This window comes from Gavia stellata, chromosome 7 (genome assembly GCF_030936135.1).
Source record: "Gavia stellata isolate bGavSte3 chromosome 7, bGavSte3.hap2, whole genome shotgun sequence".
Taxonomy (NCBI): domain Eukaryota; kingdom Metazoa; phylum Chordata; class Aves; order Gaviiformes; family Gaviidae; genus Gavia; species Gavia stellata.
Window position 1 is genome coordinate 15,784,449 of NC_082600.1, and position 144,179 is coordinate 15,928,627.

The window sequence follows — 144,179 nt, forward strand, 5'->3', positions numbered from 1 at the left end:
CAGCTACACATATCCACGTTCTTTGCTGAAGAGACCAGGAGCATCTGAGAAGGACTCCGGCAGTTCAGAAACCGAGTGCATTTCACTGAAGGTTGCATAGCACCTGCTTGCTTTATCAGCTCGTACCTTCAGCACACACTAAATTCACTCACACATTAAAACGTGAAGTGTAATATTCTGCTGCCTCGTCTTCTTAGACTGTAACGTCTTTGTTCAATTTTCAGTCATTGCTGGAATGTGCCAAGCAATGAAATGCCAGTCTTTGAAATACAGTTCTTAGGAGTTTTTTTCCTCTTAAGCAAATTTAACTTTATCTCATAATAATATTTAATGATGTCCCATTTAGTATTGTTCCCATTTTGCTTCTATCACCCTTTGTTATGAATGCCATGTTGCATCTCAATCCTTCCGCCTCTGAAACTGATGTCAATGCCAATATGTGGGTATTACTAAATACAGAGAATGCATAAGAATCAGTTCAGCCAGCACTCCTCCACTTTCTCCGAATTCATTGTGTCACCCCCGCCTCCAGTGGCCTGTCTTGAAGAGCCCCTAGGTAATTCTTGAATGCATGGCACTGCTGCCCCCAGGATCTCCCTATGATGCAGTTGTGCAATGTGCCCGTTCTTTTGTGTGTGTGAGAGAGAATATTTGTAAGCCAAGCAAGAAGAAAATGTCCAACGTTTTCATTTCCCACCTCTGCTTTCTAAAGTGGAAATTTTCATGTCTGGGCTAAATAGTTATTTTGTTGTGAACCTGCTGCAGGCAGTAATTAGGAGTTGGGGGGTCCTTAAAGGCCAGGCTTGGGTGAGTATTGTAAAAGATTGGACATTAAGCTGAAATTTGAATTGTTTTCTGCATAGAATCTTAACAGAGAGCAGCACTATGACCCTTTGTGCTGCCCAAGCCCACAAATCCTGCAAGGTATTTTCATTTCCACCTACCTACTTCTCAGCCTGCCAGCGTCACAGTGGGTGATACAGATCTTCTATCACAGAGACAGAAAATGAATGCAGGAAATGTTAAAAAAGTTTTAATTCCTTGCCTGCTATACCCATCACAGAGTTATATTTTTGATGCAAGTAATGCCAACCATAATAAATAGGAACACTTAAAAGAAAATAGGATTAGGACAGGTGACATCAGTCCCAAAAAAGGAAGGTTTTGGGAGGGTTTCTTAACCTGCCTAAATATCCAGCAACCTTCTCCCCACTTCTGAGGTCTGTGGACAGTGATCAGTGTATGGCAGCCAGTGCAAGAAGTCTCTGATGAGTTCACAGATCCATTATTTCAAGAAAGAGTACAGGGCAGAATCGGGAAGGTACCACGCACTTCCCAATGCTTTTGCTATCTCTTATGAAAAATAAAAATATTCCTACAAAACTGTAGGGTTATTTTCTGTATTCCTTAGGCCCCAATCCTGAATCAGGACTTTTTGAATACCTTTGTGATTTGAGTCTTCATCACAGAAAACGATGTTACACTAATTATGAATTAGCTTACTCTGGTTTCCACCAGTGTTTCCCTCAGTCCATGAACAAGAAGTGGCTGAGCACAGGAATTCCATTCCCTTCCTCATATGAAAGGTCAGTTTTGCTTGTAGTTTGTTAATAAAGAGAATTTTTAATTTATTCGCGAGAAATGAAAGTCCCTGTTTTTTACAATCTTGATAAAAACAATGATTAACAACTTCATGGTTAATGGAAATTAAAAAGCTCATTTAGGGTCTAATGGGAGTTAACAGGGCTTCTTTTTACTAATGTTTCTAATTGATTCTTGATTTAAGTGGTAGCCTTTTTTTTTAAGCGGCCTCTTATTGAAATGGACTTCTGGTAATAAAAAAGTGGACATTAAATCTTTGGGAAACTTTCATGTATAAATCTACGCTTGAGCTGTACAATTATTCTAATTATTGATTTATCATATCAGAGGTGTAAAAATCTGCAAAAGATAAAGAACAAAGAAAATGCCCCAAGTTACATATCCTTTGCACCTTTTCCTAGATTCCACCCACCATCAGAATCAAAGGCCTCTCTCAAACACCTTGTTTACTAATGCGGATGCCATGACAAGTTGCAGTATATTTGTTCTAACATTTGAACGTATGTTGAACTTTTAAAGATAGCTCACAAGACATTTAGCCAAATTAACTGCTCTACAAAGTAGTTTTCAAGTTATGAAGTATAGTTGTACAGCTCAAACTTGTAAGTAGAGAATCTTTTACGGGCAAGCTGCTACACAGAACAATTCTAATAAAGAAGCTTCAAGGCAGATGCCCCCAACAGTATGAATTCATCTCTGTACACAAAAGAAATAATACCAATTAGAGATTCATATTCTTCAGAGTTTAAACATGAACCCAAACTTCTATGCAGCTTTCCTGAGACACGTGAATAGCGAATATTTTCTATCTGCCTACCCAATTATGATTCAACATTAAAAATTATGATGTGTTCCTATTCATACTGCTACGAATATAATTCATATTTATTGTGTTTGTTTATATAGTAGTTGGCTTTAAAGAACAAGATCATTACACTGGCACAAAACCCCAAATCTTCAGCTGTTGTAAATAATGCCACTGGCTTTCAGTGAGCTCCCCTGACTTATGCTGGCTGAGGTTCTGGACTGAAGTGTTTTGCAGGCATTCATTAACATTACTGACTCTTGTGGAAGTGTAGGACAATTCTGTAATGCTCATTGCAGTGATTTTAGAGTAAAAAAAGACACAGGACTATTAGAAGTAATTTAAAAGAGACTTTTTACAGGTAGCAATGAACACACAATTCTCATGTGCTTACATGCAAGCTATCAACACAAGGAATAGACATCCTACAGTTTCCCAAAATTGTGGCTTGAACGACACAGCGTGGAAAGTGGGTGACTGTGCTACAGTGTATTTTTACTTGATAGTCATGTTTTTTCCTCTTCTTTGTATCTTGCTCTGAAGAAAATTTGGTTTATCTAGAATTAGTCCAAAGGATATGGTAGTCATGTTACTAACAGTGATGTCCATGATACCAACCCCAACAACTTAGCAATCTTCAAGTGTAATCACACTAGATGAAAACATATTTTATAAACAGATGATTACATAGTTGTTTGTTAAGAAACTTTGCTATGTGTGTCAAGGAATAGCTGGAATTGTGATTTTGAACATAGAGGAGACTGCCTAAAAGGTAAGGGGGAATAAAAATAGTATCTCCTCTAATGTAGTGGCTGCTTCCAGTGTGTAACTGACACCCATCAGCATATGAAAATGAATCGGGAGGAGCTGCAAACAGCACAGAGAACACTGACATAATATGAGATAAAGTGGAAGGCCTTGGGGCAGAGTGATGGAGTCCCTGACCTCATGAGGTCACTTCAGCCATGTTTCCTTGGGATTCAGTAAACTCATAGACAGTTGGGGTGGAGGAAGGGAAGAAAACATCTTGAAGGATTTAGTTTGTAAATATACAAACTGATGCATGGGTGGAAAAAAAAAAGAAGTAATGTGTGTAATAAATAGAAAAGAAATAGAAGTGGCAGGACTGAGAAAGGCTTGAAAACCTCAGAGGTCAGAGCTGAGTTAAAAAAAGGAATATATCAGAAAAAGGAATATATCAGAAGCTTTAAAGTAAGGGAGTGAAGGAGAGGAGAATACAAGTCTGAGAACAGCTAAATTCCCCCTTCTCCCCTGCCCATGGCTTCCTCCTTCTTTGCTGATGTAATGAGAGCTCTCCCTCCACGCATTTCAGTCTCCTCTGCCACTGTCAGTATGGCCATGTTACAACTAGGAGCAATATGCCCCAACCATGCTACTAACCATGTGTCCTAACCATGCTAGGAAGTGAAAATACAATGCATTTCTTTTCTAAGTGTATCAAAGTTGGAAGACCCTCTGTCTGCATGGTACTTTCATACTTATATGAAAACATTTTGGGGAAGAAAGTGGGTTTTGAGCTACTTATAATAAAATAAACATAGTTGGTGATCATTTAAGACTTGCATATGCTGTACATTGCGCCCATGGATAAAAACATTCTAAACAAACTGTATCTCTCAAAGTGTCCAGGAAGCATTTAAATATTATTATTATTATTGAGGCTATTTTATATTGGATAAAGCTGAACAAAAAAAGGAATTAAATACCTTACCTAGAGCCAGCAGGACCATTGGCTGTTGGACATAATTTCCCTTTTCCTCCTCTGACCATGACTTCACATAACTGACTGATACGTTCTTCCTATGTGATATAATAAGGACTATTGGCGAAATCATGTTTCCTCTTAGAGCATAATGTATGATATCATGACAATGACAAGCATGAATGAGATGCCAACATTTGGCACTCTTTGGTGAGCAGTGAAAACATTATCAGTGAGAGATGTCCAGCAGTGTTAAAGAGTAACCCAATCAGGACAAGTTCATGTCTGAGTCAACATCAACTTGATAGAATTGCTGCTTTTGGCAGTTAATGTTGGCAATTACTACAGTGCCCTTATAGTATATGTGAGGGATTTGAGTTCCTTTAGTGGACACAGAGTACAAAAGCCAAGGCAACAGCTGCTGGGCACATAAATGTCTTGTTGGAAAGATATGAACATATTTAGAAGGATAGATTTGTGTTGCTGTCCTTAATCCCTTGCCTTAAGTATCTTCTTTCTGATGGTCAGAGATAACAGTGCAACTGAATAAAGGGAAGCATTTTTGACTGGCTACTGTACATCAGGTCCCATAGACATACTGGCTGAATTCACGGTACTTGTCACTTGATAGAGTTATGAGATCTGAATGATTTTCAGTCACTTCAGTGAAGGCTGTATTTGAAACCTGGTCCCAAAGCCGCAAGGCAAGTGTATTACATACCTGTCAACTAACAAGACTTGCCAAAATGAATCTACTCATATGAACACATGATCATTATTGCTGTTCACACTGTGAAACACTATACACTGTGACAAAAGTAAAAAGAAAGAGGATTATTATGCTAGACAGTCACTTACTAAATATATTTATTGTGGATAAATGGATATTCCTTTTATAACAAAAATGTGAGCTTTTGATAAATTTCTAATATTGAAAAATGTGATATGGGCAATTTAGTAAAACTTGACCTTTTCCTCTTGCAAAGAATAAGAAAATATTTACATTTCCTGGCTGAACAAAGATTTTTGTGCTGAAGACTACTAAATATTCCACATACCAAGCTCAAGCAGAAGCAATTGAATTCAGCTAGCAGCTGGACCACACAGGCCAAATTTCTTTACATTGTTACAGAATGTTTAATCATTCATCAGATCTAAATTATAACCTACTTACAAGTTAATAAAGCCCAATCATTGTCATATAGGGGAACGTATAACGTACTGCATGCATTTTCTACGTTTGCATGAGAAGGATGCATCAGTGAATTGGTGAAGTTGACAAGATGTTCACTGAAAAAGAATTGAAACAGCTCCTTGAAATAGAATTTGGAAATGTACTTTCTTATATGAAACTCCCACAGCAGAGCGGAGACTCTAAGGGTATAGGAGAAGATTTAGAAGTTAGTTCTACTGTCAGGTCTAGAAAACTGACTCTGTCTTACAGGTGTCTTCAGTGACCAAGGACTAAAGAACTGTCAAAGATTCCATCTAGCTGAGTAAAAGCTAATGAAATAGAGATGGATACCAGGCTCTTGCACAATGTTAGTTGATCACATTTCCAAAAATTTTACTATGAGCTGAAAAATCCAAAATGCTGTAGAATGCTTCAGACAGAATATTAACCCTGGTGTTTTAAGATCCATACTGCAAACTAACCTCGTAGGAGGCACAATGTTACTTTACCTGCAAAGTGCTAATCTACTTCATACCATTTCTTTGCATGTATTTTATTAATAGGAAGACATATGCTCTCCTTCAACCACAAAAACTATAGTAAAAAAGAATGTTACAACTCATTGAGTTCACTAGGCTTCCCACTTCTCTTTTAAAGCCTTATTGTTCCGTGTAACATCTAGCTATTAGAGGCATTTCTCTTTCTGTAAGAAGTAAAAAAAAATCTAGTCATTACTATTGAAAAAACCAGATTATAAATAGGTATGAATAGTCTTGTTTGAATGACATCTGGTTTGAGTGACAACTTTAAAAAATAACTGATACTGCTGAGTATCCTCAGGAGAAAGTAATGGTTTCTGCGTTAAGATGTCTAGTGATTACTTTAGAAGACAGAAATCATACAGCTTATAAACTTGTTAAGGCTTTATGCATGTGCAAAAGCTGGAGTGATCTTTGAGCAACCAGTAAGGATGTAATATGAGACACATAGTAAATGAATACTTTTGATCATACTAGTATTTCACATTCCCTTCCATTCTGTAAGAGAAAACTTCACCAATCCTGAGCTAAGTTTCCTGTTTTATAGGTAAGCTGTTCGTCTCATGATCATGGCTCAACCATGGCTATTCCAGCTTTCATACTTCAGTGACCAACACATTATGGTGAGTTCCTGGTATCAGAATTAGACTGAACTGGCAACAGTGACTGATTAGCTCCTCTTCGTTCTGCCTGTAGCTTTTGACATGATGTGACCCAAGTGGTTGCTAAAGATTTTCATAGAGTTTACGCCTTCTTATGATAAGGAAAGAGCTGGATTAATTTGTAAGTACTTAGTTCTCTTCTCTGAGAGCTTTCCAATCCAGTAAACTGTGTTGTCTAACTTTTATGTTAAGCTACTCATAGGTGCTGACAGACTTACAGACAGGGGGCTATCAAGTTTAAGCAACTAATAGTCCTTCATTTTATCTTGTGCAAGACATGGATTTTAGTCTCATACCTTTCAATATTCCCAAGTAATATGGGTATTTGGATAAAGAGATGTGGTTATAACTCCACTAGATAACATCGAATGTGAACCAGTTGGTAATTGGATGGAGGAGGTGATTTTCTGTAAAATGGTAATGACTGCACATCTACCGGTCTGTAGCCTCACTTCTTGGTTTATCAATTTTAGGTCCTCTATTGACAGTAATGACTTATAAGCTGAGGCCTTCTCACCTCAAATCATTCTACAACTAGAAAAAGCAAAACCAAAAAGATCCCAAAGTCAAACACACACACAAAAGAAACCCACAACTTTAGGACCTTCCACTCCAGCATTTAATTTGTGATGACTGTGTATAAACTAGTCACCTTCTGCCCCCACTACTGAAAGGTTTTCCATTCATAATACTGCATCACACTACCTGTGTGAGATAATGCTACTCTGGCCCCAAAACACTGCCAAAAGCTCTTTGGGATGGTATTTGGTTTTGAAGGCTTTTTATTAAAAACACACACACACACACACACACACATGATTCTAAACTATTTGGTGTTTGATATGATGTGTTCTTATCTCCTTAAAGGATTGGATAAGTATCATTTTACTTCTGTGCATTGTTTCAGAAAACAGGGCAGCCCCTATTCTTACTTAAAGTTGCTGAAAAATGTACCTGTATAGTACAAATGAAAGTAAGCTCCCCAGATTTTTAAGGTATTGATCTATTATATATAAATAAATGCCTAATCACTGTTGTCATAAGAAGATTCCCATTTTATCTTCCAGAGGTGAAATATCAGACTGGTTTTGGGCTTGAGGCTGGCAGAAGACGATGGGAATGGGGTTACAATTAGCTGCTGTTTACCATTGATTTTTTTTTTCTTCTCCTCTTTATAAATATTTCAGTGACTTCTTTTTGTCCCTTTTCATTTGCAGCTTCAAAGAACCATATTTAGGATTAGTGAATTTGTGTGGCAAAATCACATTTAAAACTTTTGTAAATAAACATCCTGAAAACTTCAGTCTCACCATCTATATATTGCGCTAGACATGTCTGTGAAGGAGGAGAGAAAAGCAGTACAACTAATAAATGATTTAAGAATGTGAAATGATTTTAAATTGGTCCAGTCAACAAGGAAAGCAGGCATTTTACCCAATGTATCTATCACATAAGTATTGTAGATTTCTCTTACATCTTCAGGCAGCTTCTCTTAGTCAGCCTGCTATCAATATATTCCTTTTGTTTGTGACACAAAAGGCTTTCCACTATAATTTAACAGGTTTTATTTCCAAAGAAAAATCCTATGTGTTCTTTCTCTCGCCATACATGCACAGTCTCTATGAGGAAGGCTTTCACTTAGTGTTGTTTTAATTTCACATTTACTAATAATATGCTTTTCAGAAAAAGCAGGTGCTTTTACAGCATCATACAAGTGGTATGTTTTGAAGGAGCAATATGTAGCTTGTTGCCCTTTGATGTAAATTTGCGAGGAAGATAGATTATAGCATCAAGATGTTTCTCTGTGCATAATAAACTACAGAGGACAAAGTTCATGGCTGAGAATTGTGTGGGATACAAGTGACTACCTTCACTACAATCAATTATTAGGATGATTATATTGTGTCTGGAGAATATGATGCTAATGACTAGCTAACGCTTAGAATGCACGCTCTTGACTTGAAAACCAATGACAGCTAAATGCAGCAAGGGGAAAAGCCTATATGTTGAGCTAGCAGCTCTCTAGTGTTGATCATGAATAATTAAAAATAACAGTTTTTATATGAGGCTTGACAGTATACATGTCCTTTAAGTATATTCTGCTTTGTAAAGAACTTGGCACAATGACAGCCTAAGAAAGGCATCCTACTGCATCCTGTACAGAAACAGCATATGAAAGCAGGGAGTTAAACACCCTTGCTGTAGGGAGGGCCTAAGCAGGATTAGCTATGTACTTACGGCTAACCTTCTACTCCCCCGTCTTCCAAACAAATAAATAATTGAAACCCATTACCACTTTTAGGGGGTTTGCTCACATGCTTTCTATATTCACATCAAAGCAGGGATCAGTGTCAAAGAGGCAGCCACATTTAGCTGAGTCTCTCGGAGACTACTGATTAATTAGTTTTGCATTTTGGAAGTGCATCCAAAGATGTTGTAAAATTGTGTTTGTTTTTGCTTTTGCCAAAACTTGTTTAGGAGTGCTCTGGAGGATGACGGTGATGTACTCAAGACAGTTGTGAAAGAAAAGGGCAATCAATTCAGGTGTGAATGTGCTAGCATTTTTTTTCCCCTTATGAAGTTTCTGCACCAGTTTTCAGAGGAGTGACTAAATGAAACACACACTGGCATTAATAGAAGTGGAAAGATGGGATGGGAATGGAAGTTCCAACATCCCCCTTAATCGAACCAGTGTAAAATGAAAGGTACACCAAGACTAACAATTCAGTTCTTAAAAAAAAAAAAGAAAACAAACCTGACTTAGGTAAGAAAGATGTAAAGGCTGCAAATCCTGCATAAAACATTGCCTTTCAAAAGTTTTTAGGCCCCGTTTCTTGCATGATTTTTTTTTCATGAAGTGTGGTAGTATGATGTATGGGGAGTACTCAGTTATGGCAAATATTGCCTACAAAAGTGTGTTCATACTGTTATTTGCCTTTCTGTCTCTGTCTATATCAACTCCACATGCTGCTCTGGTGGCCTGCTTTGTACTTAATATAACTTGTCAAAACACATCTATCAGATATATGAAAAGGCAAACCTGGGTGGCCAGACTAGTCCAAGCCTGGTGTGGATTGCATTTTACCAAGACCACAGAAATCTCTTCTCCTCCACGAGATTAAGATGAAAAGCAGAGTTCATTGTTGTGCAACCAGATTTTAAAATAATTACACACACGCTAGTGCATTAGTAGGCCATTTGTGTTTATTTGAATCCCACATACTGTACTTTTATGTGGATTTTAAGTGATTTTTAAAGCTGTCAGTACAAAAAAAAAATTAAAAGTGATGTTACCACTTGTTTTAGACCGCCTTTTTTTTTTTTAATCCCTTCCTTTATTTTCTTCTGCATACTGAGCTGCTACCATCCGAGTACCTTATCTGTTTCCGTGAAAGAGGGTATGTGGTTCCCTTTGGCTATTGACTGAGAGGCATCTGGCTCTTCTTTGAACCATGACCAATGCCACCAGAATACCTTACATCTATGATATGCTCAGTGTTCACCCTCTGATTGTCTGGGAGCTCATGTTATGTGCTGCAGAAAGGAACATACTTCTGGATACAGACTGGAACTCACTTGTTGATCCAGGGATATCTGCTTCTGCTCTTAACACCTTTTCATCTTGAATGTACATTGCTCTGCAACATGTAAATATGCTTAGTTGTCGGTTCAGCATATTCACTGGGTTTTTTTAGATTTTCCCCTCAAAATTCAAGATTAAAGTCCTTCTAGGGAAATCAAGAGTCACAAAAACATTTTAAAAACTCAACCAATGCAGCTCCATTTGCAACTTATTTATGCTTACCTACCAAGTGCACAAGTGGAACAAACTCTTTTAAACATGGCTTCTAAAGAAAATTTTGCTAGGATTTCTCAAAGGAGTCCCAAATCTTATTGAATTTATGGGCTGAAAATCACTTCTTCCACCAACATAGGATCCAATCATTCTGTAAAATTATTGCAGCCTGGGATCTCCCTGGAAGTGCAAAATATGCAAAAGAATGACCATGAAAATATATTAACATTTTTATCCTGTTTGAGCAGTTATTACACTTGTATTCAAAGAAATGCCTGAAGCAGGACTGTTCCAGCACAGCTAGAATTCTTACAGTCTTAGCTTTCCACAGTGTTTATAGGGTATTTCTTGGTCTGCAGAGTGAAAAGCATTGAAAAACACAAGTTTCTATAAGAAAGATAACCCTTACCTGCCAGGTGGATGTATACTGATGTGCTAGCCACTGGAGGGAGAGGGGACTCCAGGAGCACAGCAGTACCCATCAGTGCTTCATAATAGCTCCACATGCTCCTGGCTCACTGGGTGGCTTCAAGAGTTGGTTCTGAATTTAGGGACTATCATTGAGTGCTCTGTAGTTGTGTAAGGGGGGAGAAGAGAGGAGATTGGAGGCATCCTGCCAATATCTTTAATGTCTATAAGCTAACCCCACTGGAGGACAGCAATGTGAATAAGCTGCTTGGGAATGGGTTGCTGGATGTCATTATAGTGACACCACAAATAGGAAAACAGACACTCAGAGATAACTTTTTTAGGTTTAGTGGAGACATAATGAAGTGGAGTTTTGCTGGCTGTACTGGCACTGAGAGATTCAGCAGCAATCATCTTTCTTCTAATAACCAAATGTGCTGAACACGAGCTGGTTATTGCAAACACAATTATTCAGTAATTGGATAAGCCTAAAATATCTTGGATACATGCTTGATCCAAGAGCTGGCAACTTATTGATTATATCATTGTTTGGCAAAGAGGCATGCAGGCTGCAGGACTCATAAGATCCATACCCAGAGCAGACTGCTGGACCCACTATCATGGAATAGGCTCCAAGTTACTGATTCAACTACATTGTTGGAGAACTGGCACAAAGCCTGCTAGGCATAGACACAAAATGCTTTAAAGATCTAAATATTAAAGATCGAAACACTAAACAAGAGCTGTGCAATAGCATTCTTGCAGGGCTTGCCTGCCCAGGAACATGTAACATCACAGGATGGCGAGGGGAAAGCATTGCAGGATTTTGTGGTACACTAGGGCACTGCTGATACAATTCATTTTTTCAAATGTCAGCATCAGGACCAGTTTGATGTCTCAATCAAAACATATGCTGAGGAAAAAAGCCCCAAACTTAGCTTATTCTCTGATTTCCCATTCCAGGGCAAAGAAAACACATTATAAAAACATTAGTCCTAAAGCTCAGGCAAAAACTGAAGTGAGTGTAAGATCATCAGTAAGGTAAGGAAATTGATGAAATGTAGTCCTTTTCAGACCAATGTAATACAAAACACTTCACTTTTAAGGAAATGTGTAGCTAAAAATGAACAATGATTGCATAATTTGAAGAGGCTGAATTGGGAAGTTATTATTATAGCTGAATGTGAAATTAGGCAGATGTGAACAGGTGTGTATGAAGTAGCCCTTAAAAACTTCTGTGTTTTAGTTAAGCTAAATATACATCTAAGTATCTCTTCCAGATTTATTTTCCCTTTTGAGTGAGGGAAGATAGCTCAAATTCAACAAATATTGAGAATATCTAAACACAAGCACGTATTTCGTTACCTAAGGCAGTTGACAAGGTTTTAAGTCCCACCTGTGTAAGAACCTCAAAAGATTCAATGAATGGGCTCAATTTGGGTAAGAATTGAAATGCCTAAGCAAAGTTTATCCAACATAGACAGAACTAACTGAGTGTCTTTCATATGCCTTTATTTACTCTAGACTCAGGTCTCAATTATGATGTGTGAACACAGGAAATAGGTCTCCTTGCCAGGCAAGGTATAGTCCTCAATGTGAGTAAGGTTGGCAGAATCAGGATTTTAGCACAATGACTGAAAACTGATAATAGCACAACTTTATCTGACTGCCGTAGTGAACCAGGCCTATAATGCTGGGGCTTCAGTAAAGGCTTCTAAGCTTTAATCAGTCTTCCAGGCTGTAGTCTCTGACTTATTTGAAACAGCTGATCTTCCCCTGAGTGACTTGTCTGGTTACATTTGCGGTACCTGACCTACTTTGCAGCACTTCCCTTGGTACCACCTCGTCATCTGATGTCCCATGAAAGCACTCAGAATCGGAACTCACTCCCAATAAAGGCCAATAATTAAATAAAAATAAAAACACATTTGACAGCCCACAACAAAGGCAAATCTCAACGGCTTTTGCATGTGTTTGCCTCCTGAATCAGACAGTAGTTCCTGTCCCCACAGTGCTGCAGGATGATGGATCACCAAAATGACAAAAATCAGAATAGTGCTTTGCACTGTATTCTTTCTCTTCTCTGGAATCTCAGAGAGCATCAGATATGTTAATTAATCCTCCTTGTTTTCCTGAGGTTGACTGTTAGACCCGTTTAACAGGTGGGTAAACCAATGCACCAAAGTGTTGTGACTTGCCTTCTCTGAACTCTACACCCACTTTGGGTCAAGATGGTCTAGCACTCCAGGCTTTATTTAGAACAACCCCATCATTTCTTTAATGATAGGCGATTTCCCTTCCTTTAGGATGAATCTTACATCCTCTTTATTTGCAATTTAAATATGAGAGATGAATGAGCCAATGGTAAAACTCCCATTGAGTTTAAGGAGTGTAAGGACATCAAATTTATTTCTGAAGAAGAGCTTGTGTGCTTGAAAGCATTTCTGTTTTTCTTTTCCCCCCCATCCCACAATGTTGTTAACCATTTTAATAACACGTATTACTTCTCCCTGCAGACCTATCTCCTTCTTTGAGCTCAATGCATACAGGTTTTCAGCCACTTTGCACAAGACCACATCACAGCCATAAAAGAAAGGTTACTGCCACGTTTATGCAATACAGCAAAATAATTTCCAGTTCCAATTGTGAATTGGACTTGGACACTTAAACTTTCCTAACCAGTGATCTCATATTGCAGTATGAAAAAATAGTCCTGTGAAGGTGAGATTTCTAAACTTCCGCCTGTACCTGACATGATAACTACTATGACCCCAGATTATGTCTGCTGATTGCAACCTTGTGGCACATACCAGTAGAAATTATCCTAAACTCCTCCAGCTTTGCAGACTTTCCTATAGTGAGGCCATTCTACTAATCAGGAGATAATCCAGTAGTTTCTGCCCACAGACTGTGAGCTGCAATCAATGGCACACATGATTTCAAAAGCCATTTCCCAGCAGCTTTCTCACCAGTCACAAATGTATGGGAAAAAGTCACATCCGCTTAATCAAACAAATTAGTAAGGTAGATAAAGGAGATTTTATTTCCACTTGGTGCCAAAATACTGAGGACATTGGCACTTCCATTCTCCTTCTGTTGTCTTTTTGGCTCATTTTCATGTGCCCAGTGTTAGTTGACAGCAGACGCCAGTTTCAGCTAACAGCCTCCTGGACAGTGCCTAGGACAGCTTCCACAAAGAAGGGGGAAGGGGGAGAAGCTTGCACGCTGCTGCGTTACCCTTCTTCATCCCTCTGGGATTGGTTCTTGTTCTACTGCAGACCTGAGAGGCTGCCTTTTCACTCAGTTGTTTTAATTTAATTAGCCTCTGTGAAGCAGAGGCTTAAAGTTGCTAAACCAACGCTCACAAGAATCCAGTTGACAAAATGCAAGGCACAAAATCAAAAGCTAATTTTTTGCAAAGTTCACTTGTGGACCAGCGTGAAATACATGGTAAAGATCAAAAAGTCTTAGATGTCTGTCAAAAATATGAGGCTTCAAAGACACAATAATTTAACTTAATTCTGAAGAGCATTAGCAGACCTGCAATAAAGAATTAAGTCTTGTCTCTGGTGCTTCAGTAAGATTTTCAGATATGTGGGTCTGTAATTCAACAAAATACTTCACAGTATGTGCAAAATAATAATAAAAATATTCCTTGACCCATCTTCTTAAGCTTTACTCCCAATTATCTTCAGTTGTTTCTGAAAAAGACTTTTTTTTTTCCAAGTATGGAATAGCTACAGCTGTTGTACTTTAAAAGTTCCTCCTATTTTGAAAGAAATTATGCTATCCAGCAGTATTTCCCATTTAAATCTATCACTCTGACTGTATCCAGTGTGTTCTCCTCACTTTGATGTTAGCTGTTTGAATCTATTTCAGTTGACTTGTTTATATTCTTGCTATCTTCTGAAGTTTGCACCAGCACCGGCTGGTCAATTGGAAAACAGTAGGAGCTAAACTCTTCACCTTCTCAATTGACTTTCCTTCCTCTTTAGAAGATGCCAAATACTGGCATACATTAGAGCTTTTACCTCCTCCTTGACAAGGTTTTTGAAACAGTGTCTATAATCATGGATTCCATAGAGCCCCAACAATTCCTTATCTGTGTAACTTCACCAAGGATGAAAGATTATTTGGCTCCTTCTCTCATAAGTGTGCTTTGCAGGTCCAAATGAGCTTTCTTCAGCAGAAAAATCATGCTCTGGAAAATGTCTGTCTCTCATTATACAGTTCTTTTCATGTTACATTTTGCAATAAGAAGTAGTAAACGAAGTACCAGTGGCTGCTCAGTAAGTCAAAAGCATGATCAAGAAAACAACAATTTACCAAAAATTAACTCAAACCATTTTTCTGTGTTTTAAATACATTTCTCTGAAATTCTGGAAGCTGAATGCTCTGCTTTGTCTACATTGCTGTCATGCTAATTGACTACATTTTTCTATCACACTCTTCATTGTGGAACCTATCATGCTCCATCTAACTCTGGATGTGGAAGTGATTGTAAAAGTAACAGGTTAGACCAGTATAGCAAACCTGTCTCTCTCTCACAAGCTTCTGCACTCAGTCCCTCAGTGTCTTTCACTCAGTTGAATTGAATTATGCGGTGGTCAACTCTCCTCCATACAATGGGTTTTGCAAGACTGCTGAATGGCTGTTTTCAGCATAGTCTCATTTAGCAGATATTCCCATGTGGCTTCCATGCATCCCCATATTAATACTGTTCTCTGTGTAAACACATGGATTGCATTACTTGATGCCCTTTTGATCTAAACATTAAAAAAAAAAAAGCCCAAACTAATAAGAAGTCAGGTTTCTTTTCAAGCTACTGGGCAACAGCACAATTCCCCTCTTCTGGCTTCTTCACCTGCTGCTGCTGACTGCTGTGGATCATTTCTGCAACCCTAGTTGCATTCTGAATCTCTGTTTTCTCTTTCACTGGCACTGGCTTTTCCCTTGAATTTGTGTGTGCGTGTGTGTTTTTCCCCTTCCTCTAATTTTTTGGCCTCAGAACCTCCCCTCAGTCTTCAACTACTGCTAAAACACAGTTCATCAGCACTTGCCTGATTGCTTCTTCTGGGTGGGAAAACATTAAAACTTTGGGAAGGATGGTCAATCTCTCTTTGCCAGCCTGTTTTTTGAGGCAGATTCCCCACTGGTATAAATAGCTGAGCTTCTATGAATCTACATCACTTAAGCTGAGGATCTGGGCCTTTGATTTACCTTTCCCAGCTGTAGCCATACTGGCTTGTTCAATTACTTTTATAACTGTGCCATTGAATTCCATCTGAGCACTACTATGGCACTGTGATTTAGCTTAGACCCTACTTAACACAGAATTTATTGTCTCAGTAGATAAATGGTGACTGTATACTATTCCTCCTAATAACGTGAATGCTACTGATAACATAATGTGTACAGCACAATTGATGCGGAAGGGTCCCAGGTGCTTTATAACATAGTATATGAACTATATGAAAAGATAACTTTGCTCCCTGCTGAAATGCAGCCATCTCTGCTGTGAAGCAGGCATAACCACAGCGCAGAACAGTTTGGGATGCAAAGTGGTGTCCAATTGAAACTGCAAGGGGAATTTTATGTAAGTAGAATATAATTACCCAAGCTGGATGTCAGCCAGGACTCAGGGAACACCCTGGATCTTGGAGGAACTGCCAATGGGAGATGGAGATGTTACTACAGGCATATATGCTCTTGTTACTTGATCAATTCCAAGTGGATAACTTGTTGTCTTTTAATTTCCTCTTTAATGCTTATCTTTTTTTATCAACTGCTCTTTCTGTAGCCTTATTATGTGTCATGTTCTGATTTCTCTCTTCTTACATTTCCTCTCCTACATTTCACACATCCCAGTATTTCCTCCCCCCCTACCTTCTTTCATCCAAAGCACTCCTAGTCCTAGAAAAAAGGACAAAATTAGCTGTTTACATCTTGTTGTTGAATAAAAAGTTTGCTATATGAGGGTAATACATTTCACTATATACGTACATACAGGATTTGCACTATCAAAAATAGTTAAACCATGTTTGTTTGTTTTCTCCCCGATACCTAAACAAATTCCACCCTCCCCGCCCCCCCCAATCATGCTAGTTAGGGATGGTGAAATTCCCTAAATCAAGTGTTCATACAAAGACACCCTTCACACAACCCCCTCCAAAACTCCTTAAGGCTTACACTAATATCAATGGCAAAACTCTTCAACAAGAAGATGGTTTGCTCCTGGAAAGCCACGTGATGTGGAGGGACTTGAGCAGTGCTGAGGTGAATGTCGGCAGTCATAAAAATGAACACTATAATTTCTCAGCTCACTTTATAAACCAGCCCTCCACCGGCTTCTGAGCTGCCACACAAACGCCCATAGCAGAGAGACAGCTTGGCAGCACACCCAGGCACAGCTGCCCTTGGGCAAGGCTTTCACTCCAAAACATGTCGCTGGGTGTCAAGGGCTATATTTCAGTGTCTGCTCCACCTATGCTCAGCTGTCCAACACTTCATTAGGGGCCTTGACCAACTTGAGAGATTTGGAGCAGTCTTCACACTGCTCTGGGCTAGGAGTCAGAATGTCCCGAGTCTGGTCAGAATGGCTGGGATTGCTGGTTGTGCCCTTGAGAGGTTTCTTGCCTCTGCATGCATCAAAATTTTGGTCAAACTGAGAATCTGCTCCCATATCTTCAAATATTAACTATTAAACATGTGGAACGTTTAGAGAACAGTATGCTGCCTGATCCTTGTCTCTCCCTCTCAGTCTAGTGTGCTCCCCTTCTCTACTCTAATGTAATTCTTCATTCTGCTAAGTGAAATCAAATGTCAAAGTTCACAAAATTACGCTGGCTGAAATGTGATATTTTTTTCCTGACTTCGTTGCAACATTGTCTCACTTTCTGTGTGAAATGTTCCACTCAGCTCCACTCTGTAATCAAAGGCTGATGAAATATCAAGGCTCAATTAATTATTACAGTGCCTAGCAGCACTGCTGAAGTTAGTGGGTGGAGAACTCATTCCTTTTAATTTTGCATTGAGTTCTATCCTGCCACATGACTTCTCAGGTCAGGATCTCAACATATACTTTGTGGAGAGTTTCATTTGAACTTCACATGTCAGGAAACATGCTTTTCCATTTTGATACAGTGCTAAAGTAAATGTTTATTTGTTTTACTTTGAATACCATAATCGTTTTTCCCTGACCTGTGCACCTTGAATCGCTTTGAAATTTTAGTGTTATTGTCCCTTTTGCTGAATTCATTTTGTCAGATGGTTTTCTGTGCGCATGATGAATCCCTAGTAAATTGCCAACTAACTATGCAACTATGTGAATGAGGGGGACTGTGGTTACAAGAAGAGTTGGAGTATTTCAGAATGAAAAAGAGAAAAATCTTCCCTATTAGTCTGTCCCTCTCCTTCTTGAAGCAAGAAAGAATCAGAGCTTTCTTTTTGGCCGGAAATTTTGCAGATGTTCATTTTTGTGTATTTAATTGGCTGCATTGTCAGTGACATGAACTTTTGCTAAGGGAAACTAAAAATATGCAAATAATAAACAGAAATGGAGTGTAATAATTATATGTGTTATTTACTGGAAAGTGTTGAATTTATTATTGTGGACATCATTGTTATCAGGGTTATCGCTGTTGTTATAGCTTTGTTGAGATGCATCATTCAAAAACCCAGAGGAGCTGACTGTGCTGTGCACTGGGTGAACACAAAATAAAAATCTGGTCCCTGCTGCAAAGATCTTGTAGGCCAGGGGAAGAACTGGTAGTGCAGTTTTTTTCTGAAAGAAGAATTCATTTGTGATTAAATTTCTTTCATTTTCTCCCAGATGATTTATAGATGCTTTAAAAACTCTGGGACTGCTCTAAACTCCATTGAAATCAATGCAAAAGCACAGCTAGGACTGATTTATTCATTGTCATGTGGAAACTTATAGCTTATATGCACCAGAATCGCTTTCTGTAGCACTGAAATGCAACCACTTCTTGTGTGGAATATAGCAACTTTTACACAGTTTCTTTCAATAAAAAAATAATAAGCTTGACTCTTTAATGATAGAAAACAAAGACGACTATCTTTATCTCATCAAACTTATTGGCAGAGTGTGAGCAGATCCGGCCTAGTGCAATTATTGTCTTCATTTGAGTTTACTGAGGATACTGGCGTAATATCTCTGTTTTTTCCATCTGATCCCAAGTGACCGCAACTGTTCAGGGCTTTGGTTTTCTCTGATCTAAATGATTGCAGCTCAAGCACCAGAGTGTCCCCAAGCACCATGCTGGGAGGCTGGCTCCGCACTGACTCAGAGGGAGCATTCCCATCTAGCTGACTCACCAGCACTCAAGTGCACTGCCAGCAATCCAGATATTAAACTGATCCTCCATCAACATGGGGAGGGGGAGGGAAGAGAACAGATTAGTTTTTAAAAATGAAATACTGATGGTACTGAGTGCATCAATTGGACCATTTTGCCATATGCAATAGACCAAACAAAACAACTTAAATGGCCAAGTTATTTAAGTTTGCAAAGCAGATGCTGTGTGAGCTTCTGCCTTTTTTTCACAGGGTTGTTTATTACATATTGCATCCAGACAAATTCATCGTCCTTTCAATGGGACTTCACAAGCAAGGCTTGTGAACTTAATTTTTCCCCCTCTGTCTCTAGCTAGACTGTGTGAAATTTTTTTAAAGAGAAGGTTTGTAGAGTCATTGTCTTTTATTAGGTCAACTGATATGATTGGTAAAAAAACAAGCTTTAAGGGACACAGACTCTTCTTCAGGTTTGAAACTATATTAAGGAAGCAGTGATAAAGACTATGCTATATGACTTATTATTGTTTGGGGTTTTTTACATGTTAGTTCTGTAAGGTTTTTACCAATGTAACAAATAATGCATTTGCAGTAGATCTGTCACTGGTGTTGGATAATGCAAGCTTTTATTGTCTTCCCCAAAAAATTCAGATTACAGTTTTTTTCACATAGAAACTGAAAATCAATATTACCAATCAAAATTCTGAAGATAATGTCAAAAAAATGTTCAGGTGAATAAAGAGATTTTACTTCAATAATTTTGACAATTTTTAGTTCTCCAACAGCTTTTACTCTAGTGAACTTAATTCTGTAGCAGAAATTTACTTCTAAGAATAATAATTCTGCCTTGTCAAAAACCTTTTTGACTAGAAACAGTTGACAAGATTGACTGCTTCCCGTTTTGGTTTGACAGAGTTACATACTCAGATGGGGAAATGGTTTTCAAGGAACCCCTGAGGAGTGTAACACATGACAGTATAACTCTGAATTTAGTTTTAGGAACTTTTAGAAGGAAATTGCATTACAGGGCTGTTTCTGCCTTGATGATTGAGGATTATGATGTGGCTAGTTTTTTTCAGTGGAGGGAAAGTCAATCTTATGTTTGCAAATGAAAACATTTAGGGAATGTACAGGAAAATGTATTAGCAGGGGAACAGGCAACCCTGAACTTCATGGGGGTTATGCCTATAGTCATGATTTAGAAAAATGCCTTGCTTAAGTTAAAGGGGTTTCCTCAAACTTCACCTCTTTCCTTCCTCTTTCTTTTCCATTTTCCCTCCCTGGCTGTAGAGTCCCTCTAGATGTGTGGTGTTTATTGTATATTTTCCTTTGGCTAAAGTGAAAGATGATTGTGTTTTTTGGATGGAAAGTCATGTGTTTTCTATTATTCTACATGTTTAATTTAGCTCATGGACAGAAGCCCAATAACTGAACATGGATACATTATAAATCAATTACTTTCCTAGCTCTTCAGCTCCAAGGCACATGCAAATGAGATACAAGAATGTAACAGAAATAATACTTTCAGTTTTTGTTAATTCAGGTTAAAATTTTTGCTATATATTAAGGGCAGTTTTAATATAAAATTTACTTTGTAGCAGTGCCAGAATGTAAACCTTTACTTGCAATTGAATGATGTATAATAATGAAATTCTGACTCACAGCAGGAGAAAAATACTGCTGAATCAAATAATATTTTAATGAGGTACATCAGTGGAAGTAAAAAGTATTTTTAGGGCAGATAAGAAAGAAATGACAGTAGCCAGTGAAGTTCGTGTGAGTCTGGCCATTCCCCCATGTCAAGAAAAGACCCAAACTTGATGGCACATTAAGGGGAAAAATGTAGTTTGATTAAGAAAGTGTGTTTAGTTTTTTAAAAATAGACATTAAGCAGCTGTGAGTTTTTCTACTAAATCTTCTTACTAGAGTTAGATTGTTTAACCTTTCTTTGGAAAAAAAATGTATAGAAAAAAGGAAGAAAATATTTGAGTTCTTAATACCTCAGTGTACGTTGGAGAACCATCCTTCTTTCTGTAATAACACATGAAGTGCAGTGTACTAGATTGCATTTTTAATGCTTCAAGAACATTACTTTGCAATGAATGTGCTTCAGAAAAACAGTTTTGCTCTGTATTTTATTGGCTGAGTTAACACAACAAATACTATAAATCCAGTAATTACTAATTGCCTCCTCCATTATAATGTAAGAAATGAATCATAAACCTTTTATTACTTTAACGGTGGACTACAGGAAGGATTAATCTTCCAGTGAAGCATTTTTCATATTTACCTGGTTCCTTCTGTTATACTGTACTCATTTTCTCTTCCCAGTCTTCCGATTTAATGCTCTGTAGTGGCCCCTACTGGGAAAGACGTGCCCAAAACTTATCACCAGCCTTGGCATCTGGTGATAGATCTATTTAGCTGTTGGTGGTTTAGCAATTACCCCTTGGTGGGGAGAGGAAACAAAATTAGGAGGCAATTCTAAGTAACCTTTTACCATCCATTGCTCTAGTTGTGGCATGCACACTGCTGCTACCTCTGTAATGCACCATTTCAGGGTGCCTGAAAGATTATGTAAAGATGAGCCTGGCAAAGGGAAACTGAGGAGCATTAAGTATTACATGAATGAATACTATTAGGAGTCAAATATTTATGCAGATTTTGCATTGACACCCTGACATAACTTAATTATGTACCTGAATTAATTTTCTTTTCATAAAGTGAGATTTGTTAATAAATCTGTGGATTGCTCTTGACTTTGAGATGTTTATAACAGAGTTCTGAATGCCTTTTTCATGTGGTATTTACCATTATTATTATTATTAGTAGTAGTAGTATTAGTATTAGTATTTATTAGTATTAGTATTAGTATTAGTATTAGTATTAGTATTAGTATTATTTTGGATTATAATGTCACTGAGAAGCCCTAACTGAGATCTGACCCTTGCTGGTAGGAGATGTACAACTGCATGTGAAGTGGCAGCTCCTGCTCCAGAAAGTTGTAAGTGTAGTGGAGAGGGAAGAAGTTGTTTAACTGCTTTCCTATTAAATCAGTGGCTGAATGAGGCAGAGAACTAAGATTTTGCCTAGTTACGAGTTCTATCTGTCCTGTCTCCTTTCAAGCCTAAACACCCATATGAAATCTTTCATATCATTACTCACTCTGCACCAAGATACAGGCAGGTGGTGTAAAGGTCTGAAGTGTAAATGGGGGTTTCTTCTGTCATACTCACCTTTGATCTCTATTTATCAGTGAAAATCACAAGCAACTCTCCTGAAACTGGTGTGTTTGCAGCGTTTTGCAGCTAGAAGTTGACCCAGAGTCCCAAGTAAAGTACCCAGTTCCAGAAACAGAAAATACTATGAAAAGGGAGTAGAAGACTCTGAGAAAACAAAGGTTAAAGGCTTGAATTAACTTAAAGGAATTGACTTAGGGGTGATTTTTTCCCTCTGCAAATACCAAAAAGGTGTGAGAAATCAAATTAGTTTGAACACATTAGTTTTGTGGCATCTAGGGTCAACATATGACAAGGATAGAAGCCATAGAGATTGCTACCCAGAGGCATGCTGCTCTATAGAGTTTAAAATCTGAATTGGTTCCTGGAAACTTCTTCATACAGGATCCTTCTCCCCTCTCCTGTCTTTCTGGATATGAATGGTCCATGCACATGAGTAAATACTTACATGAATTTGGTAAGAACTGAGGTCGTGAAGCCTGGTGTGGTGCAACAGGACAGACAAAGTAGCCATGCAGCCTGAAGCTTGTACATTACAACATAAACAGTGTTCTGCAACAAGAACAAGAAAAAAATCCTCCAGAAAGTTCAGCTTGCTGCTTCTGTTGTTGCACTGTACCTGTGTTTAGAGCTGCACATGTGAATAGAGCAAATATTTTCATCCCTGGTGACCTTTTTAGTTTGCCGGGATGTCACCATTTTCCTCCTTGAAATACCAATCCCAACTCCTGCTTTCTTTTGGATGTCACACTATTTAAAATTACCTGATATAATGATAGGTAATATGATAATATGAGATAATATGACCAGAACAGCCGTACTGTTTGCATTACAGAGCGAATCACCAGTGTGATGATGTTTTGATTTAAACTCAGCCCCTATTCCCGTCTGTATTTCAACGACTGAGCTTAAGTGGACAACTTAATTTCTCTTGATCTGTATTTATATCTGAAGAGTCAAACAACGGAATGTATCAGAAGAAATATTCCTCATCAGTGTCTGACTACAGCACGTTAGATTACAGGTTTCTCAAAATGTAATTTATTGCTAAAATTTGTAGCTTGTTTTAGTGTCCATGCCCAGGTGCCGGCTGTAGGGGGCTGCGAGGTGGCCTCTGTGAGGAGAGGCAGGGCCTGCCCCATGCTGGACGCAACCGGTTCCAGCCGGTTCCAGCTGGCTCCAACAGCCCCACCGCAGGACACAGCTGAGCCCCTCAGCCAAGCTGGTGGTGCCTCTGGGAAAACATATTTAAGAAAGGGCAGCAAAGAGTGCACAGAGGGAGGAACAGCAGGGAACAAAAAGAGTGAGAAACACCAAGGTCAGGAGGAGGACAAGGTGCTCCGTGGTGGAGCAGATGTCCACACTGCAGCCTGTGGAAAGGACCATGGCAGAGCAGGCAGGTATTTCCTGAAGGAGCTGTGGCCCATGGAAAAGAGCCCACCATGGAGCAGGGGAAAAGTGTGAGAGGAAAGGAGCATTAGAGAGAAACCTTTACATTACTTTGCATTTTTAATGTTTTCCAGTTCCCTTCTGATTTGAAGATCTCAAAGTATTGTAGAACATTTATTTACCAAGCTTCAAAACTGTGCTGTCACATGGAGAAATACAGTAACATCCATTTTGAGAGGAGTTAGGGATATAGCCATCAGAGTGACACGATCGGAGACAGACCATGGGGTTCCTAATGCTTCTCTGTTAGTTTTATGCTCCAGGTTAAGTCATCTTTGACACTGAAATGCTTCAAAGCTCCTAACAGTGTCTTTTTGCTACTTCTCCAAATCCTATTGCTGAATGCATTTTTTCTTCTTTTCGTCATTTCATGTTGGTCTCTCCAAACTATGGCTCACAGGAGATGTTGCCTTGTATTTTACTTTTTCTGTGTTATACCAGCAGTTCTCAGCCAAAGCCAGCATTCAGAAATGAAAAATCAGCCTCCTGCATAGTCACGAGAGTGAATATAACCAGAAGGAGAGAGGGGAAGGAAAACGATTCTTACTTGCTGCAGGACTTCTGATCTCATGAGACATCACATTTACAGGCTTTTTGTCCATACCACTAGTGTCTGCAATATTTCTTAAAGAAGAAGATCTCTCCTTCACCCAAACTGAAATTCTCATATGACTCTAGAAGCCAGAACTTTTTTTAAAAAAAGAGTATTTTTTAAAGAAAAAAAGATTCAAAAAATCCCTAGCTCCAATGCCATTGGTGAGGGAGATTAAAGAGGGCAAAGAGAGATATTAAAGACTAAATTCATTGCTAGTTCAAATCAAGAGAAGGCTGTGGATAATCTAGCTGTTCTGTCTGTTCCGTAAAGTACAGTGTTATCTACAATTAGAGCTCTATAAAGAAGCTTTACATAAGCCACTTATTGTCCCCATCACAACATGCTATAACTATCCCTAATATCTGACTGACCATTTACTACAGACTTTCATTTCTTGACTAAATACTAATTGATGTAGAGAAGTTCGAGTGAACGTGGGTAAATATATATTTATATATATGTTTTATAAGTATAAAAACCAAACCCAAATGTGAGCAAACAACAACTAATGTAAATTTTATGCATGTCTATCTAAGGTTTTAAAGACAGCTCTAGCACTGTCTCAGGGTTAAGGATCATGAACAAAACAGTGATAAAGGACTATCGCCTGTCACAGCTGCTATAAAAAGAGGAGGAAGAAGAAGAAGGAAAGAAAAGAAAAAAAGTTTTTGTTAATTAAAAGGATTTTGCCTTAGAATCAAAGAGGCTGTGGATGAAGAAATCTGCAGAAATTATCTAAGGCCGCCTCAACCTTAGCATTTATTATTCAACACCTCACTCATTGCCCTGATTATAAATATTTAATCACTCAACAACTGTAAGTGCTTGTGTCTTCCTGGAGGACCTGCAAGCATTAGGAAATAAAGGAATGGGGGGAGTGGGGAGGAGAGGGACTAGAAAGGCAGAGAACCTAAAAGATGTGTTGAGATTATGCAGGGACAAGTGAAAAGGTGTGAAGGACGCCACTGAATTGGGCCTTTGTAATCAGGTTGCACGAATACCTGAACGCTAATTCATTTTGTTTCTATTCACTGGACTTCAAAGCCATATTTTTTTTATTGTGTGGCAGTCTCTGACAGAGGGTGCCCTTGGAGAACAGGCAGAAAATGTTCTTAATGAAAGCAGAGCCCCGAGCAGTGAGAGGTGCCATCCGTGTACCCTGCTTTGTCTGTCACAAAAAAAGCAGGCTAGCTTGGCAGGCTTTTGGGCCTATCAATAATGCATGAGAAGAATTACATCCACCCTGATGCCAGGAGAAGGGAACGGCAGGGAAGAGGGTTGTGTTACACTACCCTGAAAGTGCATTTACTTCCTATATGTCCTCCATCTTCATACAGAATGCATGCTTTTGAATATAGGTTCATAATGGATGGCTTACATGCTCTCTGAAGGAGTAGCGCTACTTTCTGTACCTGTAAGGGTATCCAGATTTTCATTCAATGCTGCTGGGGTGCTTGGAGTATGCTGTTTCAGCCTGAAATCCTGTGAGGTTAGTTGTAAGAGTTAGTTTCATATTGTGAGGGGAAAAAAAGACCTTAAAACAATAAGGGGAAAACCCCTCTTCACTTCTTAATACTTGACATTACTTGGAGTGTCCCCAATTTGCCTTCACTGTGAGGATTCCGGTTTAGACATGAATATATTTCAAGTTCTTTTCCTTGTTTTTTTCCACTCAGCACTGGAAAGAAAAATAAATATCTTAAGAAGAGTAATTTTTGAATATATTTTCATGTAAGAATGAGGAACTTCCAAAACTTCAACATATTAAAAGGTACAGCATAAAAATTAAGGATATATGCTGCAAACTATGATTCTTTTTTAGCTTCTCTCCTGTAACAAGAGCTGCACCCTTGAGGGCTTATTTCTTTCCAGATATATTGTGCACTTTTCATAATTTCTTGTATAAACATGTCCTCCACAAGCACAGCCACCAGTGATTTGGAAAAGTACTCAGAGGCCTGTATTTTCTTCTCAGAAGTTTTAGGATACAATGTGGGCATTCTGCAGTTTTGCCCAGACAGTTCTGGTGCACATTTTCCAAGAGATTTTTCCCAAAGCACAGCTGAGATTTAAAAGCTTACTTGTATATTTTGTTCAGCTCCGTTCAGTCAAAGTGCTACTCCTGAAGCCTGTGGAAGGAAGGCCTTGGCAAGCACTTCAGCCTTCAAATCTGAATTTAAGACTTAGATGTGCATGGTGAACCAAGATCTCTTGTGTGCTAGGGTGACTGAGGAAGGCTGAGAATGCGGTTAAGTTTAGTACATGACACTTATAAAAACTTTAGTGGAAAAAATGAACTAACTGGGCAAGCAATGGGTGGATTTGAGAATTTAAGTCTTCCCTGCGTAGGCAAGGGGATTGAACCAAGCATACTGTTCCTGGTGGAACTGGCTGACATCCAGCCTCACCATTCTGACTGTGCCAGCTCTACCACACAGAGCAATCTGCTCTTCCATGTCAGAGATGCTGTGACATTTGCCACAATGGAGCCCAATGACCAAGTAAAAGTCTCGGGGGAAGAAGATAAATTTGAGGTATCCCAATGCAAATGTTTGTACTCTTCATTCTAGTGCAAGTGGATGCTGTCCAGAATGTCCAGAAGTTGCAAGTGGTCTTATGATCATTAACAATGGCCTCTGGAAAATAGAGAAGATGCCAAGGCAGTAAAGAAAAAACCTGAAACTCCACTTTCTTTAAAGAAAGAAATTTATTCTTTTAGCAGGGTTTGCATTTTTGTGACTTCCCTGTCAGGTACCACAGGGAACTGCAATGGGAGTTATGAGATATTATTTTGAATGGATTAATATTGTCTCCTCCAACATAGATAAATAGGAGACTACTAAAGTTATGCTGTATCGGTAAACTGGTACCTTATCATCTTAAAGTGGAAGATTCATAGCCAGCCCTGTTTACTGTGATTCCACATTTGTAACACACACTGCAAGAGAAAGACAACCCATACAATAGTAGGGCCTTCCTCGTACAACGGTTGTTTTGGAGAAATGCAGTTTGAAAAAGGCACAATAAAGGGAAATGTAATGTCACTATAGAACTTAATCATGGCAGGTGTCTGAGCTGGAGCTTGGGGTGATTGCAGCTAATCTTTCAATAATGGTCACTTAAAGTCCTTTGCTATTCTATGAAGCACTGGAAGGCTGGCTTGATAGGCCTCTTTTTTCACAAAAACACCCAGAGATGGGAGCCCACTGCCAGACTCAAGAGTAGCATGAATATGACATGATTCCCTTTGCTTATGGCTCTCCAGACCTCACAGCGTTCCTGAGAGATTCAGATAAGGTATGTGTCCCTCTCTATCATTGCAGGCGTTGTTACCTGCTTAGAAAGCTAACCTACAACCTGTAAATCTTGTTGTCATAATGAAGCTTGGCACTGCCTGTGGGCCACCTCCTCCTCCTCTCTTTCTCCTTCTCTTTGTGCCTGGGGTTGGCCACAGCTGGAGCTAAAAGCATGCTTCTGCTGTGGTGCCAAGCAGCCCCAGGCTTCTGCCAAGCAACTGCCTGATTTGTCTTTGGCCGCTGTGTGTAAAATGGCAGATCTAATGAGACAACGTGGAGCAGCTGGTTTTGGCTGTTCCTCTGGCACAAGTGATTATAGCCACAAGTTGGGGTGTGAACGATTTGTACCTCAAAGACCATTTTCACCCAGGTGAACTCCTTTGAAAATTCCTTAGCAGGAGTGATTTCTTGGCCCCAGCCCCAGCACTTCACTTGTGCCAGACTCCATGCTTTGTTCTCGCCCCCACTGCAGTTTCCTTCCCAGATACCTCGTAGGTGCAAAACCCCACCAGTGCTTAAAAAAGTGACCAGAGTGAAAGCCTTTTAAAAAGGCCCCCCAACCCTGCAGTGAGGGTGACACAGACATTCCCCCTCTGCCTTCTGCAGAATGTGTATCTCAAAATGTCAACTCAAGGATCACCCCTCGCTCATGCTCTGTGAAGATGTTAGTGGTGCCCGCTCTCTGCAAAAAGACGTAAGCCATAAACATGCTAATGGCAGATTGTACTTCTGGCTTCAAACGTGAAGATACAATTAACTCTAAGAGGTCTGTTCTTCTCTTGGTTTATGCGGATGAGTAATACTAATGGGACTTACACATATGGACATCAAGGGGAAGCTTATTTTGCTTGAAATTAGTAGATATCAAATTTTTTTTTTCACATGACTATCTTCAAGCTGCACTAAAGTACCCAATGCCCTGAACTGAACTGGAAAAGTGTTGTAATTGGTATCATTGTTAGTGCTTCTTTCACCTGCCTTTGCTTTGCTCTTTTTTTTCAGAGAATGAAGATGACTCGTGCAATGTGGTTTTGATAAAGTAAAGATTAAATAAAAACAAAAAAAATCTCACATATACTTTACTTTTCTTACTAAGATCAGTGACAATATGTCATCTTCCTCTTTCCTCCTTGGAGAGATAAAAAGTGACTCATTACCTTGCTTCACTTTAATATTTTAGGTATATAAAGACAGAGACAGTAACAAGAGAGTCAGTGAACAGGAATATGAATGCTGGAGGTGGGGGAAGAAGGTTTGGAATGATACATAAAGAGGAGAAGTTGAAGTGAAATAATGTTCTGGAGAATAAGCATACTCGCCTTTGATGGGGGAGGTAGGGACAAGTGCACTTCTGTTTACTTAATTAGCATGTGGAATACTTTGGCATAAGTTATATGCATTTTGATCCCATATGAGTTATTATAATAGCTTGCCAACATAAAAACATTTGGAAATGCCAAACAGTGTAGTGAATCTTTAAAAGAGCCTGTTTGCAATCAATGGTTGTTTTATGTTCCTATTAGAGAGTGGAATGATATACGGCATTGCTGCGTGATATACTGTACCCCAGTTTACTGGATTTATCAGAGAAACAAACAAGACCATAATGACTCACAAGTGCTGAGGGTAGTAGAGACCTGTGTGGGCTTCCCAATAGTTTAGCTAATCCTTCATAGCATATTGTATGCTGAAACACACTATCATCTTTTCACTCCTTGCTTCTAAGTCATTACATAAGGACCCTTTTAACATACATTATTGAAAAATCTCTATTACAGTCCATCATTTTAGTGAATTTGATTAAATCTCCATGACACAAAATAAGGTATTATAACACATGCACTTGTATTGCAAAGGTCCTGCTGTAGTTGAGGCTTGGATGCCTTGTTATGTTCAAACGAACTGTCTTGAGAAAATAATTTAGTGAGAAATGAACTTAAAGAACTAAAAGCATTTAGATCTGAACAAATTACTGAGCAAAATTGCCTTGCCATGAAATCTTAGACTCATTGTCAAAGATGTTTAGTCTACTCTGAATGTTTGATCTATAAGGGCTCTATTCAGAGCAAATTTCCTTTTCCACGGTTTTGGCCACAGAGGCTCCATGAGGCTTCTACAACTTGGCACTTAGAGATCCCTCAGCTTGGTTTTAGAGCCAAATGTTTCTGGGCACTCCTCCGGAGGAGCTTTGGCTCAAGACTTTGGCAAAAGCCACTGACTAGAGCTGAGCAAAAAAGTTGTCATGCCTACCTTTGTGCCCTTATATGGGGGAGCTATTGACTGATAACATTAGATCTGCTCAGTGCCTTGTCCTAGGGCGGAATAGTGCTATCACCAAGTGCAAAGAGTCCTCCCAGGCAGGCTGACAGCACGACTAGGGCGTACACAAATTACTTCCTTATGCTTGCCTGTACTGTGCTAGAAATATTGGAGGGGGCTCTGGCACACAGGTTTGTCACAACTTGCTATGGATCTACTTGTATCTACAAATTGACTGGCGTGCTAACAGATGGTCTTTCTTCTGTGCATTTATCTTGCTTAAATATGGCACTGTCCCTGATGCTGAATGGCTGCTGGCTTCCGCCCCAGAGGTGGCTGCATTTCAGTGTCAGATGAGGGAATAAAATGCTCTAGGACCCTTTGGGAGGAAAGAAGAACTGTACAAATATCTTGCAATGCTCATGCAGTACTTGCACAATTTATGGATGCTTTTAATGTTGATTTTCTGGTAGACCCTTATCCTTCTGAGATGGTTCATATGCAGTGGTCTGGAATCCCTACTCATCAAGACAGGGAACAAGTGTGGCTTAAGAAGTGATCCCAGGCAGAGGCAGAAAGGAAGTGCCTTGCTGCCTCTACAGCGTCCTCTACCACGCTGGCTAATGCCACACAGTGTGAGTACAAAACTGAACTTTCCTCACAGACTAAAAAAATTACCATTACCATCACTTTTGTTGAAACCTGTCGTACTACCAATCTCCTTTTGTCCTCAGAGTCCCAGAGGATTATACAACTGCAGCAGGAGTGGCACAGACATGTGGCCCTTTCTACTGAAACCTGGAAAGAAACGGCTGATTCCCTCTCCAGAAAGGCTGGTGTCAGGCAAATGGCACCACATCCACATCCTACCTGTGCTTTTTATGACTCCCAGAAGGACCAGCTTCTCCTGCATATGAGGAGTCATTTTGGCTTTCTGATGCACAATGCCTCTCAAAGCATTTGCCACAGCGGTATCATCGCGCTGCCCCTAGCTGGTTGCCTTTGCCAATGCACCACAGCTGATTCTACAAGAAGCTCTGGCCAATGCTCCCTGGGCAGCCATTCAGCCAGGGCAGCGCCTGCTGGAGGAGGCTGATTTCCGCCTCTTCTGACCCTGTGCAGAGACTGTCTGCTTCTTAATCCAGGTGCATCCCCATGTGCAATGCTCTCCGGTTCCAAGACTTTGTGAGCAGCTTGTCACTTGATACGTCTGATTACCATAGTCGTACTAGACTTTACATAACACCTCTACATACATGTTGACACCTCACATGATAGTCAGAGAATTTCCCAGACACCCTTTACAATGTAATGTTGCACCAAATTCATCAAAGCTGGCACAGGGAGACATAAATCATAGTTCCAAGCCCTACCCTGGGCATTTGAGCTGCATGATCTCCCTAGAGGACAGCCAAAGTTTCCAGATGCTACTGACCTTCCTTTTTGTTCTTTCCCTCCAGCTTTTCTATCATGATCAAACCCTTAGAGAAGACAGGGCCCCTGCCTGCATATGTTCTAAATCACTGTAGCTTACCAGCTGTGAAGTTTTCAACCCTACTGGTTGTTTAGGCCAGGTGCATCAGGTGTCTGGAGTGTAACTGAACTGTTGGACATGTGTCAGGTCAGAAAACATTTTCTGCCACCTCAAAGGAAGTCGGACACAATCAGAACTTTTACTGTCAAAACCACCCAGGCATGTTTGCTCCATCACTCCCCTACGACAATTCTGCTAGTCATACTTAATGTAAATAAATAATAGTGTCCTTTCTTGTTCCGCTTACATCCTCATTTCAGTCTTATCTTGTTGTTCTAAGTTTTATCTTTTTCTTAAATAAAGTATCTTGTTTTCAGCTATCAGCTGTGTGCAGAATTGTGATTTCCATTTTCATATTCTTAAATATCAAGTATGCTTTAGCCTTTCCCATTGTTTTTCTATGTAGCTCCCTTCTGATCATTTATTTATTTGTTGCTCCAGATGGTATGCTTTCTTATCAATTGTCCAGGACAAAAAAAAAAATTCCATTTGTGTGGAAGACCACAGTTATGTAAGAAAGGACTATGACTACGACCTCATTATATATCCTATGAAATGATTTTTCTGCATCTTTGGCTCACACTTGACTTGGTGCTTGTGTGCTGCTATGTTACATGTAGAGCTCAAATTAATTTTTAGTTGTCAACCACTTCTTCTAGATCTTCCTTCTGGATCATTTCTCAGAAGATCTTCTATCTCACAGATTATTTCCCTGCTGTATTTCTTGTATCCAGCTGTAGTGCTGTACATTGAAATGATTCGAAATTTCTTTTGTTTACTCTCTATTCATGCTGTTATAATTAAATAATCTAAATCTGCAATCCTCTCCTTTACATCTCCTGCACATTTAGTATCATCCACTAATTTTGTCAATATGTTGCTTACTCTGTATTTGAGATCGTTAATAAAGATGTTACATAAGACCAAAGGCTGATCCCTCTGGTGCCCTGGTAGGCACCACTCCTCAATCATTACACTGTGGTTTATCATTACCCTTTCTTTGCAGTCTTGTTTACCCATTTATCCATTAATGTTTGTTTTCAATCCACATAACACTGTTCTTCTCCAAGCCAACTTCAATTAAGTTTTCAAGTAAGGTTTTGTCAGACACTGTATCAAATGTTTTTCTAAAATCCAAATACATTACATCTGCCGCTTTCCCTTCATCCATTAATTTTGCTGCTTTATCCAAATATGCAACCAAGGTTGTCTAGCAGATTAAGGAGGAATTTTTCAAAGGACTCAGACCTGCGCTCCATGTTCATGTAATTTGCATATATTAAAGGTATAGCAATATTTTTGTGCCCAAAAATAAATTGCAAGGGTAAATCAAAGTAGTTGTTTCTCTACCACCTTATTTGCACCAGCTTCCAATATTTAGAGGACAAATGCCTAAAATTCTACCTGGAAGTCAGCTGTATATGCAAACACTTGCAGATGAAAAACCAAAAAACATGTTAGAAAAATCTGAATATTTTTACCTGTATTAGTAGCTTTTGATTATCAAAAGAATACAGAGGTACAACTTTTGTTGCTTAAAATTGAAATGCATTGTAAAAATGCTAGTAGAAAGTTGTTTGCAAAAAGGAATCCTCTGATGATATACTCATTATTACATAGTCCTTATAGTTAATGACTGTGGTTTTCTTGTTAGTTGGATGATTAGAGACTTTTTTAAAATATCAGTTTGGAAGATTTTTTTAATTTTATTTTAGTGTCAATCCAGAATTCTAATAGAGTGAACTAATTAGATATTTTAATGATAATTGTCATAAACAACAATCTTTCTATATTTGAAAATAGTTGCTATTTTTATTTTCTTCAGTCTACATGATTTCCCTAACGCTTCATAAAATATTTTTAGAATGACAATAGCTCAATATGTTGGTTAACTAAGATGATCTGTCATTCACTTTATTTTGGAGTCTTGACATAATGGAAAAAGGATAAAGTTTTCTTTACTATGTCTTTCTTTTTCAAGAGGTGAAGAATCTTGACTGTCCTGAATAAGACATCTGGTCAATGTCCGAACACCATGACATTGAGCCTGACTTTTTCCAAGTACTGCAACCCCATGCTTCTATTTAACCGATTGAGGAAAAGGATCAGAAAATTGGCCAGCCCAAGTTATGAGGAGTTTATCTGGTGGGGTTCTACCCTCTGTCCATCCAACCATTTGCCCATTCATCTGAAGCTCTAAAGCTACTGTCTTTTTCAGCACTTAGAAGCAGCTGAGTTTCTTTTCTTTCTTGCACTGCATATGATTAGGGCTAAGAAAAACATGTAGTGCTAAAATGGCAGTACAGACTCAGAGGAAAACCTGTCTCTGAAGAGCTGTCACGTACCATTTTGTCCAGGCTGCTCATCTAAACTCATGGAGCTAAATTTATTCCTGTTATAACTCCATGTCTTCATTACAATTTTGGCCCCTTATGCCTTCTTTCCACTCCAGAGGAAGTGTTTCTTCCCAGTGTATGAACAATCACTGCAGTATCTCCACTGATCTCTTCTTTTTGGTGTAGTATTGGGAACTTTTACCGCTTGTAAGAAAATGTCTTGTAGCCAGAAGACCCATCCAGAGCTTATGCAATTACTAAGGTTAGAGCACTACCTTTTACAAGTGATCAGAACGTTCGTTGGTGACATACAATCTTAAACTGGATAAATTGTCAGCTTGCAGCTGGAAAGTGATGAGCTTCTGAGCTATCTGCAGTGACTGCTTCAGCAGAAGGGATGCATAATATTAACCATAGATCTGAGCAAGCTGAAATGATGAATTTTGAAATTTATCAATGATAAATGGGAGTATTTCCTTTTCTTAAAAATATTTACCCTATTTTCACTCTGAATCAATGTACTGGCTCTAAAAGGTTAAAACCACAGAAAATAAATGACCTTCCACTATACCTTGTAGAAATTCTATAACTTCTTAGCAATATTTGAGATGCACAGTGATCTAGTAAATCCCATGTGCTGACAAAAGAATCAGCCCTATTATCACAAGTTTGTTCCAGTGGTAAAAAGAAATATGGTATGGGGTATTTTGGGAAACAAATAAACAGACAAAACACAATAAAGATGAGAAATGAACAGTAGTCATCTCTTATAGAAAGACGTGGTGTTATAACACAGAAGGCGACATAATTCAAACCTATAGGTAGGAAAAGGACCTCTTGGGAGAACTGCAGCAATGGTGAGTGCCATGTGAATGAATGAATGGAAGGTAAGATTTTTAATTCCACTCCTTCAGTACTTCTGCAGCTTTGAAAATCTCAACCAATTAATATCAGAAATGTGAATACTTTTTTCAATTCAAATAAGAATAAAAAGAAAATAAATGATTTACTGTATTTTTAAATAAATAATAATAATAGAACATATTTAGAAATCCTTTACTTTCATAAAGGAAGGCAGGAGAGCTTCAGAATTTTAGACAAGGGAGTTACTGTGCATTCTCATCAAAGTCCTAGGGAGGTACTCAGCATTGCCTTTCATTTATCAAGGACCAGATTTTGCCACTGTCACTCTCACTGAGGACTACCTTGTTCCACAAATGATCTAATTGACTCAGTGTCAGAATTTGCCTCTAATTAAGGATGTTCTTGTGATTAAAGCACAAGGTGCATGTCAAGAGACTTGTCTTTTCTGTAGGCTTGTGAAAGTCAGAAAATACTTCCAAACCAAATGTTAAAATCTTATATTAAAGCAGGATGCCTCTCTTCTCTATTGCCGAAGCTGAAAAACAAAGAGCCTGATTTCCAGGGGCCATAGTATTTCCCAGTCCAGTTAAACTCAAAGGGAGAAGTACTGGACTGTGTGTACATACATCATAATTTGTCACTTGAGAGTAATCGCAAGACCTTAAGCACCAGAAACACAGGCTGCTGGCTGAAGTGATAGAGAAGAAATAGCACTGAGAAAGTAATTGGTCAGATATAAGAAGATGGCATAATTCCAGACCCCAGATTAATGGAAACCTGTGAAGATATCAGTTTATGATCTCTTGTGTCTCACTTTGCTTTTTGTTAAATAGTATTAATAATGAAGCCCAACACAGGTGTGTTTTGAAATATATTCCTCTGTGTTACTTATTTTATTGAACTATCTGGATATCCAGTGCCGTATTCAGTTACAAGCACTTTAGGGCAGAGACTGTTTTTTGACTCTGGAATTACACAGTTCAAGTGTGAAAAAACTGTAGGCATGACTGAGCCTGATACTATAATAGAACAAATAGTAATTCTGTTATTTATTCTTTATATATACTCTTAATTAATGTAAACAGTACAAAAAGTAATATAAACAATATAAAATAATATAAACAGTAGTACTAGTAAATTGGTTCTCATTAACAGCCGTTCTTGAACAGGATTTCTCCTAGCAAATGGCTGTCCTTTGCATCACATAGACAGGGACTACCCCGCCTAGGAAGTACATGCCACCTCCTAGTTGCAGATTCAGCTAGCAGCATTTTCAACTGCAGATGAAAATGGTGAAACCTGAAAAGGGGCTGGAAGTGTTTAAAACATCCCTGTAAGCCAGAAAATTGATCGGAGATCATAGAGCTAGAAAAATCTGCATAAAATGTAAATTGAAAGATAACATGCATGAACGGGAGACAACATGCGTTATGTGCTGAGAGGATGTAGTTTGTTTTATGTAGATCATATTATGGGCTGATTAATGACTTTGACTTTTCAGTCACGGGATCTGTTTCTAAAACTAACAGAAGTATTAGGTGATCATTGATTCTCCCCTTAGCTGATGGTAATGATTATCAAACATTAGCATGCTGTCATCTCTATTTAAACCTCTTCAAGAATGAATTAAGCATGGAAATTAAATAACCTTGAACTCTCCTTCAAGATCCCATTAAGATACAGTAGCATACGAGCTACAGGTAAACACTGTGCATGACCTGAAATGAAGAGATTCAATATTCCACGCTAAGTCACATTCCAGAGGAATGAAATAATTGGGGGGTGGGTGGGAGGAAGGGAAGGGATAAATAGCCATAAACATACAGTGGGTTAAATTTTCAAAACACTAGCACATTCAAGCAATAGAATATACTGATGGGTATCTTCAGTCTCACATGCTGGTATGAGTTCTACTGTTGTGTAGATTTAATTCACCCTATTAGGCTGTTGTTTACTCAATTGAGTCTGTAGGTGTCTAACCATAGATCTTACATATTTAATTGCTTAATTTATAGGCAGAGTTGCAGAGGTACTTTTTAAAAGATATTTCTGGTATCTGTTTCCTTCCTCATTACATTACTGAAATACTGATAACCAGTTGAAAGAAATCTTTCAAAAACACAAATGGGAATTAACTGCCCAAAACCTACTGGCTCACAACAGAATTTCTGTTAATAGCAGACCACTGGAATCTTGAAAATTTGCTCCTGAAACAGCCCTATGTTTTGATGCTATCTCTTGAACAAAGTGGTGGCCACTTATGTGAGATAACTATTGGCCCAAGTTTACAGTGAAGCAGATGTATCAAAGCTGCATCTTGCCACATTGTTGGAAAATGTATGCATGCATAAAAATTTGCTGAACGCAGAGATGAAACCAGAAGGAAAACAGTAGTACTGGTGTTGATCTGTAGAGTTCTGCTCTTTTTCTTCTACATTTACTTTCTTTCATCAGAGTTTTGCATGTATGCACTTGACTAGGGATTAATAGGTTTGTTAACTGAGCCAGGATGGAGAGCTGGAGAGGGAGAGAAAGCGGAGGGGAAAAAAAAAAAAAGAAAGAAAGAAAAACAGCCTGCAGACAACTTGAAGATGTGAATTTTCTTGGCTCAAGCTTTGAAGATAAAGCAGTGCCCTAGGGACTGTGGTAAAAAATAAGCTCTCGATTAGGCATCAGGCACAAACTGACCAGCCTCCAATCAGATTTGTTCTACCATGTTTCATCGGAACAGCAATGTGCTAATGCCTTTGTCATTTATTTTAAAGTCACACTGCTTTTTCCCCCGCCCCGTTTAGGAGAATGCAACTGTGATCAGCCATTTTAGCTCAAATGATGATTATTTACATTGATTATTTATTTTACTATTCTGTAAATGTATTTCACTGTCTATATGTAAACTTATTAACAGTCTTTATTGCCATTTGCTGTCATGAAACCCCTCTGAATTCCTCATGAAACTGGGCTGTATCTGAAGCAAAGAACACTACTGTAGCAGATATTCACCTTCTACCATCCTTTCTTTCTGTTGTGACTTTAATCTGGCACCATAGTCTTCACAACTGAGAGGCTGTTCACTGTAGCAGAGTTTCTGTCCTGAGACTGCGATCTTGGACCCTACACAAAGGCTTTGAGGAATCTAGAGGTTTGATCCCAGCTTAACATGAGGGATTAGTGAACAGATGGCCTAGAGAGCCTGATCCTTCCCTACTCTCCTGAGCTTCTGGAGGTGCAGGTGAGTCAGAGAAAAGGAGAATGAACATACAAGCCTATTTTCCAGCAGCAGGAAAACAGTGAGAAATGCTGACCAACTCTTGATTAGCAGCTGTGGTGGGGTGGAACTAAAAAGCTTTTGTACACACAAAATTGTACAGATTTAATTATTGGGATCTTTCCATATTAAATGCTTAAGATTCATCAGTGCATTCATGCCCTTAGACTGCACTGAAAGCCAGCTTAGGTAGGTCATATTACCTTGGATTTTCCATGGGTAAAGTGCATATATGAACAGAGGTCCCAGAGCCTAGTGGGTGCTCAGTAACTTCTTAAGCCATGGCAATTTGATACCAAGCCAGCTCCTGGCTGAGCTTGGCATCAGCCAAGCTGACCTCATCCTTCAGGTCTTACATTGGTCAGATTTTGGTAAGGCTCGGGCCCTTATTCTCAGGACTTAAGAAATTAATTAGTGCCCGGAGTAGTACTTTACGACTGAATGATTCCAGATGGTCACTGCAACAGGGCTATTGAAATAAACATTCATGAAAACTACACAATGGGATATGACAAGGCTTTATTTAAACTGTAAGTCTAAAGATTAAAGCCCTGTTGTTTGGGGTTTTCAGTCATATAATGGAGTTTTTTCTATATACAGTACTTATCTTGTCTCTATCTCTGTAGTGTTTGAGCACCTCCCAGACTTTGATGTTTATCTCTCTCACAATACCTGTGTGCAACATCAAGTATTTCTACCTCTATTTTACAGAGTAACAAGAACTGGGATAAGGTCCAAGGTCAAACAAGACGAGTGCAGCTTAGGGAGGAACTGAAAGGTGACCCAGGCTTAGCACACTACCCATTCGCCCTTCTTCTCCCTTTGTTTTCATGCACAGAACTTGAGACTGTTGCTGGGTTTTTCCCTGAGACTGATCACAAGAATGGCCAGGAAGATATTTGTTTAAAATTTTGTTCTAAAATATCATAATGAGGAAAAGAGGGGTTTGGGGGGTAAGCAACCTCATCATGGGAATTCATCAAACCAACACATCAAGGCATAATTGTTTTTCAACTTAAGAAAACCCAGGCAATCCGTGCACTTTAAAATTTGTAATTGTTCTACAAAACTAAAAGAGATAATATACAGGGGGAAGAAAGACTTTAAAGATACATGAAAAGGAATTGCTTTTCTGTAGCAAACAGCATATGTTCAACCAAAAGAAGTTAAATAAAAAAAAACCCCAAACTTTAAAAATGCCTTTAAAAGTCATGATGTAACTTTTTGAGAATTTTTTTTTTTTAAATGCAAGCAAAAAAAAGTTTCAATCTTTTTCCTTTTTAGCCTGTGCCAGCAGTGGCTGGTAATGTACCATTCCAGATTATCCCTTTACGATCCCTTCAGTCACAGCAGTACCATGTAGTGTCAGAGATTACAGGGAAACAAAGATCTTTTTATTTGTGGTGAAATAACAAAAGCAAAAGTAAATAAAAGGATTATAAGAAACTAAGGTCATATATATGTTTCATTCAAGAAGCACTGAACCAGGTGATGCACTTACCGACCACTTATGCTAATTCAGCTGTCTTCCTCAAGACCTTGGATTCATTCCCAATGTAACATGCATGTTCCACATTTGTATCTCCTGGTGCAGATGTGTTGGGCACTATTTGAGCAGATTTTAAGCAAGACAAGTCCCTATCTTGGAATGCTTTTTATCTGAACAGATTGTGTATATAAATTAAAAGGATTGTGACAGGGCACAGAGATTAATGGCTTGAGAAAAAAGTTGGGAGTTGAACCAAATTTTTTGAACCCAACTACAAAACAGAGCTTCTTCCTTAATATGGATCTTACAGACTAAAAGTAGCTGCTCCCATTTTTACTAGTGGTAGGTAGTCTATTGAATTAGTTTTAATTTTCAGTGTGGTAAGTGAGAGGAAAATCAAGTCCAGTATGCCTAATCCCACACTCATTATTGACCCAGGCATAATTCATAATTGGTTTGAATCAGTCTGAATAGATATTTTTACTTATTACTCATCCCACAATCACTTCTATCACTAACAGCTCCAAATATCAGCAATGAGAAACTCTTCACAACAGTTTCTCTAGGAAGCACACTTGATAAGAATGTTTTACATTTTTCTACTGCTTAATGTTTCCAAACTCCATACACACTAGGATGACCAGCTTCAAACTGCAAGGTCAAACAGGGGCAGTTCTTTTATTGCATATTTGTATGTTCTTCTGCATGTTGCTTTGTTGCATTTCTGAGTTTCCCTCCCCTTTCACAACTCTGCACTCTTCCCATTAACAGTGAGAGAATCACTTCCACTTCTCGCTCTGTTCCACTGAAGCACATGAATTCCCCTTTGCTGTAGCAGATTGTTATTATGTATGCCTCCAACAGTTGAAGTGTTGAATAGGCATGAATTTTGTCCCTCAGTGTGTTATTTCTCTGACTTCCCTTTAAAGGCCTCCTGGAGACCCCAAAATGCTCATCTCAAATGACTGTGGGCCTTATTTCTTTCCATAAATGGAAAGACCTACATAGCAAGAGAGGATCAGAGGAAACAGAAGATTCCATCTCTTGCACTTGGGGCAATACTTTCCCAAGATCATAATTTCTATGTAGAGAAATTATGAAATGCCTCATTTGAGAGGAGCACTCTTTTAAGGACATTAAAACGTCTTTACAGCACCCCTTGTTCTCACCTATCTGTTCTTAGAACTGCTTCAATTGTGGCTTACAGCGAAGATTGCTCAACACCTGAGCATACGCATCCATTCAAATTAAAAGCTATCAGTGTACCAGTGTGCAAAATTATTTCAAATATGAAATTCTTCCAAAAAAGTCATAAGACAACTCAAAGAAATGTCCTACATAGGTTGATGATAGTGAAGCATTCAAGGAAGTTGTAGCCATAGGTAAGAGTTGTGTGACTCACAGTGATATTGCTGAACCACAAGCATACAAAAGAGCAGAAGACAAAGCAGCAGGTAAAGTGGTTTTTAGAGAAGAAAGAGCATGAACATTCGCCCACCAGCAAACTTACAAAGGGTAGATGAAGTGCAGAGATGCACTTGTTCTGACCATGCTTTGGGACATGATGTAGCTGTATCAACAAAACGATGAGCTGTGTTCAGTATATCCTGCCTATCAGCATTGTATTTCTTCAGGCTCAGTGCTGCTTGCTTGAGGGCATGAGCAGAATGAATGTAGACCCTGGCGTATGAACAGAGCAAGTCACAGAGCAAGTTCTCAAAGGGCCATGTGCTATGCTCAAGTATCATACCTCCACCTCTGTCAGTTAACAGCTATGTTTTGAGCAGCAGAGCCTGTGGGAACTCCAGGGGTTGGAGGAGGAGCTAATTTTTTCACAGGCAAGACACCACGAAGGCTGTGCCTCCCAACTCCCACTGAATTCCTGCAGGAGTCACTGAGGTGAAATGCTGCTGAGCATCAGTGCGTGGCAACAGCCTCTCCCAACTCCCTATTCCAAGCAAGAGCTGAGTGGAATTGAAATGCAACTGGGTCTCAGTGCGGTAAAATATCACCAATAAGCTGATCATCATTTACCTTTGTGCAAGGCAGAACCTTGTAGCTAAAAGAGATTTGAGCAATATCCTCACAAAAGCACCATATCCAACTTCTCCTCCCTCAAACATATCCTTGAAGAATATAGATGTATGAAAAGCACTGCTGATTTATAAGAGACAGAAGGAAAGAGCTTGTTTGGAAAGACTGCAGTCAACTAATTACATGTTCTCCAGGCTATGCGTAGTTTCCCTGGGCATAAGCATGCAAGTACATCAAAGATATCACTTTTGCCTTAATGTTGAAGGGTTAATAACAGTTTGTCTTTCCTGCTCAAGTGTTTCAGGGACAGGTATAAGGAAGGCTGATAGAGAAAAAGATAAAAGAAGATGAGTGTGTGAGGAAGAGAGAAGGCTGAGGTGGGGGAAATTAGGAAGATTGTTTGGTTAGCTGGCTTTTATCCTTCACAGCTCTGAACACTGGGTAAGTTCTTTTCCTCCTAGTTAGCTGTACTATCAGCAGAAAAAAAGCACAAGTGAGACTACCAGAAATAATGCTTTAAAAAATTGCTTAGTAATTCTCATTTCAGAGATGTGTCCAAATTTCCTTGGGGAGGAAATAAATTCACAATGAGAGTGAATAACAGCAAGTTACTAGCAACTGAGACAACACTAATTATTTAACCATAATGTCTATGGTATATAGCCAACATTAATTTCACATAAACATCCATAGCAGCTATATTCCAAAGAGATGTAAAGAAAAGGAACTAAGTAAACAAATTTTTTACTTGTTTTTCACTGTCCTAAACATGAATGCCACATGGTAAATGTGGTCCTGTTCTTCAGACTCCCCAAAGAAGACAAATAAGTTAAAGGTCTCTTACTGCAGTCAACAAGAATACCCATGTTGTTAAAATGTGGCATGCGCTTAAATATTTTAGAGTCTGCAATGTTTAAGAGCAGCACATCTACATTTGCTAGCTGAGCCCATCTTTTCCTCATCTTTCTTCAGATACTTTTTATATTTTTTGTTTGATTTCATCACTTCCAGATTTGTAGGGTCTGGAAAATAAGGGCGTGGGAAGAATCACTTGCTTTTGCGTGGTAAGGAGGAACAAATAACTGACAGAATATTTGTTATTTCCTAAAATAATGAGTAACATGGAGCCCTTCATCAAATGCTGTCACTGCTTTTAATACGATTAGGCCAACAAGAAATGGGAGTTGGGACAAACTGTTTATATCTGTTTTATGGATGAGAAACTGAGGACCGGCAGTCCTAAAGTCATGTCTCCACAGTGCAGTTCAGAGGCACTTACAGGCAGCCCAGCTAGCATGGAATAAGTTAGTATATTTTAAACTCAGTCCTGTACTAAGAGACAAGGTCCTGCAGGTATGATAGCTCCTACTGGCTAATATTTCTTAATGAAGCACATTAGCTTCAATGTCCCACTGATTTAGCAGTACTGCCTCCAGTTCTGGACCTAGTTGCGTGAAGGCAAGCTGAGGTATCCTCATTCAGACGCTGCATTGCTTAGTCACATGCTCATATGAAAAGACTTTAAAAGCAACAGTCAAACACTAATTTTGGATGAACACTTGACTATTCTCCCACCACTGCACAAGGCTGACTGAGATAGATATGAACACATCAGAGGGATAACGAATATTACCCACATCGCAGAGCCTGTGCAATGCAGCTGTGTTCATAGCTGCCCCTTCATTTGCAATGTGGATGAATCTCGCCTTAAGCCTGGATGCTGGAGTCATGTTTCCAGAGAATCAGGTAGCATATCTGAGGCAAAGTTGAATCCTGGGACAGATGAGATCTGACATCTGTACTGTACTCAGTTCCTTCCTCAACTGGTCTGTATAGGTTAGGGGTTGGAAAGATTTTTGTGGTGACATACAGATGCATAGGATACACAGTCTCTCTGGCAACCAGAGAACCAAGGAGTCTGATTCTGTCCCGCAGTCTGAATAAAGGGTGTTTTATCTTCACTGCAGCACACTCCTGTCTCTTTTCCATGGCAAGAGGGACTTTAGTGACAGGGTCAAACAGCTGTCACATATTGCACAAAACTACAATGGGTAATGGATACAGTTATACTTCATGTAGATTAGTCACACCCAAAGAAAACTTGCTTTTAAAATGGGAATGAAAAACAAAAACATTCCTTCATCCTTTTTTTCTTTTTTTTGAATGACCAAAATGATCATATTAACATTGCTCCTCTCAAAAAGAATGTGCTTATAATGCTTCTATAAATCCTGCTTGGTTTCTATTGTAAGCACAAGGAACCTTAAAAATTATTTCAAGACATAAATCAGGTTAAGAACTAGTATTTGCAATGGATAAGAATCTGTCTAACACTTTGACAAAGAGTACAGTACTGTACACAAAGTGTAATGCAATAGCTCCCTTATTTATTCCTGTTTTGCAGAAAGCAGAAACTGTTCTTGCCATGCATTACCCCTATTATGTTCCTTCTTGGGAACCTGAGACCTTTTGAATCTATCTTCTGAACCGTTTTAATATGCAGCAGAACAAAAGGATCACAATGTCACTGATGAATACATTGTAAAGCCAAAGCCATAATTACAAATAGCAAATGGAAAATGTATGCATATAGATAGAGAGAGAAAAGTACCATATGCAAGCACAAAAATAATATTTTTTCACCATATTTATGTTATTTAACCCTCTCCCCCTCCCCTTCTTCTTTCCCCTGGCTCGTCTCAAAGAAATCTTTCTTTCAATAGTCTCTTCAGGCATGGAAAGGGACACCAAGGGGAAGGAAGAATCAGCTTTCATTGATGCCATGAGTAAGGGCCATGCTCTTGGCCTAGACCCCTGACCTTCATGTCTGTAGCATTGTACAGTGTCTGGTGTGATCAGCACAACCTTGTTATTCAGCTTTTGTACTGTGCATATTTAATTTCAAAACACATTTCAATGGCAGCGGGTAAAAATTCGCCCTCTTTTAAGTGTATGATTCACCAGCTCTTTAGAGTCAGTTGGTGGCAGATGGGCAAGTGTGAAAACTTCTATTTGTGATCTCACACTATATAATGAGCACAGGCCACCACTGGAATTGCAGTTTCTGCATGGAGAGCCCTGTGCACTCACTTCCTTCTCAGAACTGGTTCTTTTAGCTTATGCCACAGCGGGAACTGTGCCAGGAGGCCTGGACATGGTCGCTGTCCCCCCAAAAGCATTCCATGGAGCACCTCAGGCTCTCTGAGGCTTCCCTGCACGAAGCCTTTGCCAACCCAGTGCATTCTGCTGCAGGGCAGCCTTTGCAATTTATGCCTTGGAGGTCCTGGGATCCAGGCTCTACCTTTCCACCTTGGGTGCTCCTTTGCCAGAGAATACATAGCATCTGCTCTCTGCCACTGTTAATCAAATGCATTATAAAGCAGCAGTCCATTTTTTAAAGTGCTTCTTATGTTTGAACCTATAAACCCTCCAGCTTCTGCACAAAGTAGTCACAATTGTTCCCGCAATTTATAAAACAGAGAGGTTTCCACCAGAGCAAAGCATCCAGTTTCACCTGGGAGTGAAACTTCTTAGTATACATCCTCTGTGACTCAGGGCCTAGCTTTCAGCTGAAGTTTTAACAGAAAACATGAAAATAATGAAACTTCTAGAGAAACTACACAGAGTTAAATTTGTCAACGGTCATATCTTAAAGACTATCATCATGCTTCTTGGTCCTTACACCTGAAGAGTGCAAACACTCTTCTGTGCAATTTGTCTGCTGGAAATGAATTAATTTTCTCCAGTTAAAATAAGAACCTTGTATAAATTTGACCAATAATGGGACATGAACATTTCTGAAATTTAAAACAATTCACACTCCTATGTTGTTGTTATTTCTCGTAGTTATTATTATAGTGCATTGGTTTGTACAGGCTAATCAGGAATTAGAACTTGATTCTGCAAGGCACTGTACAAATAACAAAGAAAATAGTCTCCACTTCAGTGATCTTCACATTAATGGTGTTTGATAGGATCCAAAAAATTTAAGTGATAAATAAAGAGAATGAAATGACAATAAAGGAAGGTGTTATGGCAGCTGCAGCTCAGCTTGCTATGTATCTGCCCAATTTCAGAGAAGGAAGTTTTACTATTTTTTTTTTCAGAGTCTTCAACTCCTTCCAATTTTTGGCAAGGACCAGAGACCTAATCTTGTGAAGCGCTGAATGCCTCCTGTGATATCATCATCCCCTTAGTGACAGCCCCCAAACTAGAAGGACTAAAAATACTGTAAAAGAAGACAGAAAACAAGAGGTGCTGGAAATTTGAAGTTAAAAATTGTTCTTGAAGGCTTTGCAGCCCAGTTAGGCAGATTTTGGCTACAAAAAAAACTTGAGGAAGGTCACTGATAACAAGGTTCAACATCCAGGGATTTGCGTACATGTCCAGCATGAACTGAACTTCACCCTCTTCTTGATGTATGCCTAACACTTCTGGATAGGTTTACTTCAGGTCAGCACAGGGCAGTAACAGATTTAGTATCTAATACAAATTATGACAATGGGCAACTATAAAAACCCAAGAGAGGGACTTTTGTACACAGATGATTTTTAGGAACATCATTTTCACTGCAGGAGGAAGATAAAAGGTTAGCTAATCTAAAAAAGGGACAAGTTGTAAGACATTAATAAAAATATCCAGTAAGCTCATCTATCATTATATTAACATTGAGAGTTCTGCCTGCAACTTAATGGAAATCTCTTTAGTATATGTTCTTTTCCTTTTTTCTGTATTTTATGTTCAAAAGGCATGAAATATGATTTCTGCTTTGCTTACGCTTGCTGTTATTATTTGTGGTTGCACCTCAGATGCATGAGGGGCTTTTTATACAATCACAGCAGGTCATCTCTAGGGGTTTTAATAATAATAATAAGACCAACAAAGAGACTAGAGGAAATAGAATTTAAGTAAGTGAGACCTGACAGTTCTTACACACTCGTTTGAATTAGAGGAATTTTGCTTCTCCTTCAGCCCTTGCCATTAAGAATGTAGTTTGACTGGATTAATTCTAAAATTAGAAAAATATCCTGTCAGGCATCATTATAACTGTCTTTCAGATAAAGTCAGTCCTCTTAAATTTTACCATATCATGTAGAGACACTGTGGTATATTTTCAGGGATAACAGGTCGAAGTTCAGGACATGGTTCAATATAGCAGTAGGTTTTCATCATAGATTTTCATCCTTTTTCTTGTTTTCATGCCATCCACGACCAAACTGTGAGTGTTATGTGTTCAGGTGTCGGGGTAGCAGGGGCCCTAACCAGAAAGCCAGCTACAAACAGTCCCTGCAATGTCTTAGGTTTGAAATCCAGACTGATTCTGGACTCCCAATAATTTGATCTCACCTCCAGTTTTCAATTAGTGGGGAAGTTAAAATAGACATTTTTATTTAATTAATCTACACAGATTATGAGTAATATAGAGTTTATTAACAAATATTTTTGAAGAAAGAGAAAGCAGTGTGCTCTCTCTCTCTCACTCTAAAAAGCCTTGGCCCAGAGCCAGTTATTATTATAAGCTGGCTGAGCTGGCATGAAGCCAAGAAGCTGATAATTTAGCATGAAACGAAAATGGATGGCTTTTCTCCCATTCCCCTTTTTCAGTTATAAGTTGTGGGTGTGACAAACGTTTCTACCGCCCAAATTTTCAAAACCGCTCGTGGATCAAGTGTGTGTATGCCTGTGTGGGCGGGGGTGGTGCTGGGGAAGATCTGCCACGTATTGTGTGTTTAGAAAAGGATATGACATCCCGTTTACAATCTTATAAGAGTTCAGCTACTGCCTCATTTTATTTTGTGAGGCAGATGACAAGCTCAGATGTCCTCTTCCTGCATCTGATTTTCTCCTTTGAGACTCGAGAGAACTTGCTTGGCCAAAGGATGCACAAGACTGTTGTCCTTTAGGTGCACTGAAGTCAATGGCAGCTCTTCCATGAGCTCAGCATTCAGCACAGAATGGGACAGGAACCCTTCCAGACTTTTAGACTTTTATCTTGTTTATCTCTGATTCCATTTGTCCCAGACAGACAGTGGTAAGTGCAAAACAGCATTGAGACTGCCCCCCTGCAACACCACGCGTGGTGGTCTGATGGGGGAATGGAGTCTACCCAAGTGGGAGGGAGGGCAGGGGCAGGGGCAGGGGCAGGGCAGCTTCCTGCCCCTGGAGCAATGCCATGGTAACATAAAGTCACCTACTTGCATGGTGACTGCAAGAACAGCTTCAGGCAGGGATCCTGTAGCCAAGGAAATAGACTTGATGGAAGCATTTGCTTTTTTTCTCCTCCCATTTCCTCTTCTGTAGAGTTTGCATGGTAAGGTATGGCGTGAACCATGATGGTTATGTCAGCAAAAGTAACTGAGAGCAGGAACAGATTTAGGGGATGGGAGACTGAATGAGGGATCAGCAGACAAGTTTCCACGCATTAGAGAACTGTGTATCTGCAATTGATATGGAGCAAGCATATTGCTCCTATCAGCTCTGCCCACCTCTGGGGTCTGTTTTATACCATTTCTTCAACATTGTGAGCCAAAGATGCTGAGCAAGGAAAGGCTTCCTCAAATCTGGGAAAAGCCAGACTATACTAGAGTGATTGCTCTCCTCACCTACATTGAACCTATCCAGAGCTTTCCACCACTTCATTGAACATTGTAACAGTGCATGGTCTTCTACACAAGTCCTCAAAAGCATGTATTTTGAGCTTACCAGTGAATTTCAGTTGAAATGGGTTAACAGGGAGCTGGCAGAACAGTACCTTAGAGTGCAACTGAGAGGGTAATTAACTGCAATATCTTTAATATAGACAAGTCTTCCATGATACTTTGTCTTACAGTCTTCACTGCAACCTATGATGCAAGATTTAGCCGGTAACCACTGTGTGGTCCCAAATAGTGGGTTAATATATTGAACAAATTAAATGATAGTATAGCAAAGCACTGTCTCTGCAGCCCGCCATATGAAATGAAATCTGTCTCTTGCCCAGTCTAAGAGACCCTGGAATAGCACAGGATTTAAACTTGTTTACCATTGCACCAGCAAGCAGACAGAAGAGGTCAAAACTGTCCTTTCAACCACTCTGGCCTTCTCAGTGTGCTACATACTCTGGACAGGACCCAAGAGATGCAGAGGGATAACAAACTAATGCGGCATGAACATGCAGGTGACTGGGTCTCACACAAGTCATCACACATGTGGTTACCAGATACCCCTGCTCCTGCAACAATGCATGCATTATGCATAGGAGCCAGCTGGCCATTTATCAGAGCAGACACAAAGAGAACTTAAAATGGCTTTTGAGTAAATGGAGATGTGAAAGACAGAGTCTACATGAGCCAATACATTTTCTTTATTTCTTTCTTTAAAGCCAATGATGGATATTCATTGGAGTTCTAACATAAAATAACCCGTTCATCCAGCTTGCATAGTGAAGATACCCTCCAGAAGAAAAATTACAGCCAGCTAAGCATGACTAGAAACTCATATGTCAGAGTCTCAGGACCAGGTTCCAGCTTGTGGATAGTTATTTAATGCAAGTTAATATATTATTTCTTGCAAATCAAATACAATCAAATAAAGAAGAACTGCATGGCCTGGTTCTTAGTGAGGTTGTCTGTACCTCTTAAATGTGTGAATATAGACCTCAGTTAGCAGCAGGGCAGTGGTAGCAATACCCAGGACAGCTGATTTTGATGAGAAAGCATGGTATTCTCATAAAGACTGCATGGCCATTTGACTGGGGACTTTGGGCCTGATTCTCTGTTACACTACTCCCATTTTTAAACAGTGCAATCATTCTGAGTGCAGTGGAGTTCTTGCAGCTTAAAACTGGAGTGATACACTGCAAATGAAGGCTGTGAACTCTGGAGGGTCTAATGACTTGTTTTTCCAGTGCAGAATAAGGGTGTGGTTTGCTGTAGACAGATTCCAGTTACATGATTACAAAGGATAAATGCCTGAGTAAGAACTGCGGGCTTTGGTCTCCAGGAGGTGGGCCTTGATTCAGCAGGGTGCTTAAGTACTTGCAGAATGTTGAGTAATAAGCAGCTCCATGACTTAAAAAAGGGTCTAACTATAGAAGATGTGGTTTAGTGGTTGAAGGCGAGATCTGGGATTCAGGGCTTTACGCATTCTAATCCCAGCTTTAGTGGTCTCTGTGGTCTTCTCTATTTTTAATGTGCAAATAGTAATCCTTAACTCATGAAAAGTGCTAAGCTTTATTACATAACAACATGGTTCACTTTTACTTTTGTTATTGTTCAGTCTCTCCAAGTGTTATACTTACCCCCAAATGCTCTGCTTTTGTAACTTGCAGTGTGTCTCTGGTTCATGTCTGGTACTGCTCTTAAACAACCTTTTGTCAAAAGGGTAAGGGCAGACTTCCCACTGATAACCCTGCACTCTACAGTGGACGGTACGGTTCTCCAGCTATCTAAACAAAGCTGGGAAGGGCAAAGAAATACACTTTTCCTTGAACAAACACATACAACAGACTTCTTACAGTTTGACTGGCAAGTCTGTGAAAGACAAGGATTGATCAGAAAAGACTTGCTCACTCCATGAAGTGCTCTTCTATGAGGATAGGTAACTCCAACATGAATAGGCATCCTTTTAAGACTAATCCAGATGGTAAGGGAAATGCAGCTCACTTCTAAGCACTGGAAATGATTCTGTGTTATGTGTCATCATTTAATTTAGAAAATTTTTGTTAGTGATCTAACAGGCTGCTAGTGTATATCCTAGCTTTTATTCTACACAGCATGCATTAGAAGCCCAGGAAAGAAGAGAGAGGTTTCTATACCTGTGCCAAAAGTTCTGACACCGGATCTTTTCTTTTGATACCCATTCCTTGGACTAGACTTGTCCACAGTCCAGGTAACAGCAGAATTTAGTAACATAGTGACATTGTGTATTTTAAATATAAAAGGTTTATTTAAAAAAAAGTCTTCTCTGGTCCTGAACAGACAGCCACAACTCTTGCCAGCAACTAACTCACAGACACTTTCCTTTTTCAGAAACTCCTATATACTACTGTAAGTTCTTAAAAAGCTACTGAATTTCAGTAATTACTGCAAAGTTTGGTAAATACAATATGATGCAAATTCTGCAATCTCACAAACTTTCCCAAAAGCACAATGTAATAGTAAAATGCCAGCTACGAAATATTTGTTTGAACACTAAAATCTTGCTTTCACATTTTTTACATAAATGTTAATGAAGATGTGAATAATAATACTCTATGTTGGCTCCTATCAAAATCAGAGCAATATAGGCAAAATGTAACTGAAAAAGACAGCACAGTTCACTACAAGTTTATTGAATAGATTTTATGCTGTGTTTCTTAAGTGGAATTTGCTATTCTTTATCTTCTCTGTTAGTATTGGATTTTCAAATGTCTGGGGGCTGGCAAAAAGGGAACAAGGTAAACAAAAATTGATTATTTATTTTGCCAGTTTTTGTTTGTTTGCTGGAAATCTCTACTAAAATTTTCAATCATGAGTGGTGATGAACAGGAGAATGTGATGGAACAGCATACCAAATGGGATATGGACCTTTTGTCAAAGTTGAACATGTTCAGCTGACCTACCTGGATATTGGTATACTGCTGAAAGCTTGTACTGCAAAGGTTCATTGCCACAGGAATGAAGAAACATGAGGCCCTACAGAAATGTACAAATACTGCAATCAGGAATTGACTCTCAGACAGGAATCTGAGAAAGGAATTCAACTTGAGTTTCAAATATTTGTCCTTCGGGATTGTAATAGGAAGCCTTATGGCCTTCCAGTCATGTTTTAGTCAGAGCCTGGTCTGTGGGCTGTGTTGTAAGCAAACCTATTGGATGGATCCCTCTGGGAATACACCTCATGTGTAGAGGCTGAGTGGTTTTAGGTGGTGAATTAGATGATGAGCTTTCATGGTAATGTCAAGAGTAATGGATTTCTGAAAGTGTCCTATTGATTACTAATCAAAATGCAGGTGTCCACTTTTATTGTGGATGACATCCTATGACTCCTATTCTTCCTTCTGCTATCAATGTTTTCTGTAATTAGAATCGGTGCCTGAGTAAGATTTAGGATTGGTCTTTGACAATTTGACAACTTTTATCCAATTATGCAGAAAATAATTCTAATTAATCCTAACATTCTCACTAGTACAGTCCAACAATTTAGGTGTGCACTGTGCATGAACATAAAGTATGGAAGAAAAAAACATAAAAAATAGAATTGAAATAATGCAACCTTAATACTCTCTGTTATTATTAGGCTCTAATTGTCCAGCCTGAGGTGCCATCTTTGGCCACCTGCCTGGTCATGTACCTGTATCTAGGTCTCATTTAAACATGCTATTAAAATGTGCCCAATGTGTTTGCATTCTGTTTGCTTTTAAACTTGAGTACAGATCCTCCAGGCATTCCTAGTGCGTGCAATCCCATGTGAGACAGTAGCAGCAGGGGACAAAATGAAGCAAGAGGATTGTATCTGACAGAGTCATTTAAAAGGAGTTGCTCACTTGACCAGAGTACTGGGCACCTGCCTGTAGCATTTAATCTAGAAAAAAAAATTTAAAATCTATTTCCCTGGATATTTTTGTTCTTTTTTTTTTTTAATTTTAAATTTTTTTCACCTTAAACAGATTTGGTCATATGGTGGATAGTGGAAGATAAGTGCACAGAGCACAGAACATCTGTCTCATTTCTAGAGAAAGACTTCAGAAACATATGTGTTTGTACAAAGTGCTTTGCAAAGCTCTCATGATCCTGAGCCTGTATGTGGCACCGATTTTTGTTCAGGCAAGCATGAAACTGTAGTATGAACATTTTCCTCTCATACAGATCAGTGGAAGTGGTATCATCAGATGGTCAATGGGAACTTTCCCTGGAGGGCTGAATACAATTTTACCTCAGCCCAGGCTCAGTTGAGTCAACTGAAAGAATCTAAAGGGAGTATGCCAGTATGTGACCTGCGAGAGTTCAGTGGAGATTACAGACTCTACGGAGCATAAGAATTTGGAATACAGGAGGGAGACAGAGAGAAGATGACAAAGTGAATATTGCTGTAGTTTTCATAGTAACATGTAAAATATGATCACATAGGAAGGTCCTAGCACATGTCATCATTCATGTATTATCTTCATTATTTTACTGTTTATATTCCACAAAGCTTTGCAAATATCAGTGTTCTTTAAATTGAAGGTTGATAGTTTTGCTGAAATCCAGCTTAGTGCTTTTGGAGCACATTTTTGCATCTGTCAGTCAACAGTAACTTGTAACTCAACTCCGCTTCCACTAAACGATGCTTAAATGAATTGCCTTTACTGTAGCATAGCAACTTATTTATCCAGTCTTCACTGTTTTCAGCCTGTCTCTTTATCTATCCCTTATTACATCTAGTATCTGAGTGTCTGATACTCTTCTGTGGATTTTAGCCTGACAACACCCCTGTCAGGTAGGAAGTATTATTCTCCCATTTTACAGACATGGGGAAAACTGGGACTTGCACAAGGTCACAGAGGAAGTCCAAGGGTGAGCTTAGCCTTTGATGCAGGCTTTTGGAATCTGGATGTACTGACATATATACTAAATTAGATTTACTGATCAGTCTGTGTAAGAATAGCAAATGTGGATAGCCTCAGTTTTTGTAAATAATCGTCTTCAACTACTTGTAGTGGTTGTGTCTTGGATTTTTATTCTCTCCATATCTAGTTCCAAAGACTATTTAAGCATTAAATTAATTACACTAATTACACAAAACTTGAATTTTTAATGCAGGGATTTTATTTAAACTATGTTATTTCATTTCCATAACATTATATACCAAAATTCATGTGTAGACTTACAGAGAACAAAGCAGAACTATTCTGTATTTACTTTGCCCAACATTTCTGTAAAACAGAAGAAAATATGTAATGAGTCTGACAAGGCATTCCAGGCTGACGTAATAGTGATGAAAATAAAAAACATTTCAGTGATATCACACAAAATGATGAAAACTATGTTTTGTATTTAAGACTGGAGTGGTGTTTAAGAATTCAAACGGCTGGTTTTGGCAGACATCTAATTGTAATACTGTAGCATCGCTGCAGGCAATTTTCTTTGATTTAATTAGATGAACTGTGGTATTTTTTTCTTTTTGCAAAAAGGCTTTATTATGTAGAAATGAAATATGTATAAATTTAATTTTTAATCTTGTCACTACAGAGTAGGAAGGAATAAGCTGATTCTTTTAATTTACCCTCTTTGTTGAAGAAAAAAAATTAATCTTATCACAAATGTTTATGAGTAATTGATTTGAGTTTTGCACTCCAGTCAGAAATGATAGAGTTAAGATTGCTCTATGTTTCTTCCGAACTGAATCTACTGTGACCATCTTTCAGCGTGTAAACACAAACAATTTGAAGCCTCAATTATGTTATTTTTCCTCCAGACTATGATGATATTACCACTTAAATCAGAGTTTGGACTAGGAAATAGATCAATCCAAAATATTTACTCTACAATTTTTCTGTGTGGATTTGGATTTTTCATTTGTCTTTTTTTTTTTTTTTACATAGTTGTCTGTAAAGTTTAACTTCAAAAAGTGATTGATCACCAAAATACTTTAATACTTATTTCAGGTTTTTTTTGTGGGCCAAATCCAGAGGAGATAATTTGAAGTAAATTGCAAGCAATTATAATTACAGGGAATCAACACTACTCACAGGGTTATATGTCATCAGTTTTCAGGTAAATCTTCCCCACTGATTCAAAACATTTGGCCATTTCAGTTTCCCAGATCTGAGCATGATCTTGTAATGTCCAATATCTAGATCATGGCATTTATTAATTTTTCAAATATTGTTGTTATGTATCTTCAAAATTCTGCAGAACCATCCTTGTGCGCCTCTCTAGAATGAATCCAAAATCCAAAACTCCAACTTCGTGGAAGGTAATGAAAAAATTCCACTCACTTCCTTGGGAACCAACATTTTGCTCTGTGTATTAAGATGGCTGATTTAGGAGCTCTTGAAATAAAGGACAGGATGTCCACTGGTTCCAGCACTCAGGTTGAGGCTTTCCCTTGTGTTTAAGCTGGGGCTTTTACTCCATGAAACCTCAATTTTTTTATCAGCCTGACAAAGATATTTTCTTTCCACTGGCAGTGAGGATGGTAGGACCGTTAATTGAATTATCATCTGCTGTCAAATTGCTGCAAGAAGGGCATGAGAGTATTTGCATCTTTCTTTTTTTTTGCTTGTCATTGAAAAGTGTTGATGCACTTTAAGTTCTTGTCTGATACCGATTGTAATAGGAGAGGAATCCAGTGATTAACACAGCTCAGTCAAGGCTGTATAGGTCAGATCTGTGCTCAAACAGTTTATCTAATGAATCTTTTTTCTTTCTGTAAATACTTTTACTATAAGGAGTGACGTGATAGAAAACTCATCTTGGATTGTGTATGTATTTCTTATAATAATGAAAGTGATAAAATCACACTCTAGTCAGAACAGAAGGCTCTTTTTTAGATTATTTTTCTTTTTCCAGAACAATGCACTTTCCAGTGGACTTGAACTATTCATCAGAGGAAGAGTTTTCTTCTTAGAATTTATGATTTTTTAGTTCCAAACAATGTTACTTGGCATTTTTTAGATTTAAATAGACTTAAAAAAAAAGTTCTCAAAATGAAATCATATATTATGTGTCAGTATTTTTAAAATAAAAAACTCAGGTTGGCCTGAAATGAAAATATTCTTTAACTAGATTGTTTTCACAGTATAACTCAAAGAAATCAATTTATTCACAGTTCTCATTCTGGGTAGTTAAATTCAGAGCTTTTTCTTTGTTTCAATTTTTTTTCTATTTGTTGTTTTGTTGTTGTGGTTTACATCAGTGAATGAAAAAAAATCATAGTTGATAAGAACTTTTTGCATGCACTTTTTTAAAAACTCTTTTTTTTGCTTTAGTGTGATGAAATATTAGATGTCTTCTCAGAAATGGAGTGCAAAGATTTAGCCCCAATCCAATTTTTTATCAGTCCGTGTAGCACTAGCAGAGATTTCCACATGTGATTGAGTTTCAAAGTGGAACATGTTTGGCTGTCTATTGCTTAGTCCCAAACACCAAATATAGGACTAGGTTGCTCGCTAGTGTAAAAGAAAGTAGCTTCAGAATCTCTCTTATTTCTGCTAAAAATAACAACCATCTTGCTCCAGATTGCTCAACAGCATTTTTTTTTTTTTTTTTTTTACAGTACAGACCCCAGTAGAAATAAGAAGAGATGATTTTGTAGAGCCAGGAGAAATTTTCTTTATAGATTGGAATGTCTCATCGTCTGTTTAAGCCAGCTTCCCCATGCCTTTGCTGCTACAGTAAGCACAGAGGAGAGCGGGTGCTGGAGCAAACCCGGTGTTTTAAAAATTAGTGCTGGGGAAAGGGAATGAGGACTGTAAAGTTTTATTCTGGGGTAGTGGCAGCTTTTGTAAAGGGCATTTCTGCTTTTGTTTTTATTTCAGAAGGAATCCAAACCACATTTGTAGTGTAGATAGTTTGCATGTGCACTGATGTGAACTGAGATCAGAATCTGAACCGCTAGTAAAATGTGCTACAATATAATCTGCTATACTGAGGGGTTGTAAGGAGTAATTATTGTTTGCAAAGCTCTTCAAGTTCCTCAGAAGAAAGATGCTATAAAAGTACAAAATACTGTTGTTATTATTATTATAAACTTCTAAATGCCAAAAACTAGGCAGTAATAATAGAAGTGCTGAAACAACTTTAACAATAGTGATGTGAACACATTAAGCTGTAATAAAGCCAGAGTCAACTAAATCAATCAAGTAGGCCTTGCAAACTGCTTGTTGGGACAAAATTGCATCTTTTCTAAAATAAATACAAGAGCAGATTCTCAGCTGGTGTAAATTAGCCCAGCTCCACTGGAGTCAAGGAGACTTGGATTTAAAATGAGAGTTGCAATTTTTTAAATTTTTTTTTCTTTTTCTTTTCTTGCTGCCATTGTTCATCTATGCATGAGCGTCTGTGTATGTCAATGTACATGTATTTGGATGTGCATGCTGCAGAAACACCAGTGCTGGCAAAATTTATATCAGCTTCATTTGGGAGAAAAGCCAAAGTTATGACAATTAAGTTTCATTTCAAACAGGAAAAGCCTCTAGTGTTGCTACCCGTGCACAGGTGAAGTTCTGAAATTGGTTTTTTCATCTGACTCGAGCTCTGTAGAAAACGTCTCTGCATCAGTCTCTGTGGGTGTTACGTCAGACGAGAGGATGTTTTTGTAAAGCAGAGAAGGGACCATGGGAAAGTATGTTTAGTTGTGTAAAAGTAGGAGTTATGCACTACTACTTACCATTTTTCCCCTCCCCTTCATTGATTCTTGTCCTGACTCTTGATAATCATTACAAGACTACCAAACAAAACTACTTAACCATCAAATGTAACCGATAAATAAGGAAACTGATTTTACAGAAGATCCGACTGAATTTTCAAAGTATTTTGAAACAGTTTCAACTAAGTACTTTTTCTAATTGTTTTAAAGCACTTTTACTGTTTCAAAACCTGCTTAGATCTTGCTTTTAGAAAGTACTCAGACAACATGTTAATGTCATAATCTGACTACAGCAAATTCGTACATCATCTTGTGATCCTTCAGAAGGATATTCTATAAAGCATGTATGATTAAATATGTCTGAATTAATATCTTGTTGCCATGATGAATTATCTTTTTTCCTGGAAACAAAATATTTTTCATGCAACTATTATGAAGATAAAATTTCATACTGGCTTGTGTTGTCAGCTAAACTTATGTAGGCAAAAATAGCAGGGAAAGAATAAGTAAGGGAATCTGAAACTCAGTACTGCTTCTGCCACTGACTTTCTTGTTTGTTTTCTCAGCCTTCATCTCCTTAAGTGTAAAATGAGGATCATAATACTTAAATTACTCATTGTTACACTGATTATAAAGGTGAGAGCGTTTGAGTTTCAATGCTTTCTAAACAGAATTTCACATCTTTGATTTCAGAGCTTGGTATGGACTGGGGGAAGACGTGTGAAGGGGGAGTTAAAGTCCAAAATGCCAAAGAATATGTATTTTGAACTGTGACTCGGTGACTGATATAGTATGAAGCCCAACTCCAAATCCAAGCAGATGTTTCAGATCTGTGTTTGAATATTGCAGCTTGGGACCACGCATAGTTCTAAGAGACTTATTATAATTTATTATTAATAGGAGTAATGATTGATATTGTTGCATTATTTAATAATTGCACTACTTTCACTGTTTAATAATAGTTATTATTTGCACATGCAGATCAGGTAGTTAAGGTTCTTTTCCATAAGAAATGCAAATAGAGATTAATGAGTGATTCATGGCAAGTAAGATAATTTGATAATTTTTCCCTCTGCATTTAAGCATCATTTACTTTAAGTGATCCTCAGTATTACCATTGTATTCTCGATTGCTCAGTAGTGAAATCACTACTGAAATCACAAGGAATTGTTTCTTTGTCCTGATTACTGGAGCATAGCTTACACAATGCTTGTTAGCTCTTTGTCTGTCTTGACAGCTAAGATTGTAATCCCTTCAAATCAAGAACTGTTTTCTAGTCAGTCTCTGTATAATGCCCACTAAAATGGTGTCCTGGGCTCTTCTACATAGTTAGATACAGGTCAGCAATAAAAATAAAATTGCTGGTGCAAATATTTCTAGAAAATAAATATTGATAAATATGTTCTAGAAGTATTTGAGAAAGCCTCTGGAAAACTAATTTCTGTAAAAGAGCACTATGACTCCGTGTTCAAAAAGTGTGTAGACATAGCACTGTGGGACATGGTTTAGTGGGCATGGTGGTGTTGGGTTGATGGTTGGACTTGATGATCTTACAGGTCTTTTTCAAACTTGATGATTCTATGTGTGACTATTGAACATAATACCTGTTCTTTGAGTAAAACAGGGAGAAAAACAGCCAAATGATCATAAACATGGTCAACGTTTCTTTTTTTTAATTCATAAAAGTATTTGTATAAAATATAAAATGTATAAAAAGCTTTTGGAATTATATGCAGTCTCTAATTATCTTTGTTGTACTGTGTGGTGATCTTTCCATCTCATGGCTAGCATTGTGACTCTTAAGTATTTTGTGCACCAAAGATATATGTAAATTAAAAAATAATGTGATGGATATAGATTTATATAATACATGAGTTGTTGTTTTTCCACCATCTTCACATGTAGTACCTAACTAACATCCTTAAAGAGAACTACACTGTCCAGCTATCAACGTTAAATACTTGCTTAAATATTTGTAGCGTTGGAATCGTACAGAAAACCTAAAAACAAGTTAGATCCATCCCCTCTGATTATCTTTTGTGATGTAAGCCTAAGTTTGGGGTGCAGAATCAACCTATAATAAGTTTGGTTTGGGGTTTTTTTCCCTACATGGGAAAAATTCTGTAACAAGCAGCAGCGATAACATTTTGAGAAAGTTCTGCTTATGTAGAAGGTTTTCTGTTTGGGCAGCCACTGCTCGGTATGCAACTAGCAGTGTCCATTCTTGTTTTTATAAGCAGTATTTCAGCAGTTAAGAACTTTTTAATTAAGTGAACTGTGTTCTCGGCTTGAGGTTTTTTGAGTGCACTCTTCCCCAGGAAGGTGAGATAACGTGCAGCCGAGACTTACTTTCTGTTTCTGCAGCAGTTCTTCCAATTTCCACTCCCTAATAAGTCAGTCCTCCCCTTTTAAGGAATTTAGTGCAATTTTTAAAATTATTTTTTTATAGCTTGTGTCACCACTGCTACCATCAAGATTTCTCTTTCAATAAGATGCTGATTGGATGAATATGGCTTCCAGTAACTCAGCCTTTGTTTTGTAAAAACATTATTACAACATTGTATAACACTTTAGAAATGTTTCAAATTTAGGCTGGCGTGGTGACTTAGCAGACTAGGGGGCTAACATATGGAGTCTGCTACACACTAGAGACTGTGGTTTTATTGCTGGCACCACTAGTCAAGTCAGGATTAGCAACCATGGTATTTTCAGCAAGATCTGAGATCACAAGGCCTCAGGTGTGGTCACCTAACCCTTGCCAGAAGTAGGAGAAATATTGACAGGTGAAAATAAAGATTGATTTAGTACAATGGGAGGGATACTTTTGCTATAAGGGCTACATTTTTCTCTAGGATTAAATAATTTCCTTTGTTTTCCATTAATATAATCAAGCGGTTCAAAATTCAAAACATACCCCAAACGGTAGCCCTTGCTGGGTGCAGAGCCACCCATTGGGACAGTGACCCCGAGTAGGATACCACTGGCACCTCTACTTGTCCTCGGCTGCAGTTGTGAATGTGCCAGACCTTGAAAAACAATTTAAGAAGTAAGCAAACAAACAAAAAGATTCCTTTTCATATAAATTCACAGTGCAGGCAGGATCCCAAGCAAGATGTCTCTCATACCAGCCCTGTCTCTGCTGTTGAAAATCAGAGAAAAGAGGAAGAACTTCCTTGGGAAAGACAAGCTGGCTGAGACTGGGAATGATATGCTTTAGGTGTTGATTATAGTGTAATAACTAATGGTGAGGTTTCATTAAAAAGTAAAAGAACGCATTTGTAGGAGAAAAGGGATCGCATTAAAGAGCTGCACAGAGCCTTCTTTTTGTTTAATGGTAAAAGTACAAAGTGACAATATCAGAACAAAAATAAAATAAGAGGGGAACGCATTCTCTATCTTAAAAAAAAGAGAAAAGAAAAAGTGGCAGTTAAAGCCAATAAAGTCCTTTATTTGAATGCCATTAGTGGGTTTGGCAGCCATCCGCGCCATCTACTTCAGAGGAGCACTGCACAGATTAAGAGAGGCTGGATGCTAATTTGCACATATGGAAATGCTTTTTCTCGCCGTTCCGATGGCTCTGTTGTGGACAGATGGAATTAGTGAGCACTCCAAAGCCGTGAAGGCAAACACATAAAAAAAAAAAAAAGCCCCCTCTCCTCCTTTCTTCTTCTTTCCTTCTTTCTTTCGTGAGAAACTTCAGACTTGAAATAAATAACATTAGCAGACCGCTCTCCCTGGCATTAACAAGCTATTTTATCATATTTCAATTGCAAATCATTTTTAACTGGGAGTTGCAGTCATCTTAGCTAGAACCAAGTGTGCCAAAAAGGATTGGCAAATTAAGGACAATCTTCAGATAAATTTGGCCTTATATGCTGTATATAGATCCCTCTTCACTTTAGACTGTGCCTTGCAAAGCTCCCTTTCCTGAGAGTGTTCAGTAACTATGAATTGTATTTTCTCTTTCCAGTCCTTACACTTGTACAAGTGACACTTTCACCTATCATCTTATGACCAGAGCGTGTCCTGACATCTTGCTGGGATGTGGGGCAGAGGGTGGCCTTGGGGGGGAGATGATGATAAAAAGTGGCTCCTGACCAGGATCAAAATCCAGTCCCTGCATTTCCAGCCATATAAAAGCCATTTCACCTGTCTGCCTTTGGACTTTCAGATACTCTGCGGACAAACTGCAGGAGGCAGACGCAAGAGAGCAGCCTGGACTCTCGCCCAGGAAGGAAGGTGTAGGAATTCTTCTTGGGGCTTTCCCTTGGGCAGCACAGTTCCACTGACTCCAAAATAGGGCTGTGCCTTCAACTTGATTAAAACACTGGAAAAAGGATCAATCCAAGGAGACAAGAATCACTTTTATCTTGCTAATTTACAAGGGGAATTTCATATGCACCTTATCTATTGGCAGTCAAACAAAGCAGATGCATAATTCTTTAAGGCAGCCGAAAGTCAACGACCTTTGTTGTCAAATGTCTGTCTAGCCATTTTTTTTTTTAATTTCTTTGAAATCAGCTGGCACCAACAATTAGCACCCGACCACCCCCCAAACTTCGGATGAAGTGAGTGCCGGAAACAGAATCAGGATTCAAATATGGTAAATAACACCTCTCTCTGTGCACTGTGACTGGCTCGCTGCCACTAGCAAGAAGGTCTGTGCACAGTTCAGTCGCTCAGGGGCCAGTTCTGGTCTCCTTTAAGCTACATAAATCCACTGAATAAGGCCATATACCCTCCTAACTAAAGGCAAGAACGGGGCTTTTATAACAGCATCTGACTGGGATCTCTCTTTTACAATGTGATGAATGGCTTGGAGGGAAATCCAGGTGTCTTAAAGCTCCTTCAGTCTGGCCTTTTTCTTCTCCATTCTCTTCACCCAACTTCTGAGAGTGCCTCAGTGATCTTAATGGATTCACAGCTGAAAACAGAGATGAAACGCACCATTTACTTGACTCTCAGCAAAGAACCAGCTACGAAAATGCATTTTGCCGCCAAGTGATTTAGTTTATTTTATTTTTTTTTTAAGGGCAGTATTCTGAGCATGTTTCTTTGGTGGCATCAATCACAGCTATCAAGCGAATTGAAAACATGTGCACTTCAGGCAGAGGAACAAAATGTTGTTTGTGATCAGTTCCACTTGGTTATTAGCTTTACTCTGAAGAACTTCACAGTTTCTATAGAAGATGGTACCAAACGAGAGATGTAATGAATCACTACCAAAAATGGTGACTGTATCTCTTCTTTTCTTTCTCTTTCTGTCTTTTTATTTCTTTTCCTTTTCTTTTCCTTTTTTTTGTTCCCTTTTTTTTCTCCTTTTTTCCTCCCCCACCCCCCCCACCCCTATTCTTTCCCAAGTGCTGTGATGCCAGAGGCTGGAAGGATTTTGCTTCCAAAGAGCAGCATGTGGCTCTGGAGTGACAGATTCCTGACTGCTGCTCCAAGGCATTGTTCACAGCGAACAGGGAGGCTCTGACCTCTCTGATCACACAGCTGAGAGAGGAGGAGAGCATGCTACTGTTATAACTCTTACTCCTCTCTTTGTGTACAGTGTGTCTAGTGGGGACACACATTTATATTGCTCTCTTCCTTTAGAGAACAAGGCCCAGTCTTGAACTCTTTATTCAGGCTAAACTCTCACTGAAGTCTATTGAAGCCAATGTCCTTCAGGAGGCTCACTCCTCCTGTGCTGCTTGATGCATAAAGAAAGTATATCTTCCAATTCTAGTCAGAGACATTTTATATTCTTTCCCTCCACCTTGCCATATTCATATTTCCCTTTTTTGCCATGATAGACCCTTGCTGCCATTTTCTCCCCAACTATCTTTTGGTGTTTTGAGAAGAGTGTCATTGTTCTTCTCTGGTATCACAGCTATAAGGAGGAGAAACAACTTGTAAACTCTCCTTTCCCTATGTAAATCTGGTTGCAAGTATACCTTTTAAATAGCCCTTTACATTATGACAGTTTTATCAGACAATTAAACTCAGACCTCATTTCGTTCTACATAAGGCACAATGATAATGATTAGAATTCAGTCCTGGAATCCAGAAAGTTGGGGGAAAACCTGCACTCTTTGCAGTAAAGCTGGGATTTCACTCAAGTTCCTTACCAGCTTGACAGTAACCCCCTCCCCTTTTTCCCACCAAATGTATTGGCATTTCCCATATGATTTCAATGGCTTTGAAATTTAATCCCAACAGAAGAGATTTTAAATTGCTGCTATTATTCACAGATAGCAGACCCTTAAAAAAATCTGGGCTTCAAGGAATTGTATAAAAAATAAAAAATGCATAATGATCATATAGACACATTAGAGGCTTGTGATATAAGACCCAATAAAGTATTTGTAAAAATTAATTCTTTGGGGAGATACTAGTGAAGATTCTTAAAACTGGAAAGTTTCATTTTTGCAGTGACTTTACAGGGCATTTAACAGAAGTATTTAATTTATAAGAAAAGTGTTTCCGAAAGTTGAGCACAGGGCATCTTCAGGGGAAAAGATCCAAGACCCTGTTTGGGAGGATGAGGGGAGCTGTAAGTTAAAACAAGAAAAATACAACCCTGAAATATTTTGTTTGATTCTTTTTTCCTATTACAGTTTTGTTTCTCTCTTCAGTTTTATTCATTTATTTATTTATTAATTTAAGAAATTATAAAATGCTAACTTAGAATTCCCCCAAAAGTGAAATTTGAGTAACAGAAGTGGTGTAAGGATTCAGCATCAAATTATTTAATTTCTTGTTATCTTACCATAAACATAGGTATTGTACTAATGATAAGCAAGCTCACAGAAATCTTCCAGTAAACCCTGCATATCCAAAAATGGAAACATGAAGGGAGTAATTCAGAAGAATTACTTGCAAAATAATAATAATTAAAAAAAAAATAAAACAAAACAAAGATTATTTTTTTTTTATTTTGGTCAGAACTGTCTGCTCTCTACTCTTTTGTTTCTTCTTATTTCTGCCTAAGAAAACCCATTAATGCTGCTTGGGATGGTCATGTAGCTGGGCTTCCCAGAAGACGACTAATAGAAGTAGGAGAAACACAGCAAACTACCCAAAGCCTGTGGTGGGAGGCTGCATTTCAGCCAGCTAACCCTTTTCTCAGCTGCCACCTAAATTTCTTAATCTTACTAGCATGGTAAATTGCTTTGTTAGTCCTGAGTGTCTGCAGCTTGCACCAGAAGAGAGAACAAGGAGCTATGATAACTTGTCATAGCTCCTCTATGAAAAAGACAGCACCAGTCTGGGAAACATTTTTAAACACAGATAGATACAGGCTTTCTCTGTCCTCCAGTCATCAGGACATTGGCACCAAACTTACTTCAGGGAACTTACTCCCCAAGGAATTCTGAACAGCCTGAAGGAGTCTTGACCGCTTATTGTCGAGAGTAATCAGTCCTTTGTGAAGTACCAAATGTACCACAGAGATACGAAATCTGAGTTCTTTCAAACACAGTCATCCAACCAAAGATGAAAAACCCGTGCTGTACAAATCAGTTTCAATTTTGTCTTAATTGAGGAAGTGCATAGAGGCAATGTTCTGAGATCAACAAAAACTTCTTCAAGTTGAAGTTGGTAATTACTCTGAGATTCAAGGTGGCTTTTGAAATTTAAACAACCTCCAAGGCTCAAAGAGTGAGGTTTTCCCTTTAGTGGGAAATGAGGAGATGCACATCTTCATTATCCTTTGGGCTTCTGGTACATTTCACCATGAGATATCGTTGCCCTTCCTGAGAGGTGGTTTGAATTTTTCCTGGAGGGACACACCAAGTCAGCTGTAAGTGTGGCATGCTCAGCATCCCACCCTCTGCTGACCTCCCACCAGTTTGGACACAGACTATCTGAGCATGCTTGATAGCATGACCCAGCCTGCAGGGTCACACGTGCTCCAGTGTGTGCGCTTTGGCCACACCAGAAGCTGGTCTCTTGGGCTTGCTGTTGGCATATGAGGCAAGTCTGGTCCTTAGGGTGTCCTCAAGAAACATGAAAACTGAACCTTTCATAACGCTCGATGCATTACATGAAAATGTTCAGATGCAACAGTGACAAACATCCTCTAAGAACCTAAAGAGTTCAACAAATACTATTCCACTTGAATGATGCTTTACAAAAGGTTGCACAGATACAGACTAACTCTGTACCCTGTAAATCCTCTTCCTATCTTTGTATTCCTACCAAATAACTTCATTTGAGTTTCTTTGTTTCTGGACTCTTTGGGTGGTTCCTCAATTCCAGGCAGCTGTTCTTGCAGCTAGAAATGTGGCCCAGTTGCAGGGTGCAGAAGATACGGGGTGTGCTGGCATGAGCTGCTTCTTATACTCTTATCCCATGGCTGGTCCCAGCCAGCCTTTATTTGTGTATCTGAGCTTATCTTCTGTTAATAATTTAAACCCAGTCCTCAGAACGGAGCAGTGTCACTTTCAAAGATGAGAGGATTGTGAACATTTGGCATTCTGTCTGTCCACAGAAAGCAAACAATTAAAATGTTTTAAAAGAGTCTAATTAGAAAGCTACATAAAAGTAATAGAGGAAGCATAAGTTGAAGGACCATCTATTACAGAAATAGTGAAGGATTCTTGGAACTGCACTGACCGTAAGCTCCTGTAAGCTACAATTTCAATACACAGTTTTAAGTAAATTCCCTTTTCAGCTTCACTTGTCCCACATGAAAGAAAAGCTAACTTTAACACAGCAGACAAGAGTCCTTAAAACGAAGCAAGAGGAATTTTTTCTTTAAGTGGAACATCATGGGGCTCATCAGAGTATTTAATAGTATTTTCCCTCCAGCTGTTTTTATTTATCTTTAAACTTCCAATAAAAGCTATGTTTTATTTCAAGAAGCAATCCATAATAAACTTTTCAGCTGATGGTAGTGGTTAGTGCCTGTGCCACCAACAGTGATGATTAGTTCTCTGGAGAAGAAACAAAAATGACTCTTTGCTATGCAGCACCTATCACAATGAATTTGAGTAGGGGCATTTGGGCCCTACCACCAATTTTCAAATTAGAGGAAACAATAATCTCATTCCATTGCTGTATGATAATGCTGGGAACTTGAGATGGGGACAGTTTCTTACTGGAAGGCAGACTCGGAGCACTTAATGGTCTAGTACATCATTACTATTATTCCACAGTAATGATATACCTCCCTGGGCTAGGTACTGTACAGACATGGCATAAGGGACAGCTCTTGTCCTAAGAACATATTGCCCTGAGTCCTTATGGACATACATATGTTTTTAACTCCAGGCACTGTCAGTCAAACTTTTGAATTGAATGAGATGTTTTACATGTGCCAAGCTAAGCATATGTTGAAATCTATATGGGATTTGGGCATATATAACATGGACCAAGGGTGAAGAATTTAACTATTGTTAGTACACAGTAAGTATACCAATTCTTTTCACTTTAAGTAGAGACGACAAAAACAGCGAGGTTACACATAAAATCCTCAGCTAAGACATGACTTCATTCAGGCCTGTAGCCACAAAAACAACTCCTTTTCTGACCCCAGGTCTCTGTCTCTTGCCTTCAGCACGCTGTCTGTTACAGCATCCTGCCTAGTCCCAAAGGTCTATCTCATGGCTTCATGGAAACTCCTCTTCCCAGTACTGAACTAGTACAGATGGGCTTAGGCATTAATTCTGCTTTTGTCCAGCTGTTGACAAGGAGGAGGAAACTATTGAGACAAGCTCGATTAGAACCAGTGGCCTCTGGAGCTAACAGCACTGCCAGTTTCCATTGAGACAAAGCAGAATACTTACCCTGGTCAACACTCTCAATGCTAATTTTGCTGTGGGTCTTTTTGGCCAGGCTCTGAGCTTATTGTTTGGTGGAGCAAAGCTGATTTATGTCCACAATGCTGAACCTTTTCCGTGTGGAGTTGCATACTAAAACCTCATTTTGATAGATGACAGAATATGTTTCATTACTGACTGTCATACATGTCCTTGGAAGAGGAAGGGCCTCCAAGAAGACATTTTTTCAGGAAGGATGCTGAGCTGTAAAGTTTGACTTCACTGTGGTCAAGGTTGGACCTGCTGTAGAAATGTTTGTTCATCTATATTTGGGCTTTCCATTCATCCTGCCTTGGAGCAGGAGGACAGACCAGCTGACTGACTGACTTCCACCTGGTCTTCCATTACTGTCTTCTGTGCAGGCTCTCCTATCATATTTGTTACCAACTTGTATTATACTCACTATCCCTGTGTTTTACAATAGTGTGCTAAAGAAGAACACTAACATATGCCACTTGTTTACCTATCTTCTTGCCAGATGAGGTATTTCTGAAGTTGAGTGCATTGTTTCATGTTTGCTAAACTTACATCCATTAAAAGATTGCTCTGTGTGTGTCTGGATGTGTGTGTTACAAGATGTGAGGTTAATGACAGGCTTCTTGTGTTTAGAGAGGAAGATAGGCCAATGAACTGAGGTTTGTTCCAACACTTTAGGCCAATTTGCACTACTTTTGTGTGAAGTTCCCTGTTCTATACAAACGACAACTGCGCATTCTTCTTGTGGAGAAACCCAGCCAGCCAGGGACATGAAGATGTCAAGGGCAGTCTGGAGATGGGTATTTCACAGATCTTTTAATAATATGATCCGAGACTTGGTGAATAAAGGCCTTCAGACGAATGCAGAGTCCTGTGGGAAGCCAGTGGAGGGAGCAGAGGGATTAGAGGACTTGTTGGAAAGGTCTGCAGGAGTTTGTGTTCTTAAGCAAAATATGCAGTAAGAGCCAAAGTTTCCGGAAACATTCTGCCCTTGGATTTGTTAATGCCATTCAAAAATAATAGTGCTTCCTCTAAAAAAAAAATTCTGTGCTAAAGAGCCATTTATTTCCAAAGACATAATGTTCACAAATACAGTGAAATCTTAACTCTTTTGAACTCAGTAGGAATATTGCCACAGAATCCAATAGGGTCACAATTATGCCCTGGACCATTTTGACCACAGGGCCAGGTACTCCCGAGTTACACTTCTGGGCTTCTCAGTCATATGCTATGCAAATTTCACAAATTACATAGGTCCACAATTTCCAAAGAAAACTGTAACTTTTCTTGCCTTTTTTTTTATGGCTGTCCTCATCCATCTTTCCAAAATTACCAGAAACATTGGTCTTTATCTGTCTGTGGTCAAAAGCTAGTTTAACAGAATGACCTCACACAAGATGATAGTGAAAATAAATGCTGTTAGTACGGGCTGGCTTCATTGTTGAGATCTGATCATATTCCCATAGACAGCCCACCATGCCTAGCTTGTGCATGCGTAAGATCACTCGCTGTTGCTGATACTTAAAGATAACACTGCACACAAAAAAAAATTGTCCCATTTTTGCAGGAAATACTTTATTGATTCACTGCCAAATCTATAGTTGCTTTTATTTGTTTGTTTTGGCAGTTGTATCCCTTCAAAAAGTTTGCTTCTGTATTTTAAAATGCTTAAGGGTATCCTTTTAATTAAATTGTTGTTTAGTGCATATGTTATACCATTTTTTACATGCTTAAAAGCCATGTGTTGAGACACAGGAACTTCCCTTCTGCACTGTGACTTTAATAATAAGAAAAACATATGGTTTAACTCAAGTTTTCTCCAAGGTTTGGCTGTGCCTCAGTTTCCTATCTCAAGGTTCTTACTTTATATCTTTAGAATCTCTAACTCTAAAAAGCCAGGCCAGTGCTCCATTAACTTAAAGGAAGGAAAATAGGGCCATGCTTGCCTCACACTTTCTCAATATCCAAGGAAACTTAAGCAAAAAATCACAGATTATATCAGGTGTTTTGACTTCCTCACAAATAGGAACCTCCATTAAAAGGCAACAAAAATAACTCTTAAATTCTGGTGGAAGAACTGAAGTTTCTTGGAATGATTACTCTCTGGAAATTTCAGTGTCCTGGCCTCCCCTTTTTCCCCTCACCCAACACATGCACTCTTCTACCTTTGCCTTCTGCAAATGTAAGCAAAAGGAACCCTGTGCCTTCTCTCATTCTTTCTTGCTTGTTTCTTTGAGATGGAGTTTAAGAATATCAAGATAGCAAATTTGTTAAGTAATACACACAAGTCACTTTTTGTGCCTTGACAGCTCTCAGAGTTTTGGATGTGCTTTAAGAAGTCAGTGTGTGACTGAACAACCTCAAAGGAATGTTTGGTATTGATCGGTAAATCCAACCAAGGTATTTCTGTCAAACTGTAGCTCAAGAGTAACTTCAAGCCATAACTTACTTTCTTCACACTGCTTATCTCCAACACAGGCCCTTCTGATTAAGCCTGGCAATATTTCAGGCCAAAATAATACTCCAACCAAAGTTAAATAGTGTATTTGAAATAAAGGGAGACCAAATAAGAGCTTATAAGGGGACTTAGCTGTGATTTTAACCCTGGACCATAGTTATGGTTCCAAATCCATATTATTGCATCAGTCCAAGATATTGCTTCCTCCATTGTTTCCATGGGAACATCCTGATATGTGGTATACCAGAAAGTGTTCAACTAATGTAAAAGGTAGTGCTTATTGGCACAACAGTGCAGCAATTCTGCAAGATAAAAAAAAAAAAAAAAAAAAAAATCACTTATCTAACCTTAGCATGCATGCAGACACAGGACAAGGGAATACTTAGATTTTTAATTAAACTCTCCTTATGTACTCCCATTTCCATGTAAAAGGTGTATAGCCAAAATGCTATTTACTTGCATAACTCGTTCGTTCAAAGAAATGAGTCTCTGGGAGTGCATTTTCCTCTATTAATGCCTGAGTTTAGTATTGACCTGAGTGCTTAAATGAATTTGCTGATCGCAGCTAAGACTCACATAGACCTTATTCAACATCAGTTACACACACCGTTTGGCACCTGTAGCAGTGCCTGCTTAAAGGAAGCCTAACTTTAAAGCAGTACACAGAGATATTTTCTTTACTCTTTCCAGGAGAGTTTAGTTTCTACCTTGAAGTTTGGTTTAAAGTAAATACACAGTGAGCAGGAGACAGAATACAAGCTTTGCCTTCCCACTCTCTGGCTCACAGACAGAGAATTTTAGTCTCCAAACTTTCATCTTTATGAACTCTTTACAACAACAGTTTTGTGTTCCTTTAAACTATGTTCTTTTTATACCATTTAAGTCAAAGGCTATCTCCTTATATAGTGCAGACAATTTAAAAAATGACCCCTTGTTTAAATATGATATGACAGTCTAATAGAATAGTCTCTAATCATCTATAGGACAAATCTGGCAGCACTGCACATGCTGGGTAAAATGTCAATAGGACTACACCCAGAGCAAGGCACTGCTCAGCATAATTAAGTGGTCTCAAGTCCTTGATGAGTAGAGAAAAAAATCTAGCTTAGTTAGGAAAAGAAAGAAAAAGAAATCATGTGCAATTCTGAATTGTGGTAACTAGAGACAGACTGAAGCTGCCAACTTTGAATTCAGAGAGCTGGTTGGAGGGATATTTAACGTTTTAGCGCACGCCAACCTCAATTAAGAAAGGAAAGAAGGAAACCCGTTGGTTTTTTCACTGAATGGAAGGTATTTTCTGTATAATACCATTATTTCCCACAATGCTACCAGCCTGTAACAGCCAGTTGACCCAGGAAGACAGAGGCTAGCATTTTGAATCCTGGATCCCTTGAAGATGTTTCCTAAAATAAAGATATAACTGCTTCTCAAACTGTTGTAGCTATTTTGGATTTTAACTGGATATGTGACTACTTCTCCCTGCTGGAATATCAGGCCTCTGTTACTAATTTAGAAGTGTATCTGTAAGCACTTAGGTATGAACTTCATCCCTTCACAAATAGGCCAAGCAATCCCATGCATCTGATGTGAGGAATCTGGCCTCTGAAGTTTCTCTGTGGACTTGACGGGGCTGGGATTTCACTCAGTACCTGATATCTGCACCACTTCAGTTCCTCCTCAGCCACTCTCTTGAATAACCAGCATGCAATCACCAAGATGGCACTGCAAAACAAGTAAGTTCCCTCACAACAGAGGAAAGAAAACTAGGTTAAAATATGTGGTGACATAGAGAGTGCAATTCCAATGACATCAATGGAGTTGTGTTTATTTACATCACCAGAGAATTTGGAATAATATTGCCTGCTTTGTCACAAGCATGCTAAACAAGTTTGAAGACTGTTTAAAGACCCCGTTTTAGCTTTGTTGATTACTCAATCTCTGCAGTCATTTATTACTCCAATACTACAAAGTAAGAGAGATTATCCCTTAATTAGGTGATTTTTATCCTTGTAACATCTTCGACTGCACTAGATCTTCATTAAGTTGGTTTTTCCTCCCCTTGCAACTTTCTTGAATCAGCTTTCATGTTTCCCTTCTCTTTTCCCTTGTGAGTTGTTGATCCAGGGACCTATGAATGTTAGTAATACATCTATTTATGGCCTAATCATTATGAATATTTTTAAATGTACTTCAGAAAATTATTTGTAGGCTAGGCACTCAAAAATGCTTAATCCCTATAAATGCTTAGAATGAGTAGTTGGGAAGTTCATCTATGTGTGGAGAAAACACTCTTTAAAGCCTTTAAGATGTTGAAGAAGAAATGAAGCTAATGGTCCTATCTCTGTTTTAACTGTGATGTGATATAAAGATTACTGAAAGCCTTTGAAGGTAATATAAATATTACTTCAAGACATTGTGACTAACAGAGAAAAAAGTATTTGGCTATGTTTTTAATGAATAAAACTGTTCTTTGTGACTCTTCCTTGTCTCAGTATTTGAAGTACAGTATGCAAATTCTTAATGGAATATAAACATTAACCCTTTCCCCCCTTTGCCAGTAGTAACAATAATAATGTATAAGTAACAGCTGAAATAACATGCAAATTGTTCATTCTCCAATGCCAGATAATCAAGGATTGACTTTAGGTCTTAATTAAGGATCTATATGAAATTTAAAATCAGTACTAGACATGGTTTGCATCACCACCAGGTCAGCAAAAAAAAGAGTTTAAGGGTTAAATCATTAGTATCAAAGACTAACTGCACAACACTTCCTTCTGCTGCAAGCAAATGAGCAGACTGGAATTATCACCATTGTAAGTCTTTCAGAAGAGGTTCAACAAGCACCTGTGAGACAGATATCACTGCACTGATCCTGCCTTGAGACATGAGGAAAGGCTACATGATCTTTGGAAGTCCTTCCCACACTTCTTTTCCAAGATTAGATGATTCAATTCATAGCCATTGCTCTTATGGCAAAAGGCAGGTGAGCGGATTTGCAAGACAGGGTATACATTTATGATCTAGATAATGGGATGTTGTTGTTTTTGTTGTTATCAGCATGTCTCGTGGTTGGTGCAGATTTGTCATCCTTGCTGACAGAACTATTATGTTTGAGGGGCCATGTTAGCATCTCTTGCAAAAGAAGTTGTGGGGGAGGGCACTTTTGAAAAGTCTAGCCAAAGTTATAAGAGCAGCATAAATGGATAAGACTCCCAGTCTCTTGTTTCCAAGTGAGTGAGAAGTGGAAGGCTTTTGACCTGGAATTCTTATCTCTGACAACCCGTATTCTCCAAAATATTAGTGGTATTGGGAAGGCATTTCAATGACAAATGAAAGACTAGAAGAGAAGATATGCATACTCCTAAATTGCTTGGGATTTTCAATAGAAAAAAAAACCCTTTGAGATGTTGAAGAAAAGCAATTGATGTGTGTAGGATAGGCAGCCACGGAGGGCAGTCATATTTTGGTGACAGAACAGCCTGAGTAAGTAAACTTGTGCTTGGAGGCATAGAAATTCCCCAGTTTCCCCAGGGCACCAAAACCTCTGGAGCCAACACTGGATTTGTGGCAAAATCTGCAGATGGCTCTGCAGGAGGAATGCATACAGCTGTGTACAGCTGGTTTATAGCTGGCTTTGTATTGGCAACTCAGTTAACTAGATAGCTTGTTGGTGGTGGAGACACAAAGACAATATCCACAGATGCTAACACCCTCCCCCTCAGTGGGTTTAGCACTTGAACTGATATCAATAAGCTTGTTCCTTACCTTGATAAAGATTTGCTGCTAGTTTATGCTTCCCTTCAAGTGGGGGATGAGGGTGCTTTGAAATAGGGTTGTTAGTTTTCCTTAGTTCTAAAACATGCTTTGAATTAGTTCTTTTATTTCTTCATAAAAACACAGGAATAAGACACCAGGAATAAATTGTGATAGCCTTATTAATAACTCTCTTCTGGCTGCTTCTAATATCAACCATGAGAATACTGAGATAGATAAAGTCCAAAGTTAATATGGAAGAATTTCTGACCTGGCATTTTGTGCTAAATTTCTGATCTATGGGAAACTAACAATATTTTAAAGTTTATTCCTATTCTTTAAAAACATAAATAATTTTTCAAAAAAAAAAGCCATTTTAGAAACTTTCTTTACTTTGAAAAGTGTAGAAATTTTGTTTCAAAGCTAATTTTATATTCCTGAATTCTTTTTATACTATATCAACCCATGCCAAAAATAGCCATGCATAATCTGCTGACAGATTATAATATGGCATTGGTTAAAACATTCTATTGCTTTTCATTTGTTCATTGTTTTTATAACAAAACACAAACTTGTAAAATTTGGGATCAAGCAGAATGTTTCAATCAGTACTAAGTAGCATCTGCCCTAAAGCCTAAAAATAATTTATTTAAAGATTTTCTTTTTTTACAGGAAACCTAATCATATCCATGTAGCTTTGGAGGAAAAAAAAAGGTCACTTGCCATGAAACCATTTTTCTAACAGAATGTTCTGTATTAAAATTTTCCATATAGATCTAGTCAGCATAACTCTATAGTTGATTGAACAAATGTTCTCAAACAGGGCTGCCAAAAGTTTATAATCCAGTAACACTTGTTGCTGGACATCCCCAATCTCTTTGACCACTTTTAATCCAGAGATTCCAGGTCACTGACCAATGACTTAACAATATAAAGTTTCAAACCGAGCTCTTAAACCAAAAATTATTTCAGTCCATGGGAACCTTTCCACTGATGGTAACAGATGTTAAGTCTGGCTATGAGTACAGGGTAAGTATGACAAAACACCTTCATAAATTGATTTTTTTGGAGATGGATGATGTAGCTGTGACTCCCATACCAACTGCTAATTCATGCTAGAAAACAACCTGATTTTTGAGAGTTACAGACAGATTTCTTATTGCCAAACCATGAACCTTCTCAAAGCCCATTGGGACTGTAGAAATTTTACTGGTGATTCAATGAAAGCAGGAGCATTGGAGCTCCTCTGCAATGTCATGTGACTAATCACAGTTCTGTGGAACAGCTTTTCAAAAAGTAGATAAACAGAGATAATGCGGTGTTAGTTCTATCTCAGACCAACTTAACCCTGCTTAGACACATACAGATAATTGCTAAGGAAATGACACTTAACTGTAGGAGTGTGCAAGCACGTGTGTGTGCATGCACATGTGTTAACAGAGAAAGAGATGCACATGTCCACTGCAACAAAAATTTGCTGGTGAAAAAGAATGCTTGGATATAGTATATGGACAAAATAAAAATGCACAAAAATAATTTCTCAGGAATATAACATAAATTCAACAATTTGTCTCTGAATAATTTAATTTGCAGTTTAAAGCCTTTAGAGTTATGGTCTATTTATAATTGGAGCCACAGTCTGCATGTATTTTAAATGCAAAGAGAGGTTCCAACAGTCAAGTTATTATATTACTCGAGAGTTTAATTAATAACACAATAATTGTAGAAGCCAACTTCAAGAGCCACACCATATTGTTTCCATTACGTTTTGAAATTGTTTGAAGTGATTTCATAATTAAAAAAAATGAACTTCTGAGTAAAGTGTTATCTTCTCATGAAGACATCATTTACTCTATGAGTTCTCTTACTTTGCAGGCTGTAGGATTCTTCACCAGGTTCTACACTATAGCGTGCTTTTAGATCTGAATAGTGTTGTATACTCTCACACTTACAGGGCAAGAAAAGCAGCTCAGTCTTTTGTTAAAGTTCAGCTAAGCTCCCCCAGAACATAAACATTTAGTGGCATGAGATTGTTGAAAATATAAATGAGTGAATGTTAGAAAATTCCTGTAAGAATAAGCATAACAATATCTCCTGAGAAGAGGCATATCATAAATAGTGTGTTGAATGTGATTTAAAGATAAAATATAAACTTAGTTCTAAAATGCTTATTTGTCTTCATCCATGGATATTTGCTCTAACCAAATGCACAGGAATTTTAGAAGTTGTTCAAGATAGTGTAAAATCACTAAGATAGGTAGGTCTCTTTTGCCATTCTGGCTGGTAAACCACCACCACTCTGTAGCGTGATACACAGCTGGGTGCTGGGACATCGGGCAGTGAGGGACCTGGGCCCTTCTTCCACCCACAGACTACTGCCTCCTTCGGGACCTGCTACCCTTCCACCCAGCACCTGTGAGACCAATAGCAGCTGCGGTCTACTTGGCACTAGCACTAGCATGTAGGATACGTACCACAGGGTATCATCTTCCCTGAATATTTTCTCTCCCTAGCTGCCTTGCTCTACCTCCTCAACAACCATATTGCATAACAGCAGGATTTTGCCCTAAGCTGTTGTCCTGACTCCAGAATTTTCAGTCTTATAAACTCTCTGTAAATTGATAAAATATTCCTCCCCCTCCCCCTGCATTTCAAAATAAACAACCTACTAACTTAGTGAGATCTTAGGGGCAATTAAAATTAATAAATACTGTGGAAACCTGATGGCTTTGCAGTGCAAAATCAATACTAAAAATAAAACATATATCCTATTACTGGTTGCGATACACTAGGAGAATGCTTTAAAGTTTTAAAATTGCAGATATTATTGGAAAGTTTGATACCATAACAATTTCTCAAATATATTAGCAAAAAAAAAATTCAATAACACTATACATGCAAACCCACTAATAAGGTTCAAAAATCTAGTAATATAATATTTGGAAACCTACAAATCTGATAGGATGTGTCAATAGTACTACAAAAATTAGCTATAAATCTGCTGCAGTAGATGATGATATTTTATTCTACTCTTCGAAAACCCCACCCTTTATTTCATTATTTCCATAGGCATGTCATGTTATCATTTCATGAGAAAAGACACCAAAAAATGTGTAAACTGCCAGGTTACAAACAGCTATGATTTTACATTTCTTCTTCATGGAGGATCCAGCTGAACTTATATTTTGTTTGTCTTAACAGTAACGTGTCATTTAAAAACCAAGTACATTTTGGTTGGCTTCTCCCTTCAGCAAATGACAGTTCATCATTAACTATTTCTTAAGCCCATTCAGCTTTAAAGCCCCCACTGTTCTTCAAAGGCCAGATGAAAGCAATGTACTTCTGCAGAATATGTGCCAAAGGGCTTTGTCTCACCAGCAGGAGCAAACCGGATCCATGTCTCCTTAAAGATGTTTTTTCCTTCCCCACAGCAGGTGAAGGACATATTGGATAGGTCAAGAGGTTAAGTTCAAATTATCATAACTTAGCAGGAGTTCAATGCAGATACCCATTCCATAGAAGGTCTGGTTCATTAATAAACCAGAGGTGGAAACGAGCACAGGGAAAGGCCCCTGGAGAGGTTAGAGAAAAGAGGGACTTGGTATGATGTTTGGTTACTTGAAGGAGATGACGTTCCTTTTCATCAGTTGTCTCCACCCTTTTACCAAGGGAGGCCACAGAGGTCCCAGCAACAGTTTGGGTCCAGGTAGGAAACCGAGAATGATCAAGGAGAGAAAGGTTTCTTACCTTGTAAAATGGATACACTTTTTCCAGACAATTTAATGAAGTTGGAGCCTAATTAGACCATATCTAATCTCTCCTCCTGCATGAACAGGGTAATAGGCATCACTTTACCTCACAACTGAAATCTGAACTCCTGTTGACTGGGTCATCATGGCCTATCATGTGCTGGAGCCAAAATCTGTCACCGATGAGCGTCATGAAACGCTGTACAAAAATATCGCTGCTTGCTACATACAGTGGCAATGTTTCTGGTGGAGGGTTGGGATCTCCTGATGAGGCTGGCTTCAGGCTATCTGGGCATCCTTTACCTGAGGCAGGATTATCCTAATTCTAATCCCAGGTTTAGGTATCAAAGAAAGCTTTCAGGACACCAGCTGTAATCCGGTGATTCAGACCACTCCGTAGGGGCTGTATGTTTCCAGCACAAAGGACGGGCATGGTACAGGGAGCGGGCAGGGGCTGGTGAGAAGGTGCAGCTGCGGGCTGTGGGGAAGGGAAGAGGGCAGGAGGGTTCTTCCGCGGTGTGCCCGATGTCTCAGCTAGGCCAGCCCTTCCTGAGACTCGTCCTGCAACAGCAAAAGCTTGGTTCTGGCAGGCTCTTCAAAAGTCTGGAAAGAAAGAGCACTCACTAGAAATCCCCCTGGAGAATGTTCTGGGCACAGAAAAGAAACACATAGCTGAGAAAAATCTCATGTATGGTAGAGCAGAGAGCAGCCATATGTGAAATGGAAGCAAATTAAAAATGGATGGAATAAAGAGCTTGCTGTGCATCAGAATTAAAAAATAAAATAAAAAAAAAGCTTTGGAGGTTTCATTTTTGTACACCTAATATGAGCTTTTTGATATTATTGTTTAACTGAACTAAGTATTGCAGGCAGGACAATGAAAGTAGATAACAAAGTTTTTCCCTTTTTTTCTCCAGTCCTTCTCTGACATGGATATAAAGAGGTACAGTACATGACACTGAATGCTGGCAGAAAAAGTTAAAGGTGAGATGTAGGAGTATTAACTCTCATGGCAGGAAGAGTCAGACAGGAAATGGGCCAAGGCTTAGTAATTTGGAGGGAGAACTTCAATTCAGGAGTGTGCAGTGAGGGTAGTCATTTCTCTAGCCTAGGTTCAGTTAACGGAATCTATTATTTATCGGTTTTGCAAAGTTTGAATGCAGGTCTGAATTTCCATGTCCGTGTTTTAGTTGCTTATACAGCTGTATACCTCTGTAGGATTTCCAGTCTCCTTTCAGATGAGCACAGGCTTAGTTATGCACTCTGAAATCGTTTGCACATTAACAGATCAGTTAATTCCTCTGTCCTCTGGTGATTCACTTACTGAGTTGCTTGTTTTTATGTGAACGTGGTTTAAATATATTCAGTCAGTATTCTTTTAAAATTGCAACTGACCTGCTTTTTGCTTTTATTAAGGAATAATAAGATTTGAGTTTAATTTACTCCATGGCCTAGAGTCCTCTGTCTTCTCTCTTGGATTAGCTAGAATGGTAACTTCTTGGAGGTTTTTATGAAAAATAGTCTTCCACTAAAACGTCTCAAACATCCCAGAACTTTATAAAACGTAGTTTCTAGCTAACAAACTGCCCCTGCAAAATCCCCTCTCAGTCTTATATATAAAGCAAATTCATTTTATACTCCTTGGCCACAGATTGTACCTTCGATGTAAATTTTTCACATTAGCAGTATTTAAAGCTATGTTTAATAATATTGTTGGCCCAACACTTCAGCAGTTAAGGTGACGACTAATAGCAGAAAGACATGAAAACTAAGTGGATAACTAGGGAAGAGAACAAGTTTACAGAACTGTGTCTCAGTCCCAAAAGAAATAGATTTGAAATGTTTTCTCGCCTCAGCTAAGAGCTGGCAATATCACAACTTGTACAGTAACTTGGCATAATTTTATGTCTTCATTTCAAAGAGGCCTGGGATTAATGGGCAAAAATAAGCCCCTGTCATGTAATAAATTCTTGAAATCCTGTAGAGAGCCTTTTTCCCTTCATGTTCATGCTGAAACTCTTAGCAGACCAGCAGAGAAAGGAGTGATGCACTCACACTAGCAGAAGCTTGTCTGTAACAGAAGTAAATGTGACTCTTGCCACTTCCACAAGAATCCACTTAAACATGCTAATAAATGCAAAGGCATTTCTTATTGATGTTTTCACATAATGTATCATTTATGTTTTGGTGAACTATGCTTTCAGATAGCACGTTTTTTGGGGCTACGGTCCCTTTTCTCCCTCTATGTGTTTGTTCAGCACCAGCCACACTTTATACAACTAGCAAAACCACAAAGTTAAGATAGAACAGGTATACTCAGAGTACACTGAGTAAGACCTGGCCAGCATGTCTTTTGCACCATTTTGTTTTAAGAAAGGATCAGGCCAGCAAGAGCACAGCTTTGGTTTTGCAACACAACTGCATGGCTACTTATTCTTTAATGGAGATGTCCATTTCTATTACTACTCAATCACTTCCACTGCCTCTCATAGAAAAATCCAATATAACTGGGCAGAGAATGATAACTTGTCTATAGCATTTTTAAGCCACCCCAGAGGAATATACAGCAGAGACAAAATGGTCTATTAAAAATGCATGTGTTGGTTTTAAAATGTTATAAGAAGACAAACATTGCTGTTAAACCCTATAGGTGTTGGGGTTTTTTTAAAAGTCTTTTCTGTGAAACTATATTATACTTCAGTATAATCCAACTGGCTTCATCCCTATTAAATTCCATAGGACTTGCTATAAGGGTGCAGCAGCGAAGCAGTAAGTGTCTATCTCCTAGAATCATCTGAAGCTCCTGTCTAACAGGCCATTAAAAGGACAGACACACACGGCCGCACACATACACAGCCCCCACGCAGATCAGAGCTCCCGTCCCCCCACTTCTCTTCCCAAAGACAGCATGTGTGACCTCTGCAGCGCACCCTGCTTCTCTGGCTCAGGGCGAGGAACCTGAGTCCACCGCCAGCCTGGGCGGGAGCAGGAGCTGCTGTCGCTGCTGCTTCACTGGGCAGCAGGCTAGCAAGGCTCCTGCACAGCCGTCACCAATCCTCCTTCTGGCTGGGTTTTTTCTTACAGTGATTTGATCTCTTCAGTACCTCCGCCTCTGACAAAAACATTTGAAACATTTACCTTGTGCCTACAGAATGAAAAGGCTATTCAGCGACACGTGATATAAACTTTGTGGACAGGCTCAGCACTAAGTATGCTTTTCTAGGCAGAGTTCTTCTAAGAGTATCAGGCACCCTACCTTTCTGTAACACTCTGCAGAAAACTGTCCAGACCTCAGGAATGTCTTTATTCACTTGAAGTGGATTAATATAGTATGTTTATTATTCTGTGTGTATATATGTCAACAACTGCTTATAACATCACTTCAAGCACACCGTCAATAGAAAGTTCTTCTGTATGCTTTACAGGAGTTTGCCACTGTTTGCCAGAGGAGTAAGCAATTTGCCTGGGATATTTCTTTACCATCATGAGTGTGGGCTTCTTTGAAACAGAACGATTTCCAAACTCTCTTAACTAAAGTTTGCATAAGGAAAAATATTTCAAAAAGGAAAAAAAAAAGAGGGGAATTTGATTTTTTTCTCTTTTTGCACTGCGGAAAGGTCTGACAGTTTGTTTCAGATTTCAGAAGAAAGGCTGAATTCTATAAAAAAAAAATTAGAACTGAAATGTTTTGCTCTAATAATTGAGAAATTCAATTATTTTTTGAAAAATAGAAAATCTGATTTTTGGCCAGCTCCACTTTCTACATAAAAATCTGTAAATTTTACACATCCCAAATCAACAGCTTGAACATTCAGAACACTTGATTCTTCCTAAGCCATTCCCATTGTTCCTGTAGGAGGGTGGGGGCAGGACATGTGTTATTTTTTTCCTAGGAGAAGTGAGAGGGGGAAATATTTCCTTATTGGCTTTCAAATATGTTAAGCATTACATAATCCAGCATGATTTACAATTTCAGTCCAAAATAGTTGGATGCTTCAGGTCAGAAAGTAAAAGCTTTAACAGGACTGTGGGAAGCCTACACAAACAGTGCCCTTTGTGGCCCTCCATCCCTAGTGATCCCACTGAAAGGATATTTACTCATCATCCTTGGATTGCACTTAATCTAGTCCATACAATCTATTTTTGTAGATTGTAGAGAATTTGCTGGACTATTGAATAATGCCATATTCAAAAGACACCCTCAGAAATGTCCTAGCATTTCAAATTCTGAAATTTGAGAAAAACAGGAGAAGACAGTGGGAACTGTGAGTGCCAGTATTTTACGTTTTAATAAATCCTGAATTTCAGAAAGTACAGAATTTGAAAACTAGATTATTTTTAAGGCATACCAGATTGGGCACTAGATACATCTAACATCTTTCCTTTTTTCTCTGTACATTGATGAGGTTGTATTTTCTGCCTTAATATCAACACTTGAGTATTAGAAGGCTTTACTGCAAATGCTGGATGTACCAGAATGGATAAGGGTGCTGTAACCTCTCCAGTACCTCTGTTGATTTACCTCACCCTGGAGCATGTCACAGGAAGTGACTGGCACAGAACCCCACAGTGCCCTGCTCCATCCAGCCCCGCTTCCAGCAAACATACACCTTCTTTTTCTTGGGACTCACACTCTGCCTGTAGTGTCTGTGGTAGTTGTGCTCAGGTAGGCTAGTAGCTTGAGAAATTTTTCCCTGTGTCACCTTCAGGGCCAGAGTTCAGAGGACGATCAAAGAATTGGGGCTCCAGCATAAGCTGGACCCTTGGTCTGTTGTAAGGATATATGTCTCTCTTCCTCAGGAACTGGCAGAGTTTGGGGACTATTCTAGTCTGTCAGCACAAGCTGAAACTAATGTTGATGAAACTAAGTGGGGTGACTTTGATTGTTAATTCCTTTTTGTTGGAGATGATCTGTCCATACTCACTCATGGCTTGGATGTGCTCTGCCACCTAGTAATGGTACCCAGGATCCCACATTTGTGATTCCTTTGTGTGTTCCAGACTTCTTATACTTCCATTTTCTATTGCATTTCAGGAAGCAGTCATCTAGTAAACTAGGCAGCTAGAGTATTTTCAGACTCTTTTCAATAAAAAGCAAGCAGTTTCAAGAATTTCAAGTTTGCTTTCCAATCCAGGTGAGTCCTAAAGGTGAGTGGCAGTGTGGATTCTCTTCTGTCTAATAAGGATTGAGAGGCATTTAAAGTTTTCTCTGAGAAAGGATGCAAAGAGGATCTCTGTACCCTGCCAGCTGTCTATTTTGACAAGACTTGGAGAAACTCAATATTTTTGAAACCCTATCCTTATCAAATTTAGTTGAAGTTAACCACTCAATTCAAAGATGATGGGGAGAGCAGGGAAAGGACTGGAAGATTCCAATAAAAGGTCAATTTTTAAAATTGCCAAATAGCATCACAGTTTGGTGTTATAAAAAAAATATAAAAATCTGTTGTTTCTTAATGAGTGCATCAGAGCAGGACCATAACACCTGAAAAGTGGCCAATGGTTGTGCTGCCCAGAATCAGATTGGGGTTGACATATCACAGAGATAGGCAATTTTAGGAGTTACTTTAGCAGTGCTGCAGGAGGGAGTAAACTGGATCTGAAGTCTACCCAGTGTAGCTCATATCCCTCTTTCATAATACCTCTGTAATTCTGGATGCTTTCTGTCCAGCAAATGTAGACACATGATATGGTTACTCTTACACGGGGAAGAAGAGACCTGTTCTCCCTGTATTGGCAAATGACAGCTTTACATCCTTTGGTAGAAAGGATGTAGTATGTGTCTACAATTTCAGGAACTGCTGAGTGAAATTCCGTGTTTATGGATCTCTAGTAGGTTCTTCATCCCAGTTGTCATATTCTGAATTGTCAGCAAATCAATGCTTTTCCAGGAAAAGTACAACTTTTGCTATTCGCATTGACCACAAATATTTGTTATCTTTGACAGTGACATTTTATCCAAAGAAGAAAGCTGTGGATATCAAACAGAAGCTAACATAGTATTATACTTTTGAGGTTTTTTTTTTTATTTTTTAGAAGTAGAATTTACCAGAGAGTGCCCCGAGTTTCGCTGTTGCACCATTTTTCATAAAGCCAAGTTTCCCAGCGGATGCGTTAATCATGTGTTTTACATGCTGTCATATCACATAACATTTTGAGTTTGACTTAACCTGGTGTGATATGTCACAATCCTACAGTATGTGTGCCCCAGGGAACTTTAAATCAGTTTGCTGAAAAACACAATTAAAGACCCACAGTGAATTGAGTTTTCATTAAAACTGTACACACACACAAAATCACATCTCTTTTTCTCTGGGAAACAGCACACATCATTATCTATGAAAATATTAGTATCACATGTAGCCTTTAGAATTTGCAAAGAAAATCACAAATACTATTTTCTAATTTCTAGATTGTCTTGTATGTAGTGCAATTTAATACCTGCAACTATTCTTCCCATATATAGGAGTTATACTGATTTTCTTGTACAACCGCAAAACAATGTAAGAAGTGGCACTGGGATATCTATTTAGAGTGCTTTATTGTACCCTGATGCTTTGAGCTTGGTCTAGTTGAGAAAAACCTATGGGCAAATGCTTCCAGCATAAATCTGCAAGTCAGGAAGGCTCTGAGAAGAGCTGAAGGAAGAATTTTATAAATTATATAAATATTAAACAACTGCTTCCAACTCTTATTTTCAAAAATGTACTTTTTACGCCTATTTGTTAGCTGACCAGAAAGTGCCCCACAATGTTTTTTTGCAGTCAGACTTCAATGGCCTGATACTGGCTTGTGGATTGGTTGACTGACCTTCATGGGTTGCTTCATTCTGTGTCCAAAATGAATGTGTTTTCTCCCCAAACTATTTGAAACTCATCTACAGGTCTGAACTCTTTATTTCAACAAGTAAATTGGGCAATGGTGGTTATGTCATTAAAGGAAAATGGACTTGACAAACAATATCTATTTTACAAGGTATTAATGAAATTTTTAAAAAACTGTTTATTCAGATGTGGTTTTGAGTTCTAACGGTGGTTCTCACATTTTTGATTTTCTGTCACATTTTGGTGACATATGAGTGGCAACATACCTAAAATGGGTTAAGTGCTTTTCTTACAAATCTGTTGTCTATGGAAAGTGCAGTTTTAAACACAAGGTACTACTCCAAGCAGCAGGAAACAGACCTTTGTGTTCTAATTTATTTTGCTGTGGTTCTTATTTTTTATATGAAATGGGATGTATGATCATGTGGAATAGTAATAATGAAAAAAAGACTAACAAGACAACATAATGTCTAAGCATGTGGCCAGGTTTAACAGTACGTATTTTGACACACATGTAAATACAGACAAAAGAAAACAAACACGTCTTTTTCCCTGTATATGATAGATAGACAAATTCTAAAGGGAAATGACACATTTTGTTATTCATTAACATCCAGTGATCCTTTCATGCAACACCCTGGAGGCTGAATGCAGTGACAGCATAAAAAGGTATACACCCACCAGTACTTGGCATCAGGCATCAAGCAGTTTGCTGGAAAAGAGCTGGCATATATTCCTTGATAATATGTCTCATAGGTTTGTTGGATGGCAATACACTGAAGTGTCTGACCACTAAATGACATACCAAAATGCTGACATTTAACCATGTGTGCCTGTTGCCAATCACTCAAGTTTTCCCCAACTTCTATTCATTTTCTGCTTGGAATGGTTGAAGTCCACGCTGGCAACAAGCAAAGACTAAGCAAAGTGTAAATATGTTTCATATGTGTTATGAAAGACAAAAATGTAAATTTACAAGGTAAGTATGGAGCACAGAATTAGATTAGACCTTGTTGAATATGATAGGCATAACAGCTACTCTCTATTTGAGAGAGAGAGAGATATATACACAATAGTCAATCCTTAACTGTAGAACCAGACAGCTGCCTCCAAATGAAACGTAGATATCTGGTTTATGCAATGAAAAGGTACAAGAGGGTGAAATATCTTCGCTCATACTGCTTTGTAAGAGTTTGTGTCCCTGACTGTAAAAAAGAGATGTGTGTAAAGAAAAACTAAGAGAGAAGTACTGATTGCATGGGCCCACAAAAGTTGCTGAAATAGAGCTTTTAGATCACTTTTTAGCTAAAAAGTGCTCTAGACTTAGGAACAAAGAAACTTTTTCCATCTCGCTCTGTTCAGAGGACTAGGACTTCATACAGTCTTTGTAACTAAACAGGTTAACAAAAACCATCTTCCATAAAAAAGTTAAAAATAATCACAAAATAAAAAGGAAAACCCAGACTGGTATATAGAGTTTTATTCAGCAGTGTTAAGGTAAGTGCTCTTACTAACTCTCCCCAAAATGGGGACATAAGTATTTAATGGCCACGTGTTCAAAACTGATTAAAAAATTCTTATTACCTGAGAATCATTTCTGCAGAATATTATTAATGCAAATATCTGTGTGAAGTGTGTATGGAAGGAGGCAGAGTTGGCAGATTGCAGTATTGTAAGGAAGAATATTAGGAAGGCAACAGCAAAAATTGGATGGGAAAGACCTACAGTGAGCCTTACAAGGGGACAGAGAATTTGGGAAAGAAATTCATGCTAGAGTAAAATGAAGAAGCATACTATTACTGTCAGAAGGGAGGGAGCTTGAGATGCATCATTGCTATAAACCACTAGTACATTAACTGGTTCCCGGTGGAAATATTAGCCCATTCTTTGTGTATGTAACTTTCTAGAAATCCAGGAAATGCACCAACTCACATCCGAACTGGTGGCTAGTTTCTGGGATTTGGAACGAGAAGGATTTTTAGGATAATGAAAAAATCACTGTTATTGCCATAAAAATTAAAGCTTGCTTATACATTGCCATCAGCTTTACTTCAGGACTACTACTAGTAGATATTTCATTTCTGTGCCATTTATGGTCAAAATGTTCAGTGCCACCCTTCATTTTTGTTTACTCGCTACTGTAAGTGCCTTCTACTGAAAAGCAACTGTGGAACTGACATTGGCTTTGTGCACAGAAGTACCTAGTACATTCATGTGCAAACCTGTAAAGAAGCCTTTTGTACATGTAAAAGAAAGTTGCCTTTGTGTATTGCATGGCACAGGCAGGCACTTTGAGCTAAAAACCTCAGCTTGTCACAATGCAGCCTGACTCTGAATTCACTGTCCTAAAAGTTTCCCTGAATGTCCTATCAGCAGGCAAACTTCTTTTCTGTCTTGCCTGTAATATATACATACATCCCCCTGCAGGAACTGACATTCTGCTCAACAATTCAATAGTAATGTAAAGTGATCTGCCCTTTTAGAAGCATACTTCCTGAGCAAAATTTGCTTTCCCTTACACGTCACATGCAAAAGGACATTGGAAGGGCTTGATGAGCCCAACTGTTGTCAGTCACAAGTGACATCATTTGGGGGTAATATTTAGTAGATTAGTAACATCTGCTTTTTAAAATATGGTTAATAGCAACCCCTCCAGCCTACTTCAACCATATGGGATGCTTTGTATGCACAGATAGGCACTGTACATCGCCAAACCCGTGCTGGAAAAGAAATGCTTCCTTCAAATAACACAGCTAAAAAAATGGAATGAAAAACTGTATAGTCTTTCTAAATTGGTCAGAAAGAGCAAATGCAAAACCATACTGCTGAACAAAGTTTATTGTTAAATGACACCTTTACCTTATGACTATTATTAATAACAATCATTATTACTGAAGGGTTTGTATTGTGTGTAAAAAGTCTTGTTGCTCAACAAGACCACCAAATTAGGAGAAAGACATTCTGATTTTAAGCACAGCATTCTGGTGATTCGCTTCTTGGTGATCAGCAAACTATTGTTAATAATTGTGAAGGAAAAAGCCTGAATAAATGCTTCAGAAATCCAGAAATTCTAGCCTGTAAAACCCCCCAGCACCCCATTCTGTTCTCGTTTCCTGGAGTGCAAGCTCACTATAATTCCACTGATCCTCGTAGAAAAAAAATGGGTTTACCCCTTTGGGACATGGGAAACAGAATGAAATCCCTGCACTTTAAAATGATGATGCAAATGACTGCTTTCATATATTTTATGCTGGGAAGAGGTACTCATTTAAAAAAAAAAAGTTTAGGAATATTGGTGGGCTATTGGTAGGCTATGAATTAGGGGAAAGAGGAGGGAGAAAAGCAGCATATTTGTTTTTTATAAATATTTCTTCCTCATTTCAGCAATTTGAAAGGATACTAATAAAAGAGAATGAACACAGTTTCCTCTTGTTTGTGGAATATGGATTCCCTCCTTCCAGAGCTCAAAGCAAAAGGATTAAGGTTTCCAAATGAGCCTTAATAGCTGTAACCCAGTTGCTTTCGTTGCAGCATGAGTTTTTACATTAGGTGTCTTGCCCTTTTTCTTACGTCTAGTCTCTACAGATTCCTGAACAAATTTGGCATAGGCTAATGAAAAATAACCTTTTTTTTCTGCGGTCGTGTCTAAACCGGTCATATCATATCTATTACACAGAGCAGAGTATCTTGGAAATTTTCTTAAACTCGTATTGCATATAGTCCTATGCATTCAAACGTAAGCTCTTCTTTATCCCTAATTTCTTCTCTTGCATTTTATTGCTAGGTTGTAACTAAAGAGTCTGCTTTGTTAATACCTATTAGACTTTTGATAAATTAACAGTTATTATATCTGCTAAAAACAGGTGCATTTCCAAAACATCTGGTCAGAACAGGTCAGGACTGGCCTCTTCCTCTTCTCGCAGGAACAGTTGGGGCTGATGCAGTTGTAAGCATTAGAGTTCCCAGGGGAACGTTACTTTACCTAATGTACTGGCCGAATGGCACGCTTCACTTCCACAACACCTGCTTACAGTTTCCTTGCTGCCACTCAAACCCAAGCCAGCAGAGCATGGGAAATTGGGAACAGTGATAAAAGCACAGACAGAATAATGTGGGAGAGGATGACACGGTGAACAGGGATAGGGCACACTGAAAAGCATGGTCATACAATGAGGCAAGAAAGACAAAAATGTCCAGCGTTAAGAGGTAAACGTTGTCCAGCTAATTGTGATTGACAATTATCCTTTCTTCCTACAAGAGCTAGGTGTGGTATTGATTTCTTTTATGTCCGTGATTACACCAGGGCCCCACATCCTTGATCCACAATGAACACTTTTCCGTTCTTAAGAAGTTTTTTAGAGTTTCCCCTTGCTATTTTGTCAGAATGTATCATCTCGTACTTTGTAAGCCTTAGGGAGACTTGAGAAAGGTCAGGCAGTTTTGGATTCAGGGTTTCAGCACCTAGCCTAGCAATGTGATTATCACCTTTGCAGCCTGCTAGTTCTACCTATTTGAGGTGGCGATGTTTGCAGAAACTCATTCACTTGCTATAGAGTGGCAGCTCTCAGCTTCTTAAGTAACTTGATCTGTTGGTTAAAGAAAATGGTCAAACGGCAATAATTCTCCTTCTTAACTATACAGAAAAAAATGACTGATTGAATATGAAGGAGAATTAGACCCACACTGACCTCTTCTCTGAAGCTTTGGTGGGGTAGAGAGAGAGCTTGTGATTGGCATTTCTTGTTGGGCAGGAAGAAAAACAGTATGGAGCTACCTGTATGTTTCTGCTGGACCACTGTCATTCATTAATATCTGGTTTTTTACTAACGTCCTGGACTCTCTGTGAGCAGGAAAGCACACTGTGAACATCAAGAAAGTGAAGTGTCATTTTCCAGTTCTTTGACATCAGATGGTTTTGGGAAGGGTGAGGTATTTTTGACTGGGTTTTTTGTTTTATTATTCCTCATTAGGAACTCCAGGGTAATTGAGTCTGGTAGTTTCCATTGTCAAATGACAGCAAGCAAACAGATAACATTAAAAGCTCCTTTCAATTGCTCTCCTCATGATATATTTTCACTTGATCAACTACTTTTCTTACAGGGCAAAACTGTGGTGGAACAGAAGCAACGGCAACAGGTTGGAACTGTCCCAGCTGTATTGTGGCTAGAAGCAACCATTCCATATTGTGTCCTTCTTTCCTTATCCCTGACAAGCAGAATTTGTCCCTTGCTATTCCTCTGCACTCCTCTTTGCATACCAGAAAAAGAGCTTTAATGCTACTAATAGGTTGAAACTCTTGGATCTACCCGTGTCATGTCTATAGATGCTGGTGTGAAGTTGTGCAGTTGATTGATTGTGCAGTTTGATTCCACTTTTGATTTTTCAAAGAAGACTTGAAGGAGAGTGAAAAGAGTTTTAGCAAGTTAAATTGGGAATGCATTGGATTTTTTTACCATCTCTTCACTTTCCAATCCCAGCTTGAGTGGATTGGTATGCAGTTATTGCTACTGCAGTAGGTTTCTTGCATTCTGGTCTTGGCCCTTATGCTCATCCTCAGATATGTTATACATTGAGAGTAGTCACTAGTGACAGCTAACATCTTCACTAGAACAACCATGCCAGGCAATGTGAAGGGTTTATCTCTGTTGAACTTCACTGTGGTATTTATGTCTCATTGTTTTTCATTTCCATGTAAAAGTTGTAGTTGCCAGGGTAACTTTTGGCAGACCTATGGTGAAGAAACATCTCCTCAAATTAGTCTCACCATGAACATAAAGGTGTTATCTATGTGAGGTAAATGTGGACTCCTGGTTTGAGGAATATTTAAGCAGTATTATAAATACCAAATAAACCTGTTTGATTCTCTAGAGCAAAGTGGATACATATATTATTAATCCATAAAACCTAGGTCCAAACTCAAATTCATTCTTCTCTCAGATTGTCTTTTTGAATACTGAAAATAAACAGGACCAAGCCACACTGTCCTGATCTCGATTTAGGTTTGCATTTCAGATTCACACCTTTAGGCTGAATCCACACTAACATCAACCACAGGCGTTCTCGAGCTGCAGGACAGGTAGAGATACCACTCCTTGTGAGTGAAAAAAAGGAATTCTACCCTGACAACATTTAAAATCGATGTGACCAATAAACCCATCTTATTTTTGGTATTTTCAGATGTTAATTATGAAATATATGAATTAATATGAAACAACTGTTACTCAGCAATGCCTTGCATTCTTCTGATAGAAGATAAGATTTGCTTATTGGTATCAAAGCCAATATTTCTTGGTGAAGCTTAGTTTTTTTGGAAGTACACACCATTATTAGACACCCTCTGGATTGTACTGTTAATTGCTTTATAAACCTATTGCCCATACAGAATTAAAGCAATTTCATAAAAGCCAAATAATGGTATAAATTAAATATTAGAAGGTCTGAATATGAAATAACTATCTATGCAGAACAGCTTTGTTTTCTGTTCAATCTTGGTTGCTTAATTTTGTCAGCACCTTCTGGTGGCAGTTCGATTTACTGCTTTTGAAGTCAACGGCACCAACCTTACAGTATATCATTGAGGTCCTTAAGTTGTTAGGCCCAGAGAGATTGGGCAGTTTATTTTCCACATACCCCTGATGTGTCAACCATGTGCATCAATATGATTTACACACTGAGTACCCATGGACTAATAATAGTGTCAAAACTTGCCTTTTGCCAGCTAGCATTATGTATGTTATAGGGAAAATGTCCATGTGAAAAATCAGCCTGGCCCCAGTTTGCTTCCACTTCTCCCTTTTTTTACACTATTTATATTAATTGGCTTTCCTGGAGTTTATCCAAGTCACTCTTAGTGATGTTCTACATCTCACTTGGGTTGAGGATTTAGGTTTGACAAAGAATTCTACAATTAAAACAAAGAAACAAACAAAATCATTTTTGAGACTGCAAGGAGAGGAAGGGCAGAGACCAAACCTACAGGCACATGAACTACTTCAAGAGGTATGTCAGTCTATGACTGTGCAGTTGGTCAGCTGCTCTACAGCAACTGCTTGTGCCCACACTGCTACTCCAGTGTAATGCTACCAGACGTTTTCTGGGGAGTAAGTGGACAAACGCTTGCGACACTTGTGATGCAAGTTCTCCCCCTAGCTTACCTCATGGAAATGCATCAAGTGCAAATAAAACAATACAAGGGGAAACTCCCCCCTGAATTCTGCTGCAGAGACTCTACACAGCCTGCATTTGTCCAAGGTTTCTCATTATGCAAGTCAGTATGTTACTAAAGGCAACTAGAAAAGCCATCAGACTCACGAAAGGTTGAGGTACTGGATGGCTTTTGATCCTCGTGTGAGTCCTATCACTTTCATGACCAGCCTGCAATCTTTGTAATATATCTTTGATAGCCATTTAGTGGTAAAAGAGGTTGAGTATAAAGCCATTTCTGTGCCAACATAAGAAAAAATGCCAAATAGACATGAAAGGATGGGAAAGTTTAAATAAGGTTTAAAAAATCCAATGTAAAGAAACCAAAATAGATGTATTGCATGTAGTCTATTACAAACTTTGTGGTACTTCTTTATTTTTTCACTTTTCTCTCCAGCTGCTTGCCTCTCTTTTAAACAGACTATCTTCTAGAAAATCCCTTATTTTCTTGTTTCACATCCATCTTTTTCTCATCAGTACCTAACTGCTTTAAAGCCAGAGGTCCAAACAACAAATACTTTTTCTCAAGATTGATGAAGAACTTGCGATTGAGAGATGTCTCCAAAAAACAACATTTCCCTCAAAAGAAATTTCTCTCCTGACTCTGCCTCCATCACAAACCAAAATAATTACCAGCAAGTTTGCAAGTCTTTGACACTGTTCAAGTAAAAAATCTGAAATTTAGGCCAATTTCAGGTTCAGTTCTGTGCTCAAAAAAACTGTCTTAACTGAATGCAAATCCAACTGCAATGACTACTTTCTCCTCCTCTAACTGTCACTTCCTACTGTTCTGTGGTATCTAAGTCATGCAGTTTGTAAATTAATTTGGGGGGGGAGGTGTATTTTATTTTTCTGAAGAACAGTGAAACTAACATTTCTCACTTCAAGTCTGCCAGTGTCATTGCATGCACATCCTTCATTCCTTTCCAATCAGATTCGAGCCTTGCTGTAATTTTCTAAATCCAGATCTTCTGTTCAGTCAACAAAATAGTCTCTGGCCATGTACAGAGCAAAATCACTGATCTTTCTGGATTTTTTTTTTTTAAATAATCTAATTTCAAGTGCTTTAGACACTAATTACACAGCAATGGCAGCCATTGCCTAGCTGGATTGGCTTAAAAGCTTCATACAAAATGCTGATTTTCACATTAACTTGCCTTAGCAGCCAGGAGAGATGTCAATTTGAAAATAAGTGACAGTGTATCATTTCACCTCAGAAGGCCAGGGTTTGCTGAAAAGTGATACACACATTCTCATGATGAAGGATTTGTTGTACTATTGACCATTGACATAAGTAAGTAAGAAAACATTATCCTGAGGACAAAAATAAAAATAAATCAAACCTTACTTTCCAGCTGTCTATAAGAAGAAGAACTTGCTATTGATGTAATTTCCAGCTAAAATTACTTAGGCACGTGCCAGCTGCTTTGTCAAAAGTGTGGGTCTACTTACTGAAGGCACTATGGCTACTCACTTGTCAAACCAGTGATAAAATCCAAAAGGAAGAGGCCTTGCTTAAGCCTCTCCTTACAACCAGGTACACCAAAAAAATTCATACACAGACACATGCACAAATCTGCACCCTGTTAATTCCTTCATAAAAAGGCTGTTTGCAAACATTGCAGTTATGGGGTTTTGTATGACGTTAGGGTCAGAGATATATTAATTGCTCCACGAAATTGAGAGTTCAAACTATCTGGGTTAAAACTGAATGGCATGACCATGACTTGGATGGGGCTGTGCAGGGACTGTCAACAGCTAGTGGCAGACAGCAGTACTATTTGCATCATAGTATTATCTCATTGTGAGGCTACGGTGAAGAGGCTCTTTGTTCTGGGAACCCAGCCCAGACAGAGGAAATTGTGGGGAGAAGAGATGAAACTTCTCGCTTTATCCGTCCTTGAAGCTTGTCAGCCTCCAGATTTACCCTGAGATTGCTGTGTGCAAGCCCTGCCTCCTACAGGGAAGGAAGTTGGCCGACAGCGAAATGGAGCTCAGATCAGTCCCGCTTTCCCTGTAGTGTTTAGTTCCTGTATCTCCTCTCGGTCTCTTTCTTCTAGAGCAAAGAAAAAATATCCCAACATGAAAAGCCATCCTTGGCCCTTCAGGATGATTGTCCAAGTAACGGTGTGGGCGGTTGGGTGCCCTGGTGTGACTGGGAGTCCATATGGCTATTTCGGCATGTGGGTGCTCCGTGGCACAGCTGTGCAGGCAACAAGAGCAGTGGCTGGTGGGAGACGAAGCCTGCTTCAGGGCTTTCCCCTGCAAACCTGTGAGGGGACAGGAACCCAGCCTGACCTCGGGACCTGTGGTAATTTCATACTCACGTGTTGAACAGGAGCCATTTTGCTCAGCCCCCTGAACTCTGACAGCCATGTTCATACCTTGTCTGAATGGAAAGCTTTTGGAGAATGAGAAGGAGCGAAACAGACTTTTTGGTTTCACCGACAACCCTGTGGTTTAACAGTGGCCTTGGACATAGAAAGTCCAGGATCAGGTTCCTCCTCCAGCTAACTCTGAGTAACGACAGATGAAAATCAGTGATGAACATGAGTAAAATGTGATTCAGGTTGAGAAAAGACTTCAGCTTTGGTCTTTTAGTATCCATGGCTGTGGTACACAGACATATGTGGGCATTTTCACCAAAATGGTCTAAAGAGTTTGTGTTTTCTCCAGAAAAAGAAACAAAAGCAAACCAAATAAAACTAGACATGAAGACACGAAGCCTTGAAAATTAATGTAGCATGGAATTATTGTCCTCCAGTCAGGTTTAATTGCTAGCGCAACAATTGATGATTAGAATTCAAAAATTCATATCCCACATGTATTCTTCGATTTTTGTTTATAATTTGTCCTCCCAGTAGATCCTCCTTACAGTAAGTTTATTTATCAGGGTATTCATGGAAAGTAGAGCCCAAAGGGGATGTAAATCCAAAGTAAGTGAATTTGTTTAAATATTTAAATCAACATTTGTGTTATGTATTATTCCAGCTCCAGTCAGCATTCTGGGCTACAGTGGGATGGAAAATAATTTTCATAAGAAATTTTTAAAGATGGAAATTAATTACAATTCAAATGTCCAAACTGTAGTATGTAAAGAGTAATTCTTGTTTCTTTTTTGAATCAGGAAATTTGTTAACATCTATTACAAAGCAGTATTTACAACATTAAAACAATGGTTAAAATTCAGTGCTTAAATTAAGTGACAAAAATTTGAGCATAAAGTAAAACTTTAAAAATATCTCTAGGCTTTTAATCCTTTTTTTAAGAGGGGAAAAAAAAAGTTTTTAATCCAATTCAGCTAGTTCTATTTTGGACTTTTCAGTTTGTTAGAAACATGTTAAATTAACTTGAACATTTTCCAAAGATATTGAAACATGATACTAATCTAATACAGTGAAACTTTGATTTTATACACTGTGTAAATGCAGTATATTAAAGTTTGTTCATCCAGAAAGGAAAGGATATGCAATCTTGTAAATGGACTAGCGCTGTTGCTTAGTATTGCAACGTTGCCTTTTGGTTTTGGAAAGGAAAGGAAACATTTTGAACTGTACTGAAAAGTCTGTGAGGTGGGTGGGGAATTTTGGGAGGGTGACTGTAAAACTCCATGCTCACCCCAAATGTATTTCTGTGGTCAGCTGCACACTTTTTTGCTATGAATTAATTTTAACCATGTTTGCTGCTTACCTGCTGCAAACGCAGAAGGGTTCAGTGTCATCTATGTCTACTGCAGTTTTTTCAATTCTTTTTTTCTTAAATGTGTGTTTCAAATGACTGACACCATAGATTACGTTCCCAGTAGACTGGTTGACTTTCGTTTAAATTCATGTAGATTGAGAGTTATCCTAAAATCAGCAAGACATTCTCATTATGTAAAGTTAAGCATATGTTCAAGTGTTTGTATTATCAGGGCTAATCCATAAAATTGAGAAGAAAATAGAATACACAAGATGTACAACGTTTTTACAGGAATCTGTAACTGTATAAACTTAAACTGAATGGGTAGTTTATACATTAATTATGTATGTGTATGTATACATATATATATATGTATTAACACATTGAACTCGCATGCTCAAATTTCTAAACTGGCATCATCAGTGCTAAATACATGCTAGGATTAATCATATGACTTCTTTTTCTTCCCAAAAGTGGGTTGCAGTAAAACCTGTTGCAAGGAGATGTGATTAACATTGCTTGGGCCCTGTGGCATTATATTTTTTATTTATTTATTTCTGAGAGAATCCCTAATCCCTGCTTAATTTTATGAACTGTCAAAATGATTCTAAATATCTCTCTGGTTTGCATTTTCACCTCAGGACAGGAGTCCAGAGGTACAGATTTGTTGTACAACAGTGGACTTTAGGCAATTTTCATCTTTTAATGCCTGCAGCGTCTGAGGTTGAATTTGTAATAATCACCAGATTATCTCTAAAGGATCTTTCTGTTATACTTGCAAATAGTTCTGCAGGAAAATGCAAAAAATATAGAAGAAAAATAATTGATTAGATGCAGGACGTTATTTTGTCACATAATCCCAGATGGAAAAGAAAACAAATGCTGATTTATTTTTTTAATGACAGCTGAAAGATACTATGGGAAAGATACTTGCTATTCTGGTAAAGTCAGATGCTGGTCTCAGTCCCCTAGTTAGACCTTAAAATGCAGTAAGAAAATGTGCAAAAATAACACTGTAGCTAAAATTTTATTTTAGAATGAGAATGGATTGTTCAAATGGTGTGTGCAACCATTACAGCTAACAAAGTAATGTGCTACTGATATGGCAGGTATATAAAGAAAAAAAGGTGTGGACATAAATTAACTATAGGTGAGATTTTTAATAGAATATGAATAAACTTCCATTATTTTTTGGGGAGCTATGAACAAATTGAGTGATACTGAGAGTCAGAATGGGGGACAGAAGCCGACAACAGATTCCACATAGTAATTGTGTGTATGAAGGTCAGGTGATGGGGTTCATTAACATTTAATAAATGTTGATAAATAATTTACATTTATTATTGGTGTCATAAGTGAGACCCAATTCAGGTGTAATTTGTGGGCTGTTATAATTTTCTGAAGTTTGTATTTCAGTAAGAAATTGAACCTCATTTCTTTCTCAGAGCTGGGATGTGATTCTGATCTTGCTCATATTGTAACAAATTCATTTGAATTCCTCTAATGACATCAATACAAATTTACACCAAAATAACTGATCAAACTGAGGAAGATGGACTGACAAAAATCATGGTGTGTGCCTTTGAATTGAAATATTCCTTCGTTTATGCATAGATTAATGTCACACAGATCTTAGGATTTTAAAAATATTTGGTGGGACATCATTTGGTGGTCCTGGACAGAGGATGGATGGAGGTTAGCCTGCTAGTACAGAAGCTTTAAAAGAAGTAAAAGTGGGCCATGGGCAGCCATGCATATTTGTCATTAAGGGGACCAAAAAAGGATGGCTCCATGGGCATGTCAAGAGGCAAAAAGAATTGACCAGAGTTTCTGTGGCTGGACACTCTGCAGGTTGAGCGGGGAGTCAGTGTCTGCTGCAGAAGGAAGTTGAGAATTGAATTACATGGATAAAGGATAAGTACACAGGAATGACTAAAGAGAAACAGATAAAGACGGGTTTCCTATTGCTCCTACATCTAAGGGAGTCAAGCTTCAGCTGGGATAATAGAAAAAATCCAGAGGGATAGTATCTGTCTGTCGCACAGAAAAAACAACAGTTGGTATTGAAAAGTAATACATCATACTGAAGTCACCCTGGATAGCCTGTCTCCTGAAGCACGGATCAGGCTACCCAGAAGCAAAGTGGTCTGTCTCCAGTAGAGTTTTTCTTGTTGCTTAGAAATGCAGGCTGTCCCATGCATCTTCATCTGTACATGAAGAGGAAAGAAAGAACACTTCTTTTCTTTGAGCTCCACCCAAAGCAGCATGTAAGAAACCAAAACTTATGAAACCAGGGGATAATTAAAACAGAGCCAGCAGCGGAAGAGTAGAACATGAGATCTTTCTGAAGCGGCATACTTATCTACTCCCATCCTGCTGCTGAGCACAAAATGTCATAAACTGAGGAAATTCTAGCCCTTCTTTGTTGCTGAAGACTGAAATATCATTTTTTCACTTCTGAGTAGGTAGTGCTGTTTAAATGAAAGTCAAAAAAGAAACCAGGATATTGAAATTCTCTTTCTACTTTCTAGTTGCGTGTTTTGACGAATGCAGGAGAAAGCAGAGAAGTTTGAAATTGGGAAGCCAGATGATCAAAATGTCATCTATGGCCAGATATATAGAGACATTAGGTAGTCATCAAATATTGATGGTGCATTGAAGGTATAAGACGAAGGCAGAGCACTCCATTTGTTTGTTTTGTTTGGCCAATATGTTAAGTAGAATAACTTATGAGAAACGTTAGAATTCATCCCTTCTACTCCTTTTGTTAACAGGTTAGCACTCGACCAATTCACATATCTAAAGCTTTATGTATTATTAATCAAAAGAGTTAAAAAGTCAATCCAATCTGGTTATATACAGTAGTTCTTGTGGTTTTCAAATCTTTGAATAATTTATGGTGTCATCACTTTCCCAGTGGATGTCAGGCTGGTAGAATGTCTGGAATCAGAATCCCACTGGGAAAAAAAGAAACATAGTCAGAAAAAGTAGTAAATTTTTTTTTTAATAATAGCAACTCCAGCCTATTGTATCATCGCTATCAGTCTCTAGAGAGATCATTTCTCTGAAAGAGAAGTTTTTCTTATACAAATCCTTTTGGGATCAAACAATCCTGACAAATCTATACCTACACAGTATTCTAACTGGCTAAGGTTGTGTGTGTGCGTTGAGAAGATATACAGATGTGTCTTTATTTTAAAAAAATATCCTAGATCTTCATGCACATATTTCTATATAAATATACCCAGTACACAATATGTAAATTTGTCTTAATCTCTGAAACCGATCATAATTCATCATGAGTTTTTTTCTTTCTTTTTTTTTAGAAATTGTAATCTAACTGTAATTATCACTATGGTGTTGAGATCTATTTAGCCCTTTTTATTTCAGACACATTTGTTCTGTTTCTTTTGAAGCAGTAAGCCCCCACCGTTGTTCGTTGTAATCTAAATGGCTTTTTTCTTTTGGTCAGTGTGTCCCAAATTCATTCAGCTGTTTTTGATTAAGTGAGTATTGGGGAATCTACTTTTGAGCTTTTTTAATCTTTGTAGGTATTCAAGAATATAATTAAAAAAATGATTTAAAAATAATACATTCAATTTAAAAGTATGTTAAGAAATAATGGCATTATTTTATGTGGTAGAATACCGGATTCTGCCTCCACAAGTAAGACACTTGACTTCTATTATTGAATAGACTGCTACCATATATTTAACACATAACCTCCTTTCAGAATTAAAAACCTCCTCTCAACCCAGAAAATCATATATTCTTTCTCCACACAAAACAAGGTCATTGAAGGCCAGGTATGTCTGACAGGTACTCTGCTAGTTCTCCAATAGATTATGAGGTTTTATACCTCTTTGTTTTGTGCTGTAGATTTGTATCGTATGATCAGTGTCCCATGCAAAGCTTTTTTTTTTTGCCTTGAACCTCTTAATAACAAACCCAGGAAGCATCAGTTAAGAAAATCGTTCTGTGATCTTTCAGCACAGCTGATTTTCCTTTCAGCTGCTAAGTCTCCACACTCACTCACTTCAGCCAGGTCCACAACCTTGCCTGCTTCATCCAGATCCTGCTCTGCTACAGGTCTAAAAAACTTTTCTTCCTGAGCCTTCATTGCAGCCTGCACAATTTCTAACGTAACCGAGTGAATGTCAAGGATGCATTTCTACGTGCAGGCAGACAGCCAGCCTAGCAACGTCCTGCCTGAGGTTCAGAATTATACATTTATGTAAATTAAGACTGGCCTTAAATGTAAGTAAGGAAACTAAGCTTTCTTCAGCTGTGAGATATTTGTCATGTCATTATGAACTGAGGTTGAGAAGGTTTGGTAGATGAGGGAGGTAGATGTTTCACTTACAGAATCAGGATTTGAGTCCCTTATTCCTTAAAAAACAGAGACAAAAATAGAAACATAAAATGTAATATTATAAAAAATGAAAAAAAAAGGTGAAGGATTTAGGTGCATGCATGTCATAAAATTCCCTCAGTACCACTAACTCAGCTATATTGATGACACGTATTGACTCATATTCTGCTTTCAGCAACACTTGTGTAAATCCAGGGTACTGCAACTTCAGTCACTTTGGCGCAATTGCTCTTGATTTACAATCGTGTAACTGACAGCATTTGACCCTTAGACTATACGTATATCTTAAATTATGCATTTAGCTTCCTGAGCTGCAACTGAACAATAAGGCAGTATATATATCATTTGGTGTGTACCATGCATCAGCTTAATGTGGACATTTTAGTTCTGCAATTCTTCTACTCTTGTGCTGTCATTCTCATACTTGAAAGGGTATTAAATTATATATATATATATAAAAACACACATGCACACATGCAGACACACATGCATACACTTTTAAGAAATTTGCGTGATTCTTAGATCATGTATGTCTCCAGAAATCTATGTACTTTTTTCATCTTTCCTAAAAAGTGTGTGCAAAACATGGTTGAGAAGTACATGAGTGTTTAAATTGATCTTAACTAGCACTCTCCAGGTGATTGGAACCTATCTTGCTGTTCACAGGGACATTGCTCTGCTAGTCCCCTATCTCCAAACAGGTACAAGGTTCCCCACTGAACACGTGAATATGTCTCAATACAGGATTACTGAGAGGAGGGAGAAGAGTAGGGGTGCCCTGGGTCCTGTGTTGGTTTTGGCCATTTTTATGGAGCACAATTCCCCTCTTCATGTGGTGGGGTCACACCTGTGGAGCTCTTCTTTTCCCAGGGTAAATCTGGCTGAATATTACAATATCAGCCTTACCTCGCTGATGTTTTGCCTAGCTCTGACTTGCACAATGCTTGTCCTGCAACCACGTTCCCAGAAGCTTCTGCTGAAGACAAAAGGTTCTTCCAGAAATAGCTCCAGAGATAAAAAACAAACCTAGGCAGTCTGCTTCAACTTCCTCTGAAAACAACTACCCCTGAACAACTCCAAAATGTAGGGTCCCAAGATCACACATGATGGCACACTGTAGCCACAGTGAAGATGAGCCCAAGAGCAGAGAAATAGTATGCATCTTTGGAAACTCAGGAATGCTTTTAAGCATTTGCTCCCATTTTTCTCTAAGTAATATTGAGCACTGTGTTACAGTAACACTTAACTTTTCCACAGACTCTTCTTTCTAAGGAGCCTAAACCTGCAGGGTTTGTATCGTTTCTGTGGTTCCTGCAGGCTTCCAAAAGGCAGATATACTTGGAAAAAAAGATTAAAAGTAACAGCTGCCTTTTAAAATGGTATTACTAAGAAATGAAAATAGAAATTAATTTTATCTATAAACAAAATCAAAGGGAAAAGAGAAGAAAGTTTAACAGAAAAGCAATAAAGTTTTGGACAGTTCACAAGGTCTAGCAGCCTGTGGGCCAAACAACAAGCAATTTGTTGAGGAAGAGAGAATAAAGACATTCTTTCAGGCTGGCGGGCTGGCATGGTGAGCTGCCCATTGTACTGCTGGCTGTGAGACCTGGGATTAGGGAGCAACTCAGGTTCCCAGGCTTGGCACCAATGGAAACTCAAGTTTATGTATTTAGTCTTTGAACAGAAGAAGAGGTCACAGTTCAGTACCATTTGAGAGCTGATCTACCAAACAGCACTAGTACTGGCTCCAGAGGGTGGATGTTCGTCTGCCCATTTGGTCAAAGGTGAACTGCCCTAATAATGCCTCTAGCAAGGTAGAAAAAATAAAAAAGCTTGCAAAGCAAAGCCAGAATGGGGGAGGAACGCTCTTTTAAGCGATAGACTCTATTGAAAAGGCAAAGTACAGTCATAATGACAATCTGTCGCCTGAAAGTGGCACAGTGGGTTAGACTCGAATAATGCAAAATACCCCAAAATACATTTTTAAATATATTTCTTAAGTTATTTGTGTGAATTTTTTTATAAGATCTATTTCTACATTAAGAAACACAAAGGGAGAGGAAGAGAGTGTGCTTCTTTGCTACACTGAACCTCCAAATTTTTCACAAAACCCAGATATTTCAGTCTGCACTTTAAAAAAAAGAGACAGAAAAGCAGGATCACAGAGTAATAAAATCAATATAGTTATCAATCAAGTATATATTCCAGGATTAAGCACACAGAATGCATTCCACAGCTGTCAGATTCCCCAAGAGTTAATAGATGGGAATAACAAACTATGTTATCACCTGTAATGTCCAGAAATTATTACACTCTGACGACCGTTAGGAGTGCTAACTTAGGAACTGGCATTCGCGGTGGATAGGTGGTGGTTGTAGATATTCCAAAAGAGTAAGGCCATGATAGCTCTTTTTGACCAACTCAAATGATCAGACCTTTTGTGACTGCCTCCAAATAATTGAATTATTTACTGGATATGCAGAATGAATTGTATGATAGTAGCAGAAATTATATATTAGTAACAGACACGTTAGTAGGAGAATTTTGTTCCTTGCTGATACTGTTCATATTTTGATATTTTATGTAGATCTAGGTGAATTTTAATAAAGCAATGACCTGATTTCACACTGATATTTAAAAATTAAGCTCCTTGGGTCATATACACTAGAACTCTACACTTCATGCTTTTTTCACTTCCTGCGAATACTCACAGGATTGAGTTTTTCCAGCATACGTGTCTCAGAAAGAAATGTTGACGTTTGCATGTGTGAATGTGAAATTTAAAAGAAGCAGAATGAAAGGGACATGCAAGAATCTAAAAAAAACCCCCACCAAACAAGCAACCAAAAACCAACAGCCACATCACTGAAATGTTCATGCTTACTCTGTGTAGAATAAGGAGTTAAACAAACAGAAAGCCTTATTGCACAATTTTCCATGATGAATACTTTGGAGATAAATACAGTCTGCTTATGAGCATCCAATGGACAGAAGAAGTATCTAAATTTGTCACCCTCTCTGGGGTATGAACTGAGTCAGGATAGCAGAATCTGGCCTCAGGTGAATTTCTTGTTAAAGATATTAAGTCTAGCTCTACCTTCTTCAGACAAACAGAAAATTTCAGACTTAGGTATTTCTGGCAAGCAGCTTTCAGGAGCAGCGATTTAAAAAAATCTCCAAAGCACAAGATTGCGTGACGACTTGCGATTCACTCCACTCTTTGATTTTACATTAAGGTCTTTAGTTTGATAGTATTGTCTTCTTCCCACAGAGAGAAAAGAAACATTTTTTTACAGAATGAGACCACCGGGCAACGAGGCTGAAGGATTATTATAACATGCATTATGAAAACTCGTACTTATTGGTTTGAGATTCCAACGCAAGATAGGATGACACTTTGGTGTTTCAGTTCTTCAGCTTCTGTAGATGTAAATCAAGACCCAAGTCCACCCCAGAAGTGGAAGACAGCACACCACGAAAGCCAGAGGGCCTTCCCTCAGCAGGGCATTCCTGCTGTTTGCTTCTGGCCAGTGATCTCTGCAAACCGCTTGGCCTCAAATTCTTTCTGTGAGTTTTCCAGAGAGTTTCTTAAATCAGAAGAATTTCTTAAGTTGAATGAATGCTAAGCCTTCTTGCTGGCAGGAAAGCCGGAGGAAGGAAGGATGCTCCCTCAGCTTTGGTGGGACTCTGAACCCCTGGCACCAGAGGAGAACAACCAAATTCTACTCGCAAGGAACTGAGGGGCAAATGACATGAGGACCCAGTGCCATTGCCAGTGATGGTCAGAGGTGACATGCCTTACCTTTAGAAAACTCGTATCTGACGGAGTTGTGGGGCTTGATATGTAGAGTACTGTTGCTTCAAGTCCTGCCTAAATGAAACAAGGTCAATCCTTGGCTTGAAACTTACATGGAGTAGATACCACATCCTCCTTTAGCCTTTATCTGCACCTGGCATCAAGGGGAAGAGGGAATACTACTTCTGCTGTGTCTGAGCATTGCTGTGACAGTAATATGAAATAGCAACAAGTAATCATCTGCTTTTGGGAAGATAGTTCAGATTAAGTTTGTTAGTGAGGAACCTAAACCTGAGTTTGAAATTCTGAGAAGCCCTCCAAGCCTCCAAATCTTAGAGAATAAACCATCCACTAATGTTTTTATTTTTTTTCAGCATAGATTAACTGTAACTTTACGTGTAGAGCTTAGAGAGGGGTTTTCCATCTCTCTCTCTTTCTTGGTCATGTTGTGCTTTTCATCTTTGCTGTAATTCGGCTCCCCTCCAGTGTCAGTTCTCACACATCTCCCAGCTTTGCATCTTGATGCATGTCTGTCCTAAGACTTCTGTCACCTGCATGAGCCTGGTACAGGCCCCACATGCCACCCCTCCCTTTTTCTCTTGCTGCCTCTCTCTCTTTCTCAGACCACAGGGGCCACACGATCACCACTTTCTCAGTGTGGCATTTCCTTCTGCGCATTGCTCTCGCACGTTGTTTATCTCTCGGAAGGATTCTAACTATAGATAGCATCAGTGGAACTGTATCTGTCTAGGAGCAGATGTCTACCTCTGCCGTATCATCTTAATTGCCCTGCTGTGGCTCACCTAGCAGAAGTCTTTTTTTTTTTTTTCTGTCTTACCTTTTTTCTTTTCTTTTTTTTCTCTCTCCAATTTTGCAAATGATTAGTTGAAAAACAGCAGGACTCAGCTTGTAGGCATAGGACTCATCTGGGCATATTTAAACTTGTAAGGAAAGAGAATCTCTTCAGTCCCTAACCAACTGGACAGTACTTTCTAAGGTCTTTGAGGTTTTGTCTTATATCTTCATTTTGTAGTGAATTAGGTAAACATTGCTGAAAGAGAAACTAGAGAAATAGGAAATGATTATAAAAATATCAGTCTAAACTAAGGTGCTACAGTTTGGACTAGGAGGATAAGCAAGTCATGTAAATAACATTACTATTTATGACAGAGGCATACTCTTACCTGTTTCTAGGGTATTGATAATTTTGAGTTTGCATATTCTTTTTTGAGAGAAAATTGAATCACATAGCTCTTCAGAAGACTTTTCTATGTAAAAAACTTGAAAGCTATTAATTTGGTTGTCTTAAATATAAATAAGTGGTACAAATTCTACCTTTCAGTCATTCTGCATTTACATTGATCAACAGTAAAATATGGATTTGTACTAGTTTGGGACTAAAATTTAGTCCATGAAAGCTGACAAATGATTTATCCATATTCCATTATAATTACTTCAGGTATTTGGTAGAGGGCTGAAAAAGTGTTCATATCAGAATGCTACACTTGAATTATCTATGTTCTCCACATGAGGAAGACAGGTTTGAAAGGTATCCAGCCGTCAATCAGTTCAGACTTAGCCTTAAGTTATCAATAAAATTTGAATCAAGTTTCATGTGGTTTCTTGAAATTATGCTGTGGAAATGGCTTATGATTGACCTAAATTATATTAATCTAAGAAATGTTTGGTTCTTTTGATAAAGTAACACAAGCACGGTATTTTTAACAGGTGTATATATACCAATATACACATTTACTGTCAGTGATAAATTAAAATTAATCAGACATTACCTGCTAGTATAGAAAATACTACAATTACTTCCAATCACAAGCAGCACAAATCAACAGACAAATAGTACTCTGATGTATTGAGCTAGAAGAACTTTTATTTTCGGTACATATACACATATAAACACATGAACCATAATTTTCATCTCCCATCCCTTCTCCTTCTTTAATAAGAAGGACCTTCCCAAGCCAGATGGGAATATCTTGTGCCCAGCATCAGGAATGTGCCTGTCACATGACAGCTAACTTCTACTACAGATATTTACAGCAATTTTGGCAAAGTTAATGTAATTTTTTATTCCCCCCCTCAGTGATTAATATGTTCTGTTTTGCTGCGTTTAAGGTCCTCTTAAGTTGTCTCCTGACTGCTGCAGTGCCTTGAGAAAAGTAGGTGGTCTTTGTACTCTATTTTAGACACCACAGTAATAGTTGCAAAATAAGCTCAATTCAGTGCAGAATCTCCATTTGGATTTTTTTTCTTTACTGTTTTGCTTCAGCTCTTTAATACAGATTAAATTTAATCCAAAACTGCCCTTGCAAAGACAGTATCTTTTTACTCATCATAATTATTTCCGAGGTGTCAGCAAAACAGGGGTTTTTACAACAGCAACAACAAACTAATACAGTTTTGGGAGGTGATCTTCAATCTTTCTTGGTATCTCATCAGAGCCGTTAATTAAATTTCATTTGATAATATTTACCGCAGGTCATGTTGAACCCTCCTGCCCTCCCCTATACACACAAACACACAGACACACAGACACACACACACAAAAACTCAAACCTCATACCTCAGGAAAGAAAGTGAAGTTTTAAAATCTATTTACATTTGTGACAGTTCTACTTTCAGATTCTTCATTTGATTTCAAGAAGTCTTAATGGCAAAACAACACAGCAGATAGTAAGCTTTAAGCAAGACAGTGTTATTATCAGGTAAATTTTTGGTATAAATGTAAGTGATTGATATTTAGTATTTAAAAATCAAGATACAAATTCAACAAAAAGCCCTGAATGAGCCCCAGGAATTCTGCTTAGAAATATAGGTAAAATTAGAAGCTTCAGCTAAGAATGTGGCTCAGACAGATACCTCCCAGAGGCTCCCTAATCCTGGAGATAAATTTAGCTCTTTGTCTGCCTTTCTTTTTAGCTTCAAAGATCTCTAGACATCTAAGCTTGATTTCAAGCAAGTGTCCCTATTTCTGTGCCGAGGTCCCTTTTATCTGACCACCACAGCAGTACCAGAAGGTACCTACATTTTTGTAAGTAAGTCCCTTGAGATCAAAGTTAACATAGTGCTAATATCCATCATTTACAGAGACTATATTTATATTTATATTATACATTTATATTATGGAGTTCTAAAAGTTCTGGGAAGTCTAAAAATTATTTCATTTAACTGCAGTGAGCAATAACAATTAGAAATAATTATTGCTGCACAGTGTTTAGAGTAAGGTGATCTAGTGACTAAGCCTCCTGTTGCCTTCGGAGATAAAAGCCTTAGAGCCCTTCCCCACCTCTACCATTGATCTTCTGTGGGGTCTTTCTGGGCAAGTGACTAGACTTTCTCTATGCTTCTATGATCCTTTGGAAAAGAACATTTTAATATTAAAACTTTTCTTTTCGTACCTCTTTTTTATTTTTTTAATCTTTGCTAGTAAGATTTGAAGTTTTGGAAAGACTGAAGCTAGCTTTTTTATGTTGGTAGAAGTAGGCTATACAGTATCTTAGAATTTCTAGCCATTCTATAATACTAATGATAAGAATAGTAAATATCTGAATGATGAATTGATGCGAAGAGGAATTTGGAGCTAATCTTAAACCTCAAATGAATCCAAATTGTTTAGATGGCAGTAGTCCAGACATTCAGACTCATATCTGAATTTCTTTCAAGTATGAAATGTTTGGGTAGTTCAAGCCCAAAGGACTTAATTATCTTCATGACTAAACTTGTAGTATCTCCATGGAGTTGGAAATTCCTCCCTATTTATGCAGGCAAAATAGGGCTACATGTAAGAACAATGTGAATCAGGAGAGTGGGACCAGGCTGCCATGTGTTCACTGTCATGTGCCATGACTTAGAGCATGTGAGCTGCAGAAGAAGCACCATTCAGAGAAGTGCAGGGCTGCCCAACATTCCTTTCTTGTCATTTCTGCCTGAGCAGCAATCCAAAGCATTTAGTCTTTTACTGCTATTCCCAACTGATAATATCATTATTGTGATTTGAATTTGGCCAGAAGGTTCCTTCTTCACACTTCTTCCCGATTTTTCTTTTTCTGTTTCTGGTGTGACAATGAGTTTTGGCAACATACAGTGTCAACTGAGCCAATATCAGCATCCAGTATTATTATATTGAATACAGTATCTGGAACTATTGTAACTATGTGTACATTACAAGCCGCTCAAGCCTGCGCTTCTGATGATCATGATTCACTTTGACAAGAAGGAAGAATTTCAGAAAACTTGATCTATGCATCTAAAAGAGGGTGGAAGAAGCTGGGTAGCCGAGCAAGTGTTTCACGATGCATAGGCACTATAAACTGACTCAGCATTGATGGATACTATTATCTGACACTGAAAGGAAGAAGTGAATGCAAACCTGCTAAGAAGTGTCTCTGAGATCTTGGTCTTGTGTGTTGCGCTGGTTGGCCATCTCAGAAAACAGGACATTGTGGATTTAGAGATGAGCCAGCTTTCTCACTCCCACAGTTTGCCTTCCAGAACAAATCTGTAAAATTTCAGTCAGTGGTAATGATTTCTGTAGATGAAATCTGTCCATTTGATGATTCTCAGTGGGAGAAAACTTTACCATAATAACCTTTGCCTTTGACCTATGCTAGAGAGTTATTTCTTTTCCCACTATTTTTTTTTTTTTTTTTCCATTTAATCTTGGGTTGCCCATGTAACATTTAGAACATATGAACACTTTACTGGACCATCCTTATAATCCTTGCAGACTGCACTTAAAAGCGAAAGAAACTGGGATTACATAGGTCTTTGCCTAATTACAGGAACCAGAATTTGAACCATTTGCTGGTCCAGTTTTAAAACACTCCCACATATAGAAGAGCACTTTTGAAGATGGCTACACTATCCTATTATCTGTTTGTTCTGTGGAGAGGACCCATTGTTCTTAAGAGGGTCAAGCTCGCTCTTTTCATTAGCAACAAGTCTGTCATTAGAAATAACTTTCATGCATTTCTGGTAAAAATAATGGAAATATAATAACATTTTTTTCTGCATAGAGTTGATCAAAAAATTGTTTTCAGAAGGGTGTTCTTTTAAATATTTCATAAGAACATGCCGATTTCAACAATATTTTAATGGAAATATTTCAGTGATTTAAAATCAAAATACAACAATTAATTTCTGCTTTTTTCTCTTCCAAATTTCTCCTTTCAACATTTGTATTTTATTCTGTATTAACATTTACATCATATATATATATTCAATATTTCAAGCTGTTCAGTGAAAAACTTTTTGACTCTAGTGAAACAATTCAAGAGTATCAAAACAAATGTATTGTTTCACTTGCAAATAAATACTTTTAGAAGTTCTCCCCTGTTACTCTGTGAATGTGGAGCTCTACATTTGTTCCTAGATTGGCTTGAAAGGAAAAGTTGAAAAGTCAGGATTCATTCTACCATTCCAAGGATGAAAACTGGCTGCTTCCAGATAAAAAAGGGGGAAAAAGAAATACCACAAGGAAAAAGAAACACAAATGCTGTTATCTTGTCTTAGACACCTCACCTGCTTTTGACGATTCACTGCACTGTCCAGCTCTGTCCCTTCTGTACTAGTGCTGCTCCTTGATTTTCATGTTTTTCATGGTTATATGCTGACCTTCTGACTGTTTGTCTGTACATATAGCCTAACCATAACAAAGCTATAAATATTAAGAATTGTTCAAAGATATTTTGTCCACTAACCAAGACTTTTTGCAAAACTAAACCCAGTCTTTCAAGCTAGGACCTTCTATATGGGAGGTGGCATGCCTGAGATTTTATAAATAAATAAAATGTGATCTACCCACTGAGTAATGGAGTCATTGGCCATCAGCATTACACAGAAACATTTGTGAATTGTACCAGTAAGAGTAGCTCAACTTTAGGGAAAGAAAAAAATAAATTAGTTGGCCTGTCATTAGTGAAGCTGTAGCAATAGCAGCAGGGGAGAGGGTAAAGAATCCTAAAATAAAAGACAGAGAAAAGGATAAAATCTAATTAATGGAGTTTGTAGTTTGGAAAGCCTATCTGTGGTTCATTTAAACATGAATATCTAATGCAAGGCTAGGCAATCCCTTATAGCACTGACTTCTAGCAACTGTGAAAAAAGATCATGCTTTAGTCCTGCTATTACTTTACCTTGATGATAGGAGGTTAGAATATGAATGCAGTTTGAAAGATAGTACCATTTCTTTGATACATCAAAAAGCACTCTGCAGTAGACTACTACTTTAGTAGGACACTTATAGTCAAAGCTAGTATTTGACTATGCTCCTAATGTCATATTACAATGACAGAAGCTCAAGATATATAAATTTAATCTTAGTTCAAAAAAATCTTTTAGTTCTGCTATAGCAAAGTCAAAATGGACTTTTATAGTTTTTCAGCTTGAAATTGGACGACGAACAACTTCTATAGTAAAAATAAAATGCAGAATATGGTTGAAAGGCTAATCATATTCAGAGTTAAAAAATAAAGCACTTGCTACTTATTTGGCACTAAAGTTTCCAAATAGGAAGCCATGCTAACAAGAATGAAATTACACAATTAAAAATCAACTCTTCTGACTAGTAAAAGACGGTGGCTCTGCATGTCTTGTCATTTCTTGCTCACTTGTTTTATACTGTTTCAGGATAATGGTGTCTTTGAAATGACTCCTGATATACCCTGATGAAAATGAGAACTAGGCCCACTTCGTAGATCTTAGATTGAACAGTTTGGTATATGACTTGGTATAATGTGAATGAATTTTGAGTCATCTTGTAGGTTTTTAAAATTCATCAATATAATCTGTTATGTAAAAAAAAAAAAAAAAAAGAAAGTGTTCATTTGTAGAATTACAACATGTAAAAAAGTTCTTACAAAAGATAAGTGTTACCAGCTACTGGTTTCACCAGACTGTAAAATGAACCCATGGACTGAGTCATGCAGTTCAGTCATGACACCTGGCAGCTAATTCGTTACTTACAAAGAGATACGGAAGTGGTGTGTACACAAACTCATCATCAATAAAATGTTTAACAGGTTTGCCCAACTTTAAAAAATTTCCAAGTCTAGATATAATCTAATTCAGGGTTCAATTATGTAATTTAAATAACTGGCCTTAAAGATCAAAAAATACATACTGTAGGTAATACAGGTAATCCCCTCTCTGCATGTGTATAGCCTTTTCTAGGTAGCATTGTAACTGTATGCAAAGACAAAAGGTATGAAATCTTTTAACTGCAGAGAGCACATTTTTTTCTGTCAAACAGTGCACTCAGAGGCTTCTTGTTGCTCAGTTCTTACTATATTTGCTATGTTTGATTGGGAACCCTCATCCCAGGAAGAAAACTGCCTTCTAGCTTCCTCCTTCTCAGATCTGTTGGGATCCCTTAAGGGTGACAACAGTGACCAAAAAAACCCCAAGGCCCAGCTACTCATGAGTCAGTATAACTTCTCATTTTTTCCTTTCCTGCCATGGCTGCAATAATGAAATTCTGTAGAGTATTGTGGAAGTAAACTATCCAACTCTTTGGTTTGCTTAAGAGGTAGTTTGTGGTCGGGTACCAAACAGACGTGTCAAATTACCTAACTTTAATTTCAAGTAATTGGTGAACAGAATTACCCTTGGGGTTGAGGGAATTATAAACAATGCAGCTCCTGGTACTTTTCTCCCCTCTGGATAGAGCCAAGTGGAAATTGCTGCTAGTGGGTATGTTACAGCTGCTCGTGACAGTCTGAGAAGGTGGATATTTGCAAATAATACAGTTCACTTGACCCTCGCTGCTTGGCAATGAAAGAAAAACTATCTGAAGTACTTTCCTGGGGTTTTGGTAAGCACTATCCTTCTTTCCTGTGATTTCTGCAATGATCATTTAAGTCTTGGTAATAATTTAAGACAATTTCTTTTGAATAAATTTTGATATGCACAGAATTATCCTAATAAAAAGGACGATCCATACTTGACCTCAAATGCTGCTCTTTAGATAATGTTATGTCTGCAAAAGAAACATAAGGCTTATATTGACTAGGCAGAAAAAGAAGGAATAATATGTGTGATACCCCCTATATGGATTTTGTTGAACCTAATTGCTATGAAGGCAGCGATGTGGAGGAATTAATGGTTTTTTCACTTCCCAGAAGAGGTTCTGAGAACACACAGCCCTGATGAAGCTCTATTTCTGTTGTCAAATTCAAAGGTCCTGATTCTCATAACACTTATACTGTGTATTTCCTTGACTTGAATGGGTTTAATTTTGTTTTATGTAGGAAATGTCAACACACTGTCTTCATGGTATTCTATTCTGGACTCTCCAAATCAAGAAGTGAGGATAATTCAAATCAGTTTGAGATAAATACCTGAGCTCAAGTGGTCCCTTTCAGGCCTGATTGGCATTAAGTAGGAACCCAGCAGGTCTGTCAAATCCTTTCTTAATATAAACTAGTCAGATTACTTTGGATATCTCCATCCCTACACTTCATGCGTTGCTCTGTTTCCTCTGTTGCTCTGATCACTGCTGAAATTGATGGGATTTTGTTGTTTTTAAACTGAACTGAACATCCACTGGGACACCTGTCCCCTTAAGGGACTTTATGAAACAGTCTCTTGACCACAGAACTAACCACCAGTTGCTGAGAGTCAGACGCATATGCAGAAGCAGAGGAATGATGACCATGCAATTTTAAAAGTCAATGTGTAGAAAGTTAATGTACCTGTATTGGTATGGCTTTAACACTTAACCACATGCATACACTATGTTCAAAACCTCAAACTGAAAACCTTGAAAAACACTATGCAGACATACTAGCCAAAGCTTGATAATTAAGAAGCTCGCCAGTGCCAGTTAGAGCGTTATGATCATCAGGCCACACAGCCCATGGTAAAACACAGTAGGGATGAGGGTCCTTGTGGTCTGATACTGCACTCCTAAGGAGGACAGAAGAAAAAGTGACATAGTCCACTGTATGTGAGTTAAGAAAGGCTCTCAGCGTATTATTATGCTATTGACAAAAGCGTCAGTTGGCCAAAACTTGTAGACCCCAGATTTTGTGGAACAGCCAAGTACGCCAGTGCTCAAAAGAAAAAAAGTTTTAGGAAGAGCAGTGTTCAATAGACTCTACTTACTATTACTGTGTGTTTTAGATGGTGAATTGCTATTGTTTGTAAGATGAAACAAACTACTGGGGGGAAAAAGAGGGTTTTATTTTTATGTTCTATATCTCTTTTCAAGGCTATTGTTAACGGATGGAGGCAACCAAGAACCATACTGTGAGGTATTGTGTGGCTGTGCTGTAAAATAAAAATTGAATTTGAATTCTTACAATACAAGAGATGAAAGGCTTTACTGTGTTGATTTCTACATCAACTCCCGTAGTAATGAACAGTGGCAGTCCAGGCCCACTCACCAAACAAAGAATTGGGTTTGCATGATGAAGTGCTTCTTTCAAGAGAAAGAAAAATCAGATATGAGATTTTTTTACTTTCCGGTGCCACAGGACATTCGGTGTCTTACTAGTTCAACAGGTTTTGCTCTCAGCTGCTTGTCAGGGCCTGTACATTGCCTCCATTTGTTTTGGTAACTGTTTATAATTTAACCTGGGATTGGTCTCTTTTATTTGCAAATGGTGTCTGCCATCTTCGGTTTAGAGTACTATCCATAATTATGTGTCTGTGAGTGTGTGTGCTAATGCTTTATTTACCCAGAGAGTTATATCTTGCAAGCACGGAACTGTTTGTCCATAAGGACAGCCATGTTTTTGGGGTTTTTGTGGGGATGGCTCCTAGGAAAACCCAAAATACCCCATGGTCAATTTCTATGGGTTTCAGAATGTATGAGAGAGGCCGGGAGTCAAATCTTGGGTTTGCACGTATTGTTTTACTCCAGTTGAGATCAACGGCAGATAGAGATTTGGCCCCAGGTGTTTAAAGCCTTTCCTTCCTTTTTAACTACAGCTTGCTTTATCGGCCCCAAACTGTTTCAAGCTCGTCAGCTTTTAACTGTGAGAAACTCAGTGAGCAACCGACTGAAGCCCTGCCTGCTTATGGGAAGCTGCTGCTGCTGCTGTTGCTGCTTTGAATGTCTGTCCATGCCGCTTGCGCCTCAGCCCCACTTCCTTCTTGCAATATCCATCAGCAGCACATGTCTGCCAGCAAAGTTACTCCACCAAAACAACTCGGTAGATGCATGACATCATTTGAACTGAAGCGCCTGGACTTTGGCATTTCTTTCTCAGCTGCTAAAAGCTCTCTTTGAAGCCTTCATTTATTTGATTTGTTCCTTTATTTATTTATTACCAAGCTGTCTATGAGCAACTGGAGGAGACAAATGTCATTCTCTGAGGTTTTCAAACTTTTAGAAAGTTATGAGGCAGGAGGTTCTGCAAGCTGAAGTTTTTCCTTTTTATTTTTGTTCTAATATATGTCTCATTTAGTATTTAATGTTAAAAATTCTCCCCCATAAAATAATAGTTCCAGTGGCATGTTTGCTCCAAGCACTAATTAATTCATGTTTGCAGCGCAGCTTCAGACTAAGTGGAGGAGTTTCAATTTTCTCTGTTATTTCTTTGACTTTCTTGATAATACTGAAGTAACGTCACTAGCATACTTTGGGCCTTCTTTTCATACTCCTTGTACTGACAAAATCAAGCACCTTAAAAATGTGTAAGGTCTCTGAAACATAGGACTGACTTAAAAAAATAAGATATGTTTCCTGGCTTACAGGGGGGGTGTTGAGATTTTAGTTTATTGTCACAAAATTTTCAAGTTTTATTTGTGCAGTGCATGCTAGAAATTTTTTTATTTTATACTTACATCTGAAATTCTCATGCAATCACTTAACTCCAGTAGTTATGAGTTTAAAACAATAAAAAACTCACAATGAAATTCTGACAACAGTCAGCAGGTCTCCCAGGTTAATAAGTAGAATTTTTCCATAAAGACACATTAAAAAAAAACCAAAACGACAATCTATTTTACAGTTTATATTCAGCATTGCAGTTTTTATAAAAAAATTAACTAGTGTCTCTTTGTAGCCTAGTACTCTTAATTTTTAAAGAACTTCACCGAGTCAGTTTTAGTTTAATCCTGTCCTCTGGTTTGCCTCAGTCTCTTAGTGTATAGAGGAGTTTTAGCAGTGGCTATGTCTTCTAATTTGCCTGGATCTGGTCATTCTGATTTGGTATGTAATTTCTGTATCTTTGTATGAGTCATTTCTCCTGAGTGTTAGAGTGCTATTCTTTCAGTGAGAAAACATCTTTTTCTCCTCCTCTACTGTGCCCATTTTAAGGTTAGTAAGAAAAGTTAGAGTGTTAAAAAAAATTTCTGCTGTCCACAGGCATTATGTTTGCAATGTCTCCCTGGACCAGGGGGGTTCAGAGAGGTAGTAACCTGCTAAGGCATCCACAGTAGTGTTTCTAGTTTGCCACCACTGGTAGAGGCATTCATGTAGTGTAAACATGAACATGTCCTCTGTCTGAGCCCCACCAAGCTAATGCGGGACATGAGGGGTAATGAAAAGCATACATTTTGATCTGGCTGAGAATGAAACCACAGTATTATTTCTTTGCAGAGTCATAGTACAATGTCTTTTTGTGCTCTTTCAGTCAGGAAGACAGCATTAAGACCTTGTTGGGCCATGTTTAATCACCCATATTTTAGAAAACAGGGGTTTTTTTTCCTTTCGTAAGGGCCTTTTCTAATTACCAGAGAACACGAACTCTGCTCTGCCTTAGGAATGTTTAATGTTCCAGCTTGGAAAGCAAATTAAAGAAGAGCTCCAAAGATGTAAAAATCACATTGGATAACGACAAAGAAAACAGATTCTTGTAACACACAGTAAAGCCAGGGATGAAGAAAGATAGCAACACAGAAATATTGAGACTCACGTGATGCCAAATTACCAGCCACTCTCCTCTGCCCGTTCAACCAGAGACCCAATATCATGGTTCTTCATGGAATGGAACAGAATTAATGTATATACAACTCAACCCTCTGAAATACAGTGGTTGAAACAAATATGACTAGGCAGGTAAGGGTGCAGTAAGCAAGCTGAAATGTCAAAAAAATTAAGAAGCTAAAAAAAACCCCCAAAAACTTGACATATCGCTAAGGACAGAGAAACTCTCTACAATATAACAATTCTCTGCACATGGAAACCTCACCTTCAGCGATCTTTGTAGTCTATATGGTGTATATTATTTACATCTGATCATTCAGTTTAGTAAAACAAAAAAGCACCATCTGCCCAACCGCACTTTCCTTCCAGGAAATTGAAATGAGAACGGATGTTGTCTTTCATGCTTATATTCATTCTTTTTCATGTTTAACTCTTAGTACAGTCAGTATATGCTCAAAAAAGAAATGTAAACCAACGTATTCCTTAGCCACTCTTTCCCAGTGCACACAGTAAAAGAAAAGAAAAAGAAAAAAAGAAGACAGGCATCGAAACATCAAAAAAATCCAACCTGAAATAGATTTCTGTGCACTATTATCACAATTAGAACATGGGGACACTCATTGCCTGTGTTCCTTGGCAGCTGTTTTTTCCTATGAGGCATATAGCCAACCAGATTAAAAAAAACCAGCACAGGAGAACAGTCAATTAATCAGGGAGTTATCACTCCTTAGGACAAGATACATGCTTTACCTTTGAGATTTCTGAAGTGTTAGACGTAACAGAAAGCCCCATCTTCCCTTCCATCCCCCAAATAAGCAGGCTTGTGTGCTTATGTACTTAAGCATATATGTCAAAAAGGTGAAGAAAGGCTTACAGTTACATTTTGATGTATAGGCATGGCATAGACTGAGTTGTGGTAGCTAGAATTTTTACTGCAGTTCTCAGAAAATTCTTCAACATCTGCCTGTCCATTATTTTTTTAATGTTGTTATTCCTTGTGTAGTTAAAATTAAGGAGTAATGTGTCTATCAGGCATTAATAGTCAGACTGCAGTAATATTCTCCAGGGAAAGGTGTTCTTCCCATACTTTTTACAGAAAGTGTCTGTATATATGCAGTTTAATCCTCCTGTTTTTCTGATCATCTGTGAATGTCTATGAAGTGAGGAGGAAGGATGATGAATTACTTCTGCACTCCTCACCACCCTGGGGTAGCCAGAGACTGCTTTTGGCACCCAGTTTAAATGAGCATAGCCACAGATCTGCTAAAACCTACGCAATAACTATAGCAGCTTACTCACTATGAGCTGCTCCACTGACTCACTAGCTGGCATGTTTTGTCTTTAACTGAGCCTCCCCCCATGTTGGAGGTGACCCCTTCTTCACTAGATGTTGAAGTTTCCACCTCTGCATGCCTATGTATTAAGGACACCTCCTAGTGGCTATGGAATGGGAAGCAAGAAATGGCTCAAAAAGCAGCACAGAGCATGCATTGAGTGAATGACAGCTGTGAACTGATGGACATCTCTTTCCCCTCACCCTTCTGGATTGTCCACTTTTTCCTTGGCAGAAATGTTAACATGTGATAGATGGTTAAAGCCCAAGTTACCATTCACAATGTTTTCAGGGATTGGTTTCAATACCAAAAATGACCAACTACTAATTTGGGGTTTTCGTGAGAATTCTAATTGCAATCCCAAAAGGTTTTGCACCAAACCCAAAAATTTCTTCTGGTAGCGGAAGAAGAGGGCTTCTTTGAGAACATGGTCTGTTGGGCAGTCTGGCCTGCAAGTTTGGTTTCAGTGCCTGTTTTGTTGCAGCCATTCTGTATGACCCCAGACATTCTTTTGAGGGGTTTTTTTGCCTAAACGGTGCAACGCAGGTCCTGAAGAAATACAACAAACCAAAAAGCAAAATATATTAGCACAGACACAAACCCATACATCATAGCCTTACTGTGCATAACACCGATTCCAGATATGGCCTCAGTCTCTCTGTCCCATATCCTAAAACCTACTTGAAACAAATTAGGTGCCTAAGTTCTTTTGAGACATAGGCTTCTAGGCCTTCATTTCCCATGTCTAAAATACAGATAATAGATGCTTTTCCTTACGCAGATGGCCTAAGGATATTCATTAATCACATTAAGATTGCGAGGTGCTCATCTACTATAAATAGCAGAGTTGCATGAGCTCCAAGATGGTGGTTACCTAGGAGATACATGGATCAACACATCTCTACTTTGCCCCACCGTTCCTTGGGGACAGCATGGCCATGCTTTTTACTGATCAGCACCTCCAGGTTTTACTGCTGCTCCGGCCAGTCCAAAACCACAAGTAGCATGTGGTTACAGGAGAGGTAAAAGCTGTGTCTTCTAATTTGCTGACTTTCCCTCTCCTCTCTTCCCCATCAGTGTAATAAGTCTCAACTCTCTGCATTATCAATTAATAGGCTTTAAAATGCCCTTTTGGAAATGTTAACATTTTTATTTTTAATTAGAGTAATGCAAAACAAAAAGCCTGCAAAGCTACCTAATTCTATGCTGCTCTTTAGCTCAATGATAAACAGCTCTGCTCATTTAAATCAATTTTAGGTAAAAACAACAGTGAAGGCTGAGTGCTTTGCATGTGGAGAACTTCTTGATGGAGAAAGAGTAAACCAGAGAAGAGCAGAGAATGGGACTGCCTATCTAACAGGAATGTACCACTGTACTGAGAGTTGCTCAGATCTATGGTATAGACCCTGAGCTGCTAACAGATATCCTTCTTTAGCTACAAGACTGTGCTTTTGGAGTAAAGAAGATCACAACTCCATCTGTACTGTTGCTGTGATGTACTGAGTGGGAGTTGTGTACAGGACAGTGAGAACTGTGAAGTTCGAAAGTGGCCGTGGATTTATTATAAAGAGAACTCGAGCTGCTTGATTTTTTTTTTGAAAGCCTATGTTGAATGAAGCTTTTAAAGTTTTTGATGTGCTCATTTAAATATCTGAAAAATCATTTTCCATTTTCACCACTTTTTTTACTTCTGCTAATCAGAATCACAACAGCAAAAATACTGTGAATTGTGGCTTTTTTGGTGATATTTCTGACTAGCAGGGGAAAAATCTGGTGAGAAGGACTAATAATATGAGATTTATATGCCAGCATCCCAAACTCGGTTGGTACCATTGCTCATTCTAACCCTGAACTCTTCCTTTTGAAAGTTGACTAGCACTGATCCTAAAAACAAGGCTAGATCCTAAAGAAATTCATAGAGATGGTCTGAAACTCCGCTGAATTTTATGGATGTTTCTAATGGAGACATTCAGAGATTCAAAGCTGTTCTGAATGTTGATGTGGATGTGGATCTGGTTCTGACGTGATTTGCAGCTCCTTATGGAAGAATGTAAGAAAGCATCAGCAGCCTGTCCAGCCCAGTACTCTGTCCCCAGGCATAGCAATTGGCACTGCTATTTAGGGAAATCCCACAAACTTGGATGCATTCTGCAATTCAGTCCCATCCACAATGATTGGATTAGGGCCATTAGAGGGTACACCTTCACTTAATCCTTTTAGCATCCCTTTATGGACCTGTGGTCCATGATAAAACAACCAGATTTAAAGCCCCTTAAAAAATGAAGTCCTCTAGGGGAAACACTGACAAGCTCCTTTAGTCTGTTAGCACTGTTGGGTGCTGCTTTAATAAAGGAACTCCAGTCGCACTGTGAAGCAAGAGCAATGCATGACTGCGATATCACTGTCATATGAACAAGCTGTCCCAGTACTGCAGAGTCTGCTCTTTACTGTACGCAGAGACACATCAATACTGAATATAGTGTGTTAGCAAAACAGAATGGAAATCTTTTAGGTGAAGAATGGTTTCACTGATTGCTTTGCTCTACCAGAATGGGGTGTGTTTTCAGGCACTCTGATAAATGTGTGCTATTTTTCAGCCATTCAGTGTGAAGTGTTGTAGGTTTCATATAAACTTTTATTGCTCACCACAGGCATGGAAGGATTGATTACATTGTTTGGGGATTTCCTAACTTCTGAGACTGCCTCTTTAGCCAGCCTTAATACAGTGTAAAGAGGGAACAAAATGTTACTCAGTAGCCTGCTTTCTACCTTTGCATTTTTAGCATCAGCCCATCTGGTTTGTAATAGGGTAGCCAACAGCCAGCCGCATCCACATACCTTCTGAACATCTCTGATGCCCGAGGGCAGCTGGATTGTTAGTTAACAAGTAGATGGTAACCTGCTACAACTATGGGGAACAAGGGACAGAATTTAAGGGTTATTTTGCGTTACTACTTATGCTTTTGTCTAGCTGTGACCATTGCTGAAAAGGAAGCAAAAGCTTCACCTTGGAATTGGGGTGCTATCAATGTGTGAAGTGTGCAAGCAAATTTTGGTGCATCTGTGCTGAAATCTGCGTAATTTAGGGGGACTGAACAGCAGGTAATAATTTTTTTGAGGCAAGGAGCATAACATGCTTGGGTGGGGGCCCCTCTGAGTGGGGCAAACTCATGCTGAGCCCTGACAGTTAACTCTTAGTGAATTTGTGAAATGCCTTAGGGTTTCTGAACCGGTTACCAGAGATATCACCTCTCTCCAATTCTGACTTAATGAACTAGTCTGGTTTCACCCATTCCTGAGCAGGCCTTTCGCATTTTGAGACCTCAGGCTTGCTAGAACTCAGTTTTACCAGTTCTCAGGTCACATATAGAGCTGGGCATTTTGCTTTTCTTTATATTAATTTTTACTTTATCTGTGGGGACAAGTTCAAAAAAATAATCTTGTAATCTAAACTTCTTGTAATTTCTATTAGGACTGGTTATAGCCCTCACAAAGCCATTGACCTAGATTTCGACTACCTTACAACTTAAATCTACTCCGATTGTACTGTAGTTTCATGCAGGATTCTTGTCACTACTATTTGCTAGCTATGTGGCGCCCTATTCTATTCTTGATTACTGTGAAAATGTCAGGAATATCTCCCTTAAAATGACTGTTGCTTTCATCAGTAAAGATCGAGCAAAAGGAGACTGGCGCCCTAGGCATTATGAACAATACAGGCTTTCAATAAATAAATAATTCAATTCAATTAAAACAAATGTCTGCCCTGATGTACCATAGTTTCTAATTTCTTTAATAAGCATTCCTGGAGGTGTTTATGGGAAGTGATCCTCAATGAAAGCTTCAAAGAAGGTTCTGTAAGAAAGCAGAAGTTGTGGTGCCATCTTACTTTTGTGCCAGGAGAGACCTGTGTAAAGCTTCTAGAGAACTCCAGCTCAGAACAAGCCTGCAGAGTTCATGCTGTGTATGGAAATGTAGGCTTGGACTACAGGTACATATGGGACCCTCCTTCCTGGAAGGGCTCTGCTCAAAAAGAGACAGTGGGCAAAGAACAAGATAAGGAGCTAGGGAATGATGTCAATCCTTTGCCACCATGTCAACTGGTGGCCTTAGCCATGTGCAAAGATGCAGATGCACTGAAGTTGTTTGTAGCAGCCTTGGCTAGCTCTGTGCACACCCAGACTCCCATCAGGGAAACTACAAATGCAGGCGCAGCCCAGAAGACAGCAACGTGCTGAGCCATAGACGCTGCAACTGCCTATTTAAGTCCCTGAGCCTAATGCTTCCTACTGGCTAGTTGCCTCTGGAGGTTTAGAGACAGCCTCTGTGCACAGACGCTGGGATAGAGTTTATGCTCTGTCTACTGGCCTGGGAACAGAATTTTCCTCATGCATTCCCGGCATCTTTATTACCTTCAAACCAAATTCTACACCCCTCAGTCCAAGAAGCGGGGGGAGAATGTGACTGAACAGACTTGCATTAAAAACCCCTGGGGGAGGTTCACCATTCTGTTTTTCTGCCTGAATAGATATGTGGGAGGGTAACAATGTGTTGAAAAGTGAGAACATTTAGGGACAGAATCTTCCCAAGAGTGAGTGCTCACACTGCCTACCAAAGCGGCTTGGGGGCAGAATCTGGCCCTTAAATGTTGTTAGACATCTGGGCAAACAAAAACAGTTTAGCTTAAACTGCCTCTGTTTTTCCTGCTCAGAAAGTGCTCAAAAATGTCAATTTTGAAAGTAAAACCTGGGTGAGTGATCAGATCCTTACCCTCCCTTCCCTTTGAGGAGAGATTTATGGTCTTGCTTGAAACCAACCATCAACTCAAACTGAGATTTACGTGATGCAAACTAGACCTGGGCTGAAGCCTCAAAACTCAGATCTGGATCTAGATTTCAAATGGTGAGACTGGGGATGGGGTAACAATGCGCCTGATCCAAACCCACATAAATCCTTATCTCTCCCATTTTTTTTTTAAAACTCGCCAGTACACCACATTGATTTCAGCTTATAGAAATTCCTTTGGGTATTTTTCAGCAGAGATTAATTTAACCTTGTCCCATCACTATTTACTCACCACACACTGTCTCACACCGGTGTGTGATCCTCTCTACAGTAAGTCTTCACAAAACCTTAAAGGAAGTAGTTAATCTGTACAAAGTGCAGTATGCTACATCCAGTGAAAGAGGAAAAGAAGAAAGAGAGAAACAAAGCAGCGATGCAGAGAAACCAGTGTTACTTCTTGCCATACAAAGGGTTGCCAAGTACTCTTCATTTACATAGATGACTTAATGGTGATCGTATGATATTTAAAATTACTGCCATCCACCAGAGATGCATGAAAACTTTATCAATATGTCTCTTTTACTACCTATTTGACTGTAAAAATGCAGAGATCATTGGGAAAAAAAATTGCTTATTGCCAGTCACCAAAAAACATCTCTGTGACCTTTCTAGATTAAAAGGAAAAATAACAAACCAAGAACCCCCCTTCTACTAGTATCAACATGATTTAAATTTACATGAACAAATAAGCTGTTTCACACAATGGAAACAAGTAATAAACTAGGACGAGAACTGTGACCAGCCTGGGACCTCTTAAAGACCCCTCTGGACCTGGCAGGAGCCTGCTTTTTCTGTCTCAGGGAGAACCCCCCACACTGGTCTAATTACCTTTTTAAATTCATATCTAGAATCACAGGCTGCCTCATGGGATTAAGCACAGTATGCTTTGCAAATTGAAAATAAGATAGCTGTTAGGAATATATACTTGCCTCTATGATTACAGCAACAAACAATGGCAAAACATTAATTTACATCTATTATAACAGTGAAACAAAGCCCAGGATTTTCTTCGTGTTATAGGCAAGAGATAAATTTGCAAAGGTGAGATTCTAAAAGGTGTGGGCTCTAATGAGGGAGATTTTCTTGCAGAGCAGGTAACTGGCAGGATGACATCAACTCAAAGTTACGAGGTTTCAGTAGATCATTAAATTTATTTACCATAAAATGGATTGAGTTTTTTTTTTTAGTAGTAAAACTATTCATAGGGATGGATAGTAGGGTGGAAGGTATTTGTGTGGGGTGAAACAGTGCAGAGCGGTTGCAACAGCAATCCAGTCATGCCTGGGTCTAGGATTTTTAAAGATGTTTTATCTGGTAGAAATGAATACAGCATTTACAAATTGAAAATAACTCTGTAAACTCAGATAAGATTGTCTTGGTAATATTTTACCAAGGAAGCAGCTCACCACTGCTTACTTTCAATTAGCCATCTAAATCATAGCCTATACAAAAAGCAATCCCTGCTGCCTTGCAATAAAAAATAAAAGAAAGTTAGACTAGTTCCTAAGAGTTTTGATTCATGTTGCTGAATATGGAAGATCTGTAATCTTCTCCTTGGAGTCTATAGTCTAATGTAACTGCTTGAAAGTACTTTCCTTCTGCTGCTGGCAAAGATATTTTTTTCTGAAATGAATGGTGATTCATTATAGATAACCCTTCCCGATTAATTTTGTTTTGACTTTAACTTCAGAATAAGAATATAAGCAGCAAAGTAGCTTCTCCCCAGATAGTAACTATGCTGTTATTTTTGGATCATATTGTAGTTGATGTCGAGAGAAACCTAAATTTAGAAGGAAAAAAAAAAGTTGATTGTCATCAAAAATTTTAGCTGAAAGATAAAAAGTGGCATTTTATTATTATTACTTCTCTGTGATGAAAAATAAATAAGCAAGTTCCTTGGAATCAGTATTCAACTTCAGTAGCTTCCGTCTACATAATCCACAAGACTAACACTCTTGGATGGCTGATTGGTCAAATTGAAGAAGTTTAATTTGTGTCTACACATTTCCAGTGATCCACAGGTAATATGCTGGTAAATTTGAGGAGACCAAGTACGATGGCATAGGAGCCCTTGCTGTGACAGCAACATTGTGAGGGTCTGATGCTGCATGAGAATGAGAATTTTGACAATTTCAATAATGTAAAGAGATAGTTAAAAGCCTGAAAAATAGACATAGCTGTTGTAAATCACTATCCGTAACATTTTTTCAGCAGCTAAATCTGGTTCATGACTTTGTAAATTGGTTTCCCTTCCTTCTCTCTGCCTGTTGTTTGACTAAGGTTCTGTTTATTTTTGCCAAGTTCTTCAATCTCCGTTGTGGGCTTTTTCTCATTTCTGTTGAGAAGCATTTAACCTGACCTTACTGGCTGAATACTGACTTGAACCTATCACCTGTTGTGTTTTCTTCTTTGTTTTGTTCTGTGTTTTTTTTAAGACAGGGAGGACATCCAGACCATCTGATATGTCTGAGTTACCAGCAAAGATCCACCAGCTTCACCAACAAGGAGGAATTTTCTTTCAAAGAAATATTAAAATTTAAAATTAACTGTGTGCCATTACACAATGTTTATAACATAGTGTATATAAAGGCTTTTGGAAAGCTGGATGCTATCAAATACACCTGAATGATTTTACTTGCCTTCATAAAAGGATGAATGGTGCATGCACCTCCCTGAAAGCAGTTATCCCCAGGCAGGAAAGGAGTTTTTCACTCTCCATCACTTGCTTCTGTTTAATACTGATTTACTGCTAGCTAAGCACATGCCCAGTGTTTTAAAGCTGGTGGAGAGTCCCACTGAAGTCAAGGGGTTGATGTACGCTGGGATTACTCCATGCTGAAAAGTCAGGTTGATGTTTCATTCTCTTGTTGAAGAAAGATCTAATTATTGAAGCATAATTTGATGAGCAATTTGGTCACTTAGGACAAGAATGTTCTTACCTTTCTTTTCTATATTTAAAGGCAACTTTTTTGTGTGTGTGTTACTATAGTTTTTACCTAAAAGGTTCATAATTTAACAGTAATGAATTGGATATTTTAGCCTTAAACAAAAATAGATCTTTCTTACATAAATCTTCAGACATGACTGAAAAAGAAGCCCAAGTAAGTCCACAAAACCAAAAATTCTACTCCATCTGTGTATTCCCTAAGATTTTGGCCTACCTGCATCATTTTGTTGCATGCCTTCACTGAAGCTCCATCTACAGCAGGTGAACCCATTGCTCAGCCTATGTTAGTAGTTTCTCCTCCTGCAAAGAAGCTGGAAACATCTGCAATATTGCTGCGAGTGCTACCTGCAGTGCAGCTTGCGAAGTTTTACTCACTAGCACTGGCCATTTTCAGCCACAGTCATTGTTCACAACCAGCATCTGTAAAGGGTCAGGTATGTGGTGCAGGCAGGCTTCATCTGATCTTAACACACACGAACTGCTGTTTGCTCACTGTATTGCTTGTATAGTGCACAGGAGTAATTTATAAAATCAGAGACAGGCAGGGGGAGCACCTATAAAAATGCAGTAACAATTTATTTTATAAAGAATTTTTGTAAGTCTCATGAAAAGCAGCAGCCCATGAACTGCTGTAAATATTACACTGCAGATGTTTGGAGAAAAACCTGTTCACTTACAGGATACACAGAGCTAATTCCTGAAGAAAAGTTGGTGAAAAAATGGGAGGAACTAGGACTGATGAGTTGACCCAGGCTATTGCATAGGTAACATTTTTAATTATTCACTGATCTGATTTCAGCTATCCTTTTTCTGTCCTTTTTTTTTTTTTTTTTTAAGAACAGCTATTCACATTGCAGTGAAATATAGGTGGAATATTCTACATAAACTGAGCTATAGCACAGCCATCCAGCTGTGATCTTTCCTATACCTGAGCAACATCTCAACAAAATCCCATGTGTGTGTGTCTCTGTGTGTATATATATGCACAGATTTGTACCAACTCTGCATTGTTACACTTGACTTACTCTTTTTTTTAATTATGTAAAAAAATCACATTAAGCTGAATCTAATTACTGCAATGTATATTAGAAGCAGGGCACCATCAAAATTTTATTTAAATTAATCAGGTTTTGATTTAAGATATTAAATTCAAATTAATCATGTAAAAATGGAAATGATCCTTGACGTGCTTCCAGCTGTGACTTCAGTCTGTTTTCTCGTGTGAGTCACTTTCGGGATGTCTTGGGGGGAACATTACGAAAATTCACGCCGGTGCTATTTCAATTAGAGTTATTTAGCAGGACAGATGTAAAGAATATGGTATAATTAAGAAGGAGCTGATGACACGGCTACAGATTTTCAGGATCAAAAAAAAAACTGTTAGTGAAAATTGACTACTGGTCATGTAGTCCAAGTTCAAATATGCCAGGGTTAAGCACTCATTAATGATGGAATGAGGTCTTTAGATAGGCCATTGGACTCTTTCTCTGGAGCAATCTGTGGATTTCTGCCCTGGAAATAACTTTGAAGCTTCATTAGCAAGCAGATGATACCTGATAATATAATTTTTAAATTCTTAAAATAATTTTCCTCCCCCCGGTGCCTAATCTTTTCTGGCCAGCTAACTTCAAAGGCCTTCAGAAAAACCTGGAATTGGCATATAAATGCCCATATAAGAGCACATACACACAGAAATATGTATATGCATACACTCAAAGCATTGTTAAACTCATGATGAATACGAGCTGCCAGGAATACTGTAATTTCTTCTAGCGCTGTTTGAGCAGAATTAGAGTCTGTGCTACCTGCGCACTTCCTGACTGAAACCAATAAAGACGATGGGGGCTTTCCCACACAGAGACCTGACTTAGTATTTATTTATAACTCTTCATACCATCAGTATTTCCACCGTGAAAAGTGAACTACATATTGTTTCTTTATTTAAGAACAGGATGACACAAACTTTTTTTTCGTATGTGCCACAATGCTATGGAGCATAAACTTTGGAAGTTATTTTACAAATTATTTTACCCAAAATTAAATCTCCCAGGTAAAGCTCTCAGATTTTCCAACATGAAAAAGATCAGAGAGACTACAATCCGTTCCGTCTTGTACTCATAGATCTCCTGAAAATATCTGTATTTAAACATGCTTCTCATGGTTGCTATCCAGGGCTCTCAGTATCTGTTCCCCTCCTACTGAGTAATAGTAAAAGCCAAGTTAAATTTAAAAAATGCACAGTACATACTGTACACCCATAATTATAGATTAAATATTGATCTCCATGATGGTTTTATATGGTGTTTTTTCTATCTCTCTTGCAATCTTTCTCTTTCCTCAATAACGTCCCATTGTCACTTCCCTCTGCAAAGCAGCATAGAACTGAAAATATTTTTCTGCATCCAGAAACATTGTTTTTAATTAAAAAAACCCCATAGTGGATGTCAATAAAATAATTTAAATATTTAGTTCTGTGTATCCAGCAACACTTTCAGGAGCAGATCCGAGAATTTGTAAAAGCTTTATTTGCTTGTTCAGGGATGCCATACACTTCAGCAAGGAGTCATACCTAAAGGAGGAGCAATGCACCAGACCAAGCATACCTGGCTATCCATAGCAGATGGAAAGTAAATAGCATATTACACTTGCCACAGCTTACCTATTATGCAGATTTCAAGGCAGGAAACTGTCTGCAAAACAGATATACAGTGAGCATAAACTTTTTTGTTATTGTGGTAGTTGATCATGTTGTTGTTACGGTTGGAGGAATAGCATGATTCATTGATGGCTTCTGCTTCCCACTCATAAGATATAAACCTACATAATAATTGTTCTTTAATAGTATTTAAAGATATTTTTAAAACAAACTGTGTGGGAGTTTAACATAATAATGGTTTCAGTTTTTCAGGAAACACTTTTTGGAGCAGTGTATGACTGTTTAAATATTAAAAATGGCTCCTCATAAGAAACATGAATGTAGCAAGTAATTTGTGAGAAAGGATGTGATAAAAATATGCTCAATTTATGCATTTGTCCTTTTGAAATTTATTTTTTCTTTTGGCATAACAGCTGGAAAGAACAATTTTTTTCCGTGGGCTAGGCTGTTGCCTGGATGACTGAAATGCATTTTCCCATGAGAGATGCACAGCTTCATTTCCCATCTGGGTTTTTTTCCCCTCCTGTTTCCTTTCTCTCCCCACCTCCTCTCCTCAAGGACCAGAGCTTATTGATAACAAACCATAGGTTTCCATACACACCTAAGAGATTATACCGAACACAGCAGTGTTCTATGTGAAGTACGGATCAGTCCAAAGATGTTTGTTCACCTATTTCTCAATCCTTCATCTAGGCCTGTGTGGGTGGGTTCTGGTTACCACAGGGACTCATTTGTAGAATGAAGACACGGGGAGTTCAGACTGGCTTCTCTGGTCAATTAGGAACTGGGGTTGATGATCTCAGGAGGGAAAGCTCAGATTCCTGTCAAGTCCCCGCGGAGAAGACGGTTGGGAAGGGGAGCACAGAGGTGGTATGAGACGAGGACAGGAGAAGTCCTCAGAGCAGTGGAGTCTCACTCCTTACCAGGGCCTTGCCCATACGGAAAACACCACCGTAGCCTCACCGGTGCCCCTGCAGTCACTGAGCCATTAAACCCATGGCATTCCTCAGTGAGACATTATGTGTTGCCAGCATAGCGGGAAGGTTAAGAGCCTAAATTGTGAGGAAGATGTGCTTTAATGAAGAAGAGGTTGAAACACTGGACTGGAACTTCATCTGACAGTGCTTAATCCATGGACCTTTCACATATTTCTGATGCTGTTCCATGGCATTTGGGTAACTTTTCTCAGTTCCCTACACGTGGAATAATGGCTGTAGGAGGAATATGCCCTTCCTGTTTTTCTTATTTGTCTCTTTCCAGCCTGGTTAGACTGTAAACTCTTCGTGGCAATGTAGGACTCCGCATTTCTCAGTGCATTGTGTACCAAGGCTCAGTTAAGCCTAGAGCCAATAATATTGGTAATAGACACTATTAGTTCTGTACCATCTCAAAATTATCATGACTTAACATCTTCATGGAACCTCTGGAAACATTTCACAGACGGAGACTTTCTAAATCAGAGAGCAATTCAGTGACTTGTCCATGGCCTTAACATAAGTCTATGAGAGGGTGTGGCTCAGAGCTCTGGATTTCTGATGTTTCCTCTTAATTTTGAAACAATCACTATCAAAATATTTTCATTTAGTTGATTTATTTGCCTTAGCCAAAATGTATAAACTGTTGGATTTTTCTCATTGGTTTATAACTACAGTGTGACAGATAAAATATAAGACGTAAGGTGTCATGGGACTCTGGAATTGATATGAAACCTGTTTAGTATATCAGAAAATTATATATGAAAGTTCTGACTTTTGCAGCTGGAGCCTTCATTCAATGAATGTGTTGAGGTGTTTCTCTTTAGAGGCCATTACCAGAGGCACTTGGGCTGACTCAGCAGGAAAATCAGGTACTTTGGGAGAATCCTCCTGAGAAAAAGAGGTGCTGCAAAGGTGAAACCTGTATTTTTACCAGTCCTGCCCTGTTGGAGGCGATTTGTGTCTTTGTGTACTAGAAGCACTGCAGCTAAGGCTGTAGTTGCCTCTCGTCTCTGGAAAACTGTGTTCGCTGCTTCTTTTTGTACAGCACAATAAGATTTGGCCTTTAAAGTCTACTCTTTCATCCCTTCTAAGGCAAGAAAGAAACCACACATAATATCGTACAGAGCAGACATGCTAATTTTGAAAGTGATTTTCCAGGCAACTGAACATGTCCCATGGGTTCCACCTGGGAGCTGAATGTTTATGGCTAACTTTGGAAAAATCTTCTTCAGGCTACTGGGAGATGAATGTACCTGTATAAATGCATATTTTAGTGGCCCCGCAAAGCCCCCCCTATGAACTAATTAGAGAAATTTTCAGAGGAAAGGTCCTCACTTACCAGCTGTGAACACACAGTATGCAGTGCCGATGGAAAAGCCTGGGCGCGTCAGCAAAAAGAAAGCAGTGGGCTAATTACACTGGCAGAAATCTGCACATTCAGCACACCTTAGCCAGCTCTGTACAGAAAACTGACATAGCACAGCACCTAAACCACCCAAAATACTGAGCTTGACTGTTAATTACAAATCAGGTCCCTAATTCTAGCCCATTCTTCTCTAAGGAGCAATAAATCTTGACACAGAGTAGAAGTCAATGCTGCAAGCCTTTCCACTGTGGTCAACTAAACAGGCAGTGTAGCCAATTTTCCAGGTTCCATCAGGAATCATGCCATCTTTGGTGTTGTTATTAACACCTGTAGGATTTAAAAGAAAAAGCCTTCTTTATTTTATTTTAACAATATGAGCATTTCTAGCTCTCCTGTTTGCCAAGAACAGTTTGAAAAAAGAACCTTGAAAGGTTCAGCAAAGTTTTTTTTTAAAAGCCAATATTTGAGATGGGCTTTAAAAATACTGTGATTTCTACACCAGATTCACATTCTTTTGGGAGCTGATACTAGATTTTTGAATTTTGATGGCTGGCAATATTGGACATAAAATCTGAAGGCAGTTCACATCCTTAGCTAGGGGAGTGAGTGAGGTACTGGAAAAATTTAAAATTGTATTTAGATGCCTGAGATCTGCACCTGATTCATGCAACTTACGATAAATATAAATTAAGAAAAAATGTCAGATGACCAAAAATGCTACATTTCTATACACAGGAAAAGTAAAAATCTTCAGCTACTGTAGCCTATACAATACTCTTCCAACCCAAATGAAAGTAAAAAAGCAAAACCAACTTAATTCTGGAATCTGCTCTTTCATGAACACACTCAAAGTACAATAGAGTCGCCCAGGATTTAGTTCTGGTATTGAGCTTTTTCAGACTAGAAGATTCCCAAAGTCTATTCAAGGTAACATTAATACAGACAATAATTCAGAGGAGTCTTTAACAAGTTCTTTCCTTGAGTTTTGATATTACTTCAGTTTTTTGGCCCTGATATCAGGTAATTATGGAAACACTTCTAATTTCTTACTGTAGAGGGGGGTTATATGAAATTCATACTCTTCTAGGCAACTGTGACTGGAGGTTAGGCAATCTTTTGGAGCTGAACAATGCCTGCAGATCTTGGGAAAAATGAGATGTCCTCTAGACTGAAAACAGTGACATGGAAAAGGGCAGCTTGGCTAGATGTATACAAACAGGTCTATGAAGACAGATAACTGTATCTGTTCAGAGACACTACCAGAATCAGAACCTCAGTCCAAAATCAGAAATCTGTATTAATTTGCCCTCCGGATCAGAAGTCACAAGGAATCTTTTTATTTATCTTTAGAAGAATAAAAAATAGATTGCTCAGAGGAAGTTCCTGTCACTTTTAAAGTACAGACAACATGATCTTTGATTTGTAAAAATCACCCTAGCATAGATGAAATCCATGCAAATTGAAGCTCTGGTTCACTTTATTTTTAAAGATAATAATTCCTTGTCAGCTTCAAATTAAATATTGCAAAGTCTTACCATTTTCCTGTGCAGAAGACACAACTCTAGAGGTTTTTTTCTGGATTTCCCATCCTTCCATTTCTGATGTGTTTACATGAGAATATTTTTAGGACATTATATTTTCCTAGTTTAGTAGCAGCACAGTGCTGTGAATAGTTTAACAATTCATTGGAACTTTACAGTATCTTAACCTGAGACAGCAGATTCCTAATTATAAATGAAGTATAAACTGCAGCCTTATCAGAGTGATTTTATTATCCTGATTGCATCAATTTCGACTCTTTATGAGACTTTGCATTATTTGGGACATCAGGACTCTAACAACTGAAAGCAAGCAGAAGACAGCTGCTTTCGGCTCACAGAAGTCTCTGGATATATTTAGCAATTTAGCCTTCAAAGTAAGCTGGTTTGCTGGTACTATTGTAAGATGCATCATTTCTCAGTAGGGCCCACATGTTTGCCTTAATCTGATAGAGTTCTTTTTGTTCTTAACCTACTTCCTTTCTGAGAGAGGTAAGGGAACTTTAGCAGCAGCCGTCAGTAGCAAAAGAAGTGGGAGGAAGCAAAGAATAAAAAATAGGCTGGGATTTATAAAAAGAATGTAAAAATCTGTGATTATATAATGATGTACAGAAGATGCCAGCTACCAAAGAAAGCTATGGCATCACTGTTAACTTAGTGAGTTCCGTACTTCTCACTTCTCTGACATAAAGGCAGCTTCTGAAGTAGTTTGGAACCCATAATCTTTAAGCTACAGGTTGAGAACTGATCCCAAGTACTCAAAGTCCAAACTGAAGAAAGAGAGCCTGTTATCTGAGGGAAAGTCGTTGACCGCAAGTTATCTTTTATTTAGCCTCGGTGAATTAGAAAATGAAATGAGAAACCATGTAGAGGTAGAGGTCAATGTGGAATGCGGTCTGGAGTTTTTTAAAAGAAGAAGAAAATAAACCAATGAAAAGTGGATGAAACCAAAAGAATCAGTTGTGAATTAATGCTAAATGGTGACCAAATTCATACAGCAAGCAAGTCCAAAAAGCCTAATGGATCTTACTAGGAGAAACTGTCCTGATGCAAAAAAAACGGGTTTTACCACATGCAGATAAAAGAGTAAGGACTGGAAAGCAGATCTGTATCGTTAAATGATTTCTCTGCTGCTCTGCAAGGACAGCCTGTGGCAGCTGTGACCACTCGCTCCCCATTCTCCTGTTTTGCAGCGATGTGAAGCCAGTAGGGCTGCTGCACTGGGAGCCTTCCCGGCCACAGGTGAGGAGCCTCACCATCTGCAATACTCAGTAGGCCAATCAAGCTGGCCCCGCATGAGGTAAGATGGATAGTCTCCCTCTGTGCCCCGAGCTCCCTCTGAAATTTCAGCAGATCAATGTCACTGTGGCTTTTAATTACCCCTCTGCTTCATCATTATTTCATGGACTTTAATATGCCCTGCAGGACACAGCATCACAGAGAACAGATAAACAACCACCAAGCCCTGGTGCCTCCTGAGGTGCTACAGTCACCCTCTAGAGGGAAATGTCAGTGTCGGGCTCATTTCCCTGGGTAAGCTGACCTCAGGGTTTCCAGGCTGATTTCAGCCTGGGCTGAGACACAAGGGCAGCCGCTTCACCACTAGGTTCTGGGCTGAGAGCTCTTACACTTCGAATGAAAACTTGTTGCTGTCACCACGAGCAGGAGCAGAGGTGAGAGTGCCCAGGAGGGCTTTTGCACTTCGCACTTGTTTTCTGAAGAGGAAGCCAATCTATCCTTGTAGATCCTGCGTGGTAATCCATAAGCATTTGAGCAGAGTGCAGCACAGGGCCCACCTGTAGAAGACACTGAAGGCATCCTGAGAGGTGCTCAAACAACCCGACACAGACCTAGGTTCAAAAGTACACAGTGGCTTGCAATAAGAAACACATCCAGAAGGCTATCTGCAGAACAGTCTGTTGTAGGGGTTGTTATGACACATGTTGGCAGTGGTATCCGAGGGGTGTAGGACAGGTTTAAAGAGAGAATACCTTCCCATCCCCTCTTGCCCTTCCCAACACCTCCTGGTTGTGTACAGTGCCAGGCTGGATTGGAGCAGTTTTAGCTTTTTGGTTTTAATTCGTGAACCAACGTGGCTCATCAGGGAGACGTCACTTGTCATGTGGGGAGCAATAACTAAGTGGGGGGAAATATATGATGAAAAATATCCAATTTTGATTGGAATTCTTCAGAAAGTTAATTGCCCGCCTATAGTTTTTGATCAATGAAGAATGTCGGTATCACTTTTGATTAATATTGGAGAAAAAAATCATAAACTGTAGCCCTTGGAAGATGCTGCTAGATGTCTGCCACCATGCTTGCAATGTAGCATGCAGTAGTTTTCTGATGTACAGCACTGAGATCTGTGCATCAGCAGTGCAAATTCACCCTGAGGGGAAAGATCGGCCTTCTGAGACCATCACCCCCAGCCTAGAAGCAATGCAGAGGAAAGAGGGGCAGAGGGAGACAGAAAAGACAAGGCAAACCACAGGTGTACACTCTGTAGACGCGAACAGACCTGGGAGAGAGCTGCCTGCAGCTCTCTGCATCAATCATTCATGATACTTCCTCCCTGGCAGTGGAGAGATGAGAGACTGTGACAGAGAAGATGCTTCCACATGTGAGTAACTGTAAGCACACGAGCAGTAGTCTTGTTGGGAGCGCTCCCACGTGGGTTTCCCGAGTACACACTACTGCACCTGGACTACCGCTCCCGCTGCTGGACACTTGTATGGCCAGTGACCGCAGTATCTGAGAGGCAATGGGCAGAGGAGATGCTGCCCTCCCTGATTCCATAGGCAGGGAATGGACGTGCACAGACGCTGCGCAGTGGACTGAATTTCATGCAGGAGGCCTGTGGTAAAAAACAGCTCTCTCAAAGCTTACTGCTGATCAATGGATGTCTTTCCTTTCCATAATGTCTTCTGTCCATCCTGCTGCGTTCAAGTGATGGGTACAGCCACCATCTCAAGAGGCCTGTCACCAAGCACGGGAACAGGTACCATGTTGGCAGGACCTAATGAGAATGGGAACTCCCTTGATAAATCTGTGTCTGCCTAAGTGTGATAAAGCGGTATCTCCATTAAAAGGCTCAGCTGACAGAGCTGGAGGAGGTGATACTTCCTCACTGTAGTTCTGGTACAGGTGTTGGACATCCTGTGCAGAAGCTACCATGCTCTTTTTCAGGGACAGGTAATATGAGAAAAGAGCAGGCTAGGCTGCTACTTTTGTCAGCAAAAAACCTGAATCCCAGCCTTGACACTGGGAGACTCTGTGCCCTTTCTTTTCCTCAAAATCTACTAGTTGAACAGACTCCCTCAGTCCTTCTTCCCTCACTAAAATCAGAATCTGTCCTAGGGTAGCTGGCACTGGCTGACGTTGCTCTGTGGAAAGGTGTGATAGGGACAAGTATGAGAGTGGGATAAGTGAATTCCACATTCCTATTGGGAAGGAAGAAGACAGATGTGTTTAGTTTTACTGGGAGAAAGGGCCCTTCATTAATTATATATAGCTGAGGTGGATCTCATCTAATTTTACTAATACCAGGAGAATAAAAACAGGTGAAGGTGGGATGACCTAAATGCATAGAGCAGGGAGTGCCTCTATGCTAATTGGGATGAGAGTATGGAGGCTAAAATTATCATGTGAGGGCAGCTTAAATTAATTTTTTTTTGAGAGGAGGTATTAATTAATGAGTTGTGGGCAGCACAATTCGTTGACTCATTAAAGCCCTGTGTATCTGGAGTTGGTTCCCAGAATGAAGATAACACATGCAGTGGACTTGTTCCACTGGGACTGCACGTAAGGTTTCGATAACCACTGCCTGTTTGGATGAGATGCAGCCATGGTTAGACAGATAATCCCAAGAACCAGATCAAACTGTACTGCCCAAATCCTCTTCTCAGATACTTATCAACCATATCCCTCTGTGTGGACCAGAAGTTATGCATATTTAAATTCAAGCTTCAGGCTGCTTTGATTGGATGTGAAGGTTCCTCTTCCATGGGAAAATATTGTTATGTTTTTCATGGGTAATTAAAATCAAGTGGTCAGTTTAATGAGGACTGAGGTAGGGAGTTCACTTTACTTTCAACTATTCTCATTTGAATTCTTGTTTAAATAAAAATAGGGGCTATGGCTTTTTGTTTAAGAGAAAAAAGAACTCTGAGGTTCCCAAAAGGACTGTCAGTAGCTTCAAATTTTCTGAAAATTTGGCCCCTTATGGTTGTCTCCTACAAATCTGAACTGCTTTTTAAAGTATTTTGGCAAGAGGCCACTTGCCAACTTTGATCTGGTTTCTGATATGTAATTTAAACACACCCAAAGGTATAAAGCAGTTGCCCACTTCAGAGAGGCTTTGCAAATGAAACTACAGCTACTGACAGCATTTTTAGCTCTGGACTATGTATACTGGGAGAGGAGGAGTCAGTAATGGGTAAAGGTAAAGGGCCATCACCACCAAACATATTTCTGGAGAAAGACATTGAAACTTGGATTTGAAAGTCCAAAAAAACAACAAAAAAAAGACCTATGCAAATAATCTGAATTTAAAGTCAAGTGTGACAGTGCTACACGCTTCAAGTTCCCTAAGGGATGTATGTGGACAAAGTCACTGACACTGTTTTTGTGTAAAAAAAGTAAGGGAAAAGAATAAGAACAGGTATACATCTCCCTTTCTCTCTCTTTCTTTTTTGGTTGATCATCCGCAAACGATTTGTGTTCCACTAAATATGTATTGCAGAATTCTGGTGTAGCAGGTTAATGCACCGCTTGTCTGTATCACCAAACAGCACCCTGTCTTTGAGGCACATGGAGGAGCATCAGTCACACACAGGATCAAGCAAACACGAGGGCTGCCAAAGAAGGCACCAGCTGCATTTACACTGGTGTTTTGAGCATGCTGTGGCTTGCACTGCAGAGTGGGCTCAGGGAGCACAGACTGGGTTTCTTTCAGATGCAATTAATACAGAAGTTGTGCTCTGGCAGCACACCTAATATACTCCACTTGCTAATGGGCACCCAGTCCATGGGACCAGACTAGAACTAGTTTGAGGTAACCTCCCAAAAGACATACAGTGTGGACGTTGGGTCCTCAGCACCAAGTGCTTCACTCTATATTTACTTGAATAGGCCAACTACTTGCACATACAGTTTAAGCCAGAGAGACACATTGAGGGATGCCATAAAAAAAGCATCTGAAGGAACTGTATTTCCACAGGCACATTATTATTTATCATTTGCACTGAAGCGCTATGTAACAACCCTAAACCCCCCATTGTGTGAGGTGTTATACTAATACAGAAGAAGAAGATGGTCTTTTCCCCTGAAGAATTAAAACATGGAAATAGTTTGGGGTGGAGTTTTGCCTCCTGCTCCAGCCCGCCACATTCCTGGTTGCTGTCCTGGCATAAGAAAGCTGTAAATTCAGTCATGCAACTTAGCTCTGGGAAGGCGGTGGGAGCGGGGAGAGGAGTGCAAGATTTCACAATATTCACTTTTCCTCATGTCTTCGCTGGGCTGAAATGGATGGAAAATAACCAACAGCCAGCAGAAAGTAAAGGCTGGGGCAATACAGTACTGAACCGATATCCCGGTGATTTATGAATTCTTGGGACACTGTGAAGAATAAATGAGTGACAGATTATCTGTTGACCTGCGGGATAGCTCATTTGCTTTTGTTCAAGCAGCAGTTTTTCAGTAGAACTGCAGGTCCTAATATTTCTCTGTTGAACTGAGCTACCTTACTGCTAAATAAATATGTCAGTCAGAAACGACACAAGTTAGCTTCTCTGGTGAGAGATATTTGCCTCACTCCAAAGGGGAGCCACAGAGGAGGCAATGTGGACATTTAGGAGGTGGGGACCCTAGAGCAGCACAGAGAGCAAGTCAAATTGATGGTGGGGGCACGCTGCAGAGCTACCTGGAGGTATGGAGCTCTAGATGCCTTTACACGGATGGAGCTGTGATTTCTGACTCTATGTCATGCTTTCTTAACTACTTCTTGCTTAAAGTTTGGAGAGGTTTATGGTTCCTGCACTGAGGTTAGTCCTTCTGTCCTTGGGTCTCCTCAATTTTAAAAGCTGCATTACTCTTTTTCAGAAAAAATCCCCCATAAAGCATCTTATGTTGTCCTCCTTCACACATCACAGACATATTTGGCCTGATCCTTCATTTGCCTACACCTAATGTTTATTTTGTGAGATAACTCATCTGCTTTATACATCTGACTTTATGTAACTGGACTGAGGTGATGATGCAGGAGTGTCCAGCAGAGGACTGCGGAGGACAGTCCGGCATGCTCTGTCTTGATGTAACAACCACTTCCACTGGTTATATTTAATTTTCAAATTGTTTTCATTTGTACCATTGAGGCTGTAAAGTTAATGCCCACAGCAGAAATGGGAAGCGTACACAGCAGCTAATATTGCCAGTTTCTTTCAAAAGACAATGTTTCAGAAATCACAATTCTACTGACTTGCTTCGGTGTGAATTAACAGTGAATATTCACAGCCGGGCATACTTTGTGAGCACAGAAACAAAACATGCAGAGTAAAGCCCTGTACCCTATCTGACCTTGCAAGGGATCCAGTAACAGCGACGAGGAGGAGTAAAAAAACATTTCTTTCCCCAATACTGAGTGCCACAGTCTTAGCCTCCTAATAAGCATTTAAATAATGTAAATGTGAAGGGTGGTGCAGGAGAGAGAAGGGGGGTGCACACAAACCTTTCTGACTTTTCTTTTTCCCCCTGAACACTGATGCCATTGCATAATTATATGGGTTGGCTTGAAAGAATGAAACCCAGTTCAAAATGTATGAGTTCATTTTTATGTTCTACTGAGAAAATTTATTCAGTGTGACTGCTCAGTAGCGAGAGCAGTAAAACACCTTAATCCCTGGTTGAAGAAAGGTAATACCTTGACAGATGTGTGCCTCCTACTTTCCTTGCGGCCATGTTTCAACAACAAACCTTTATTTCTGCTTCTCGGCTGTAGCAGAAAAAAAAAAATGAGAGGAGCAATAAAGCAGTCAGACAAATCTCAGGAGCCAGGCGGCAATGCAATAGTAATGACAGATTTTTAATGTGGCAGGAGAGATTGACAGGAAAATGTCTTCAGAGCAAACGCACGCCAGATGGAATGAAAACGGTTTATTGGAGTATGGAGGTGCTGCTGAACTGAATAGAGGGCGGGTTTAAGGTGGGTGTTTTATCTGCTTCGAGTAAACAACAACAACCAAAAAAAAAATTCCCCTCACCAGGTATTGCCTTAGACCAGTCTTTGCACCAAGGGGATCTTTTTCTTGTTTGTTTATTTGTTTCTTTTTCCACAGTACTGCACCAGAGAAAAACTTTAAAGTCAAAAGTTCAGTCATTACACGCACTGCACAAAAGGAGAAGGCAAACTGGTTTGGTCTGAGCTTTTTTTATTGTTTGCCTCTCTTCCCTCCTCTCCCCCCTCTCCCACCCCCCTTAATCTGAAGAAATTTCTCACTCAGTATGAACAGATAAAGATGTTTTGATGTGCTTTTAGATATATCAGAGCGATTTTTTCCAAAAAAGAGAAATGGTAAGAAACGAAAACAAAAAAAATTCCAGCTGATTGAGTAGCTATCAAATCCAGGACAGATGAAGAAGCCTGCGCTAAAAATCCTATAAAAGCCAATATAGCTGGTTTTATATCAGGAAGAACAACATCATTGTGTCTTTTTCAACTGAATAAACTTAAACTTGCATGCTCTTAGTAATGATAATAAAGTCAGATTCAGCCCTACATCTCACCAGAAAACGTAGCTCTGAAATATTTCATACCCTCCACACAGAGCAAAGGCAGGCAAACAGCCATAAATGGGAAGAAACAGCACAAAAGAAAGGAAGAAAATACAACTCTAAACTGTGAATCTCCCTGACACCTTTTCATTATCAGCCTAGTCAACGAAGAATGTCACTAAGGAAAGGACAGCGTCATATTAGTGAAACATGCTGCTTTTGGGGTTTTTTTGAAGGATGCACTTGTATGGTCTCCGTGGATAGCTTTTTTATTGCACTATATTTGCTGTTATTAACTCTCTGTAATTGTATTTTACATGCAGGGCTTGGATTAAGTGTTCTGCATGTATCGTGTACATTTATACTGCTCTTTTTAGAGTTTATTCATGGCTTTTTTCCTTATGCAAACACATCAGAAAGAAGTCACTGAGTTACCTCCTTTATTTGTATTATACTTTAAAACAAAACAAAACCACCCTTTTTGTCTTTGACAACCTGCTTCTTTTTTGCTAAGGAATATTTATTTAGACAGTAAAAAGATGTTATGGTTCTTTCCACTAGTAGAAGTGTATGCACTGAATATGCTCCAAAGTAATTTGCAGAAAGTGAGGAAAATGCTCTGGAAAAGTAAGCAGGGAGTTTTGCCATGTCGTTTCATCTGATAGCTACAATACTATGATAACAAAGCTTTAGGCAAAATCCTTAATACTGACAGGAAAAGTAATTGCCAAAGACTTGTAATGATCCATTTATACTTTATATTTTATAGATTTACTGATTGTTTTAAAAATATAAGTTTTACAATTTTTGTCATATATTGTCCTATTCAGAATCCTGATATAAAGTTCTATTTAGCTCTCCTTTTGTATTAGTCCTGGTAGAGCTATAAAGATTGCTTGTATAATTCTTACGGTCTTTGGGGTTTTGCTTCAATTTCCTCAGCATTTGGCCAAACATTGGCACACAGGCTGTTTATCACAATGCAAGAGAAAATATTTTTACATTAAAAGAAAAAGCCTTTAACTGGTCAAGCCATTTTTCCATACAAAGCACAACACAATGCCAAAGATGATAAAGAAAAACATAGCAGTGAAGGGGTTGTTAGTGATATTATGTACACTTCTGAAATTATCCTATTTCCTTGCACTCAAATATAACTCGATTATCAGTGAACTTAACTTTTTCTGGTTGGGTTGAAGCTGTTTTGTAAATCAGTCCTGCAAAGGACATCACTTCACTAGGAGCTGCTTTTTAGAAAACAAAAAAGTCAAAGCCATTTTTCAGTTTATTTTAGAAACTATTTTACTAGTTCTAAATACCCTCAAAAATTAAACTCAGAATGACTATTAAAGCAATGTTGAAGATAAAACTTGACAGAAAAGGATATGATGGATGCCATTCTGTCCTTAAACCACCTTTTTGCAACACACATAATACAGAATATTAATCAGTGTTCTAAGGCTGTGGCAGTACCCAGAGACACAATGACAAGTTAGGGACAGAACAGCCAGCTTAACTGTGAATGGCATTGCTTTATTCTGCACCAGAATCCTCATATCATTTAAAAATAGATTTTACCGTGTCATCAGCTCCATTCTGGTATCACTAGCAAACTGCACTAGGTATAAAAGCTGCAATGGAAATTGTACAAGCATAGACACCAAAGTTGCTACTGGTAGTGTGTAATAGCTAGAGTTTTCATTTTAGAAGACACTGAATACTGACTTTCAACCTCAAACTGTATTCATTAGTAGCTTACGGTTTTTTTTTCTTTTTTTATTCCTAAAATCATACCAAGTATATCAGCATGCTCTCATGCACCCCCGCACTGTGGAATTTTGATAATGTATGTCCTAACCGCTTAATTGATTGATTAGCTTACTGCAGCTTTCTGAGGCACCAAATTTATCTTTAATAGCCGGAGTCAGGCACGGCAGGCAATCGAAGGGGGGGTCCCTTGGCGTCGATTTGCTCTTAACTGGAAAGTCATTACCACTTAATACATGTAGATTGTGTTGAAAGAAAATTATGTGTAATGAAATGAGGGAAAAATTAGTGGAGTGTTATGGGCGAAAGCAGATGTTACGGAGGAATTATGCTAGCAGAGATAATCACCTTCGCTAGCATTGTGTGTGCTGGGGTGTTAACTCAGGGAGAGACTTGGTGAGAGAGCTAAATAAATGCATTGATTTACACAGATTCACTTTTCAAACTACGGTATATGACTAGCACACACATCTACAAACACATACATACATATACACACGCTTACAGACATGCTCAGGACTGAACTTTTATATTTCTGATGCTCACACCCCTTTTTTAGCTATTTTCCAGCTACTCACACTACATTCAGTAGTCCTAGCTGGAAGCCCAGGGAAGTAGCTGTCGATTTGCATAGTATCATGAAGATGAGAATAATAACCAAGGGCAGAAGTACTCATATAAGCATTAAGACAAGACCTTGTATGCTTCAAACTCTGGACAACCTCTCCTGAGAGAAAACTGATGAATACAAGAGAGGTCTTTGAGGGTAGCACCTGACATTTTAGAAGCTATAAAAATGAAATAAATAGCAGAGATAGTTGCAAAAAAATTATAGAGACATCGAGAGTTGTGCCTTTACTTAAACAGCCTGTAAATAAAGGAGATCGGAGAAAAAAGAAAAGATGAAATATTTCTTTCTAATGCAAGTTAGGAACATGTTTTAAGGTAGTAATTTTGCAGACAGGCAATAACGAAAACACTCAAAATCAGGCCAAGGGAAGGAAGAGAGATGCCACAGATTTTATTTTGAACACATTTTAGAACTCTGTAAATTAATCTTTCACCTGTGGGCATCCCCCTGTTCTTTTCCAGCCATGACTGATAGGTATGCTTGATTATATTTCTTATATCCAGGCATGCAAGGTCACTATTAATTTTTTTCTTGGGTTTATCTATTTCATATAATATGTGTTTGGATTTAGAATTATCTCTGCTTTATCACCCATTTCATAATAAAAAATGTGGTCTTAGGAAGATATTAGTTTGCAGATTTTACTGTCGAAACCATTGATAATTAGGGTTTCCTCATATATCGTTCTGTTCCTTCGCTACTAAGTGAGGCTTTTATGACTATAGTTATTGCTGGTGATAATAACACGAATTTTAAAAATTAAAAAAAAAAAAAAAAAGACTCAAGGTCTTGTATTCCCAGTATTACTGTTCGGAGACAGGAGGTTAGCAAGAGGACTGTCAATTTCCTTGTCACTATATTAATGAGTTAAAGAAATGCAGCCAGCCCCTCATGAATCAATTGGAAAACTATGATGAATGTTTCAATAATTAAGAGAATAATTAAATTGCTGAATGTAGGATGGCACTAAATGAAATAGCTTTTGTGAGAGCAGCATATTGCTGTTTATAAATACAAAGAGCTACATTTAAATAATACTGTGAGTCCAACTTAGATTTATCTGTCTGTCTTATCACTTTTAACTGGCTGTGGGCCCAATCCTGCAAAAGCCCACCTTATACACAATATACCTTATGCCTTAGCTCTGTGCACAATAGCAATAATCGTACACACAAAGCTAAGCACTCGCAGAAATCTGCTGCTAAATCAGAGTCTCTCTGTGTACCTACGTGCCTCTCTACCTGCACATTGTAACATGGCCACCATTGTGGTGCTTCAGTGATAAGCAGCTAAACTTAAACAGATAACGAAGCCAGTGAATTCACAGTTAAAGCTGACACTCTGATGGTAACACGCATGATGCTTGTGGAAATATTTTCAAAAGGTGGTATGTGTTAAAGGTGAACTGTAAAGCGTAAGCGAAAATTATGTTAAGTTCAGAAATATGTCCCGAATCTCTCAACTATCAGGCAAGTTTTACAGTAGCTTTCAAAATTCTCTTTTCTCCTGTACTATAATCTGGCAGTTCCTCCTTTGATAAGGACATTCCCAAACATAACTTTGTGTGATATCACACATACCAGAACCTCAGATGCTAAAAAGGAGACATCCTAGAAAATTGTCCTTCAAAGCAGGGTGTCTCGGACCAATGCACATCCTTAAAAACAGTATTTTTGGGAAGGAAATGTATAAACCATTCCCAAACCCAAAGCTTGAAAACATTTATAAAACTTCTGGGGGGAAAAAAATAAGAGGGGAACTAAGTAGCTAGTATACACTTGTATTTATTTTTGAAAGCATGTCACAGCCTTTCTTTGGCTGCTGGAATATCAGCATGTTTAAGGAGAAGTCACTCACAAATAAGGCAGGGTCATTTCAGGTGCAAAATTCAACCAAGTGCATATAGGGCCCTCTCTGATTGTGTATAGACAACACTGATCCTACCCTAACTGCTGTAATGTGAGAGCTGAATTTTATTTGCCTGCCTTCCAGTATCCCAAAGTGCTTTTCACTGTCCCGTCTTTCTCACCTCCCTGTTTCACTGATCTTTTTTTTCCTTTTTCTGTCTTTCCCCCACTCACCTCTTCCATTCGCATACCTCCTTCTGTTCCCAAATGTGTTCCCACCACACACCCATCTTCCACCAGTCCCTAGCTTTCCCCGCAGGGGGAGGCAGGTTTTATTTGCTGGTGGGAGAAGGATGTGGAAGGAAATTTTCTATCCGGCTCTGAGTTAGCCCCTCTTTGTAGCTCAGTCATCATGTCAGCCACAATTTCACCTTCATCTTCTTCATCTCATATGTTGTTGAATTTATTCTTTCCGTCTCCTCCACTAGCATATTCCTGTGCACTCAGAAAATCGTCATTCGCCTTCAGTCCTTTCCCATCTCTCTTCCACTGTGCAGAGGCACCTCAGATGCTCCCCTGAACCCCATACCCTCAACAAGTTTCTTTTCCATTTTCCTCTTCCACCTTGAATGTCTCTTTCCTACTCATCACATAAATATGTGTTCTGGGGTATTTGAAAACCCAGCATTATGTACTTGGCACACTAGTGTTTTGAGGTGGAACGGAGAATAAATATAGCCATAATATGCTTTAAAATAGGTGAATTAGTTGGGCAGGAGACTTTTAATGCTACATGGGTGGTCAGAAAAAAAGTAGCAATTACCATGAGATGGAATCTGATATACCACAGTTATTTCCTATTCTAGGCATAGGGCAATACCATGGTAACCTAGACTCCTCTGTGTGGCAAGTGTTGTTAATTGTATAGCTTTTTAATGGAGATAATTATATTTCTCCTGCCTGAAATCAACATTTACTGGCAGTGACCAATGCCCAGAAGGATATTCTCAGAAGGATGTTGCATGATCTACAGTATGTACACTTAATATTTCTTACTTATAGTGAGACAATTTAATTCCATTAGTGGAACAGGTGAAAACTGTTCACCTTTCTGATAAATCCTGACAAGTAATTAAAATATTAAAAGTTCAGGTGGATAGAAATTCGCTCTCACCAGTATGTTAGGAATGCCACATATTGATAGGCCAAGCCCAGGGAAAAGAAACCATCCAGCTTATATTTGATAATTAATTAGATAACTTGATTTTCAAGGGTTGTTAATACAGCTTTCTTTAGCATGAAATTCAGTTTTCCTTGACCACTGGAAACAACTACATTTATAATGAAGGTGGCTTCAAATTTGCTTTTGCAAAACCTGTTTCCAGCCAGAATTTAACATTCAGGTCTGAAGTTTTCTACTGTATGGCTCTGTTTCAGGTGAATATTCGCTTCTGAGAATAAGATTAGGGAAAACACATTGTTTGTCAATGTTTAAAAATAAATATATCTTTCAGTTGTTTCCTTAACAGCTCTGTAATTTAAAACTGGGTCTTGAAAACTGGTCAGCTCTTAAGCTTCCGGAAAAAAAAGTTTATTTATGCTCATTAGAGGCTTGTTATGGTTGTCAGAGTTTCTATGTGTTAATCAGGTTGCACAGATACATCAGGTCCCCCAAGATACACAGCCCTGCCACCTGAGCAGGATTTTGCTCCTGCTTGCTGGAGTTGGCTGGGTCTCTGGATCCAGGACTAACAGCAGAGAGCTTTGCTCTCCTCTGCTCTTGATGGAGTCCAAGGGATATGCAGGGGGAGGAAAAAGCTTAGTCTCACATAGAAAGTCAGTAAAAGAGGGGAAGGAAAGGCTGTAAGGAATGTGGGAATGGAGAGCTCTAAGTGAGGGGGATTTGGCAGAGCTTCTGTTTAACAACAAAAAAGAACAGCCACTTTGGACGTGGAGCTTATGTGTATGCACAGATGAGCATGTGCACGTGCTCTAGCTCTGACAATTAGGGAAAAAAATGGAAAAAATTTTGAGGGTCCAGAACATGCTGTAATAAACTGGCCAGAACATTTAGAAACATGCAACCTTGAAATTTTGGGTAAGGAGGAGCAACGTGTGGGGCATGGGAGCAGAAAAGAAGGGAAGACATGAGCACTGACCACAGCTGTGAGGAGAATGACTAAATGAGTAGGAGGTGGATATAAGCTCATGGGAGAGTGAGAAATGGGGAAAGTTATGCATGAGTGGTACCAGAAAGGAAGTAAGAAAAGGAGCAAAAGGATGTTCAGAAGGAAGGAAC